The following is a 127,459-nucleotide window of genomic DNA, read 5'->3' as shown; positions in this document are numbered from 1 at the left end:
GTAGACTTGACAAATATTGTCCCCAAAACTGGGCATTTAAAACCATACTGCAGGGGTGAGGTTTGCTCTTCACATCTCGAACCAACATCCGAGTCTGATTTGTAAATCAAGGCTCATTTACTGTATGACTGTGAAATGTGATCTAAAGAGCTAATTCATTCAAAGACTGTAAACCAACGGACAAAAATTACCCTACTGCTGGGATGTCTTTGAAAATATAAACTGTGAATGGAATAAATAAGGCCTTCTTTATAGCTCTGAGTGCTGTATTTGAGGAAAAAAAGTAGCATTTGCAGCCTTAATGAACGGGTGGGGGGGATCATCTGACACCGCATTTTCCCTCAATTTAAACCAAATGTGTTGTCACAGAATTAATAATCCCACAGAAAAGAATAAATTGGGGTTTGATTATAATTGCAAATTAATCTTGATGTAAAAATATTCTTATAAATAGTAGATGTTTTTCTGCAGAAGTTGTTTTTCAGTGATTTAAAATGTTAATTCCGAACATGTCGGCATTCCTCAGAGAAATGTGAACTAGTTGAGTTTGTTGAGATGTGTTGTTTACCATTATCCAGTAAGTGTGCTCTGATAAATACAGAAGAAGACAGAACGTACCAAAACATAGGGTTCATTTGTAATCGGAAAATAGCATGTTTTGTCTTTGTGTCTCTTTCAAAAGTGAAGTAATGTAAAGTTTGGTGAATTAATGTAATCTGTAAGGGAACATAAGGAGATTTTAAATTTGTGATGGATTTGTTAACTATTATAACAATAAGTGTGTACATCAGATGTAAGCCATTTAAAAATGCTTCACTGTAAAGTTTAGCTGCACATTTACATTATACGCATACATGCACACACACACACACACACACACACACACGTGTGTACAGTGGTACAAATGATTTACATGTAGCTGTGAGACAAAGTGCATTCAAATCTCGATGATTTGTAATTTCTTATTATTATTAGAACTATAGAATTTTCTAAATATTTATCTATCGGTTGCTCAAATATTAGTTAACAATCCAGTAGTAAACATCTGACAACTGCGTTTATTTACTATAATAATAGTTGCTAATACCTTCATTATTACGTTGTAAATCTTGTATTTAATGTTTGTAAATTGCTCATAAATGCTTCATAGTGTTCACAATAGAGTTAAACCAGACCCTGTAAAGCAAACCTCAGTATTTCAATAACAATGTAAAAGCTCCATGGCACACGTTCTCCTATCTGGACTCAGGTCAAACAAGTCCTCCAAGTGAGAGCAGCAGGTCAGAGAAGGGTAAGTTATGTATGAGCTGCTAGAAACACACAGAGGGAGCGAGCAGCAGCTGCATGGCACATCTCTCCAGGAAGTAACCTTGATGAAAAATTCAGTTGTTTGCAGCTCCTGGCGTCCCTCAGGCATGAATAAAGTGAGGCCCAGCCAGAGAAAAGACCTGGGCTCAGCTCGAAGCTACTCACCAGCCCACTGCTAAGGAACACGCTGGCTAACATGAGGAGATGGGCAAGAATTAAACTTTAATCACGCCTCAAATAGATTAAGCGACAGGAGCCGAGTCAGCATTTCCGAGCCCTTGCTCTGCTTTACTTGACCATCCTCCTTTGAACTCCTGTTAAATTAAATACCCGCAAGTTTCAGTTTCTTTGCAGTGGTGATTGGCTTTAACGCAAAATGGGACTTGAAATAAATCAGAGGTTAATGGAAAACAAAACCTACACTACAGCCCAGTCTTCAATGAGATATTACACATAAATCATCTCATTAATTGGCTGCATCGTTAATTTAGTAATACATTTTCATAAAGTTGGGGAACCCACAAGAGTTATTTTTTTTAAATAATTGTCAAAATCAGTTCTGCAGATTATACCAGTAAGAAGTAACACCTGTTAAGATTAACTTAAAAAAAAGCTAAAAAACCTACATGAGTACAGTAACAAATTTCAAAACTCAAACAACATATTTATACCAATCCCTGCACCTGGATCAGATATCGGAAAAAACATTTCACATTAGTCAGCATATACAATAATACAGTCCAGAGATGATAGTAGCATATAAAACCACCTTTTTAAAAAAAAAAGCAAAATAAAACAAAACAAAACAAAACAACAGCATTCTGGCTCACCTCAGGATCATCACAGCCCATCACACACACACATTAATGGAGGAAACAGGATGTTTTTCTGTGATAATCTGAATACAGGATTACAAAACTCCCTCCAGAGACACAGAAAACAACGGTTTTCCCAGCCTGAGGAGTATTATTGGTAAATGGATCTTTATGAATAAAATTGGTGTAATGCCCCTTTAATTTAGTCTTGGCAGTAAGCGTAATGACAGTTTTCATACTTAACCACTTGTTTGCAAGCTTCCTTTGTCTGAGGGACTAATTGCTTTATCCTTTCTGCATTTTGTTTAAATAAGATTTCTTTGAGTATAGGTGAGCCGCCGCTGCCCCTATTTTTGTGCCTTTGTTTAAGAAAATATGATGTCAGGGCTCGAGAAAAGGCTGATTTGGATGGAGATTTTATGCAGTGTTACCTTGTTAGTCTGAGTAAACAGAACCTGGCAGGATTGTGCTGTATCTGGTGGGTAATGATCACTTTTAGTGTGTAGGGGCTGGATGGGTCTTTGTGCAGCTGAGGCTAGGTCAGGGTAAAGGATGACTGATATGAAGGGGTTGACCTGTCACATAGCATTTGACTTACTATCCTTGGAACAGGATGAAAGGGGAGCCAAATGTCAAGTGATACAAGTGACACATCCTCACACACACAAATCCACGCAGAGAGGGACGGGGAGATGAATGTTTTATAATAAAACCGCAAACCCAGCAGCAATTCTGTGGATGGCATGTAAAAACAGTAAGCTTATCATTTTCATGAAAATAATAGTGACTGGTGGCACTCACAGAGCGTGTCAACCACAGGATTTCCATGCCCTTTTCCATGAGTGTGTCTGTTCTTGCTGTAGGGCCCCTGTAAGCCCTTGGACCTCTTGGCAAAGCGTGGGATGTGGCTGGTAGGGGGAGATGTGACGGATGCTGGAGCCTCGGAGCCTGCTAGCTGCTCTGTGAATTTTCCCAGACTCATTTGCATTCATAAAGAGCCTACTCCTTGTCACAGAGTGTTTTCTTTTTTAGTCTGCCTCCAAAAATCCCGTGCGACTCCTGGTGGGAGTGCGCCGGGAAAATCCAACTGTCAAAGACGACAAGATGAATGAATCCCTGTGTCAGACGCGTGTGGCTTCAACGATGACAGATGGAGGAGAGCTGTCCCTCTGTCGATCGGCAGGCTTCATTTTGGAATAAATAAATTTGAATTTCATCCCCTCCCATAATTACAAGTGGTGCTTTATTTGACAGCTCTCTGTGTTTGTTGATGGGAATGTGTGCGTTTGGTGGGTGGTGGCACTGACCAGGTGACAGCTTGATTTAATTCGACGTGGGCACGGCTGTATTGTGGTGCAATGGTTTTAAATTCTGACTTTTCATCCCAACTTTCTAATGAAGCACCAATGTCCACCTGGAACAGCAGGTGGGTGTAAACATGCAATTAAACACAATTAATTTCCAAATTCTCCTCCAACATCACACAGCTGCTATGCAGAAGTGTCTTTGAGCAAAACAATGCATCCCTTCAACCATTACGGGGGCTCCTCTGTATGCAGCCCAGCACTCTGCCCTCTTATAAAAGGAGAGCAGGGATGTCAAACAATTTTGGAGCACCTCAAGGAATATTACCCTGCCCCCCAACTTCCTTAATTAATTAAAGTGTAATCTTTGTATATCTCCAGGTGTGATTCCCAGGAGTTATCCGCACCTTACACCTATTAGCAATGGGGTCAAGTTAAGACCAAATTCCTAGGTATGTTTGTATGAGATAAGAATGAGATGATTAGCTTGAGTTAATTCAACACTTTACATCACATTCATACAGCAATTACCTCAGTTCAGTATATCTTCAAGGAAGCACATTAAAATTACATAAAAAAAAGTTTTTTCGGTGGATTTAGTGGCCATCATTTATTTTTTGGCTACAGAAACACAACACTGACACATCATTACATTTTAAGATGATGTTGCAAACCTGCAGCTGCTTATTCCTACGTTATTGTTTATATGGACTCTGGTCCGTCTGACACAATATTTGGCCTTTTAGTTCTGTTTTTGGTTTCTAACACCTCCTCAAGGAAACATCTGGCTGTTCAGCTGTTTCAGCTGGTCCACTATGTTTACCTCAGTCTATGACTAGTGCTGAGGAGGTGGGCACAGAGGGTTTTAACAGCTTGCGCCCTGTTGACCGTGGTCTGCCAAAGACGCCAATACGGCTAAACAAAGGGCCGATAGTCACAATAAAGCTTTGACAAGCAGCCAGTGATGACTCTCTGTCGGTGAGTGACCCCTTTCATACTGTCACTCTGTTCTCACATGAACATTTAATATCAATAAAGTTAAATGCAGATGCCACGTTAGCTACTATTCCTATTGAAACACTGAAGCTGAAGATCCTGTCATTCATATCCCAACCGTGAACAGATCCTCAAAATCACTTAAATCTTGATATACAATTGGAAAAAAACTGGGCCTGTGAATGATTTTAAACCTGAGCATGTTAATGTCACCGTTGTTCCACGCAATGCACCTCTCTCAACCCATCTGCATGCATTGCATGTTGTTTTAATTTGTCATTTGTGTAAATGTATATAAGGTTAAATACGAGAGAAAGGTCCTTTCATTTCATTGTTAAATTAAATATTATTTAATGTTTTGCATGTAAGATATTAGGTTTTTATGTTAATACATTTTATTTTTCCACAATGATAGTATTTAATAAATGGTATAATTGTAATTTGTTTCATTTACCCCATGAAGACTAACCAATTAAACCATAAAAAGTACATGTTACCAGTGCACGCCAGTGACGATGTAAACACATAACACAGAAAAAAATAATGAAAAGAGGAAAAATACTATTGGGACTATATCGTTATTTTAAAAACTAAGAAGACAACAAATTGCTGCTCCTAGAAGAACTGAAACATTCATTTCAGGGGTTTTTTCTATCTGCAAATATGAAAAGAAGAGCTTGTCATTTTCTCACAAAACAGCACAAAACCACGGGCCAAGTTGAATGGGAGCGACACAGATTCCCTAAACCTCAAAGAACACGTTGCAAGTGGAGGATGATAAAAAAGGAGAACATCTGGTGAGCTGAGCTCGGAGCCAGGACAAGACAAAGCCATGTGTCTGGCAAATACATACCTACACACGAACCTAAACACACACAGACACCCAAACATTTATTCATGCATGCACACTCAAACCTGCCTGCCCCCGAACTTGCAAACAAGCAAAAAAAAAAAAAAAAAAAAAACCCCTACACACACACTTACAATCACGCACACGCAAATTACATTCTTTGTGCCCGCACTCAGGCACAGCAGGGTGCAGTTCAAGCGGAAGAAAAAAGAGAAAGCAAAAGTAGGATGTGATTGGAGAGTCCACTGTTCAGACAAGACTAATCTGCATACTCAGAGGCTTAGAAGTGAATATGCATGAGAGAATAAAACGATATGCCTTCAAGCAGACCACCCGCTCTCTTTGGATTACTGTACCCACCTCCGAGCCTTTTATCTTCTCGCTGGCATGCAATCAAGCTGATTTCGTGTTCACTGGTTGATGTTTTCACACAATGAATTGGACTTAAGAGATGTTAACCTGTTGAGAAAAAAAAAAAAAAAAAAAAAGAACACTGTCACAAAAGCAAGAGGAAAATCTGAAAAGGGTGATTTATGTTGAAAATTTCACCAGGATATGTACTCGAATTATCTGAAAAGGTGTTTTCAAGCATAATTTTTTTAAACCTAATTTGGTTTGGTTTGAGTGGATCTAAGCAGCTGTGTATAGAGAAGCAAAACAGAAAAAGAAGGAATATTTGGAGGAACTGTGCTGTATTAGACACAGAGCTCTGATGACCCATCAAATATTGAAGAAATGTCTGCTGGAACCATGAATTCACATTTCAGACAGACTTCTTCTAAGACTGTCCTCGCCAATGAATGAATATTTCATTTCAGAAAATAGAGTGGCCCTGAAAGGCACCATTACCAAACCCTAATGTCACGGGAAAAACATTCTCCACATTTAGTTGAAAGTTAGGGTGGAATGATAAGAGCCGTCCATGCGTAACACAGTCTGATGGGGTAATGCATTGGCACCACATTAGCATGACTGTATTTGAGTGCATGGCAGCACGCATGTGTGCATAAGTTTTCCCAAATGACCAAAATGAGAAAATGGAGAACTCGGAGCACAAAAGGTTTTCAATTTATCATCTTGCTCTTCTGGTGAGAAGAAACAAAATTCACAAATGTTTAAAAACTCAACTCGCATGCAGTCGCTGTTTTGAAATATCAGAGCAGCAAAGAGTATCTCGGTTAACAGTCAGCTTAATGTATGAATACGTGCTTTTTGCATTCAAGTGAGGTTTATCACTGACACTAAATCGGGGGGGGGTGGGGGGGGTGGAGAATATGTTAGGAAGATAAATACATAAACCAGAGGTAACTGAATTGTGTGGTTAGTGTAGCAAACAATAGGTTTTTCTTGCAGCTGCCATCAAAGGTTAACGAATGTGGCCCGAAAAAAAAAACTATTTAAACACACACAGCAAATTTAAAAAAAAAAAAAAAAAGTGAATACATTAAAAAGGCCAGTGAGACAACAGGTTACCCCTTTTTGACTTAACTAGCCATTTAAAAGCTACGCAGGGTGTTTTTCAAAAACATTTTATATCATTTAATGGCAGATGGCCCAGTTACCAGATATGCTTATGTTAGCTAGCTCAGAATGAGCTCATATTACTGTAGGTAGTACCATATTCAAAAAGTCAACAAGCTATAAAAAAAAATAAAATAAAGCAAGACTTTAAACACTAAACTCATTCTCTGTGTACATGGATGCCAATTTGCCATTGAAGGTGCATATTGAGGCCCATCTGTGATCAGGAAGTGTTTTCACACGAATGACAAATTTGTGCTTATGCAGCGAAATCACACGACATAAAAAGAGACAGGAAGAACCAGAAGGAAAGCAACATTACAAAGAGTAAAACACACTCAGGAACATCTGTATAGTCAGAGCTAAATAAATGGGGACCAAAACAAAGGGATGTTAAAGGGGAAAAAATGGTGGAAATAAATTAACAGAAAAATGTAAATGAAAAACAATAATGGCTCCTTGTTTTTGCAACGCATCATTGTGTCTCCATTAACTTTGGTTGGATTTGCACACTAGGTAACTACACAGAACACAAATTGACATTGCAACAGGGATGAGTGACAATGCTCATTTATGTATTTGTCTGCAGTGAGCACACACCACAGCAAACTTTATTCGATTTCCCTTAATCTGTTTTTTTCTGCGCGAGTTCAAACAGTTATTGACTCATGTGTCATACCACATACTGCGAATACCAAGGGGAGCTGGAGAGGTCATCCCTGACCAAAAACACCTGCAGAATCTCTGCTTGCCCTTCGCTCTTGAATTTCCTCTGCACACAAAGAGGGACAAAGATAGCGCGAGGGCCACAGACAGAGATGTCCATGGTGTGGAAATAGTTAAAGCCATAAAGACGTACAGTACTTCAGCCCTGACCTCGTGCCCTCCTAGGTATCCCCCTGCGCAGAATTCTTATTCCCTACCAAACTGACAAAGTGTTTTTAATCTTTTCTTTCCCTCTCTCCTGGAGATTGGGGAAACAAAAATCAATAGCTCCTGGCAGGCGATCTAGCAGGCTGGTGAATTACAGGGTCTGCGCTGCAACCAGAGCGCTGCATCACAGGGGCCTTGGAATGAGAGACCTTGGAAGAGGCATCAGAGACACGGAGGTTGCAGGGTCACTCTGGGTCCGCAGTCTGAGGAGCAGGGTATTTACTGCCTCAGCCAGCTCGCCGCAATGAAAAATAACACAGAGAGAAGGATGGCTTGGGTGAGAAAGATAGTGAGGGGGAAGACAGAAAGGTGAGAGAGTGAGACGGAGAGCTTGGTGGTGTGTATTTGAGCAACTAAAGTCTTGGGAGAGTTTGCTTTGATTTGTGTGTATTCCATGTCATGTGCTGTGTGCAGTGCAGGTATGATTTTGCGTAGAAGACTAATGCTTTTCTCCTTCTCTCTCCCAAATGGGAAATGATTCATTAGCGTTTGGTGATTTAGAACGTGGCAGTGCTGGCCGATCAATATGCATGGGCCCATCTGTCAATATGTGATTTCTGCTGGTAATTAGCTGATGTGGGCCAGTGGTTGTGAATATTGCCTGGCAACTGACAGCCTGGTTGTTTCTGTCATCACTTGGTGGGGGGAGGGGGTGCACAGGTGGTAGTAACTCAATGTTGATCCATAAAATGTTGCGCTTCAAGGCCCAAACCAGGTTCATAAAGACATTTTCCATGATGAAATATGTCAGTAAAGAGTCATTTAAAATTTTTTGCATTTCCATTCGTTTCGATCTGAAGAAGAGTCGAGATTTATGCTCAGAAAATGAAGTCATTCCACGATAAATCATAAATAATAATAATGAAAGTCGTACTTTTACATAAACTTACAAACTAAACATTCATTTCTTCTGCTCCAGAGGTGGAGGCTGCATCTCAGGCACTATTGAGAAAATGTGTCAGATCACTCAATTACAACTCGAGACAGCTGGCAGCGAGACAATTAGGAGTGTGAAAATGATAATGATGATTATGATGAACAAAATTTTTAATTGCTTTGTTTTCAAAGCAAAGATATTTACATGCTTGTGTGTGCAACCTCTAGTCTGTCTCTGGGTAACACCAATTTGAGCATCCACAGATATCCGCTATCTATCATTAACTACAGTCGTTTTAAGAGTGATCAAATCATCAATGAAATGAATCAATGAAAATCACTTCATAATCTGGGGATTTTCAGATAAGATGAAAGACTCTTTGTTCCTTTTTGGGTTGAGAGGATTATACTAATTCTTAAGCAAAACAAAACATGTAAAAATATGAATTGGCTGAAAAATTCAGCACCGACATGAGTGGGCTGACTGGATGCCCCCGGGGTCTGAGAGGTGAGGGCTCCCCTGGGCAAGAGCCACTCTGGAGCAACTGTAAACCAGAAAGATTCAAAATGACTAAAAGAAGGACAAAAGACCAAACGGGAAGACAAAAAGCAAATGAAACAATTGAGGCAAACACATATCTGTAAATATCTTCACCCTGATGGTTTGAAGTTTTCGTGGAATGGCGATAACATGAATTTACTGCCTGTGAGCCAAAGCAAATAAAGGATAATCAAAAAATTCCCACACTATCCTTCTAAAAACCATCATGCTTAAACATACAGGAGGAACATGTTAATCGTTTGCTTCATATCCATTATACTGGCAGCAGAACTGGACAGTTGTTTTTTTTTATACTATGTTGTGTTGACATTACAGGGCCATTCATCAAACTCTAAACATTAAACCTGTTTTCCTTTACTCTCCCTCAATAGACTCTTTTTTGGGGGATTTATTATGATATGAACATGTAGGCATATGTTTATGTATGTATATGTTTATGTATGTATTCTTTTCACTGTCACAGTATGTGTCCAAGTTCATAAGTTCACTGAGAGGGACGCCGTCAAGCAGAGGTTGTGTAAAGCCCTGCAGAAGGATGCCTCTCTCCCCTCATTGGCATTTGCATATTAGAGTGTTTTCTGGGGAAAATGAGCTGTAGAAATTAATTCAGGATTAATTGGTGCCTTTATCTCGTTAGGACAATCTAATTTAGGGGATGATGGAATTGTTTAGACTCCCTTTTGCATAATTGGATTGCAGTGAATGGCTGTCATTACCGTCTTTTTAGCATCGTCTGTGGGCCCCCTCTCTCTCTTGCAGGCCCCAGCCTCATAAAGAGCGATCATGTGTTACGCCAGTGTTTTGCTAACCCCTGGAACACACCAACCGTGCTGCAAGAGGCAAGCATGTGGCTAACCGCGCAGCAGTGATTAACTCTCTTTTCAGGGCCATTAGCATTACGGCAAGCAGCACGCTATTGAGGAGATTTCATATGAACACATAAGCATGTGGCTAACAACACAGTGATCATCGACTGCTAGAGACAGCAATTAGTTTTTAGTCTGTCAGGTGTTCTCTGGTTTGAAGTTCAGACAGCATTATCTGACCCCCCCCAGCCTCCGAGCACGCGCACACACACACACACACACACACACACACCAGAGAAGGACATTACATCTCAAAATCTCTTTTTGAGAGGCTTTTTCTTTCCTTGTCTGGCACATTTCCGGCATATTTTGCCCTTTTTATTACTTCCTCAATATCCAAGACAGTTTGCAGTGTGCTGTGTTTTGGTTGTTGTTTTTTTATGATTATTTTTTAAACATGGGATGAAAATCAATAGGAGAGAAGCAAAGCTCATGCTAAGGATCACTCACTGGAATACCTGATCTTCTCACTTCAACAACATTGATGTAACACTGATGTAACTATGGAAACAAGTTCCCCAGATGAACAGGGATATGCCTATCTCCTAACAAAAGGCTTTTTTATATCTCTCTCAGCCAGTTACCCTATGCCACAACACAGGAGGCGCTTATATCTGCTGCTCCCCCACTATGATACCATCATCATTTTTCTGAAAGCACAAATTGTATAGATATTATTCTGCGGGCCGCTCTCTGGTAAACAAGGCAGAGTGAAATCTAATCTATGGTGCTGATACTCAGGCTGTGCCACGCTAATTGAGTTGATGTAGTCTGTCCCTGGAGGAGCTGGACATACGGTTAAGACACACTCTATCAAGTCATATGGCTCATATACTGTACTTACGAGAAGTGACTTGTTTATAGTGTCACAGTTGTCAACGGCTACCATACACAAGAAAACTACCAGTTTTCCATTAAACTAAAATCTGATTATTTTTCATGTTGTGGGGAATAACCTGCAAAAACGAAACAACGTGCTACTCAAGCTTTCCTTATGTCTGCCGTCATCCTTTAGCCCCCACACTCGTCTTTTGGTGATGCATACTGTGTCATGCCTTTGATGCATTTCAGCCCCCCTTCCTCTTGTCTAGTGCCATTTCCATTCTTTGCATAAATGCAGTCTAACAGTATTAAGTATTCATGCGTGTTGGGGAAGGTGGTGCCTGTCCTTCAGGGTAAGTGTCAGGCCTGCGTGCGGCACAAGAAAAGCCCCGGGGAGAGGAGAACATTAGGATCCATCAGCCTGACAGACAAATCATTCTCTCATGTAAACATAAATATGAGGGTATGTTTCCACAGCCATCCCACTATCTGTTGCTAGGCTACCTTGCATTAAGCAGTGTAGCTGTCCCTGTTCATTTTGCTCCAGGGATTCCAGCAATACCATCATATAACCTGCTGAGTCTTAATGAGAAGGCCTGCTCATATGAGTGGATATGAACATGTTGAGATGTGAAATTTATTCAAAACACAGGAATTCAGCTGTCTGTCAGCTTAGCAACGGCACACAAGTATTTATGAATTTGAAGTGTTTTGGAAAAAGAAGATTTGAGGGAAATCTTTCTCTGTTTGTGCACAAACACACCTGACACAACAAAAGGTCACAATAGATCAACAAACACACACGAGCATGCATGCACTGATGCAATGTACACAGGCTCACACTTGCTTATGCACACACACAATAAACAATACGGGATGCTGAGCTCCATAAAGGTCATTTGTTGTTGAGAAATCACTGATCCCCAAATGCATTAACAAAGTCAATTAACTATTCTCCCACAAAGAAGAAAGGAACCCATCTCCAATAAAAATGGAGCAATGAGCAGCGTCCAAGCACCCCCACAATTACAACAACTGTGCGTCCCCAGATAATTATGTGAGCCATAAATGGAGAAAGAAAGACAGTAGAAGGCAATGGTCACTGAAAAGAAAGAGCGCAGAGATGAGGGAAAGGAGCGCCAACAGCTGGTTTGAATAGATTGTGTGTGGGATGAATTAAAAAGTTGAACCTTTCCTTGGCCGTATTCAGATGTCTGCCTCTGGGTGATTAATCATGGCCGTCAGGACCTGTAATCCTTTTCAATGGGAAACAAATGCAGCCACTGTCCTCTCTTCTCCAAAGCACCCAGGGCCCAGGGCCACCAGCCCGCCTGCCTGGTCACAATACCTGAACCACAGAGAAGGCACCCTCGGGAGCATGGATGTGTGGACACACTGTAATCTGCTCCAAACATGATGGGATGAACAAAAACGCTGGATTTCAGCAAAATTGTATGGCACCTTTTATTGGTTGTGTGCATCCTTTTTGCATCCTTTGAGCAACTGTAGACATACAGACAGACAGACAGACACACACACACACACACACGCACACACACACACCCCTTTTGAGCTGCAGCAGAAAGCATTTAAAGAAGCCTGTGACTGGATTTCAAATGACACGGGTGTTTTATCTCTGATATCAGTCCTTTCTGCTTGTAGCTGCTTTAGTCAGTGAACTTCATGTCACGTTCCTACATGGTGGTAAACAGCTGATCTAGTTTAAAAAAGAGAGTGAGAAAGTCAGGAGCCAGCAACATTGGGAGCCCCAGAGAAGAAAGTGTGTCATCAGCATAAAAATAGAAGCCCACTAACGAATTCCTAATCATATACCCCATATCCTCGAGGGGCTGTGCTAAAGAGGTTAAAACACCAGCCGGTAGATGAGAATACGTGGCGCATTAGCTCTAGAGATTATTTCTTGGCATTCCAAAGGTTTTCAGAGTTATTAATTGATGTCACCGTTACCTCCCATATCTACGACACATGAAGACTGGATCCATGTGTCCTGTACGCAAATGTTAAAAGCGTAATAATGGAGAGTAATTTCTCCTCAATTTCAAACACGAGGGTGTCCAGGCTACAGTGCCACCACTTTATCAATCACAGTGAAAATAATAACGTAAAAGCAAAATACACCACTGTCTTTGGCAGTGGCTTTACACATCAAAGACAGTGGAAATCAATCTTGACTTAAGCTCGACTGAATCAAATAATGCCTGTGTGGCTTTTACAAGTGAATGAATTGAATGCCCTTCAAAAGAGCTCCCCCCATACTGCTTCTAATGGAGTATATGACCTCAGAGTAATCACCTAAAAAAAAGGAAACTCGGAATTTAAAAAATCCTTTGTGTGTAACAAAAGACAAATGTCAGTGTTCCTGCTGAGTGAAAGAGTACTGTTATATGTGTGAAAGGTTGTGAGGATAGTAATTCAGTGAGGCTGCAGAAGGTGGTATATGTTGGCAGCATGGCAGACTGTGGAGAATGGGCCACGGCCAGCCGTTTCCAGAGCCTTTGTGTGTCTCTGTTTGACCAGGCGTCTCCTGGTCCACAGGAGCACAGCTTCAACACATCTAGCAAGGGAACAAAGCAGCCATTATCAGTCCTATCTCTTCCCCACCCTGCCTCGGCTCACTGACACCCTGGGACAAACAGTGGCAGGGCCCAGCCGCTCAGCTTTGCTGGGGGACTCTGAAGCGGACACTGAAGCGGACTGGGAGGTCCATTAAACACATAGGCGACACCTTAGCTGTGGACAAACATCAACACAATAGCATGCAGCACTGGTTACCACGGAGATGGGAGAAAACAGAGTACAGTGCCAGCGGTGACAAAGAAAGGAGAGGTCAGGCATCATGGGCCACTGGCAACTGAAAAGCCTCTGTAAACTGCCCTTAGAAACACAACACCCTTTTAATGTTGTCTCACAAACACTGTATACTCAAAGCATCCATTCAGTGACATGAAGAGAATAATTTTTAACAAGTGTACCGGGTAGAGGGACTTAATGATTCCAGACGTATGTTGTTCAGCTAATAAGAGTAAGAATTATACCATAAAACAGAAAGAGGAAATTTACATTTTGAATTTTGAAGGTTTTACTTTAAAATCATAATCATGAGCAGGTAAAGTAAAACCAAAAGCATCCATCTTGAAGTAACTACTCTCTTATTAAATCTTCCAAATATCTATTTGATAATAAACATTCCTTCAGTGGATTCAAATTTGAGGACAACATGATTGGAAGCTTAAACTCTGGAAGTAAGTGAACTGATCGAGACAATTCTCCTCATCTAATAAACCTAAACAAGCTTAAACAAGGGTGGTCTTTATTACTTCATGAAAAACTGGCACTCAAGAAACATGGCTTTCATAAAGCAGCAACAACAAAAAAAAAAACCTAACAACCAAAGGAAAAAAAAAAAAAAAAAAAAAAACACGAAAAAGTTGTTTAATCAATGTGCCATCAAAATTTGTTTTAGTTTGTTATTGATGGATGTCTTATGTTGCCTACAGCCAATTCAGGAAGTACACAAAGCTCACCTGTTTCTGTCAGGGCCTTTAGTGAGTCTTTATGTGAGTGTTTTAAATGCAGATCACACAATTACAGAGTCTGTCATATCACAGTGTAGCACGCTTGATGCTGAGAAGTTTATGTTTAAATATGCTGAGTGTCTGCAGTGTCAAAATTCATGTACATTAAATTATTATATTCTCCTGCTGGCATACTATGTTTGAGTACTACATGTTAAAATATAGAAATGCCAATCACAACAGCTGTAAATCATAATCCTAAAGCTGTAAATGGAGTTAAAGTTTAGCTATTGGTTTAGGAGCCTAGCAGTAAATCAGAACCTCATATATAGAGCATTTAGAGACAGTGTGATGAAAACTCTCCACAAATTCAGTTTTGATTTAGTCCCACCCCATGTGCTGATTTCTAATATTTTTCTGCATCACAAGTTGTTCCTGTTCAATCAAGTTTTCCATCTCTCTTTCATTCATGACTGGCAAATAAAACCTGTCGATACAATCATCCCCTCTGACCTCTGAATCTGACAGCATGTCTGCTAAATACCTGAAGTGTAACTTTTGAGAGAAAGAAGTGAGCTTTCTTCTCTCTCTCTCCTCCTTTCTGCTGTATTCCTCTTATGCACAGCTCTTCGTTTTCTCCACCTGCCTGAGCTGCTGTGGCCTTGTCTGAATCCTCTGAATTCCCAGTCCACTGCAGTGTATCCGCCTGGAAACACCACAGATGCCAGCAATCGGTAAGCTGTAAAAAAAGAAGAAAAAAAAATAAAAAAATAAATAAAAAGAGGAACAAACAAACAAGCAAAGAGATAGGATGAAGATGTCAGTTATGGCAAATAAAATTCTGTCACACACTTATAACATCTCTGTCACTGATTATTAGACTGCAGAGTCAAATGGGACACACACTCACACACACACACAATGTCGGTGCCATAAACAGAAGCACAAGCTCTAATAATGCTGAAAGCACCAGGCAGCACATATTTGGAAATTAAACAGGCTGCCTTACTCAGGAGATAGGGGCATCTATTTCTTGCATCTTAAACAAAGTTGGGGCCTCTTAGAGCAATTGATTATCTAACATTTATTTCATATTGCAACACCAGTCAGTGTTGCTTTCAGTTTTAACGCTGGGGATTAAAAAAAATAAATGATTTAGCTGTTATGGTGCTTTCAGACTCTCAATGGACAGTTAAAAGGAAAACACAAGATCAATATTGATGCTGCAGAACCAAAAGCGTCATCTTTTTTATTCCACACCCTCCTCTTCCTTGTCAAAGCCTGGGGGTTAAATTATCTTCAGTGCAACTACTAAGAGTTCAGTCGTATTCAGCTGTGTTGTGCTTGTAGCTGCTAATGTAGCCTCAATTGGGTCGTTTGTAGCGGAGATTAGGAGTGTGCCTGGAAAACTCACTTCTCTATAACCCCAAAAATGTTTTTTTCACATTCAATATTATCGTGTTCACAGGAAGATTTGGTGCAGCTCCCTCTGGCTCAATGTAAGGCTTTATTCACATCTTTTCACACATGAAGTAGTACTCCTTAAAATCTGACTTTCTAATTTTATCATCACTTACAAAAGGTTTGCTTTTCCTATGTGTGCCATTACCTCATCAGTCTGGCTTTGCTTTGTGCTATTAATATCTTCATTTAAACACTATCCAACACCTCAAAGTTAGAAACCTGTGTTAAAATGAGTTGGAAAAGAAGCAAGGACCCAGCATTTATTTAAAGTCTAATTCATTTCTGTACAGACGGCAGCCCAAATGAGGGCAGGGTCTTAGACACTTGGGTTATTTTTCTTGGGTCTTGTTGGGTGAGCGAGAAAGATCATGGGGTGAGGAGTCAAGGGGAGGACAAGGTGACTGATTGAGCTGAGGCATTAGGTCAGCATTAGGTAGTTGAATCAAACCGCACCAAGACCCTCCTCACAACTAACTATGATCAAATACATCATCAGGCTCTGTCAGCACATGTGTCCAGCTGGACGCTATATCATTTCCACATGTCCATATGGGCCTGGCTATGCAGCAACACACATTAATGGTCTTATCAGGATATTTCTCACAGAGGAGGCCTGACAAAAGCGGCGTTAAGGCAGAATAATGGATGCATGAAATCAATCTCTGTGCTTCAAAAGGTCATCATGTGCAACGGAAACCATAACATCTCTAAAACGGTCCGCAAAAAGAGATCCAACAACAGCACGTTAATTGAAAACAGGTGAACACGGGGTAAGTTGTTTTAAAATTCAAAACATGTGTGCTTTATACATTAGCCAGATAATTAATGCAGCAATCATCACTAGCCGCCAGTGGGATGAGAATTAATCTACACCAATCGCTCTGTTTCAAAGAAATGTATCTCAAAATACATGATTCTTTTCAGTATTCTTCCAACATTCATTCATGGTATTTTCAATACAGAATTCAATTATGTGGAACACCTGAACAAACAATATCTCTCAGCCAATTATTCAGCACCTTGGAAACCATTGGCAAACAAATTAGCAATGTTAATGTGAGAGTGTCTTGATATTTTTTACTGTGTGCTAAGAAAGACAGCAAAGCCCCCCCCAATTGGATTTCAATTGGATTTGATTTTCAGGAAAAGAAAAACTAAAAAAACTAACAAATAAACAAACAAAAAAGAAAGAAAGAACAATCCCGAAAACTTCAGATGTCAGTCTGCACCCCCGTCCTTAGACTTGAATCACATTCAGACTTCTGATTTCTATGTTCATTTTTGTCAGAAGCTTGCAGGTCAGAAAAAAAATCTGTTTTTGATGACAGACTGCCATATTCAGCCATATTTCAGTCTCCGTTTGAGCTGTGCTATTCTGGTTGACATTTCAACTTCCAGATAGAACAATGAAAAGCTACCATGAGATATCTTGGCAAGGCTACTGCCCTGTGTATTGATTGGGCAAAGGCCCAACATCCCCTCACTAAAAAGAGATTAAAATATCAGACTTGTCTAAGACATTTATGGAGTCTGTGACCTCAGCCAATGCTAAAGTGGAGTACATACATCATAGTCCATCTTTGTGAGCGGCTCTGAGTCTTGAGTAGCACTGACAGAGAGAGGAAAGAGGCTGAACGTTCAACTGCACCGTCATGGGCTGATGCAGTGAGGATTTAGCTACAAGTCTTGGGTGTAAATCAACTTAGTTGCAGTTTCATTAAAAATTCACACCACGTAGTTGCATGTAAATGCTTAACACTGTGAGTGATGTCTGGGATGGTTCTCTTACACCTTCTCTTTTTTTTTGGGGGGGGGGGGGGGGGTTAAAATTGATGAGATAGATTCTGTGGGAAAGGCAGGGAGACAAAAGCGTGAAAGATGTGTGTATCCATTCACAGCTCCAGAGGACCTTCATTACAGAGCGAGCAGGTCCTGTCAACGTCTTTTCATTACATGGTCCCATATATCCACCCCTGGTGTCCAAACGGTCCGCTCTGTCGCCTGTCAAGAAAAGGCACTCTCGGGGAAAGTCCTCCTATCTCCCCGATCCCCCACACCACGCCTGACTCCATACTTCGAAGCGGGAGAGGCCAGGCAGAAAGGGAGGAATCGTGTTTGCCATCAACAGCTCAAGAGAGTAGCATGGCAGCAAGATTGATGACACCCTCCCTGAAAGTAACAAAAGAACTCCTGTGCACGAGGGCCCGCTTATGGGGCTTGATAGAGTTGTCATCTCCTTAATAAACAGCTCTGATATGTCAGTGGCAGTGGCAGCAGGGACTATACACACTCACCCACCAAGACATGGGCAGGACCACCTACTGGCATCACAGCACACACACCCATGGGCAGTCTCTCCATATGGAGGCCCCTGCAGGCATTAGCAGGGCAATTACAAGAGGCGCATAAATAAATGACAAAAACATTCCTGTCTTTTCAGTTCATTGTTGTGCAAAACAGACTGGAGGTAAATTATGCAATAACATTTGTGAAAAATACTTACATTCATCCTGGTTTCGTTGTGGTTGAACTTATCTGTGTAACAGACAGAAGTAGTATTTAGTCATTTTATTCATTCAGAAGAACAGAGAACAAATGACATGGGCAGTCAAGAGGGTTTCACCAAATACAATAAAACCAACAATAACTTTAAGTTTATAGGAAGTACTCTGAGAACAACAAAAGAGAAATTAATCAACATGATGCAAACAACATCCTAATGTCAACTGCAACTGATATGCTAGCAAAAAACAAACAAGGAAACAAGGAAACTTGAGAGTTATTGTTCAAGAAATTTGCATTTCAGGAAATACACTAATTTGCTCTCTCTCTAAGGAATAAATTTCTTTTACAAAAACATGGGGACGGTCCCACATTTCTACACTAACCATGTTTTACATATTAACCCACAATGGCCCATGAAACTTTCATTTAGGGGTTAGCATGTAACAATTAGCTCACTGTTCATAATCCACCTGCTCTTTGTGACTCAGGTGACATTAATACATGTAGTAAAAAAATATTCTGAGCAAATCTACAATAATTCAATACAATAATTTCAAAGACATTTTCTTGGTATTTATACAAAACGCAACCCTGCCTTGAAGCTCATTTCCATTTCCAACAATCCTTAGCTAAAATATTATATGAATGTAATTGTGATGATCAAGGGAAAGATTTTGGAAGACTTTGTTCAAAAATGTATGCTGATGGTTCACTCCATGGTGGACTTGGGAAATAAAGTTCCAAGAAAATAGATTTGAAGAAGCTGTAACTGTATATAAGTTAAGCAATGAGGGTAATTGTAAGCTCTATTGGAACGATAAAGACAATTCTATTAAAAAATAAACAATAAAGGAACTTGAACTCTGTGTTCACTGTTCTATGTTTAGGATTAAGGACTGGATTTAAAATCTGAACAACTAAACAAAGTCAGCAAAATTTTATCAGCTGCAGACATCCCACATGACTGTGAGAGGGTAGAATGACAAACACAAATCCATGCCAGGAAAATGGAACAAAAAATCATTTTATATAGTCTGCCACTTACAATATTCACTTATTTTTCACCAGAAACGTTGTTGTCTCTGTCACAATTCAATCTGCAGCACACTCCCCACACGCTGTATAATACCTAGTTAAAGCCAGCAGGGTGTGAAATGGTATTTGGAAATAAATGAAACTGACTATGAAACAGTGGAGTTGGGAGATATTGCCATGTCAAGATGACAGACAAGTCGTGGAATGGAGCAAAAAAGTTATTATCCCAAGGAAGAGCTAGGCTGGATTAAATATAACCCATGATGCTTCATGCTGCTCTGCCTTTATCCTCACCAATACCAGAGAAAGAACATAGACAAAAATCATACAAAAGCAACAGTTAGTGCTCCCGCTGATTTTCATTTGGACAGTCAATTGTATTTCATGCTGCTGTGCCAATAAGTGTTATTGCAAAGTGTTTGGATATTGATGTTCCATATAGTGTTTTCAAGGAGCTTTAGAGGAACAAAGTCCCTTGAGGCTCCTCCTGGCCTGATTTACAGCTGAACTGATGAGTCACTGAGGACATGCTGGGCATTGAAATAGCGACAAGTATGTTGTCAGCCTTATTAATTTTTAAGGTAGAGTGTTGTTCTGTGGTTTGTAGAGGACATGATGATATATGATATCGGAGGGAACTTAGGGGTTAGGGCCTAATTGTTAAAAGGCTGAATAGGGTGAAGGTGTAAGATGCGTGGGCTGTTGTTCATCAGCTTCAATGCTGAGTGACAAAACTGCAAAACAAGAGGCAAGCTGCAATGTCTGCAGAAAAAGCTTCTGGTCTGCTTCATTCAAATTACCTTCCTGGAAATGTATATCTCTATGACACAGATTTGTATTAAAAGTATCACCAAAATACATTTTGTTGATATCATTGCTAGAATGATCACCATTGCCCTGCCTGTTCCCATTTTTCCACCAAGTTCTCTGGGCATATTTTAACCAATTTACTTTAAGTCATGAAATATCCAACATGTAGTCATTTACATCAAAGTAAATGATGAATATCTAATATAATCACACTGTAAAGATAGTTGTTTTGGGTTTTGTTTTTTTTTTTTGTACTTCTCAGTTCAATGTATGGCCGTCAGAAGAATCTACAGGTTAAGGTTAAACCTTACTTTACTTGATTCAGTGACTGAAAAGAGAAACCTTGGATCCCATTTCTGCAGCATGAAATCCTGTATTGGTATCTGCTGCCCTCTGTTGTAATATCAAGTGACTCTCCAAAATAAAGTGTTTATTTCACTCTGCTCTCGAGCTTTTATCCACACCGTCATTTGGATGTGTGATGATAATTTAAGCTGGCTTAAAGATTTATGAAGCTGTAAGCAACAGTAGGAGGAACCCAAAGAACGAACAACACAGCATCAGAGCTGTTTGCTGAAAGGAATCCCTGCTATTAGTGAATGATATGCAACATTAATGCTGCTACAATAGGCAATTCCCCTCAAACATCAGATTTCCTTGTCTTATATCACACATAGTTCGTTCACTGACACAGCAATGACTGTTAACATCTAAAGAAATAGCCTGTAGAGTGAAGTGTCAACTGTACACAGGTGCACATTTCCATTTTGTGTTACTATTTTTCTTTTGCTTTCAGAGGCATTTCATTGATCACACAGGTACATCGTTCATAAAATTGGTGAAAGACATATGTTGAACACAAATGCTGGGCACTTGTATGCCAACAATCACTTGGAGAAAAAGTCAGAAGCGTCAATAAATGAACGACTACATTAAAAAACTGCTCCTCTGTCGGCAGCAAGTAAATCTCCTGTAGATTACCAAAGTAAATCAAAAAAAAAAAAAGATTAGCACCCCTTTGAAGAAAGAGGTCTTTAAATCTAGCGGCACATGTGCTAAATCCTCAGTAATTTATATTTTTTTTCCTGTTGGGAAAGAAACTCTTTGTACCAACTGGCTGTGAGAGAGCAGTGACCAATGAGGAAACTCCAATTCAGTCACATAAACAACTAACAAGTGCTATCAAGCAGGATGTAATGTAAACAATATGATCAAGACATGAATAAAAACAAACACAAAATAATTTCTCATCAATTAAGACAGACTGAGGATAAATTGGAAATAAATTCATGTATTGGAATTTATTTATTTTTCGATTTTTAGCTTTCTTAATAGTGATTACGTGCTTCTTTGTTACAGATGAAGAAATTATTCGGAAAGTCTAACACAACTAAAGCTAACTTTCTGCTGCCAAAGCAGCAAGGGGAGAAAGAAAAGATATAATTAATTCTGTGTGAATAGTTTCACCAATAAGACATGTTATTCTGAGCTGCAGTGATAAAGAGCAACAGCATCAATACTGTCTAGAATTTGTCAGATTAAAGAATCTTTGTTCAGTTCAAATGAAGCTACAGCACTTATTTAGTATGTCAGAAATCAGAGTGAACACATGGGAAAACCTTTAAAATGTTTTGTTCTCTTTAGTATTTGACACTTCAAAGTATATTCTGTTGTTCATGTTAGTGTCACAGAGGAATTATGACTCTTTTTCTGGTAATCTGAAAAACTAAAACTTTACATGTAAAAACTAAACTGTTTAACCTGCTTGATAACTTCAAATCCTGCCTCATAGCACAGACCTCCGATCTCAACATGAGAGTGAACTCATGTTCTACCATTCAAAAAGAGATGCATCCAATAATTTTATTAATTAGTTTGGTAATTTTTTTCAATTGGCCTTAGACAAAGGAAGCAAAAAGCTGAGTGTGTGAAACCCTACTTGGTGCTTGATGACAACATTACAGCCGGTCCATATTATTTTCACAGCAGGAGATGAAGGGCTCTGCTTAAATGCTCAAACTCATAATTAATTGTTAATATTGACAAATGCAACACTGTAACTCAGCGTTCAGTTTATTTCATAGTAACCATGGATCCTAAAGTATAAGAAGTTAGATTAGCCTGGATCCTGAAGATAGAAAATGGTAGTCTTCCCTACCTGAGGAGCAGCCAGAGAGATCCACATCAAAACAGTCAAATGGGGTTATCATAAAAGTTTTTCAAATTGGGAATATTGTCACGTGAACAACCTTCTCATCAGTTCTGCCATCATGTGTTTTGGCTTTGCTTGTGCCTGCTTGAGTGAGTTTGCTGCCTTCAGATTAGAAGCTTTCACACAGGGTGAGGCTGATTTCCGGGGGAGGAGCAACGAAGACCGCGCACCTGTTGAAGGCTTCTGATTGGACAGCTCAGGCTTCTTCGGTAACCCTTTCATGCCTGAAGCAAGTTTGATTGTTTTTATTTTTCCCAACGCGGTCCGTCTTTGAAATCTTCCACAACTTTCATGAGCTGCAGTTGGCATGAAGGCAACAGAGGCAGCTGCCTTCTAACTACAGTCCAATCAGACGCTCACTTTTAACGTCAGTGTGCCGCATTTTGTGGGAGCTTTGATGGTTGAATTTAAAATTCAGAGTTAGTTTTAGCTCAGTGAACTCAGTGAACTCCTGCGCAGGAGTTACGAAGACCACCAGGTGGCGCTGTACACACACTTAACTGCAAAACAAAAAACAGTTTACACAACATACAAATTCTAAAATGTTACATATTTTCTTCCAGCGGATAAATCTTTTTTTTTTTTTTTTTTTTTTTTTACTAACATTAAGGTTAGACATTTTCTCTCCTTCTCTTTATTATATATGAGCAGAAAGAAGAGCAGGCATGAAACTGTTGAAAGAAAAGCTTGAAGAACACAGTGCTCACCGTGCATGCCAAAGGAAAAACATCTCAACAATATTTAATAAATATAAGAGCCTGTTAATATTAACCCTATATTGTCACTGGGCAAACATCCCACTCAGCAGTTTGAATCCAGAGCATTACATTGCAAGAGGGGCTGCAGGCTGATAAGATGCATGCTTGCATACGTGTTACTTCTTCCTGTAATCACAACACAGAGATACACAGTAGCATTCATGGCAGAAGCTGCTGCAGGGCTTTGATGGACATCCTCTGTCTTTAGAAGTATCAACAAAGATGTGTCCAGCTGCCGCCACAGTCCCAGGTGGTGCAGCACACTGTTTTATTCCCTACAGGCCCTCATTACATCCTTCAGGACCTTAAGTCTAATAACTAACTAACTAATAACTAACAGTAAGAAACAATAGGCAAACATGAAGGACTCTTGATATTTTCTCAAGGCTGGGAGGTAAAAATGAGCAGAAGAGGTGCTGCTCAGTTCTCTTAGATGGCTTTTAGTAACTTGCTGGCATCAAATTTAATCATTTCATGAACTGGTTGTTCTTAATTCTCCACTGTCAGTGTCTTCAGAAAAGATCTTCTTGTGCACTTCATTCTATAACAGATTATGATTTGTCTCCTCGTCTCTGCCCAACAGCAGTCACAAAATTGTTGTACAATTATGCCCACCTGCAGCATTCCCCTTTTTTCAAAGATACCTGAAAGTTCAAGGCAAGTGTTACGTCACCAGAACCTGAGGTCTATGAAGGAGGGAAGCCTGAGGCGACATCCTCATTTTCTACACACACACTGTGTGTATGTATGTATGTTTGCTTGTTATACAACAAGTAATTAGATGTACATTTTCTTTACCTGCAGCAACACAAGCTGAGAAGGCTGAAACCGCTTGGTATTCAGTTTTATTATGTTGTGTGAGAGAACTTGAAGTTAAACCTGGCTGTAACCAAAAGTAACAGTCAATATACTACCAGCAATCCTGTTAAAACCTGGGCTAAGTAATAATTCATTTGTGTTCTACATTTTCATTAATACAGAGTTAAACAGTGAACTTTAGTCCAGGGATTATTGTTGATTGTTGTTGGCTAACAAGGTTTGGAACTAAACCAACTTCTCTCAGCTCCTCATTGCTGCCTCTTGCCAAACAAAACTGGCACATGCACACATAGTGGTGGAAACTACTCATGATATATATTTAGTCAAATACTTTGTTTTAATGGAATATCCAACAACTTGTAATAATAAACAGATTTAACTGGTTATTTTAGCCCCCCCCCCAAATTAAACCTAAATTCAAGTGTAAGAATTTTGTTTTCGTTTGCTTCCTTAAGCTCATGATGGCCCGTGTGACCCCTTTGACCCCCGACCAGAGCCATGATGCTTCATACTTTTATTTGGGTTGCATTTAGATTTTAAAACTTCTACTTACACTTGGAGAGTCATTTTCTTTGTTGACCACTGAACATCATTATATGAAGCAAATAAGCTTTGATTATTATGGACGTATTTGGACTCCATCAATCAAGTGATAAATAAGAAATGACCGTGATTCTAGACAGAGAAGGATACAGAAGTCCCCTGCTGCAGCAGACAGAGGTATTGACGGTTCTAGTGATCATTGTGGGTGTAATAACGGAATCACGTGGACATCCAGTGCAAAAGCAGAATGGGCCGACACCAGAGGATTTCTCTTACATAATCTCTCCCATTAAAACCAGTAAAACACTGGCAGTAACCCATTTCTTGGACCGGGACCAGGATCTGGATCTGGTGGTCTCTTCACTGAGGTCCTTATGTACTTTCACCCCTCCGATCAGTATTTTCGAGTAAAAGTGGAAAGGGGGGGGGGGTAGGATGTGCCCGCCGCTCATACACGTGCACGCGCACGGCGGGGGAGAGGAGGAGGGGGGGGGGAGGGGGGGGTCACGCACGGCGACACGCGGCGGAACTCCTGCCAGAGGGCGTGGCTGGCCGTCCAATGGCCTCCCATCAGCCGCCCCCCCCGACCAATCAAAGACAAGACGTTCCCGCTCGGCTCATATAAATGCGGTCGGCCCCGGAGAATCGGTACCGGAGAATGAGAGAGATACTAGCGACGCAGCACACGACAAGACACTGGACCTGTCAGTCCTTTAGTTTTTATTTCAATTTCCTCGTTTCTCCAGGTAGGACGCTCTCCTCGGTCCTTGCTTCCTTCCCTTAGCTCCCTGTTCCGGTTTGCTGGTACAGCTTGTTCCAGGCTTTATTTTTTTTTTTTTTATTCAGACACACTTCAGACAATGAAGCCTTACCGAACATTTTTCACCAATCTGGCTTCAGCTGCTTCGTCCCGTGGTTCGGTCCGTCTCAGTGTGTGTTTATGTTGAGGTGATGGTTGTTGTTGTTGAAGCCGACGGATTACAGTAAGAAAGCTCATGATGTAATGTAGCTTTCTTCCCGCTTGTAGCCATGACTACAGGAGCATTGTGTTGATGGTGAAAGTATTGATGTTTGCGTCCTTCTTTGGGGGCTGGGATCATTTACTATGTTTTCCTTTGTGAGCGGCCACGTCTCGCTTTTATTTAACCGAAATATATTGTTTTTGGTTTGTTTTTTTGTTTTTTTGCCACTACGGCTGCAAATTTCCAACCCGGCAAGTCTGCATTCATTGTGTTTTTTTTTTTTTTGTTTGTTTTTTTTGCTGATCGATCATTAACCATAGTCATTAGCACTATCTGTGTAATGTTAGCGTCGGGTGGGGGGGCGATATTCACCCTGAGGATGTGGAGAGTGGCCTTTTCTGTTTACGAATTGGAGAATTGGAGAGATATTCCTAGAAGTGTGCCGTCATTAACATCCTCAACGTGTTTTTCACCCTTTCCTGCTCTTTATTAAGAAGACAATGTATTTTAAAAAGGGGAGGGGTTTTTGTCTTTTTTTTTTTTTCTTTACGCCCCCAAACTCGGTTACGCAACACGGCGGCCTCACTCCTGCTCTCCTCTTCTCCTCAGGTGTGTTATAGTAGGAAACAGGATGGCTACCTCAGCCAGCGCCAGCTTGAGTAAAGCTGTCAAGCAGCAGTACATGGAGCTCCCCCAGGGGGATAAAGTCCAAGCCATGTACATTTGGATTGACGGGACCGGAGAGGGACTCCGATGCAAAACCAGGACGCTGGATTTTGAGCCCAAAAGCATTGAAGGTAGGCAGCCTCAGTTTTATTCATGTCATAGGAACTAGTAAAGATGAAGCTCTTATTGCATCGAAAGACTGACTCCACCTTCTTCTTGTAGATCTCCCTGAGTGGAACTTCGATGGCTCCAGCACCTACCAGTCTGAGGGCTCCAACAGCGACATGTATCTGATTCCTTCTGCCATTTTCCGTGATCCGTTCCGTAAAGACCCCAACAAGCTGGTCTTGTGTGAAGTGCTGAAGTACAACCGGAAACCTGCAGGTAATGAAGCCTCCAAGTGTCAAAATTGTAGTGATTTCAGACAGTAATCACCAAACAATCTAATGACTAAAACATAGTAAACATCTGTGGCTGATTTATTTCACCAAATGCAGGACTCTAGAAATGTATCTTAATTAATCTGCAAAGCTTGAAGGGATAGTTTTATATCCCTTTTTTTTATATTTTGGAACTACAAATGCGCCATTCAGATGTCAACGATGGCATGTTTCATTTAATGTACAAATATGGGGCAAGTGTGCGCACAGTTGCATCATCAAATGCATGTGCCCTTATTTACGTTTGCATGCAACCATTTATTGTTGTATGCATTTAGAAGTGGAGGAGGCTTGAACATGTGGAAGTGATAGATGGATCAGTCGCATAATCCTTGGTCCAGTAAAATTACTGCTGCTTTTTGGAAAACAAATTGATGAAAATGAAACTTAGCCTCTAATAGAATAATGACTTGCACAGCACTTGCCACATAATTTGGTGTAGCCAACTGAAAAGTTCAACCGGCCATACCAAATTATGTCAAAAGTATTATGAATTTTTGTGCTGCAGGTTTTGCAAAACTGGCCCTAGTAACAAAACTTGACTACTTGTCTTCTGATCTGAAATATTTATTATTTTGCAGAAACCAACCTTCGAATTACATGCAAGAAGGTGATGGACATGGTGGAGGAACAACATCCTTGGTTTGGCATGGAGCAGGAGTATACCATTCTGGGCACAGATGGGCACCCATTTGGCTGGCCATCTAATGGTTTCCCTGGACCACAAGGTAAGTTGGCAGTTCAACATTTTTGTATGAAAGTGCAACCTAAATGGGATCATGATGCCATGTTCTCACCCTATGTAGGTGGTTAATAATTTTCATATTTGCAGGTCCTTACTACTGCGGTGTGGGAGCTGACAAAGCCTATGGCAGAGATGTTGTGGAGGCCCACTACAGAGCTTGTCTGTATGCTGGAGTCAAGATTTGTGGCACTAATGCAGAAGTGATGCCTGCTCAGGTAATGGCAGTAGGGGTCTAATGTGTCTATGCATTGCACATGATTTTTGTGGTGTTTAGTTGCCATTTTTAAAACGTAGCTTATTTATTTATTTTTGTGTTCAGTGGGAGTTCCAGGTTGGACCTTGTGAAGGGATCAATATGGGTGATCATCTCTGGGTGGCACGTTTCATCCTGCACCGTGTTTGTGAAGATTTTGGTGTTGTTGCCTCATTTGACCCCAAGCCAATCCCTGGCAACTGGAATGGTGCTGGCTGCCATACGAACTTCAGTACAAAGGAGATGAGGGAAGAAGGTGGATTAAAGTAAGTGTTGGAAGCCATGCTGATTGAACAACTTTGTTATTTTGGTGTGTTTCATGAATAAGTTTAATGAGAATCTTTTAATTTCTGCTTTCAGAGCGATTGAGGATTCAATCGAAAAGCTTGCTAAGAAGCACAGCTATCACATTCGTGCCTATGATCCCAAAGGGGGGCTTGACAATGCCCGCCGTCTCACTGGCCACCATGAAACCTCAAACATTGATGAATTCTCCGCCGGAGTGGCCAATCGCGGCGCTAGCATCCGCATTCCTCGTAATGTCGGGCAGGAGAAGAAAGGCTACTTTGAGGACCGCCGCCCTTCAGCCAACTGCGACCCGTATGCTGTGATCGAGGCTCTCATCCGTACCTGTTTGCTGAACGAGGAGGGAGACGTACCTGCGGATTACTAAATATACAACTTGTGGACTCGCCTGACTGCCCTCCTGACTTTATCTTTTCTTTTAAACTAGTACTGTATTTTTTTTTTTTTTTTTTTTTTTTTTTTTTTTATCTTCTCTCCCACTGAGATGATTTTAACTTGCATTTTAATGGCTCAAAGTTGGCTGGTCAACTTAAACATGATGAGGTAATGAGATTCTTGGTAGATATGAGCTGGTAATGGCAGGGTATGTCTTTCCCGTCTGCTTTTGAAGGGATTGGCTTTTGTAACACTGTTTATAGCCCATGTCATCTTTCCCTATTTGTCTGTAACTAAAAGAACTAAAGCACATGAACATTGAAGAGTACAGCTGCTAAGGCTGGACAGCATGGCTAACTTTAGAAATTTGACTAGTTCATGTACTGTTAAGATATGTTGACCTGCCTTTCAACCATCCAGTTGTTGATGTTACTAATTCTTTGATTTCATGAAGTGTCTATTTTTAAATGGCAACATTTGATGTCGTCAGATTTTGACATACTGGGTCAATTTGTATGGTACACTTTGTAGATGTCTATACCCAGATGTAAGTTGTTCAAATGTGGATCTGTCCGTAATGCCATTTGTAGATTTCCTCAAGGAGTTTTATCCTTTTGTTAACTGCGATATTGTAAAGCACCGATTTGGTAAAACATCAAGTTTACTGAACCTGGGTTTTTTTTTTTTTTTTTTTGATACACTTAAAACTTTTATTTTTATCACAACACAGTTATGACTCGTGACTTAAAAAAAGAAGACATTAAAGTAATAGTTCCACATTTCTTGAAATAAGTAGGCTTTACTGTCTTGCCAAGCTTTACCAGCATGCTTGACACAACCCCTGTGCAGACAGAGGGGTGTCAAGCCCGGATCTGTCCAAAGCTCATGAACACGAGGGTCAATGAGTTTCTTATTTTTGACTACAGCCAGGCTACCTATTGTCTTAATGCGATGCTAACTAGCTAGCTGTAGCCTAATTTTAAAATGGCAGATGAGTGACACAGATTGGCTCATCCAACACTCAGGAACCAAATTATCTTATTTCCCAAAATGTCAAACTATTCCTTTATCAAATGCTGTCCCCTTGCTCTTCCACACGCAAAGGGAAACCACATTTGCTGATGTTGTGCGGTGGAGACTGGATGATCCTGAAATCTCATGACTTGAATGATAGTGATAGAGCAGATGTCTCATAAAACTCTGGTGCCTTACTTCACTGCATCAACACTAAACTTCAAAAGACCTCTACATCTACTCAGCTGCAAGATATGTATCTCACATTTTGAGTAGTTTCAGTGACAGGCACCTCGGAAATTTAATTTTGGAGTCATACACAGGACAAGTCAAAGAGTTCTGTGGCTGCTTCTGATGTTTCAGTCCTGCTGATATCTTGGCCAGAGCTCAACAGTAGCCTTTGTTCTAGTTGGTGGTTTTTAGGACCCTGTGGGAAGTAACTGGAAACTGATGTACTCACGAGACAGTTATTAGACTCCCTCACGGCAACAGACAGAGCTCAATATTCCCAGAAATGCTGCGTCATAAACAGCCACTCAGCACCACAAAGTGTTGTGGCTGAGAACTCCACGTACCCTGTTTACTTCTAGAGAAGCCTGTTGACAGAGCTTAGCTACAGCTGTGAGGTCAACCTCTCTCGGCCACGCTTCAAATGCAGACAAAGTATCATTGTGAAAGTTTCCACCGTATGTCATATGGCATGTTTTTGTGACCAGGATTCACCGTGCAGACAACATACCTGCCGAGTCAGCGGTCTTAAATATGACACAACATGAGAACGACTGTGGCCCTTCTTAAAGCAGCATATCCTCATTTTGAAGGGTGTAAACATTTTCGTCTGGCCTGTAGTTTGGGGGAAGGGCCACAATGAAGTTTGCTCAGGGACCTTTCCCCTACATCCATACTGCCTTCACAACAACACTTTAGACAGCTCACTGATTGGCTTGGCTAGGAGCAAGTTAACCAATCATAAAACCGAGGGCGAGTCCAGTCCTGTTTCAGAGGATGTTGCTTGGTCTGAAGCCAACACATGTACTCTAACTTTGTTTTGGAACCCCCCTCACCCCTCCCCTTTCACCAAGTCTGAAACCTCTTCCTCTGTTGTTTTGTGCATACCTTTGCAGGTTTCACAGAGTTCAGAAACTCTGAGACTCAGACTCCAGGAGTCCAAACTGTGGAAACAGAAACAGCTTAAAATGTCTCATGAAGCGAAAATGTATTAATACCTTAAATGGATCATAATGCCAAAATAATTAATAGCTGCAAAGGGGATAATCCAGCACAAAAATATTTTTATTTCTGTCTACGGTAGATTCGTCATATCGCTGCTGTGTAGAAGTGCTGGAAAATAATGGAGGAATTGTAGAGGAATCCCACACACATGCCCACATTTCTGCTATAATGACGCAGGCCTGCAGCATTGCGGCATAGTGGTCAGCGCTGTTGCCCTACAACAAGAAGGTTTGTTTTGGTTTCGACCAAAGACATCATGTTTGGGTCAATTGGTGACTCTAAATTGTCTGTAGGTCTGAGTGTGAGTGTGTGTGGTTGTCTGTCTCTGTGATGGACTGGCAACCTGTCCAGTGTGTACCCCACCATCACCCAATGGGAGCTGGGATTGATAAGTAGTAGTAAATGAATGAATGAATGAATGATACAAGCCTAAACACAAAAAACCCTTTTACTGACCCACACATACAATTAAACTGACCTACTGTACAGACCAAAAGTTTGGACACACTTTCCTATTCATTTTAATGAGAAGGTGTGTCAAACTTTTGGCCTGTACTGTACGTATTGCATTACAGTTCACTATTTCCCAGCTAAACTTTGTGCATTCCCAGGAGCAATCAGGGACACTGTGTTCTTTTCCTCAACACAACAGTGGATGCCACCTGTTCCAGTTTCTTAATGTCCTTAGATCCGTTCAAAACAAGTCAAAAGGCATGTATGACTGAAAACTGGAAGAGGAATAGGTTGACTTCATTGCGACACTGAGCGCCGACTTCCGCTTACCCAATTTGTGATGCTTCTCTGTGGGGAGTTTACGACCTCGCTGCGATGTGTGAAATCCATTTAATGACATTCAGTCTCCACATAAAACCTTTTCCACTTCCTTGCTTAAAAGGCTCAATTGGGGGGCAGGGGCAGTGCTGAGGCTGGGGTGGGGGGGGGGTGGTTCAATTTGTATGCATAATCTCAACCACCTTCTGCCTGGGAAGCTCAGATGATGGGGGAGACACTGGACAAAGGAGGAAGAGGGATGCTGCCCTGTTGCTATGACAACCACCAGAATGTACAGGCTCGGTCATGGTGGTTCTTGTGTGGAGGGAATAAAAAAAAAACACATCCATGTTATGTAAGGACGGATAGAAAAAACCAAACAAACATAAAATGGGGTCTTATAAATGGAGCCGCACAAAAGCCCCACGGTCAAACACAACTTCAAGATGACATCAGTAAGCATGTAGACACATTCATCATGAAGTGCAAACACATGACAACAATTTTTTACATATTTCTATTGAATAAGACTGACAGCTTTAGAATCTAACATTGAACATCAAATCGAGGTGCAATAAATAGCATTTTTATTTGGATTATGGGCTTCCTGTCAGCACATGCACATGATTGTCGTCACTTGTGCTGCATTGTTGTGTAACACATTGTACTAGTTCAAACCAGAACTACCCCTTTTTCTTCTTGCCACAATGGGCAAGAAAAAACAGGGGACTCTGCATTAAAGCTATGACGCAGGAAGGATGACAGAAGGGTGAAATTAGCAAAATGGCTTATTTAAAGAAAGGGCGTTGTTTTGTTGCTCAATCCATGGCAAGAAGCAATATCTAGCTTCTGTCTGTCTTCTGTCTCTCCTTCTCTCTTTCGCTCTCTCTAATAAGAAGCAAAAGAGAGGAACAAGACAAGTTTCATATTATCTGAAGCGGTTTAGGTTGTTCTTTTGCATTTGTTTGTTTGTTTGTTTGTTTTTTTGGAAGGCTGCAGTGACATGTTTATGCCAGTATAATTTCCTCATTAGATCTAGTTCTCCTGGAATCGCTTTCACATTTCTTGTTCCTCCATCTTCCGTAAATGCACACACATGCCTTTGCAGAAATGATCACATGCTCACTCATGCACATGTGTCAGTTCTGTTCTGTCTGCCTCCACAGCACGGTCACACATTCACACACAGCATGGTGTTTTCATAGACAGATGCTCGACTCTGACTAGAAGCTTCCTGACTGGTTGAGGATGTTGGTGTGATTGGTTTGATGCCACAGCCACTCAGGCTTACCTGCTCCCTGATTGGTCACAACATTATATATGACACAGTGACACAGTTTTGCACTGCTGCTGCAGCTCAGTCTGCCACAATTTCTTGCACATAATGACACAGTGTGTGCTGCCTACTTACATTGTCCCTTTTCAAGTAAGAATTGCTGTAGAAGTGGATAAAATACAGGCATCAGTTAACATTCTGTGAACACTATTACTATTCAAAGTATGCACATTTTGCACAAACTGCACATTTAAAGCAGTATGTAATAAAGCTGCCTGGCTATAAAAGGTGGAATTTGCACATTCTTGCAAGGGGCAGATTCTTCAATTTCTTGACCTACTTGGATTACTGGACAAAATCTGCATTTAAATTCTCTGCACTTAAGTAAATAATTAATTTATACATTCACCCATTAATGCTTTACAATGCTGCTTTGTTCCAAACAGTTGCTTAAGGTATCGGTCATCCACTCCGCTGTGCTACTTCTGTGAGAGAAAGCAAGAGGTCACTTTAAAATTAACCAAATGTAGCTCTGCTCCGGTCCAGTGTTCTTGTCTCAAACTGTTATTTTCAACTTCACTGAAGTACAAACAGGCCACACTGCCCCGATTTCAATAGTTGACCAGATGCCAGTACTCTTCAAGTTCCATATTCACAAAAAGCTCACCCCTCCCCTGAAAACCTCCTGCTGACTATCAACAGGGGTTGACTGTTCTTTAAAGTTTGGAACAATGGCTGACCCACACACCCCCACAAGTTCACTTTCTGTATAAGCCAGAGATGCAAAAACACCAATGTTGTAACAGACCTTTCAGAATTGTGACAGAAGGTTTTGTTATTACAGTTTGCTTTTGTGTTATGTATTAATGGATATGGGGACACAACAACAAAAGAAGAAGCAATGTTAAGGAAAAAAAATGATCCAAACAAGATGAAGAATTTAGATTGCACAGATTTAAATTATTGCACAATTGTATATTTTTGTAGATTTGGACTGTTGATATTTGTTTACTGAAACGCTCAGGCTCACAAAACATGAAAATGAAATTAGCATATTAAAAGGACAACTTGACCAAAATCAAGTTGGGCATACACAAAAACAAAAGATGTACATATGTATTGAGCAAATGAAGAAATTGAGTAATTTAAGGTGGACACAACAATAAGTAGTTTAAAGCTCAGCCAAGCTTGTGCTGTGTGATGCGTTTCACATGACAATCATTATTCTGAACCTGTGTATGAACCCACCATTTCCGGTCAGCATCATTAGTGAATGGGTACAAACGTCAAACAGATGCCATGACAATGACAAACAGCACCTTAAGATGATGTGTCACCTGTGCACACACCTACATTAGGTATCGACTCCAGCTCTTTCAGCATCATTCAAAAAATACAAAAGTTGTAATGACGCTAAATAATGAAAAAATTATTTCCTTCTGACATGTAATGGAAAATTAGATTGTTTAAATTAGGGAGTTTGACTTAACTACAAAAGACTTGGACTTAAGTGCACTAATTGAGGAAATGTACTTACCTAATTTCTCGAGCGTCATCAGGGATAACCTGTATGGACGGGGTGAGGCTGTTCTCACTTTGTGCTAATAACAACAGCCATCTCGTCACGTCTAACATACAGAAAAACAGAGTACTTAAAGGCAGTGTGGATCATTTTCAACTGTCAACCATTGTCATTTTGTCAGGAAAAGTCTGTGGCTCAAATCAGTATTGGAGTGGGCTGTTAATAATCTAATCCCAAACCAGATATGGCAATCTGTACCAGAGGTCTGGTTGTGTATGTCACAAATTAATCTGTGACAACTCTTAAACTCTACTTATCATTGTACATCGCTGTTAAATCCAGACAACAGCATGTGATGACTAACATGCTTGCTTGTAGGATTCTGTGTCAAACGTAAATATATTGGATAAAAGCTCAGTACTAAAGTATTATTATCCTCTAGGTCACAGAAGTGATGAGATATTGTTTTTCAAGAACATTTCTTTTGAAAAGCTCCAACTCTTTCCACCAACAGCGCACTACACACATAGTACACAGCACATCCTGAGGACATTAAAGCAGGCCTGAACTCAACGAAAGGCAAACAAACTGGGGAAAGTCCATCGTTGCTTACATGCACCTCGTAAGGTCCAGTGAATGTCAGTGGGACGGAGAGTAAAAACACAGAGCTTTGTCTTTCTTTGTTCATCCATCCATGTGTTTCTAGTTCTGACCAGCTAAGACAGGAGAAGCCTGTCTGTCAGCTACCCTTTTGAACACCTCTCACTATTGTTGACAGGCATAACAACAGGAATGCTTATTCTTCCAGGATGTGCGTTGACCTGTTTTTCAACTCTTCCCTTTAAGCACAGTCACAGTCATAAACATAAGTGAGGTTATGATCCTCACATGGCAGCCCGGTGATTCTGGAGTCGTGTCGCTAAAGCTGCAGGAACACACCCCAAAAAACAGGTTTTTTCCTCTTTAAAAGAAATAACCTTACCCAGTATGTCTGACCTAAGCCTCGATAAAACGCATAGTATTGAGGTGAAAAACAACAGAGATTGGACAATTCTGTTAGTTATAGCATTAAAATGGCGATATGACAAGCTGAGGTGCGTCAGATGATGAAGTGACAGGATGAAGCAGAGAGCGATATGAAAAGGGTTAAATATTCTCCAAAGGAACAAGTCTGAGCTGGTGCAGTCAAGGCTTTTCAAGTCTGTAGATGTACTTGAAGCTTTTAGGAAAAGTCTCTGTGTAGTCTGGTTTTTATTTATTTATTTATTTATTTATTTATTTATATATATATATATACATACTAAATTTTGTTTTTTTTCTAGTAGTTGACGGTTGTAAATAAATTACATCTAGGATGGTGAGAGAATGGGGATGCTTCCATCGTGAGGGTACCAACTTATTGGCAACCCTGGCAGCTAACCCTAACCCTAACCCAGCTGTCAGTACGCTTTTTAAGTTCAGAAATATTAACCTCTAACAGATCATTTAGCAAAAGATCAGGTACAGTCACTGGTATGGTCACTGATACTGAATCAGAAAGCTTGGTTGCTAACTTAGACCAGAACTGTGAGACTGGAAGGGGAATTCCACATCATTTACAAAAAAGTGCCAGAGGCCTTCATATAGAACAGGTTTTTAATTTGGTTTTGTCTTCTCCCTATTTTTCTTCCCTCTGACTTAGCTCAGCAGTGACTGTGCCACGGATTTTTCCATGACGAACAATTCACATGATTAAATTTACATTTTAATGTTAGATAGATAGCCTTCATTTTCCCATGGTGGAAATTTGTTTTCATAGTCTGTCACATTTAGCAGACAGAAACAAAAACAAACAAAAGTGTCACCGAAAACAAAATTTTTATTTGTTTATTTCAATCCAAATTTTTAGTCCTGATAGCCATGAATTTGTTCATGGATGTTCATGGATGAATACTGAAAGACACATGATCTACTGATTTTAGATTGATTGATTGATTGATTGATTGATTTATTTATTTTTGCCTAGTTGGCACTAACAAACCACAAATTTGTCTCCAATGTATTCATGATCTATAATAGGCCTATGCATTTTGTGGTTTAATAAGTAAGAAACCTGAAGAAGAGCAGGTCAAAACTGTAATTATCAAGACACGTATGTACTTGACGTACAAAACAGACACCACCACATTTAGCTCAGACTCCCTCGATAAACGTATTTTTTTTTGTCTGCCGCTATATTATGATACACGCTAATTGTGAAATTGTAGCACGCTGTGGCATGAGTGGGAACAGTAAATATTTCTTAACATCACATTCATGTGTCAGCACGGCATTAGCATTTAACTGTGAAAACTCAGCAGCCCCGTTCTGTATGTGAAAGCTGACAAATAAATATACATTCTATAATGTATATTTCTATTCATTCTATGAATAGAAATATACTTTCTATTTCATTCTATTTCATTCTATAATGTAGTCAAGCAGTGTAAGAAAACTAACACACTTCTTTACAAGTACCTCGAAAGGGCATTCAAATGAATGTATTTGTGTTGAACCATAGAGACACAACTTTATAATTTAGCCTTACTGATGCAACATCCAATATGATGACGTTTGAAGTTTCCCCTTCTTCAAATGATTAACATACTTGAGCTAACATGATGGAAGATGGAATTGGTTCCTCCCCTGTTTGTCAAACAGTCGTTTCAGGAAAGAACAGAAGACCTGACTCATAGGATCCGGTTCAACAAGACTAACACAGGTGATCTGAGGACAAACTAGAATCTGACTCTAACCTCACAGGTGATAACCTTTACTGATTAAAGAAATATGCAGGTATTATGTAATCTCCTGGATGTATGACCTGTGTGTGTGTCGTTTTTACACCTATGATTAGGTATGTAAAACCCACTGACCCTCTATGTGAAGCTGCAGTCTTTTGCCCTGTTATTGATGGTTACATAACATTTAAAAAAAATAAAAAATAAATAAAAAAAAACACCCCTCAACTCTACTGTAAGCAACAAAAGACAAAGTTCACATTATGGTTGTGATTTCATGATAAAATCTTCACATTACAGTGTAGCATCAGCACATTGTTACTTCCTCAATTACTGTGGGTCTGTTCCTATGATCCCTTCCATCTTTCACTAAATGTGTCGTCTACTGGGTCCTGAAGTCATTTGTTGCATGGAGCAATAGTCATCCTCTATGGCCGTTAGGTAGTTTTACTATTTTACATAAATGACATACTTGCTGAGAGAGACAACTGGATTTCAGGCCTGCTACATTTTCTTTTATTTCCTGGCAACTGATCAATAATTTGATTCATAGTCATGTGCAATTTTAATACAATTTTCATCAATCTCAGTTGTTTAATGCTAATTCACAACTCTCAAGATTAAATAGAGTAAATGTATGGAATAAATGAAGCAATTTCTGTCATTGAACTTTAATGTGCCAAAATTGTCTGTACACATCACATACATACACACTTACAGCATTTATGTGCATTTACATAATCTTTTATTGAAAAGGGGGAGTTACATAATTTGTTTCCTACTCATTTACATATTTTTGTCTTGTTCTTTAACTCATTCTTATTCTAACAGTGATTTACTTGGTGTGAAGATCCAGCACAGTCTCTAATCTTTGTACTCATCGAGTGCTGATTCAAATAACAGAAACAGACGGGTTATTGTTGTTGCATAATTGCCAACAGCGTGTTAGCAAGGGATCACAGAAAGACAAAAGCCTGGTACGCGCACACACAGACACAGACACACACAAAGCAATGTGCCATCGCACAAGGAACTACATACTTTCTCAGAGTCTTGTAATCTGCCTGCACTGTATTTGCGTCAGTGTCTGCTTCAAAATGAAAATGTAAAGATGACAACAGCAAATAAATCAGTCACTGAACGGTTTGGGGCCTCTATCTAACCCAGAGATTTAAAAATGATTACACGAGGGCAGCGCCCTTTCCAACCCCAGCTCCCAGTAGGATTAAAGGCTGATCATGTATCTGATGGTGCCACAGCAAGTTTCTAACTGCCATTAGTCTGTTGCAGGACCTAATCCCAGTAAATCCGTTATTTTCCTCAGTACATCCAACACACAGCTGCCAGCCTAAACTGAGCCACAACAACAAGTAGCGTGAGTGAGCAAAGTAGTAGCAAAGAGTAAAGACTGCTGTGCTTTGCTACTCAAAGGATTGTCATCAGTTTGAATCAGTCTCCTTCTAATCTGCAGCCAGTAATCAAAATGAAACTATGCACAGCAGACAGGAATGACGCATATTCCCATAAGGTTGAGTTCCTGGTGTCCGTCTGCAACCTGTTCAGAGTAATAGGATCACTTCGGTGCAGGGCAGAGGTTTTAGGGAGGTCATGAAGCAGTGGGGAGGCAGCGGGCTGCTGAGAGATCACTGATTGGACAGATACATTGTCTGGTCTTCTTTGAAGCCAAAAAACATGTGTCAAAGCATGTGTGTCGCACATATTGTGGAAAAGCGATCGATTCCAACCAGGTGAGTTGCAATAAAGGTGCTTTTTGCAACTATTTTGTACGTCAAAATAGTTATTTACTACATGTAAATATACACAAAGAAATGTGTGCGCATATAAAATAAGATACAAAATGAGCACAGCAAATGACAACAATTTTAATTTACAACATGCCAAATTGATTGTTGATTTAGTCAGATGAACAGTTTTTCATTGCTAAGTTGCACTTTACACCATGCCCATTTTTTCTGACTAAGTCACTTTTCATTATTTCACTGTGTTTCGTTATTTGGATGTTTTCTTTGAGCAGTGCTCATTAAATATGGAATTATTATTATATATTATCTTAGCATGAAGACTGAATACGGAGGTTGTTCCTACAAGTAAAACACTAACCTTGAGGTGCTCCACTGGACATGCTGTACAGACCCAGGGCGAGACTTTACAAAGTAAATAAAGAAAGTAGATATCACGGTGATAGTCAGGCTTGTGAAAAGCCGAGCAGTGCAGCTTTGTAAAACAAACTTCGTCAGCAGCAAGGTGAAGCAGCTGATATTTCAGGGTGGTTAAACCAACCTTAATCTTTCCCACAGACATTTGACTTTTACAAGATGAAACAAAGTACCAAGAACACAAGAACTTAGAACTCTTCCCTTTAGATACAGACATGCACCCAATTTGAGAATACAATTATGAACATGATTTGCAGTTATCAGTTGTTAGGAGAAACATAACGCATCCATAGACAACACTATTCCATTATTAATGTCATGTCAGCAGACCAAAAAGTCTCCTTACTCTGAGACCCCTTTGGAGCTGATAGAAATGAGGAGTTAGGGCTTGTTGAATCTTTGATTTCCAGTTCTGCTTTGAAATTAGGTTTTTGCACCTGCTCTTTTGTTGCTCTCTCACCAGGAGAGAAAATTTCTCTTGAAAATCTTGAAAATTTTCCACAACACTGCCTGGACAGATGCTTGTTATATTAAGAAACAAAGCATTAAGTGCAGCATCAGGGGGTTAAAGAGTTTCCTCAAATATGATTTCAATGTCACAAACTCTGTTCTCCACAACGCTAACATTTACAACCTTTTTAACACCAGCTTTCATTTCTGAATATCTGAGTATCTCTGCTACCTCATGAGGACTGACAAACTAGTCTGAATGCCACAATTCGTCTCAGACTGATGACCTCCACGTGTCCAGAAACGTAGACTTTCTTTGGAGTTAGCTTTCTTTAACATCACACAGACTGGCTAAACAACTATCAAACAATGTGTATCGCAACAGATAAGAATATGTAAATAGTTACTGCCACAATCAAAATTAATATAACAAAGAGTTAGATTCCATTATAGAAATGTAGTCATGGACTTACTGAGTTCTCTCGTTTTACGTTTAAACACACTGTATAAACATTGAACATGCTGTTTTAAAACAAAACTATGAATTATTATATGGTGAGGTAAACATTGTACGTCATTATTAATCTTGGCTGACAGTTTTCTCACTGTCAATTATAACTTCTCCCATGAAGATGAATTTAGCATACCAACAATGTTTTAAGATATGTTTCAAGTCCTTGGGTGTTTTTTTACCTATGTGTAGAGGCGTGTATGGTTTAAAATTGACTAATAGTGTCTTTTAATAAATTGTTGCCTTTTCATTTTGTCTGGCTGCACATTGACAACATAATTAGCCAAATTACTTCCACTTTTTCTCAAGATTCAACCCTTGGGCCAGGCATGTGAAAGGGCATATTGCAGGTTAATTTCTTTATGTATATATAATCTTGTCTAAAAAAATACCCTTTGAAAGACATGAGTGCAAATTTAGCCCAAAAATGACGTAGGCAGAGGGAGCTATGTGCGAGGCTCTGCCATGCCTCGGCCGTGTGCTTTCAGTAGTGTTGTGTTGCATCCGTATATCATTATCATGGTAAATTATTGCATTTGTGGAGGTTGCACAAACTCCATCCTGTCAGGACATCGAGTCCACAGGTTTTCTAACAGGAAAGAAAACAAAACAAAAAACGCCGCTATTTTCCGTGTCTGGGTGCGTTTTGTGCAACTGAAGAGACTTCACGGCTGCATCAGCTACGACTAACTCCATCAATCAAACGATCTGATGGAGTTCAACACGGGGTGCCGAAACAACACCCGGGACTGACACAGCCTCCTCAGGCTCCGGTTGTGCAGTTTTACAAATCTGCTGAACATTCAGCATTATTATGTACTTTATTATCCTTATTCATATATGAAAAATATTGACGGTGCGTAAGTAATTGTAAGTGAATTTCCCTCCGGATAATGGTAAAGAGACCAGACCAGAGCGATGCGGTTCGATACCCAAGTAAATTTACTTCGCTGCTGATTGGTTAGTGATGTTAGTTTGGCTGAGAGGGAAAGCTGTTAGCTCATTCTGTTGATAGGCTAACTCAGCTGACTGCTGGAACCGGACAATATCCTGCTTCAACGGGTTTTTCTTTTTTTTTTTTTTATTTAATGTTGATCCTTTTTTCATCGCAGTCCAACGACACTTGAAGCCCTGTATAACACACGGTGCCTGCTGGCCTGCACTGTACAGCGCTATGCCTCCTACTGTTGACGGATATTACGAGTATGAGACACTTCATCAAGATCATTCATTTTGATCATTTGTAAGTACGAATGCTCCTGCCTGTAATAGATGGCCGTTAATAATTTTGCTATTTCCGGACACATGATGGTAATCTGCCAAATATTGTGACGTGAACACAATATGACATAAGCTAACACCACCCGCCCCGCTCTCCTCTTACCATCTGCTCTCTGTGGCGCATAACAGGCTCGTAGTTGTTGGGCTGCGGTCCGTCATATGTGTAACTGTACACATTTAACGTTTCTTTGTGTGCCAAAACTGAGATTTGGATCCATTGTTCCCTGCTCTCCCTCTGCCTACGTCACTTCCGCTTTAGCTTTTCCGGATTCGGAAGTAACATTTTCTCACACAAACGACTCTAGAAGCCGAATTAACGTATTTACCAATATATTTAGAGCAAAAAGCAGTTCAGTGGTCTTTAACCTACAACATGCCCTTTAATGTGCCTGCTTGAGAGACGAGGAAAAATAGTTTGTTTGTCGTGAGGCAGATTTTCAAATAAACCAAAACATTTTCAACTTCACCGTTGGGTTAGTTGTGTTAGTAGTTAGTTGTTTATTCTTGTCTGAGGTGGACAATCCCAGTGAAACCAGTACGAACACTGAAGCTAGGGATTGCCCTCCAGTGGCCAGAGAAGAGGGGATTAAGAGGGCACAACCTGAAGGCAAATTCTTTTATGGATAATATTTCTATGCCACTGCATAATAGGCCTGATTGTATATCTTCCGAAAAATCAGGAGCTGCGAATCTTAGAAAAGGTTCTTGCAGCCTTAGTCTTTGAATGGATTAGTTTTTAACAGCAGTTTTTTTGTGTGTATGTTTCTCCGTTGTTTTCGTTTTAACCTATTGTGTTTGCTTTATTATATTGTTTTGCTATGGTGCTTGTTAGGAGGTGCTTTTTATTAAACGTTTAACGTGTTTAACATTGTATTTCAAACACTAGATAAGCACTACCTGGTTTAAATTGTAACAAACAGGCAGATAAAGTGTAGTCTTGAGGTCTGCAGTGACTGAAAACAGCTGCAAAAATCATACTTTGCACTTCCTGTAACGTCAATGTGCACCTAATGTTTCATGCAAGCAGGAGTTGATTCAATCAATATTTTTTTTAAACTGGTGATAAACCGAAGTCTTGAATTACCCGCTGTGATGTCATAAGTATCAGATGTTAGTACCACATTTTTCCATGACTTATGGGCTGGGACATTTTGGTCTAAACCATTTACATAGTTCCGTGGCAGTTTCCTGCAGTTGTGACATCAACACAGTGTCACGTTCAATTGAACACATATGCACAGCACAGAATGAGAGGCAAAGAAAGAGAGAGGGAGATAAAGAGAGTAAAATAGAGAATGAAGTGAAGTGAGAGACTGTATGAGTCAGCATGAAAGTTGTTTTAAAATGCAAAGCGCCTGCAATAATATATCTGGAGAATCTCTCTTTCTCCCTCGTCTGGGCCAACTTCAGCATTTTCACATCTTCTTTGTCATTTTGGTTCCCCAAAGTTTTCCCACCAGTGTGCCAAAAGGTACTTTCGCTCCTTATTCATCATCTCTCAGAGGGCTTTTTTTAAAGCCATTATTGTGTGTATTTTCTTTTCCTCTTTCCTGTTTTCTGTGCTTCATTTAATCCATCCCCATGCATGCCAGGCTGCAAATCTGACACTCAGGTAAACACACACTGGTGCTCTCTTACACCACTAACCATTCAATTTGTCCCAGGTTGCCTACCATACCGTGGGAACTGGAGAGCGGTGCATTCTGGCACAGGAACTGTCAAGAGGGGCACAAGATAAAACACGAATTGTCCTTCAGCATGGACCCAATTCATCCCGTTGGCACGCCATGGCCTGTTCGTGTAACATCACCCGACTTGACCCAAACCAAGTCAGGTTACATGCATCTGATTGTTCCTCTCTGGAGTGCGACAGTGAGTACAGACTGAAGGCACCATTATTCAATTTGCCCTGCACATGTACAAAGTGACAGAGACATTTAGCTCAGCCATCTTAATTAAAGTTTAAACACAAAGACAACAAATGACCTCTTCATGTTTCCAAGAAAAGAACAAAACCCTCTTGAGCCTTTAAGATCACGATGACTTCTGAATGAAGAATTCAACAGTTGTTTCCACAAAATAAGGAAGCAAGTCTAGGTTTAATTGTTAATGTTGCCTTGTTTTCCGTTTCCTTTTACTGTCAGATTAGTATTCTCAACACATTGATGATGAATTTATTGGAAAATTACTTGGAACGAACTGTGACTCCAGCGAGTCTGCAACCTCACATTTCACTGATTACACGGTTCGTTCCAACATAGTTCCTTACATGAAGAATGGCATAAGAACACCATAAATCTAAATATTTAATCACACAAAAATGTTTTGAGCATTCTAAATTATATATTACTTCATAGTGATTTGTGAGATTAATAACAATGAAACTGACATTTTTTTAATCTCAAACAATAATTTGATCAATAAAATACCAGAAAACAAAATGCTGTATGTTTATATAAATCATGTTTGTCGATTAATATTTTATTAAACTAATTTATTAAATTTGCCCCACCTGAATTTAAAAAGTAAGTTTTTTAAAACAGTAAAAAGTTAGTTTTTTGTAAAAAGTAAAACGTTACCCTTGTTAATTATGACTTTAGTTTCCTGAGTGCACTCAGGTTCGTGTGTCGTGATTTCAAGGGGAGGTCATGGATCAAATCCCTGACTATTGGCCAAAGTGACACTTGCAGGAAAGCCAGAAATTACCTGCACCCAAAAACAAGGTGAATAATGACCTTGTGGTCGTTGTACTGTACCACAGCATGGGGCGGTATGTCTGTGAGCCCGAAAATCCCCTGAAATTGGAAATACTTTGAAAACAGATCAATTCTAAAAGATTCTAGGTAGCCCCAAAATAACTTTTTAACACTGAACAAATAGCGTATTTTGCTACAGAAAAACTTTCTCTTTGGACAATTAGTGACAACTCTGAGTCTTTCACTGCAGTGCAATACAATCATTAAAAATCAAAGTCCAAACCAACCCCGACACCATGAAATTTTACTTGGAAGCCCATTGTTTGTGGCTGTTTGATAATTAGAGCCAGTCTTGCTAGCTGTTTATGTAAGAGGGGCTTGTTTATTCATAGTTCAGTTTGTGTGAAAGCCCCTCCGGATCTCAATGGCTCCATTATTAGGAGAGCGGTTAAAGCCTCTTTCAAACTTCAAACATAAGAAGCCTCCTCCTACTGGCTTGGTGATCTGCAAAAACTGAAACGCAATCTCTCAGCGCACGAGCAGAGCAGTGAGAGAATTTGAATCTATGAGGCCTTTATTACTTAGAACGTTATGCAAGTCCAGGAAGCACCTGAGGACGCCGTGTCCCTAATGGAGACTGTGCAGTAACATGATTCATCTGTGGCCATAACATCACATCCATGTAAACGGTTGATGACTTCCTGCATTTTCACTGACCTGTAAACAGAGCTTCCCATATGTTCTATGGCACCAGAGAGAAAAGTTCCACATACAGCTGGGTTATTGTTCTTAGCATGGAGTGAGCAAAGCCTCATTAAGAGCAAATGGCTGTAAGCCTCTTTTGGTGCACTCTCTGCACCGGCAGACACTGAACCAGGTAGAGCAGAGTGCAGCAAGCACAGGCTGCACAGTAAAGCCAGAAAATTAAGAGTCCAAATCCTGGTATGAGGAGAAAACAGCTCTGTGCGGGTATGACTAAAATCTGAGGCAGCACCAGATCAATATACAGTCAAAGCTTTATTGTTACACTGTGCATGGAGGTCACCTATCCCTCTGTTTACACTAGTGAAAGCTGACGGAGTATAGCTCTCTTAAGAAATTTGAAAATACTACTGCTCCTCCTCCATCCAACCTCCTTTTCCACACTCCTCAATCTTGTTTCCCTGCGTCCAAGGACACTTGATCCTAGTAGACACAACGAAAAGCCAAAAAAGGACATAATCCTCATCTGCTGAGCTACTCAATTATCCTTCATTTGTAACAGGTTGATTTTCTGAACAACAGGATGAAACTGTAATGCAGTAGAATAGTTGCGAGAGGAGCCACAGAACTGAAGATAACATCACACTGGCCATTCATCGCCTGGCTGAGTGAAAGCAGTCTCTTTCTGGCTTCTCGATTACGCTGATCTCAGTGTCATGCTGGCTGCGTCACATGGTCAACCAGATGCCAACCACCTGGTAAGTGACACTGAAACCGGGCACAGTTATCCCAGTACAGCTCTCTGAGATCAGCTGAGAGCAAGTCCTGGTCCTGAACAACAAACCAACAGTGAATGTGCAGCATTTTATGCAGTTAAATAATATGAATTCATTATACAGCAGATTTTAGATGCAAATTTGAATGATGTCACAAATTGCAAAATTGCATATGGAAAATATTTTAAATTAATCGAAAATAAATTCAACTTGGTCAAGTCTGAAAAGTGTTGGTCTCTTACTTTCTCTCTATTTAAATTTCCTTTTCTGCCTTCTCTCATCCCTTGTGTTTTGGACATCAAAACTATTTAATTTTCAATTGAAATATTTTTGTACAAATTCTAAACACCAGTCCTCTTTGCATGCATTCTTACATTAATGGCATCTCAAAACCTAAGGTTCTTCCCAGTGTCAGACTTCTTAGTAAGCAGAATGTGAGCGTGACACAAGGTAGGTGAGTTTGCTATTCATGAGTCAGCTGTGTTGTTTTGAGTCAGGAAAAGCTGAGGAAACAGCTGCTTCCTTGGACTGCCTGACTTTTTATTTCCACTGTCAACTAATAAATGTCATGCCTTTTTATTGTAACTGTAAAGCTGTGAGCCTATAGATTCTGCTTAGCACGACTTTTCAGGTAGTAATTTACTGAGTAATAACCAGCATCATATGATGAGCTATTTAGAAACAGCCACGTCTCCAGAGAGTTTAGTTTGACCTCTGAAAGACTAGTTCTTATGACAATAGACTCTTCAGGTTGTCCGTCTGGATTGGGCCTGTTTTGTTCCGCCATCTCAGTTACACACACTAATCTCTGGTTTTCAGTTTCACGCAATTCTTTTTTTCCTTCTTTCTTTCGGTTTCTTCTGTGTACAGACACCAGCAGGTGAATACATGTAATCAGATCAGGAAGAGAGGAGGAGTTGCTGAGTCTCAGGTGAGTACTGCTCACTGTACACACCCATTCAGCTTGAAGTTTGAACTTGACTACAATAATTGCTCAGGGAATTGATTTCCCAGCTCGCTATTCAAAGATCAACTCTGAAGTTCAGGTATAATGTCCACCATTCAAGTTAAGAAATCAGCATGTACTAACAAGCAGCAAACACAGAACCACATCTGAGGCTGATGGGAATGTTTCAGTTTAGGTTTTTGAAAGTATTAAGTCAAGAATTGTGTTCACAGCCACAAAACAGATATTTTTCTGCTTAAGTGTAGATATATATTCATTCATCTTCAACTGTTTATCTGTTTCCAGGTTGCGGGGGTTGCTGGAGCCAATCACAGCTCACGTTGGGTGACGGCCAGGTCCATCCTGGACAGGTCACTAGTCCATCACAGGTTCAACACACACAGACAGACAGAGACCAGCAACCACTCACACTCACACTCAGACCTGCAGACAATTTAGAGTCACCAGTTAACCCAAACATGATGTCTTTGTGCAGTGGGAGGAAACCCACACAGACACAGGGAGAAGATAAAAACCCCACACAGAAAGGCCCCAGGCCAGAAACCGAACCCATGGCCTTCTTGTCGTGGGGCAACAGCGCTAACCGCTATGCTGCTGTGCTGCCTATAGATACATATCACTGGTATAGGCTCCAGCAACCCCCGCAAACCAGAAACAGATAAGCGGTTGAAGATGAATGAATGAGTGAATCACTTTCACTTATTTGTTTGCTCTGATTATTAATCGTCAGAAAAAAAAAAAAAAAAAACTAGCCAGATATTCACTAATGTACATAAATGGAGTTAATTACCATTTCATTGAACTACCATCAGTTTGTATTCATACCAAAGAAGAAGGTTCTTTGCAGTGATTACACAGCTGTGACCATTCCCAGCATGCAATTGGCAGATAAGGACAGGGTACGGGTCTATTACAGGTTGGTAGGTCACAGTTTTAAAACTTAGTTGCTGTAGACATAAGGTGGCACTGTGTATGTAGATTTCAGTATTTGATGCAATACTGATTATCATGTTTCACTATTGTTTCACAGAAAGGCAGCACAGACACACACACACACACGCACACACACACAACAGGCTCAGTGAGGATTTACAGTTACAGCTGGGATAATGTTTTATTACATATGCCATCGCTCGCTGTAATCAGTTTTAACAGCGCCTGTCTGCTGACATATCTCTGATAGGACACAGAGGGAACAGGTCACACTCATAAAAATTTGCATACTTAACCAGTGAAGCCTCGAGCACATCAGCTACGATGATACTGGTGAATTAACATTCATGTGGATTTATAAACTGAAAGCCAGTCTAAGTCTCCCTGACCATAACATCGTAATAAACAAAATCTGTAGCTTTGCAGAATGAAAATCCAAAAACTGGTGAGTCAATGAATTACCAAAGAATTATGGATATATTTCTTGGTCTTGTTAACCAAGTTTTAATCATTTAGAGGAAATTCGTAAAATATTGATGAAGATAATGGATGCACACAGCATGGTAATCTTTTTTCATTTCAGATTAAAGTTGGGAAAAGAAATAAACAATACCCAGTACACTATACATCATAGATCTTAGTATTTCTATAACTGACTTTGAAATCAACGTTTGTCTTGTAGCGCTGACGTGAAGCATATATTAAGTTTGAAGCAGCAGTAGACTGCTGTGCAAAGGGTTTTCTGGAAGGGGACATTGGCCATGTGATCACTGTAAGCCACTTGAATCCCAACTCTGAACATTTACTTTCATAAACCTGCCAACAGAAGATGTAAACAAGAGAAGGTACTTGGAAAAAGATTGTTGATAAACTGTATGTGAGAGAAAACGTTGCCTCATCTGTTTGTTTTAAACTGGATGCCGACTAGCTGGTGGTCCAGAGTCTTTCGGGGAGAGTAGATGCACAAACCCTAATTTGGGCTGTGGGGATGTCTCAGCGTGACCATGCGTTGGATCCAGAGGAACAATCAAACCAGGATATGGGTGGGTGGGGGGGGTGGGGGGGGACAATACTGAGGCTGTCCGCTGTAGGCCCCATGCCACATAAAGACCTGATTATTCCCATGTTGGCTGGCCTTGCAGAGTGGACAGACTGTGGACTCAGTATTTTCCTTCCTCTGTTTAGCGGTGGGGACTCTCCTCCAGTGTCTGCCCGGGCAAAGCAATTTAAGGGGAACTGTTGTTTTGGAGAGCCACTGTGGGAAAGTCATTAAAGTGTATAGCATCTCTCTTGTATTTCTTTCTAAAGGACTCCTGGAAGAGATACCCACCGAGGCAGTGGATGGTAATGAGTGCTGACACAGAGCAGCGCCCCTCAGTGCCATGCACAGGTATCCGCTGCCATGGAAAACTGGTTGTCTGCTAAAAAAAACAAACAAACAAACAAACAAAAAAAACAGCTTGTTGGACATACTGAGAGAGGAGTTTCCTCTCTTCCACATGGGCTGGTGTCTACTAAATCAGGTCTTTTCCTCCTGAGAAAAAAGGGCTTCCGCTGGTGCTGTTTTCTGTGCGGTGGGTATTTGGTCATGTGCTCCGAAAAATGGACCTGTCATTATTTATTCAATGGAGACTTAGAGAATACGTGATACACAACACAAGGCTCTTATTGATGCTGAGATAAGGCCTTCAATTTGAGCAAGGTCATTTGTCAGACGTCTCATCTTACTGATTATATGATTATCATTTCATGCAATATATATTTAAGTGGTGAACTGTGCAGTGCACACCTGAGTGCGAAACTACCTATCATGTCCTCTGCACTGACATGACCCACTTGGCAGACTATCATCACGGTATTACAAAACCACACAAGCAGACGTAAAGGCAATAGAGACAAAGGTACAATAAGTAGCAATTAGCCTTTTCTGCAAAAACATATTATGTGAGTTCCATTGATGCAAGTTTAATTGCTGCATATAAAACAGACAGAGGTCATTCACTCAGCAAATTCATACGATGATCACGTAGACCACTGTGGTGCAGTGAGATAACAGCAAACCCAGAAACAGCTGGCATCAATGTCAAGTTGGATTTGAGAATGACAGCCATAAATGTGGAGCACAGAAACCAGTTTGAAGCAGTCTGCTATGGGAAAGGTTTTTTTATTGTCCCTGTGCTTCTTCGAAAAAGGGGGGCCTCTGCTGGAGTCCAAGGGTAGCACATGTTGTTTATCAAGCCTCTTGCCCCCTATGACATCAAGATACAGTATTCATTTGGTTCATTTTTGTTCTGTAACCATAGCACACAGCTGTCTCTCCAAACCTAATCCATACAAATACTTACTGAACCCACCATCCTAATGTGAAACCAGGGATCTCATGTCCAGTGCTCCAGAAAATCACTTGTTGAATCACCGGTCCTAAGTGTTTACAACACAACCCGCTCACTACAAAATGTTGTTTGGGCCTGCAGAACCCATGAGTTAAGTGTTTGTTTTGTAGTCATCCTTAAATATTAGCACACCACTGTTCTATTTCCAGTCTGTCTATTGATTAGCTTGGATAAACAGCGGGTCTCGTGTAAAAGGATAGCATGCAAAGAGCAGGTCAAAGACTCCCAGGAGAGAAGCAAGCGAAACTGTCCACACTTTGTGCATTGTAGCATGACTGAAAATCTGCATTGACTCGGTTAATGGCTGGATGTGGGAGAGAGTGATTGATTTGACTGCCTCTGCTGGAATACAGCTCATACTAAGCTGGGTGCTGGTGGTCACAGTGTTATTTTCACTGTTTTCTTGTGCGTTTATACCCTGCCGGAACTGCACTGGGATGCTGTCTCTGTTCACCAGTGTATATTTTTCCTTCTCCGAGGGCCCACATATAGACTCGTGAAAAGCAAGGTTATGCAACAGGCTGGCCACTTGAATAAATTGCCATTTACTGGGAGTGAATGGAGGAGTAAAGAATGGTGAGGGAACCATTGTCACTCGTCATTGGTATGCAGAGCACTGCAGCAATACAATTGGGACCCTCGTTGGTTTTAATCAAAATCCACTGTATCTGCAGTCTTGATCTGCGAGGAGCTTTTGTACTCCATGTCACCCTCAGGCTGGCCCTGTCGCAGACAGTAACAGGAACACAGCAGTGGTGAGGTCCACTCATGCACAGCACACGGGGAGCTAAAACACCCCTACTGACACTCAGCATGAAGCCAACTTCGCCTGATACGTTTTCAGTCGAGTTATGTGTTCAGTGCTGCTCTGAGCCCAACGTTGAGTCAAACTCTTCATGGTGTGATGCTGCTGCATGTACAATGAAGCAATAACCACAAGTGGACAGTGACAACCGAAGAGATGCATTTTCTTCTGAAATGAATGACAAAGCAGTGAGTAACCTCCTTGTTGACCGGGAGAAACTGTGCTTAAATAAGAATTTGACACCTATTGTCATCGCATGCAGATAACTAATGGCCTGGTTCATTTCAGTCTGAACACAAGAATTCACCCCAGTTCACTGAAGCCTCCTTCCCCTCCCTCACAGTGTGCCTTTGGAAGTGGAGTGAACTAGGTTAGGGTTATATAACCAGTGTCTGCTTTCATAGATTCTCTCTCAGCGGCTCGTCTTCCCCTAATCTTTTCAGCTTGATTGCACCCTCCATCCCCCTCCTCTGCCGACTCATTCAACTGAGAGTGTTCTCACACACACACAAGCACATTTACACTGGATCATCAGAGAGCATCGGGATCCGCCAAGCACCGGTTCAAAGCGGATAAGATGCTTATGATTGCAGGTGTGAGCGTGGGTCCTTGTGTGTCTGCGTGTGCTGCTGTAGCAGAGTTTTGTTGATGTGCAATATCTCATCATGACAAACAAAACACAGCCACTGACTGCATCCGAGGTTAGCTGTGGATGCTTGCAGAGACGTTTTCTAACCTCTCTCTTTATCTGCACCATGTGGGAGCATCAAACAAGCAACAGTCTCAGTCATTGTTGTGGCTTGACATACATATGTGTGTGAACAAGAGCAACGTTACAATCTGCTTGAAGTTGTCAAAAAATAGAAACTGTACTCTGATAATAATTGATATATCAACTGCCTTGTCAGTGGGTTTGTAACATTTTGGTAGTGAAAGGAGGCTGCTGATAGTCAAGGCACTGTAGCAGTTCATACCCTACAAATAAGGTGTCATGAAACGGTCAGCATTGTTTACAGCATGTCCATGACCCTTTAAATGTTTTTCTCTTTGCCATCCTTTTTAGACAGTCAAATGCATCGGTCTGTTCTCATTGTTTGCTGAACAAAAGCCAACATTTTGGAGTAAGAGCGTTCACCTGATTGCTGCTCTGATTTAAAAAAAAAAAAAAAAAAAAAAAGACAGAGCCAGGTCAAAAGATTGGAGAGTCAGCTCTCATTTGTCTGCAGCACTTATCATTACTCATCATTTGGAGCAAGACTGTCACACCAAACTGCACCTAGATTTTTATGAATTAGGTCTGTGTGCTCATACTGTGAAAGTCTAAAACAACCTTTGGAAGATTGTTTAAAAGGAAAGGTGTCTTATGTCCATTATAAAAAGCCTATAAAATAGATTTTAAAAGCACACTGAGGACACAGGCAGAGATTGACGTTCAGAGGGCAAAGGTCGATTTCCATTTTGACCTTTTGCTTTTTGTGGCAAGTAGGCCAAACAGCAGCAGTGAACACTGACCCCTCTCCCTGACCTCTGCTCACTAAGAGCATAAACGTGTAAATATTCACCTCAGTCTGCAGCTCACCTGCAAACCTGTTCAACTCCAAAAGGCAGTAAATCCTCAAGTCTCCAGATGGCTGAACATTCAATAAGTTTTATGAGCCTGTTCAGTCAAGGCCAATCAGCAAAAGCAGGAAGTGGGTATGCTTTACCACTGCCTCATAGGAAATGGTTCAGCTTAAACTGGAAGGAGTCAGTTTAGGAGGAATTTGGGACTGAGTGAAATAGAGGTTCTTTAGTTTTCAGGTTTTCCAAAAAGATTAAGTATTCTTACGCAGTTTAATCAGAAATCAGAAAATCCCATTAAATGCTGCCGATATATGAGACTCAGTGTCTTGGCTGGATTCCCTGCCTGGCTCATCCTGTAACAGTAACAAGTCCAAATCCACCATCTGCTGTTTCAAACTCTCACTAACAGCTTTTTAAATGTTACCTATACATTTATTTTGACGTCCGAAGCAGACAATTTTGCCAATTTTGTATCACACAAAACACCACATTCCTCATTATATTTCTTTTTTTGACCTGTCGCACAAGGCTGAGTGGATAAAAGTTATATTGCAGCTCCAATTTTTTTAAGCTTTTAACAAAAGATTCAATAGTGAAGCTGGACATCTCTGGTTTTTGGACCCCCTCTAGAAATAGGACCTCGGTTCATTTTGTCATCTGTGAGCTGCCACAGAAAGTAGGTCACAAGATCTGTGCGCTCATCATTTCATGAGTACAAAGGAGCATTATCAGCACAGTAGATATTGAAAATGACTTGCTCATCTGAGACTGCGAAATACAATCAAGTGTCATTTCATCAGTCAGTGATAAGAAATCTTCTGCAAGCAAGACAAAGAAGATTAACACTTTTATTTTGCACACTTTGAAAACCAATGCTTTATTACTTTCTTAAAACTCCACTTTCTATTTACAAAAATAATCTATGTGCATCATGCATTGACACCAGAATAATTTTATAATCTACACCATTTGTTCTCTGGCAGACCAAACAATAGCCAGCAGAAATCTGTTAAGATCTACCGACATCTATTGGTTTGATGTAAAACTGCATGTTATATAATCTTTTTTTTTATGTCCTAAGTATGGCTCTCGCGCCCTCCAGTGGCAACAACGTGAAATTCACACAAATACCTTCAGAGGAGCCTGATGAAGCTCATATTGGGGTCTTTTACCTCAAGGCCAAGAGATCTGATTACAGCTTCCATGTTTACGCCAGCATTTAAACCACTCCATATCACGCTTGAACAGAAAATCTTGGGTTCTTAAAGACTGTGATGGGCATTTTGGCTATTTTGCTATATCTGATATATCTGATATTTATTCAACCAAACACCCAATCAGGATTATAATCAGTAGATTAAGCAATAAGGATATTCACGTGCCTGTTTGGTTCCAGTCTTCCCGCAGGTGAATGGGAAAATGTTATGGCATGGAAAGATATTCTCAAGTTTAAAGGCACCAACTGTTTTTTCCTCATCTCTGAGAACTGGCATCTGGGAAATTACATGGGCATTTACATTTTATGTCTCGTTTTCCTACAAACTGCTCTGATATAATCTTTATAGACTCTTGCTTGGAGTTAATGGGTGCAGAGATCCTCATATGCGAAGATATTACTGTCACCCTTTCACATCACACTTTTAATCTCTGTTTATAACAAATCCAGTTTGATATTTTTATTCACTTCACTTGATAACGACACAAAAACATAATGTAGCAAATACATGGTGTCTTTCCAAACATACATAATGAGAAACCCCATGTTCTACTGAAAGATACTTTATTTTTTTAGGAATTTTTTAGGAATTTTCATTTTATCTGATACCTTTGAAATAAAAAAAAAATCATCACAAAAATATTCTTTCTTTTACATTTTCCATATTGTTGTATACGTGTTACATAAACTAAAAGACACACATAACACCAATAGTTCACAACAGGGTGTCTGCATTCCCATAGTTCAGTTCTATGAACATGCAGAATTCGCCTCAGCAGTCTAATTCGGCTTGAGAAACAGATTTGACAAAGAAACTGCTCCTTTTCAGAAGCTGTGCCACAAATAATAAATGGCCTGTGGCTGTAAGTCTATAGCAGGCGTTTACTCTCCTGACACTTCACACAACTTTCTGAAATAGAATACATCGAAACCACATGCATGCATTAGTAATATGCACAAAATCAGAAACCTTTTGAGGCTTTCCCAACAACAAAGAATAGAAATCCAGAGCCAAACAAAGGCATTCTGAAGAAAACTGCTATTGTGCACGTTTATATAGCCCTCATTAGTTTGGTCCTGATATCACAGTCTAAGGCAACTTTCCTTTCAAAGGAAATCAGGGTTTGAATGTCTTTATGTAACCAGTCATGTATATAACTGACAAGAAGACATCACAGTGATGGGGAGTATATTTTTTATGCTATCTGAAAACCTAAGCTTTGTCTTGGCTTTCCTAAACTGTGTATATGCAGTTCATTGGAGATTAATTTCTTCTGAATATCAAGTTAAAGTTTGCACATAAAAACACAAAAGGATTTCAAAGTGAATTCATTTTCTTGATGAAAAGTCACCACGATGTCACCTGCATTGCACTGTACAGGAACTGATGAGAAATGACAATGAACGTGATGCTCCGACTTCAGTTGCAGATACGTTCAATACGAATGCACATGTGAAATCAAAACAATCAAGAATATGTAATATCTATGTGATAAAATTTGTCAAATGACAAGAAAAATGATTTCATTAGTCAAAGTTGTACACAGTTACATGGAAATATATTGTAACACACTTCTTCATATGCACAATTGTTACAAATTTATTGGTTGAGGTGTATACTCATTTACTTGTGAAATCAACAGTAAATGCCAGGAATCTAATCTCAGATTTTCTCAGTATTGCTTTGGGATCCCCTGTGACCTATAATATGTCCCCCAAAACAGGTTCACCTCTGAAAATGGCAAATATGAAATGCCAAATGTCACTGAACACATACCTGTACAGTTCAACTCTGGTTTTCACTACTGATCTTTCACATTTAAGCTTTGTTTCAGAATAACTCAACAATCACATTTATTAGGAGCGCACCCACAGACCGGTGCTGAGAGATGAGAAACCAGAGAAACAGCGAAAGGTAAAATGTTTACGGTTTCACATACTCTACACATAAACTGTGCATAATGCCCCACGTTAAGAACAACGACCTGGAAGAAAATGGCACAAAAGAGGTAGGAAATTGAATTCCAGAACCTACAATCAACAAATACTTTGACGTTTCATAAATTTTGCATGCTAATTAGCAGAATGCTGCACGGCAAGAGAAATCAAAAGCATACTGTTGACAACTTGTCACACCCAGAAATATGGCACTATGTAAACTGGAGGACACAATCACAGTCAGCCCTCAACCCAGAACAATATTTACACTCCGGGCACTCTGGCTTCAGAGGAGTTTCTGCTCTGCTAGGTGACCACATCCTCACGTGGCAAGTTGAGCCTCACCTCCCCTCCTGCTGACGTCGAGGCTGAGTAGACTGCGGTGGCAGAAACAGAAGAAGGGCCATTGGTCTCCATGGTGAAAAGCTTGCAGGAACCTGGTAGGGATGCATCAGGAGCTTCCTTTTCTGGGCTGGATGCTCGGGATGATCCAGGGGAGGATGTGGGGCTTAGCTGCACGGCTGTAGTATCCTGCAGTGTGTGCTCGCTGGTCTCAATTTCAAATGCTGCCCCACCAGTTAGCCCACCATGTCCCATCAACCCCATCCCCCTGCCACCCACCTTAGACCTCCGTGAGCTGTGGGGTGGGGGCAGGCGGCTGCAAATGCAACAGGCCCCAAAAAATGTAAAGGCCACCAGCAGAAGGATAGGTCCGATGATGATTGGCGGGTTGGCAGAAGGCACCAGTGTGCTGAAGGCGAACGCTCCCACGAGAGTGATGTTGAGTCCAGCCAGCATGATGCATAGGCCACACGCACAGCAGAGTGCCGGAGAGGGAAGGCCATGAGGGCGAGACTTCCTCCTCTTCTTCTTCTGGGTCTCCTTTTTAGGTAGAGGGGTGCCTGTGTTTCTATCAGTGATGACCATGTCTTCGTCTCCAGGTTTTCGTGCCTTCTGTCTTTTTCAGCGTTGTTGTTGATCTCCCTGTGATTCAGTCTGAACTCTTCCCCATTTCAATGTTTACATAAAAAGTGTCCAGCTCGCAGAATGGAAACGTCTTTGTCTGTAAATACAACACATGACATTTTCTTTAGCCGTTTATATTAAAAGGGAAAAGCGCATCTTGAATAATAAAATAATCTTAATATGCACACAACCATAGCTGGACAGCTACATAATGACTGTTTTGGATACAGTGAAGTGTCGTCGCCGGGAGAATCTGTCTAATCCATCACCAAGCTCTGAATTAACTTGGTCCTCCTTGGAATTACAGATATCTGGAGAGGCTTGAGTCTCACATTTTGTAAGAAACAGCCGATGAATTGGAGGTAGGTTTAACTAAATCAATAAGTGCACATACCACGGTACAGTGTGCTCAGTAACTATGGTAGACAAGAAGCAGAAAATATGAAGAATGTAAAGAATCAACAGAAGCACAGCAGGTCACAACAGAGTCCCCGATGGGAGCATTAACAGTGAATTGCACTGTTTACACTCTGGAACAGTAAAGCAAAATGACATAATAACTAAGCTTCATATCCTGTGACTCTTGCATATTAACTTAAAGCCTTGTTAAAATGTGTGCAGTGTCATCGCTGCTCCTTCAATCTTGCCAGCTGGGCTACATGGAGATGTCCCTTAATTATTTCCCATTAATATTCATATTATTTTCAATTAAATCATCCATTTCAGTGCAGGATGCACAAATTCCCTGTCTTGCAGTGTAAATGGAAAGAGATTATGTGAAGAAATCCCTTTTTTTAAATGAATGTTTATGATTATACTATAATCTGACGGAATTACAATCACTGGGTTTGGGTATGATATTCAAACGCACGCTTATTACACTGATTGTGCGGCGTTCCTGTCACATCAAACCGTAAAAGCATCTTACCCTTTGTGTCGATGCGATGAAGGTCTTTCCATGGTGAGCTCGGTGGATTTTCTTGGAGATATTCAGCCTAATTACTGTGATTACCTGCAGAAAGGACGCGCAGACGCCAGAGGAGGGATTTTCGTCCTGCTGTGGCGGATTCACGGTCCTGGGGGCACAAAGTCATCAGAGGACGGGCATAGACGTCTGAATCCGGGAGGAGAGAGAGGAGATCACTTTGGCCAGACGGCATTTGCTCCGAGGTGACGCGCGGAAAGCGACACCGCGCGCCGCGCCTGGTGCGGATGGAGACGCACGCGGCACCTTGCGGGTCATCCCGCAGCGGAAAGCCAGCCAGGACGCTGCCGGGGTGTGCGGGGCATCTGGGGCCGCTGCGAGCTCGTCGTGTTTCATCGTTTTCATTTTTTAGCCCCTCCTCCCTCCTGTGGACTCCTCACCGCTGGATGCGACTTTCCTGCCACCTCCCCCACCTCCCATCTTCTACCTGTGTGTTTGTGTGCGTGCGTGCGTGTGGGCGGTTGTGTGCGTGTGTACGTGTGATTCAGGGGTATAAGGTGCGGGCTGCAGCTTTGATTTTGCTCGCTGCTTATGTGCCAAGATCGGTATATTAAATTGAAATGATTTAATATTTCTCCTCAAGTATCTGATTTGCAATCAAACAAATTTTAGAGTTTGATAAGAGGCGAAGATCATTTGGGTGAACTGACCCTTTGAATGTTCTCAGTTCTGGCTTCAATACATGTTTCCAGAGCGTTAGATAATATGATAATATAGATTATCATATATATAGCTGAACAAAAAAAATAAAAAATTGCGCATTGTGTGCTCAAACTGTGTGTTCAAATTGTCAACCTCTCACATCCTATCTGGGTGATGTTCAATTAAATATTATGTGTCCCTCTAGAGTTTAACTTCATGCAGGCAGACTGATTAGAGTGAGGCATTGTGATTTGAGGCCTGACAATAAAACTGCTGGTTATCATCAAGGCAGCGCAGAATCCTCAGGTTCCTGTTGCTGAGACCCATCAACACAGCCTGGCATTATTCAACCTCACAGCATGTCACACTTTTTGTCAGAGCGCTGCATTCTCCCCCATACCTCTTCCCATGCAGCAGCCATTCTGCCAGAGTTGCCCTGAAAATCAATGTATTATGTGCATTATGTGCACTTCACAGCTTGCACGGAACAAACCTGGTTCAGTGCGCGTGTGTCTTTGCTCAAGACAAATACAAACCAGGGAATATGAGCTTGATTGTGTATGAGCCTCATCATCACATAACGGGCATAATAATTTTTTAATTGGTGAATGGGAACTTTGTGTGATGATGAAATGAGCTGCAAGCAAGTGAGACTCCTGTGCTTCATTTGTTTCACAGAGCGGCAGAAAGTATGAAAATCCCTCACAGATAATTACAATCTTCAAACATCATGAGTTGGCTTCATTAAACTAGACTGATACAACAGAGAGACAAAAGAAATGCATAAACAAAAAACAGTAAGTCCGAAAGATTCGAATCCAACGCTTTAGTCTCACATTTGGTCAAAACGTAACGAAGATCATTTGTGTGGATGCTGGGTAATATGAGTCAGTCAGACATCATGACATCAGGGCAGGTCTTGATCAGAGGGTGACTGCTTTAGTTTCCGTCTAGATAAGATGTCTGGCATGTCTGAAGATGTCCTGCAACACATGAACATAACTTACTTCATTCCTCCCCAAGTAATCCATACTTTGTGCCAAAGTAGCCTATATTTCACTAATTTGAGGTACAAAATGATTGAACTATCATAAACAGTACATCAATGCATTGCTATGCTTGCATGGATCATCTAAAACCTAAAAAAATGGACTGGCTATCTACAAGTAGAGTATAATATATTCAGGCTGAGGTGTTGTTTTATTCAAAAGCTAGGAATCAGTAGGTGAGACCATGTAGAATATTTTACATGTTGCACAAATTCAGTGTACTGGCTTATGATAAAAAACTATCCAAAATGTGCTTTTAAAAGATTAATCATAAAAAATACATTTATTAGGGATGCACTGATGCCGATACTGGTATTTGATGCTGACACACATGTCAGCAGTGTGGAAGCTGGTGAATGAGAGTGACAAAAACAAAGCAGAATATGTACGTGTCTATGTGTGGCAGTGCCATGTTAAAAGCACTTTTGTTAAATGTCAGTATTCAGTATGTGACGAAGTTTCACCGAAGTCTAACGGTATGTGTGGCCGTGTCATGTTTACAAAAGCACTAATGTTGAATTTGTTACAATTTTGTGTTTGTCACAAGTTTCACTGTAGTACAGTCACCTACGTACGAGAAAATCATACTGAGGGATGTTGAATTCACAGACGATATCTGTGGGAAAAAAAAATTCAAAGTAACTTTATGTGTAATGGCGTAGGTACTCGGTATAGATATTGGTGAGTATTCAAATTCAAGTACTCGTACACTACTCGTTTTGGAAAAAAAGTGGTATTGGTGCATCCCTAAAATTTATTTTAGCAAATACCACTAAAGGGTTTATGTAAATTCTTAGTTTTGAAGTGCAGTGTATAAGTGTATGTTTGCTGTCACGCTAATTAACCACTCCACACAGAAAGGCCCCAGGCCTGGCAACCGAACCCATGAACTTCTTGTTTTCGGGCAAAAGCGCAACATTATGATGCTTACTAGTGATTTGCTTTGCTGGATGTTTTGAAGACATATAGGAATCAAGAAATCTGAGAAAATGAGTCCTCCGAATCAACATTTATTAGCTGTCTGTCAGTAACTCATAATCTGGTTTTCTGCCCAAGTTTTTTTTTTATGTCACTGTGATGATTTCAACGTTTACTTATTATATTTTTTCTAATTTGAATAATGTTCAAATACAAATAACCCTTGGGCAGTCATAGCACGTTGAGAATTGGAAAACGTGATCTCTGAGTTTAGGAAACAACAATGGCTGTGACTTCAGTAGAATGCAAAGACGACCCTCTGGTGTTGAAGTAGCAGTGTTGCACCAACAACAACCTCCCTATCCTGTTCACTTTTCTGTACTAAATTATTTTCTCATCACTTCTTGGTTTTGCGTCTACCTCACTAACGCACAACTAAATATGAACATGGCAGACAGTTAGTGATTGTTTCCATCTAATACCCCTCATCTGGGTTGGCCTCAGGCATCGTTGCACCCTCCAGAAAGGTTCCCATCCGACTCTTGGAGCGTTCCAGATTTAGCTGACTCTGAGTCCCTGCAAGACCCCAAGAGAACACAAAACACAAAACACAACCTTATAAAAGAATCTTTCATCTAGTGATGGGAAGTTCAAGTCTTTTTGCTGACTCAGGACTTCAGTAAAATGAACAAATCTTTTTTCAAGTCAGTCATTCATTTCCTTCACTGGATCCAGTGTGGCGTTGTAGCTGTCATTTGAGTAATGACTGAAAAAGCACGGCTTTCAAACACTGAAGAGCAACATGGGTTGCTTCACTTGGCATATAATACACAAGTTGAGTGCTCCGGATGTCATTAAAAAATTCTCATTCTGTGATGGCTGTTCACTTCAGCCTACCTGCTCACTGAAGACCCGTAGTGTATGAATTCGTTCCAACGGAAAGGCAAATTAAACATCCATCAGACAGCTGCATTTCGTGCTGACATCAGTTAGCGCTCCAGTAATAACAGTATTGGCCATGTTACTGCTGTAACCATGTGAATAATGAACAAAAGACCCTAAGAGGCAGTTTTTATACACAGAGAATACGCGGCAGAAAGACCCGTTCATGAACGAATCTGAGCCTGTGGACCAGGGAAAAAAGAACTGAGATGACTTGTCACTCCCGAGTCATACAAAAGATTAGTTCAAAATGAACGAATGGTTCACGAACGACACATCCCTAGTTTCATCAGTCTGCAGTAGCCTGCGAGATGTATCACACCATGACAGCTGGCAGTGTCAAATCTCAAGAAAGGTCTGAACTCAGCAACAAACTGACAGCATAGAAGAGGAAGCTAAACATATATGGAATAAATGTAAGAGTATGACTAGGATTTTCTTTCTAATAATATGATACTGACTTTCTGAAAATTCATACTTCATGTAGATGGATGAGCACTATAACTTTGTTGTATGATTTTTAAGTGTAGTGTTTTGTTGAGTGATGCTTATTTAGCTTCAGAATGGTTGTCCATGAATTTTTAATACATATTCTTGCAAAATGCTTCCGCAGTGCCACTTTTGTCAGATTCTCTCAGCATGGAAGCTCTTTTTTAACTATCTTGGTCAAGAAAAGTTGATTATTTGTTGTTCTATTCAGCTGCATATTATGAATGTGGCGTGTCATATTTATTATTAGCAAATAATGGCTCCGTGTCACGTACCTGAGGACTATCCCTTCAAATGCCATGTGATAGCGGTATTGATTAGTGGCTTTTCAGTTCAGGGAAATTCTGGCTTAGACGCTCACACCCACCTTCTCTTCTTATGATTTCTATCGGTTGTTCAGGAGCAGGATTAGCAGTTGCGGGGTGGACTCTGAAGTTTCCTGAGAATTAAAAAAAATATTCTGAGCTGCATTCTCTAATGATTGTAGTATGAAGGGCAGGCTGTCATATTCGGTGTGGCTAACATGAATGAACATCAAGATGTTGAAGTATTTCAAATCCTTTAAATTAACTTTATCTGACTTCTTACCAAAGGATGGAAGAACATGGTTGATGTTCAGCCAGGCTTTTATGAAAGGGTAGATTGATATGAGCAAACCTGTAAAACAAAATCCATACAATAAAAACGATAAAGAGTAAAGCAATATTGCTTTCAAAATAGTGATCTCACCTTTACGCTGTTGACTGCACACTTTAAAAAAAAATGTAACAGTTGGATATTAAAAAACATTTTGATTTAAAAGCATAACAGTAGAACCTGCAAATAATGATTTCATCATAATTTCAAATGGTTGAAATTATATGCCCGAGCTACACCAGGGGATTAAAATAAATTTTTCATGGATTTCATTACTTGTAATGAAGACTGCATGTGTCTGTAAGAGCAAAGCCTTTACAATAGTTTTAGAGAACTGCTTCTAAGTGGGATTCTGCTCCAATTCAACACTGTTATTGATTTGCCTCATAAGCCAGAAAAACTGGCATTAAACCTTGGCAGGGCCTGAAGATGGTGGTGGTGGTGATGCATGTGCGTGCCTAAAATGTCATGAAACTACAGAAGGAGCGAATAGAATCTGTCGAGAACACTTTGTTCATACTCATTAGTCAGTCTATGTGTTGGAGGAGGCATCATGGCATGTAAGCCCCAAAACATATTATTCAATGGTACTTAGCTGCTGCACAAAAGCTGCAACAGTACATAGTTTTGATTTTCCAGAGACTTGCTCATACTAGAAAGGTAAATTAATTATTGAACACTGACCAAATCATCAGTGAGAATACGTCACATTAACTATTCATGTTGATGTTGTCTTCCTTAGATCAAAAGCCCTATCCTTTGGTCTTTCTCTCCTTCCAGGAAAGCAGCTAACACACTCCTTTATCTCGGCAGTGCAAGTCCTCCGGCTATCAGCTGGTTACAATTACACAGTTGTATCAGATGATGGCATGGTGTGTTTTTCAAGAACAGTGGATGGAAAATGTCACAGCTGCAGATCTTTGATGCTAACCTTTCTTTTTTTTATGATTATTCAGGTTTTCATGTGTATACAGATGAAAAAAAAACTAAAAAAAAATTTCAGCCTCTGCATTATTTACACAACTTTAATTTCCTCATTTTATGGGGCAATATATGTATCTATAACAAAGTAAAAAAGTATAGCCAACAAGAATCAGGGGGATTATGTGTGTGAAAAAGCATTTCTGTAGCACCTGTTGAAACAAATAAATAAAAATTCTGCTTATGAAGTTAGGGTCTCCAAACTTTGGTAAAGGCAAAATATTGCACATAGTGTCTCTTTAAAGGGACATAGGGTTTCCAAGAACCCAGACTGAATCTGATAGTAAATCCATTAACACACAGTCAAGTATTCCATAAACGCTCACAGAGAAAAAAACAACGAAAACAAAAATTTTTGTTAGCTTCCTTCCAACTAAGAAATTCACACACATCCACTCACCGAGGCCCCCTGCTCCCAGGAAGATACCTCCCACGGCATCAGCATCGCACTCCCTGGACACCCCGATGATGATGCAGCCTGCCACGATGCTGAGCAGGGCCGAGCCCACTCGTAGCCCATGGTACTCCCCAACACTGATGGGGTTCATTCAGCAGGTGGAGATGCCTACCTTCCCCCCACACACACAGACACACACACACAGTGCCTAGTCCTGCCACTATATTCCCCTTCCCATGTTTCAGTGTGTCTGACACAGAAACACTTTCTCTGACCGAGCCTCCATCACTATACTCTTCTCAAGATGTCTCATGCATCTTTAAAGATGGCGCTCTGGTTTCCATTGCCGCTGACAATTAGAAAGCTGCCTCTTATGACAGTGATACACGTGCTGCAAATCTGATCATAGCCCTTTTCCTACCAGCAGTGTTAGTCATTACCGGTGAGTAACTTAAGTGCAGAAACAACTACAAGGGCAGAGCTGCAGAGAAACAAAGGAGAAAGGGACTCGAGTGCAACAGTTATAGGGGCAGAGTTAGAGTACGCGCTACTTGTGTGATTTGTCTGCAAGTTTGAAGGGAATATATGATGAAAGGTTCAGAGAGTCTCTATGGTCGGGGCCCGAGGCCATCCACAAAGGCCTGCAGTTGCCATAGGAATAGCATATCCATGGCAACAGAGGGAAAAAGAGGCTAAGCAAGATTAGCACCGGTGCATAGGATAACAAATGAAGTAACTGGGTGAGGAGGAACAGTGGCATATTTCCTGACGTAAACTCCTTCCACCTCTCTAAAGCCACTGTTATGAATGATAGCAGGTACCATTTGTGTTTTATAACCCAGGAGTGGGATATTGACAAAAATTATCTGACTAACTATTATTTTTTTATTTTTATCCTTCCTGAACTCTTTCCTGAACTCTCTTGAAAGTAAGATGAAATGACAAAAAATATTCTTCACTCAAAAATCATCTGAACAGACATAGACATGTTGCACCTGAATAAAATGTGTCAGATCTCTTAAAATAAAATGACAAAGCAACTAAAAAGAAGCCTGTGGCCTTATACTTTATAACAATATAACATGTGCCATTAATTATTAGTCTTTCAGTCGTTGCTGTCATGCGCAGAAGAGACATAATAATTGAATGGCTCGAAGATGACAACGATTAAAAGACACTGAAAGGTGGTGGACTAACCCAAACCCTGGTTGACGCTGTCAAGCAATAGTCTCATAACATTTAGAAAAAAGAAAAAAAAAAAAAAAAAAAAAAAGGAAGTCTGCGTTGGCCGGGAATCGAACCCGGGTCAACTGCTTGGAAGGCAGCTATGCTCACCACTATACCACCAACGCCTTGGTTTCTCGTCATACCCAGGCAGATTTAAAGAGGAAAGATTAACCAACAGTTGAGGCGGAAGGAAAAGATGTGGCCCGTACGGGGATCGAACCCGCGACCTTGGCGTTATTAGCACCACGCTCTAACCAACTGAGCTAACCGGCCAACGATGAAGACAGGGACGGTAAATTTTAATATAATGGTCTCCTAATTGGATACTGGATATTGTATTTTTTTCGTTTCTACCAGTAACCCTGGACAGGCCTGACGTACGGAGACAGACCAACAGCCAGAACCAGCAGGACAGGAGGGACCGAAGACACTAAGACTATGTTTTTATTTATTCTGGACACTTCGTCTGTCCACAGTAGACCTCGTGGCGCAACGGTAGCGCGTCTGACTCCAGATCAGAAGGTTGCGTGTTCAAATCACGTCGGGGTCAATTCTTTTCCCAATCCAAAGAATCACCACATTATTTACTCTTTAACAGAAGTGAATGTTGTTTTTTTTTTTTTTTTAAACAGGATTTCACGAGGATTAAAAAATAAGATGAAATAATTAAATTAGCGCGGTTCCTCTTTGAAAAGAGTCCATGTAATCCATTTTCTTATTTTTTTTCTCTTCAGATTCCGAACAAAAACGAGTTTTCACAAGCACAACTGAGCTACAATCATCCAACCATCGTCAGGACACAGATTAAAACGAAGGGCTCGTCCGGGATTTGAACCCGGGACCTCTCGCACCCTAAGCGAGAATCATACCCCTAGACCAACGAGCCAGATGACGTGTACCTTTTCTGTGAGGCCTCAGGACATCATCCAATACCACCAACTCATGTTTGGCTGACTAATGTCCACAAAGCAAAAGAGTAAATGCAACAGAACAACCACAAGAAAACCTGTTAATGGTTATTTCTTCGGCTAGAATTAACAGCCGCAACATTAAAAAGTTCTTCTCTTACAATGTCCATGACTGGAGAACAAAGAGGTGTTTTAAAAGCGTGTTTAGATTCAACCAAACTCTGTCAATGAGCATTCTGCTTTGACAACATTACAGCTAAGGATTGTAAAATAATAAAAAAAAAAAGACAGTCAAGACAGCTGGTTCATTTGTTCACTCCTACCGAAGCTGCTGGACACTTACAATACATGATGGAAGAGAAAAGCATAAAACATCATGAAGGACTCCCATCACTTACCTCCCCTCCATAAAACACTACAAGGCACCGGGGCCTAGCTCAGCTGCCTCACAGACCGTTTTTACTTAAATGCTCAGACCTTTGAATGCTGATACTGGATACAATACTGGTTTGGTATTTCCTTATTATTATTGTATTTAGTCAGTTACTTAGCATTTTTACTTTTTTTTAAGGGGAGCAGTGAGGTTGCATTTCATTGCATCGCATCCCACCATCGCAACGTGTTGATTTTTTTATGGCTGTGTGTAACAGTTAATTACTCTGTAACACATGATGCATGAGTATGAAAAGCTTGCAGTACATTACAGTGTTACAGTGCTGTAAAGGGATAGCCCATATAGCGGCTCCTCCTCAACACTTTGGACGTGTAAACGATGTAATATATATTTAATTTAGCAATATTTTTTAAATGACTGGGTGCAGATATGTCACGATAAGCATCAGTGGCCGGGCATTCCTCTCGTTGTCTGTAAATACGTACCAGTCAGCAAATCTTACCACGGCATATGGGGTTTATCTGCTGTCATGTGACCAGAACTCAGCCATCTTGTGGAAAACGGAGAGAGAGAGAAAGAAAGAGAGAGAGAGAGAGAGAGAGCGAGAGAGAGCGAGAGAGAGAGAGCGAGCGAGAGAGAGAGAGAGAGAGAGAGAGCGCGAGCGAGCGAGCGAGCGAGAGAGAGAGAGAGAGAGAGTGTGGGTGAGTGAGTGAGTGAGTGAGTGAGTGAGTGAGAGAGAGAGAGAGAGAGAGCCCAGAGGGAGCCACACAACTCGCATACAAACCCTGTGCTGTCAGAACAAGCAGAGGTAAGACAGCCAAAGTTTAATACACTACCGAAGGAAAAACGCTCATTTCAGTAAAGCGCCATGTCAGAGAGCCATGTTCTGACGAGCTGGGGGGGGGGGGTGTTGTGAAAAAACAATGTTCATTTGGCCTCGCAGCACCGGGCCCCAGTGTCTGTGTGTGCGTGTCCGTGCCGTGTGAGGTGCGGGACGGCCTGACGAGGAAATGTTGTTGTGGATCCGGGCTGCACTGAAGGCCGCGTGTTGCTAGGTAGCTAACCAGCTAGCCTGCTAGCTGCTAGTGTGGAGGACAGGGATTAACTTGTGCTACGTTTTTTGATAACAATATATGACAGTGTTACTCCTCCTATGTGTGACTAAATCGGCGTCAACACACGTTTATGTAAATATTATAGTCTGATGTATGATAGAAATACACGAGCAACGGTGGGGGAAAACGCAGCTAGCTAGCTAGCTAGCTGGCTGGCTGGCTCGGGCGCTGGCAGAACCACCGGAGGTTGCCGTATTGGTGAAAATACTCTGCTGTGGTATCAGCATGTTGCAGGAAGACCTTCAACATCTCAGTGTACTCCATGGGGTTATAACAATAGCACAAATGCCGTTTTTTGGTCGCAATATGATTCGCTAGCTAGTGTCAGAGACTAATATCTTGAGAAATATTCATGGTATATAGTTGTTTCACTGGTTAGCTTGCCGTGGTAGCTAACGTTAAGTTGATAACCGACTCTACCAAGTGGCAAGCCAACTTATCGGTTAGGTAATGAACATTGTCAGCCAGCTTATAGCATGATTCAGTAATGTAAGTAAGGCTAGCTTCAGGATGGGCCGGCCCGTCCACCCTTTTAGCTGTAGGGCTCCCACTTTGCTTTTATTGGCGATAACACTACAGAGTGCACGTTTTATTTAAGCTAATAATAAAGACAGCTCTAATAGACTTAGGAAGTCAGTAATTTGCCACCGATTTTTATCTGCCAGCACTCTTATCACGGGCACAAGGCTGAAACCAAACTGATAAAAATGTTTTGTTGTGTGGAACAGATTGGTCATTTGACGCGTTTTGGCTTCTTCTTATTGCAGATAGCTGATGACATACACGAAACGCTTCCGTGTGTTTGGGTTTCACTTTGTTTTTTACATGAGTAAACACGCGAAGAGCCGCTGATCGTTGTCAGAAATCTCGCTTCCTTCATCTCTGTTTGCTTTAACTACCAACTTACACGTGGCTCACCCTGACTTTCATGTGGTCAGCGGGTTTGTGAGTCTACTGTCGCCTTTTTGTGCCCCATATCAAACAGTCTCATTACATAACGAGTCCTCACTTTCTAGTGTCAGGTGAAGTCTTGTTTCCTGTGAACGGGATACTGGTCTTGTTGACCTCACACAATTATTTCTGACCATTTTATTTGTCATGGTGAAGATCCATCTCGGTTGTCAATTACAGGTGTTTGACTTGCCCTCCGGCAGGCAGGGGGACCTCCTAAAATAGCTCCAGCAGATTGAAATTGTACACTGGCTGTGTGTGGTAGTGGGATGGGCTACATATCCTGAGGCGTTATAGCCAGTTAAAAAAAAAAAAAAGTGTATGCATTTTTCCAAAATTGTGTCCCATCAAACTGAGACAATAGATGAAGTGTTTCAGTTAAGTTTAGTTAACAATATCTGTGCTGATCTAAGTTGATTGCGAATGTATTTGAAAGTTTTGTTACCCTGATCTAATAGTTGTTTGTATTTTAGTTAACATAAAATGTATTGAAGTATACGTGAATACATATACTACTGACATATTGGGAGGGGACATATTTTGAACAGTCACTTTTAGAGGACTGAAAAAAGTATTGTTAGATACATGATAATTGTATTAGATGTACCAAATAGGCATAAAAGTAAGTCTCACTTTTATTTCTGTGAGGGGAAAAATGCAGTATGGCAATGTTTTATTGATGTCTTCAGCATATCTACTGATTCTAATTTCAACTCTGCTTTTTTCATATTTGTAGAACTTCAAGGAAAAATGGCTGAAACCCAGACACTTAACTTTGGACCAGAATGGTAATTGATATGGAATGATTTCATGATTAGTTTGAGGGATTTGGTTTATAGGTTGTTTAACTGGTTTTCTTTTGGGGCCAGTGCAGCCTCATCATACGTGTTCAGACACGTCAGTTGCTACCTCAGATCTAATATTGTCTCTCCTTGCTCTGTCCCCTCCTCTTTTGCTATCATTTCTCTTTACAGGCTCCGTGCCCTGTCTGGAGGTGGTGGCAGTGGTGGTGGGGGAAGCAGCAGCATTGTTGCTTCTCCACCCCTCTCACCTGCGTTGCCAAAGTATAAACTTGCAGACTATCGCTACGGGAGAGAAGAAATGCTAGCACTTTATGTAAAGGATAACAAGGTACGTTTTACATCTATAGCTTAATTGTATATCAAGGATTGCAGTCATCATGACTTGCATTAAAATGACAGTACTGCTGAACCTAGAGTTGCATCTTCCTTGCATGCTTTAATTAAATTTTTAATTCTCTTAATGACTCATTCTCATTCTCATCATGACTCCTGGTGATTCTTTCTGTTTCTCCTTCAGATCCCTATAGACCTACATGATAAGGAGTTCCTGCCCATATTGCAAGAGGAGCCCCTACCACCTCTGGCACTTGTGTCTTTTACAGAGGAGGAACAGGTAGGAAAATCTGTCTTATTATCAGGTCACTACATCTGTTTCTAATGTGTCTGACCAGTTGGCTTTCTGCTGCCATTTCTTGAAATGCACGTTACTTGTGGTATTTAGACTATGAAATAGAACAGGTGCTGAGTGCTGACTGTTCATCCCCCGTTCCCTTCCACCCCTCTCTCTGTATTTGCAGAGAAATTTTTCCATGTCTGTAAACAGTGCAGCAGTACTTCGTCTGACAGGTCGAGGAGGTGGTCCAATTGCAGGGGCACCCAGAGGCCGAAGTACCTCAAGGGGTAGAGGTAAAACTTTTAACCAACATCTTTGATGAATGTGTCTTGTCTATTTATTTATTTATGTATTTTTTTTGTTTTTGTTTTTCTTTTTTTTCCCTAAGCATAAATAGCTGCAGGGAGGATTTCACAATTGGAAAATAATATGCCGGGTGTTATTTCTCAAATAAGCTAGATATAATTTTATTTTATTTTATTTATTTTATTTTATTTTTATTTTTTTCTTTACGCTGTTTCAGAGTCACAGCAGCTGCAGATACTTAGGATGCCTTTGAAGAATCCTACCAATTTGGCCACAGCTTGAGACAAGGGATATAATATTAGCACTCTGTAAGTGTGGTGCTTGCTCACCATACTTTGATCCCAGTTGCTTTAACTCATAATTGATCTGTTTGAAATCAGAATACTATTAACCTGAACACACTGAAACACATCCTCCACTCAGTTAAAGCAGTCTACATCTTGTGTTACGACTGCAGAGTCCCCTCAAACTTTTTATGCATGTTAGCAGCTTCTAGTTTGGCAGTTCTAGTAAGGTAATAGCACAAAACCAACAACATTTAAAATTTGTTTATAAAAGGAACAAAGCAAATAGAGTAAAACCAAAGACTATAATAGAATAAACTATACTATGGATAGTCTATACTATCATAGACAAGCTCGATCATGGCCTGTGTCTTCATTAGTAATAAAGGTATTAAAGTTAGTGACTTTATGACAGTTTTTCAATTTCTGTTGAATTCTTTCTGCTGTAAGAAGTATACATCTTAAAATATGATAAATATGATTTTTAATTGTAATATCAAGCATACGCATAGAAAAAACATGCAACTTAACATATATTCTCTATATTAAGTTAGTAACTAATTCTTTTCTGATCAAATGTTAGGGAAAATATAATTATTTTGTGATAGACCCCTTCAAGCTATGATCTCTTTCAGGTCGGGGAAGAGGAGATGGAGGGTTTTACCAAAGAAGTTTTGATGATGTGGAAGGTTTTGGCCGTGGAGGAAGGGAGATGCATCGCTCCCAGAGCTGGGAAGAAAGGTACTAAAACCTAATTTGTTATTTGGCATAAAAACATAACATTATTTTGATCATTTGCAGATATTCATTTGAGTTTTTGCTACAGTAGCAAACATATTTTCAGAACCAGTTACCCAACGGTGGTTTTTCTTTTGCTTTTATCATTAGGGGAGATAGGAGGTTTGAAAAGCCAGGTCGAAAAGACCCAGGTTGGTGTTAAATTTTCACAAAAATGTATTCAGATCCAATTATCAATTTGTGATATACTCACTGGCTGAAAGGTGAGAGGGGTGGCTGACATCTGTTATTTGTTTAATTATGTAAACCCAACAGATGCTGCCCCAGGACATTTTCAGATGAATCACAGTAAGTTTTCTCCATTTTTGACCAAAAGGAAATTCTGATTGTTAGTGGAAATGAATCTTAGTCTATAATTGATTGTCAGCATTAAGTTTGACTGTATGTCTGTATTTCCAGTCAGAGGAAACTATGAGGATGGTGGGACAGGTCTCCAGAGGAAGCACGACTTCACACGTTCCGAGAGTGAGAACTGGCGTACTTCTCGTGATGATCAGAATGGTGAGGATGATGAGGGGGGCTGGCGACTGGCAGGTTCTCGACGGGACAGTGACCGGTGGTGCCCCCCCAGCCCAGGTGGGCACAGAACTGACCACATCACCAATACATTTACTAAAGATAAATGTATTTGTGGTGTACCACCATGTTTGTTTTGTGGCCACAAATACATTTACTAAAGATAAATGAATTTGTGGTGTACCACCATGTTTGTTTTGTGGCCCATTTCAAAAAAGGTTAATTTTTGTGTCACAGCCTGTAAACATTGAAAGGGTTTCTGTTCATTGTGCACAAATTCATATAAAGGTACAACCAATTTGAATTAAGAGGGTTTTTATATATATATATATATATATATATATTTTTTTTTTTTTTTTTTTTTTTTTTTTTTTTTTCTGGTTTGTGGTTATCAAAAGTGCCTATTAAATATATATTTTTTAATTTTAGAGGGGCAAAAAGTGCTGCCCTTGTGTGCACTACACTTATCTCTGTATCTTATTTGAAGATGCTTCAACGTCTTGCTTCTATCACGTGTCTATGTATAAAAACTTTGTTCAGTTGTGTTACTTGTGGCCAAAAATATGGCTGCCTATCTTAATAAGCCTCATTTCATGAGATAAAGATTTGTTATACAATCATCTTTTCCTATTTTGTTTTATTTTTATTTTTTGTTGTTGTTGTTGTTGTTGTCTCCCCAGATGGGCCTCGGTCAGCAGGGTGGCGGGAACACCCAGACCAGCGTCGACGTTTCCCATTTGATGCAAGGGAAGACGAGCGTGGATACAGGAGGCCGCGCTCAGGCAGTGGCAGCTTGGAGGATGAGAGGGACAGCTTGCCAGAGTGGTGTCTGGAGGATGCAGATGAAGAGGCGGGTACCTTTGACTCGTCAGGGGCCTTTTTATCTCTCAAAGTAAGTGGAGACCTGAGGGGAGTGCCAATATAAAATGTTGCTGTGCCATAAATTTTTAAGCATGGCTTGTTTTCACAAGATATTATGAAGCAGTTAATCACCCTGCCTTTAAAAATTGAAAGCATAAGGGGATGATCCCATTGTCAAACTGCTGCATTGGTTTTTTTTTTTTTTTCTCTTTATGTCTGTTGTCAGAAGGCCTCTAAGGAGCCAATCCTGGAAGAGGCAGAACTTGATTTCAAACCCCTGGAAGAGTGTGAAGAAGGCCTGGAGGAGGAGGACAGTCCCAAGGAGACCAAAGAAACAGAAATGGAGACCAAGAGAGAAATTGACCGGAAAGGTCAGTTGCTTCAAGAGGATTTTTTTAAGTGAAGCGGCATTGCTCAACATTAGAATTTGAAGTTCAGCTACTGAAAAGCAGCACTAAGAAAAGACCACCTGAGCACCCAGCCGTTTAGCTGAATGGTGTATTTACTGTCATCTACACTATTCCGCTGCTGTAATGACCGTGTAGAGCATGAAATGGGATTTAAAAAGGAGAGAAAAATCTTTAGGAGAAAACTCTTGAAACTGGTTATGGTCCCATCTCATCTTTTTGACATTGTGTTCTTATGCCCCTGCATCTGCAATACCCAGTGCGACAGGCACTGTGTTATGAGGTTGTCCATCAAAATACATGTCTTATTTGTGACTGTGATACTTGAGCAACACCTTGAGGGAATTAGTTTTAACTGGGCATAAATATTTGCTTGAATTGAACAATGAACTTACTTGATTTGTGATGATCAACATGAAATTGACCTCAAAACAGAGTTTTGCCTTTTGAACACAAAAACTTAGAGAAACCTGAAAAATTGAAACCTGGCATTGTTCTTCACTTATGCTCAGGAATGGACTGTCTAGATATTGTTGGATAAAGAGGTCAAGGTCACAGTGCCTCCTGCATAATTTTTTATGCTAATTATTAGACAGTTTTACACAAGATTATATGTTTTATATCCATATGGTTGAAGTCAACTTCACTTTAACAACATGATGTTTTGCTAAAACACATCATGCTGTTTTTCCATGCTGTAAGTTAGGAAGGAGTGATTATGATCACACTAAAAGCGACTTTGTTATTTGATGGAGACATGCAGCTGCAAGGCATTTATTTATTTATTTATTTATTCATTCATTCATTCATTCAAAAGAATTGGCCAGAGTGTCTGAGGAGGCTCCACCTGTTGCTCCCCCAGTTCCAGAGTCTCAGGCCTCAGCCCAGTCCCATTCCCCCAACCAGCCCAGCAGAACAGAAGAAAATGAGAGGCCAGCTGAGCGGCAGCAACCCCATGAACACCCGCCCGAGCCCTGCAAAGTACCCCTGCACGTTCCCATGTCTAACAGCATGCTGGAATCACTACCCATGACCCACATTTCTGCCACGCTTCCAGGTGGGATTTATTTCTTCAAATCACAGTAAATAGAAAGACTCAACTAGCATTAACGCTTTACATAGAATGAAACCTCACTAATCTGCCTACTGTGTGCAGAAGTACCTGCTCCATCACCCAGCATTCAGCTACCCCAGCAAAAGCCCATGGAAGTTCCTGTTGTGATGAACAATCCTTTGCCTTTCCCTTCAAGTATGTTGGCACCTATTAGCAGGCCCACCACTGTTCCACATGATACAGACGAGGACGAGGGCCTGAAACACTTTGAACAGGTAAGTCTTTGAACATCACTTTTCTTTCTTTAAGACTTATTCAACATACTTATAAGGAACTTATACAATCTTTTGTTTATTGTAGAGGACATCATATCGTGAATATAGTGACACCAAAGAAACGACCATCCTTGGCGCCAAGATTAGCAAACAGTCAAAAAAAAGTCAACACCAATTATTAGTTGGTCATTAATCTCTGTTATGTTCGGTACTCTTGATTTTTAAAAGGGTAAATAATGTATAAGTTTAAAAATGTCCTTTTTAGGAGGCAGAAAAGATGGTAGCATACCTACAGGACGGTGTAGTGGATGATGACAGACTTGCAGCAAAGACTTCAGAGAAGCCCAAGCCTGCAGGGCTGCCGCTTACCCACGAAGCTGCTCTTAAATGGTTCTACAAAGACCCCCAGGGGGAGATACAGGGTGAGACTGGAAAAGATCTTATGTGATCAAAATGTGGTTTTATAGATACATTTTTTTTAAACTTCCTTTTTTTTTTTTTTTTTAAACTTAGGTCCATTCAGTAACCAGGAGATGACTGAGTGGTTTCAAGCCGGTTACTTCACAGTGTCTCTACTAGTTAAAAGAGGATGTGATGAAGTCTTTCAACCACTTGGAGAAATCATGAAGATATGGGGGCGAGTACCTTTCACCCCAGGCCCTGCACCTCCTCCTCTACAGGTATGTATTCACAGGAAGTGGCCTCTTAGACACAAGTGGATTTCTTGAACACAAAGGCTTGCTTTTGGAATCAACAATAGTTGTCACTACTAGCAATGACCTGTAGGTGGTGTCAAATTCCACTCATAGGAATTTTTCAAGACCAAACATTTGAAGTCTTCTATCCTGGTATGAAATAATATGAAAACAGAAGCATCTGAATCAATTATATTAGCAGTTTAATCAAGTGAATGTGATTGTGTATGTTATGGAAGAGGTTGTTAATTCTCAGTGACGATGAAAAAAATTTATGTTCTATATTAAATTAGTAAAGATACAGCTTCAGTAGTATCAATGTTCAGACTTAAAGTTTTTTTTTTGTTTGTTTTTTGTTTTTTTTGGGTGGTTGTTTTTTGTTTTTTTGTCTATCAAATATGTTGCTATCTTGTGCTTTCATTGTATTCATTGCTGTATCACTTGATCTGATGCAGGGTGATGGTGATCAAGAGAGGTTAAAGAGGCAGCAGGAGCTCACTGCTCTCAACCTCTACCAGTTACAGCAGCTCCAGTATCAATACCTCCTCAGGTACAGAACTCCCCAGTCTGATGACACTCACATGACTGACTTTCCCAAAGCCCTCTCTGGAGTGACATTTTTTTTTTAATATATATATATCCTAGTTTATGTAAGGTGGAGTTGATATTTGACCTCAAAATCAAAATGATTGCTCCCCTCCTCTGCTTATATACATTTTTACCAAAACTGCCCACTATATGCATGTTTTCTAAATGTAGATGAACACGCTAAGAAAAGCTGATTTACCCCTTTACGAATACTGTCAAGCTTGCATTTTTGTTTGGAGAGAGGACACATAGCTGTGAAAAGCAGTGTCATCACATTCATCAACAGAGAACAAAAAGAGAAAAGTCCGTTATGTGTATGTGTTTTGATTTATTTAATCTATTTGGCAATTTTGTCTTATCTTCATATTTTTCAGGCAGCAGTATGCTCAGGCCCTTGCCCAGCAGAAAGCTGCAGCTCTTAGCTCAGCTCCTCTTCAACAACAACAGCAACACCAACAGCAGATCAACCTGCTACTACAGCAATACCAGGCACTCAAAATAAGGTTAACACTTATTCTACAAACCCATCAGCCCTATCTGTGAATCTTTGTCTCCCTGTGATGACTTAGGTGTTTAAAGTTGAAAGTTAAGCTTTCCCCGTATTTGCATGAAAGGAGTATTATATTTATTGTTTATGTGTTCGTCTTATTGTAGAGCGTCTGAGAGCCTCCTACCTCCTGTTACCCGGTCCCTGTCAGTACCAGACTCTGGTTCTGTATGGGAAATGCAGAACCCATCCTCTCAGGCTTCCTGCACACCAAACCTCCAACAAGCTGCTCAGAGCAGTGAGTTTCAGCCTTCTTGCAAGACTGATTTGCTTTTGTGTTGCATATGAAAACAAAACCAGAAAAGAAACATGCTGCAGTAGATGTAATGCATCATATTCTGTCACCCAACAGCATGGGATGGCAGTAGCGTGTGGGACTTACCGATAGACTCCATGGCACAGGCTCCAACCATCGAGCAGATGCAACAGTTAGAAAAGTCAAAAGCTGCAAAGGTAAACAATGTTTCTGCTTAATTTAAAAATTTCTCTTGTCTTAGTGGAATTAAATCCATGTTATTATATTTGAGTTACTATAACAAATATAGGTTTCTGTAAATTGGTTTAATGAATGTCTCTTAAAAGAGTAAAATGGAATTAGTATTTCATCTTTTTAGGAGGCTAACAGGTACCAAGCAGGGTAGATGAGGTTGAACAGAACAACTTCAGGGATTTTCCACCTATAAAGATTAAAAAAACAACATAATGTGAATGCATTTTTATTCTTATCCTACAACAGTTGGAGTTGGAGAGGCGTGAGGCAGAAATTAGAGCCAAAAGAGAGGAGGAAGAAAGGAAACGGTTGGAGGAGGCCTTAAGGGCTCGACAAGAGGAGGAACGCAAACGCTTGGAAGAAGAAGAGCTGGCACGGCAAAAGGTCAAACGCTTTGAACATCAATCTGAAGCATACTGAATTGTTTCACATCAATGCTGACCAAGTGTTGTAAATCTGTAGGAGGAAGCTTTGAGGCGGCAGCGAGAGCAAGAAGAGGCACAGCGCAGAAAAAAAGAGGAGGAGGAGAGGCAGGCACAAGAGGAAGCTCTGCGAAGACTAGAGGAGAGGCGGAGGGAAGAGGAGGAGAGAAAGAAACGAGAAGAGTTCCTTCGCAAACAGGTAAGCTAAAGAAAACGTCTAAAATGTAACATCCTTTCTGGACCTGTGAAATGTCAACTTAACATCCAACGTTGTCTACCTCACCAGGAAGAGGAGCGTCGAAAGCAGGAGGAACTTGAAGCATTGAGGAGACGTGAGGAGGAGAAGCGAGCAGAGGAGGAGGCAGCAGCTGCTGCAGCAGCAGCTGTTGTTGCCCAACAGCAACAGGAGGAGCAGAAACGGAGAGAACAAGAAGCCCAGAGACAGCAGGAGCTACAAAGACAGAGACAGCAGCAACAAGAGGCCCTCAGGAGACTTCAACAGCAGCAGCAACAGCAGCAGCAACTTGCACAAATGAAAGTAAGGTCAATGGGTTCATCAGCAAAAGTTCACTATAAGTTAAAAAATGACAACAAAAAACTTTTCCCCCTCTTTTGTAGCTTCCATCCTCCTCAAAGTGGGGCCAACAGGCAGCCAGTGCCATAAACCAAACTCAGAATGCCCTGTCACTGGCCGAAATCCAGAAACTGGAAGAGGAGAGAGAACGACAGGCACGGGAAGAGGTAAGGACAGCAAACAGTAGTTAGTTATGCTAAGCGATTCTATCACCAGCAGTGTATTAGTACATCTGTTTGTGAGCAGTGCTGTTTGAATTGAGCATTTTTTCTGGGAGGGGTTGCATCAAATGTTTTATTTATACAACAACACAACTGGCTCTACACTACACTACAACTAATTCCCATCATGACTGTTGGTTCTTCCACAACCCATAGCAGCGCCGTCAGCAACAAGAGCTCCTGAAGCTACAGCAGCAGCAGGCTCTGCAGCAGGCTCAGCAGCCTCAAGCTAAACTGTCTGGTTGGGGCAATGTGGCCAAACAGCCAGTTGTTACCAAGTCCTTGCTGGAGATTCAGAGGGAGGAAGCTCAGCAAATGAAACAACGGAAGGAGCAACAACAACAGCAGCAGCAGCAGCAACAGCAGCAGCAACAGCAGCAGCAGCAGCAGCAGCAGCACCACCACCCCCCCATAGTCGCCCAACAGACCCGCCCTCAAAACAGAACTGTACGTGACATGTATGATGCCAAGTTTCTGATTGGCTTAAATCGGCTAATTGGCTAATTCTGCAGAATTAGAACATGTTCACATTGGAATGTACTCCATTAAGGAAGATATAAGTGTTGCGGTTGGTGCTCAAAAAATGTTGGTGGGCCTCTGACACCACTGCCTGATATATAGCACAAACAACCTACTAGTAATCAAATTTATATTATTTGGTGCTGTCAATAACTTTATCCTGAAGGACTACAATCATGTGTTGACAATAGTATTGCATTGCTCCCTTTAGACATCTCTGAGTAACTCGGTGTGGGGTTCTGTCAACACTGGCACCTGCACTAACTGGGGTTCGGACTCCAGCAGTATCTGGGGTGACACCCACAATTCAAACATGGGCTTCTGGGATGAGGCTGTGAAAGAGGCTGTTCAGCAACCTCCTCAAACCAGGAAAGGCAGCACACAGAAGAACAACAAAGGCAATGCCAACCTCAGGTACTTTTTAAGAATGTCTTAGTAACAACCTGTGATGAAAAGCATGACTTGCCATTTGAACGATATGAGTAATTCACAGTGCTTTAATTACTTCCATTTGTTGTCTTCATTTTTTTTTTTCACTTGAAGTAACTCTTTGAGTGGGCGAGCCAACAAGAAGGTAGAAGAGGAGGAGAAACTGCTAAAGTTGTTCCAGGGGGTCAATAAGAGCCAGCATGACACGTTCATGCAATGGTGTGAGCAAACCCTGCACACCCTCAACACAGCCAACAATCTGGATGGTGCGTCTTTAAAAATATGTTTTGCAAAGTCCCTCCAACCACAACTATTGATGGTCCATTTTTCCAAGCCGAACTCATGAAATATTTTCCCAACTGTTTCCCTGCCAGTTCCTACGTTTGCTTCCTTCCTGAAAGAAGTGGACTCTCCATATGAGGTGCATGACTACATCAGGGCCTACCTGGGGGACACTCCTGAGGCCAAAGACTTTGCCAAGCAGTTTCTGGAACGTCGTGCCAAACAGAACACTAACCAACAGAAACAGGCACCACAAATCCAACAACAAGTCCTTAAACAGCAGCAGGTGAGCGAGTCTGAAGTGGTACCAGTAGTTTCAAAGCTCTGCATATGGAGACCAAATGCTTTGGTCCCATTTTGCCTCACGTGTGTGACGCCATTTGGACTTTGTAATGTGATCACAAAGGCAAACATTTTTCAGTGCGTTTTCGCTCCTGGGTGTATGTACCTGGCAGAGACAAATACGTTGGAGCAAGTCATCTGACTTAGCCAATGCCATCATCTTCCATGACAGCGAATGTTTGCATTGTTGCTGTAAATCTAGTGTGCGTCATTTCTTTGGGTCACTCTCAAAAGAAGTGATTACACTGCTTGTTCCCAATTTCTTCAATGAGGATGAAGAACAAATGTCTCCATATAATCCTCATATTTCACATATCTCATTTTTAAAGCACTAAAGAGAATTTCTAAAATTCAAGTGAGTCATGCTAAGGATTGTATTTCCTGCACTCTTTTTAATCACAATCAGAATTAACATCATTCTTGGTTGGAGCTTCTTGGCCTTTACGGTACTTGTTAAATATGAACAGGTTAGGTTTGGGACTTGGGGACAAGTAGCTAGAAGATGTCCCCTTGTGATATCAGTCACAAGGGTCATGTGATATTGTGTCTTGGTGAGATGATATATATTGAAAAAAATGATAAATATAAGAAAAACTTTCACATTGCCTAGGATTCTGTATGGGGTGGAACAGGATCTTCATCACTCTACCAGTCCAACCATACGAGTGGCCAACAGCAGCGCTTCGAGACTGTCACCTCAGGGAAGAAGAAAAAGAAGCAGAAGATGGTTCGGGCAGACCCCAGCCTTCTAGGTCACACCAAACACCCCTCTGCTGCCTCTGGTGACATTTTGATGCTTTTCATATTTACTGACTGTATTTTTTTGTTTGTTTGTTTCAATTTTCAGGTTTTTCTGTGAATGCTTCATCCGAGAGATTGAATATGGGCGAGATTGAGACTTTGGAGGACTTTTAAGGGTCTGCAGCAAAGCAAATCCCATTGACTCTATCCAGTTTGAACAGCAGCTCTTTTACCCTAATGCCTGTCCCAAGCCCCCTACTACTTCCATGACTTTCACCATTTATTTTCAGTTTCCCATTTATCAGACATGTTCTGGTATTATCGTATAAATTGTGAACAATTGGGGACCTTCGAGCCAGGGTAATTTTCCTGTTGTTTGACAGACATGTAATCTGACAAAAACCCCTTGAGAGATTGACTGGAGCTAACTGGCCATGGGGACATCAACAAACCAGGAGTTTAATCACCAAACCAATTCACATTTCTGGAGAGTCAGCAGAGACATTGATACCTGTTTGGCATCAGTTGCTTGGCCTCAAAAATTAACAGTGTCAGTGATTTTTCAAATTTGGCCTCCATTATATATGATTTTTTTTTTTCTTCTTCTTCTTCTTCTTCTTCCAGTGTGGGTATATGGTTGGGGGGGGGGGGCATGAGAAAGGTAAGAGAGATAATATCCATTGTTTTTGTTTTATTTATTGAAAGTTTTCCCCTTACACTTTAAATTTCCCCCTTCTTTTTCCCGTCCCTGTTTTCTGCTGGGTGTTCATGGATAATGATGGCAAAGTAGAGCCCAAGGATTCGTGCCCACTTATGTCCTGTTTTAAGGACATGTTCAAAAGTTCCAAGTAGTTATCTATTTCTGTAAAATACTAGGCTGTTTAAAGAATAAACTTTCAACTCTGCATCTGTATTATAATATATGAAAATGATCTGCTGGAGTCATACTTTTTTATTGCAGTCTGAAATAATAAAACAGTCTGTTGTGTGGGCTGTTAACACTTTTGTCTGAGCCATTCAAGAAAAATACCCAGTCATTGGATCTACGTGCATTCAAATACTCAATAAATTCCATTTTACAGGGATCTTATCGAGAGCTGAAAATGCATTAACCAAAATGAGTTGTTACCAGTTTAAAGGGAACATAAGAGTGAAGCTGTATATCAGAATATATGGTAATAAACCTGAGTATCATTTTTAAAGGCCTCTCATCATGACACTCTAGTTTCAAAATAAAAAATGCTGCTTGAAGTTTTCCAGATAAAGTCAGTTTTTGTAGTTTGCAGACAAAACACATTTTTGGATTCCTGTTTTAAACTTAGCACTTAAATCATCTCTGAACAAACTGACCGGTGGATTTTCAGGAACTAATACCTAAACCTTTTGACCAATATCTGCCATTGTGCATTAGTCATGGCATGAAAATCATCAAAGAGGAATTGAAATCCACTTATTCCCTGTCATGTAAAGCAGCTTCATATTTCTAAGCACGCACACTGACCATAAAGTCAGCATATGTTTAAAGAAATAACTTTAAAATGGAGAATTTACTGCTGAAAACTCTACTTTGCCAAAGCAGAAAGAAAAACAACCCTCACAATGAGAAGGCTGCGATCAGCACAATCTGAACACTGGATGAATGAAGGAAATCCTGGCAGTTCAGTGTCTGTCAGGCTCGTTGCATTAGTGGAAACCTGCCCTCTGCTGGAGACCAAAGTCTTCTAGCTCAGCTTGTACTGCTTTGATTTCTACCATGTTTTTTTTTTTCTCCCCCCTCTTCAATCTATCGCTGCTGTTTTCTGATGCAAATATTTGCAAAAAATTATTCTTAATTCTTCCACCAAGGATTGCTGTCAGATATTCCCTCCACGAATAAAGGCGCCAAATATCCAGCTGAGGACTTCATGATGCAACTTGGCCAAGGTCAGCAGCCTCTGAATGTTCACCCCTCTCACCCACCTATGTGGCCGAGAGGGTTTGGAGTGGGTGGGCCCTGCCATGATGTCCTCACAAAGTCCACACTGTCCCAGCGAGCCTGTGCACACCTAGTCCCACCCCTCCCCTCAGCTGCCTACCTTTCCCCCCATCCTGCTCTCCCCTGTACTTGTCTCGCGCTACTCGCTTGAAGACACCTCACTCTCGACGGACAGTCATCCCCAGCAGCCACCATGATTCACATCTGCCGAGCGTTCCCGCTGGTGCTCTTCGGCCTCTTGGTGGGCTTTGTGCACACAGGTAAACTCTCTACACTGACATTTATTCGTTTGTGCAGATGCGCAACCTTGCCTGTCTGTAGAATTGTAGGACAGTATAAAGACCACAGTGAATTATACTAAAGATCTGGGGGTCACATCTTAAACTAGCTTTAACTGTAACTGAAAAAATCCTTTTTGCCAGACAAGAGACAGCAGATTGTAGATTGCATCTTCTTGTGGGGGAAAAAAAAAATATTGAAATGATTCCTGATTTCTGCACCCTTAAATCTAAGGAGCATTTCAGAAGGTGGCCCTTTAACATTTTCTATTCTAAATGTCTCTTAAGTTTTTATTTCCTATTTGCTTGAAGGTGCTGATAATCAGGCTAATGCTGTTTATCTGTGTGGGCATCCAATGAAAGTGTGGGTGTCTCTGTGTGTGTATGAATCATTTTCTCTCCCCGACACAGACAGACACACACACATTCCCAGGCTTGAGTGTGTAAGTCTGCAGCCTGATGTAAATGATGCAGTTGTTGAAGCTGTGAAAGCTGCTCTTTGACAAACAGGATGACTCACTTACTTTCATGATGTCTGATGTTTGCGTGAAACTGAAAACCAGCTGCCGTCAGACGCGAGCCAAGCTAAAGTGAGTGTGTAGTATTGGTTTGGGTTCTGGGCTGGGAAACACCCACAGGTGCTGCTTTTATTTTAACATGTGACTAGTTTTTGGAGGTAACCTGAACAAGCGCACACAGATGAAGTGCTTTTTTTTTTTTTTTTTTTTTTTTTTTAAATAATGTTGAAACTTTCCCTCAAGAATGACTGCTTCTCTAGATCTGTGTGATTATCTCACACGCAAATCTCTTTTAAAATTACTTTTTACTTTCACTTACTGTCTGTGTTTCATTCTTCCTCATTTTCTCACACACGTAACAACAATGTAGAAAAATGCCTCTGGTCTCAGCAGAGCAGCTCTCAGGCCCAGAGGTCAGAGCAGAGGACGAGATGGTAAATGGCAACAATCCGATCCTGTGAAACCCACAAAAAAACAACTTGACACACAAAACATCTACTGTTGGAGGGAAAAAGTGTTTCCAACGCTTTCTGAAAGCATTTTTGCTGTACAACCTTATGGTGGAAACATTTTTATTGCCTCACAACATGTTGAACTACTTGGATGCAGTTTTAACATATAAGAAACATAAATCTGGAAAAGCTTCCATACTGTTCTCGTTCAACAAACACAAAGAATAATGTTGGTCTGGATGAATATGCTCCTCCTCCTTTTCTGCTGTTGCTCCCCCTATCACATGCATTTGACGTCTCCACAGCGGTCAGAGAGTGTCATCAACTTTTACCACAAAACCAACCCATGTGACATGTAGCCCTATTGGTAGACTCACCATGGGAACATAAGAACAATATGCTAAATAAAAGAATGATAGTTACTCAGACTCTTTAAACTTCCAGATTATGAATGTGTGAACCAACAGTGTCAGCTTTGTAAAGCCTTCAGACCAATTCTAGTATCTTAAACTCTGATCCTACTCTCTCTTTTTTTGTGGCGGATGGGTCCAAAAATCATTGGTCATTTGTCATCCCCTATCTGTGGAGGTTACAGAGGGTTAGGCAAGGACACACAACACCACCAGTGTCATGCATGGGCTGCATCATTCGCAGTTTCTAGGCCTGGCCCGGTTGTTTTCACACACGCCCGTCTGCATTCTGGGTCATCTCTCCAGCTGGTGTGAAATCCTGACCTCCTCGGGCAAGAGCGCACAAATAAATGGCCTCTTTTGTTTTGTTCCTGCCATCTTTTAATGAGCCTTTACCTTGATTAGATTCTTGACGCTTGCGTTTGTCTGTTTGTTTCAGGAAAGAAAGCAAAAAGAGCAGTTATCACAAAGATGATCAATGAGTTGTACCCATGCTGCGGTACATACAAATAAATTAGAAGTTTTCAGCTTATTGATGGAAAAGTAGTTGGCAATTGTATTTTAAAATGTAGATAATTAGCTGAAATGTTTGGCTAAACATTCTGGGTAAAACTGGTGAATGAACAGTTGAGATTAAAGTACATTAAAGAGCAGTTTAAAGTTAGACTGTCCTGATTTAAATTGTGTTAGAAATGACTGTAACAATAAATACCTTTTATAAGAACGAATGCTGGGGAATGGAACTTGGGTTAGATCCGTTCATAAGGCCACGTTGGGTACCTGACGGGTGGTGCTGGTGGAGGAGGGGACTTGAACCCATCTGACAGGGGCATCATTTGAAAGGAGGATTGGAAACACTGACACACTGGATAAGAATAATGTTTCGTCTAGGGGCTTCAGTCATATTAAAAATATTTAACTGAAATTACAAGCCAACGGAAAACATGGTGTTTTTATTTTTTGTCGTCTTATTAAATCAAACCGTCCTGAAGGCACGGCCTTTTACACACAGGGACTGTTTAATAAACAAGTTTGTTTGACATGCAGGGCCCAGTCAGCGCCTGGTTTGGGCCTGGCTGGTTGTTTTCTGGTTGCAGCCCGCTGCCCCGAGTGACCGCACAGGCTGCCTTTTGTGCCCTCGGCTGAACGACTCATTGATGGTTGAGCTGGCTGGAGGCCCGGGCCTCCGAACCTTCAGCAAGCCGCAGGAAGCTGCGCAAGGCTGAACAGTCAACATAGCAGTGATCAAAATATTGAGATTAAAGATTTGAGATTAAATAGACTGAGTCAATAGTAATCTTGTCATGTTTTTTTTTCCCTTTGTCATTTACAAGAAGTAAAGTTAAGATTCTTCGCTAATGGCAGATAAAATTAAATAAAATGAGCGTGAACCTGTTTGGATTAGGGTTTTGTTGGTATGCACACAGGTGAGGATCGGATTGGTGAATCAGTGTGTGAATGGCCTGGCTTTGAGTGGAGAGATTTTCTCCTCTTCGTCTCTATTTCAAATGAAAAGCCGTGCAGCAGAGAAACGTCGCCAACCACCAATGCAAAAGCATTTCATTTGAACACTAGCAGAGGTTAAAGACGACAGAATCTGGGCTCTGAGAGAGAGAGAGACTGTTTCTTTGGCTGCTGGAGACGTGTGAAAAGTCTCAGGGTGGATGGGAAGAATGTCAGAGGACAATTTGGGAAGAAGACAGAACAGACGATTGATTGGCTGGAGACAAGGGAGCAGAGAGCTGCGCCCAAAGAGTCAGGACTAAAGCCGAATATATCTCCCACTGCATCCAAATACTCAAACAGAGCTTGGCTGCAGGAGGGGTTTTTTTTTGTTTTTTTTTTGTAGTAGAGTTTGGCTGAGACCTTGTGAAAAAGAGAAACACGCTGAGTAGCTGCTCATAGCTCAAACTGACAAAACGTTCATCCGTTACAAAGAGATCCTTATACTCCGGTCGGAGCCGTTAACAGTGAGACAGAGAGAGGCTGTTGGAGCCACTACAGACGGAGCCATGTAGGCAGCTATGGCCAAGACCTCAGTGTCCACACAGTTTAAACAGAGTCATTAGCAAGGTTGTGTGCCTTGTCAGTGAAAGTGCTGCCTAAAGGAAACACTAGTCAACAAACATGAAGCGATTTTTGTGTTGAACTGAAGCACAAGTTGTTGTTGTTGGGTTTTTTTTTTTTTTTTTGCTCTGTAGAGACAGTTGCAGACCCGACAACCAGGGACAACCAGGACACCATGTCTGGGGAACCACCCAGTGATGTCACCACCAAAGACCCTTTCCAGGACATGACAGAGCAGTCCTTCACCAGCGACTACGAAGACACCACACACTCTCTGGCCATGGATGAGGAGGAAGGTAAGTTTGACTCAATACAAGCATATAGTGTTCATATATATGTTCAAACTATTTAAGTGTGCGTGTGTGTGTGTGTGTGTGTGTGTGTGTGTGTGTGTGTGTGCAGGGGTGCTGGGGCCCGGGGCCATCACAGCCATCGTTATAGCAGTCTTCCTGGGCGCGTCTGTCCTCCTCGCCCTCATCGTCATCACACTCAGAAAGTTCACCGCATCCTAGAGTGAATGCATTTCACCTTGTGTTTGTGTGTATGCGTTTGTGTGGCACGAGTGTTTGCATTTGTCCTTCCTGTTCATTTTTAACTCCTAACTCTCTCCACATCTTTCTTTCGACATCGAGTTTTGTCTTTCGCTTCGCTGTAGATGCTGAAAACTGTGGCAGGTCCCTCGACTGACGACTCTGATTTATTCATGTAGACAAACTCTAACTGTCTGTTGACATGTCCGCTCATTCTTGAAGGCGTAATGTTAGAAACTGGCTGGCTCTTCCAGTGGAAATCATAGTCAACATAATTTTTTTTTTTTTTTGTTCAGCTTTTTCATTTCTTTCTTGTTGTTTTTTGCCTCCATGATCTTGCATGCATGTTCTAAAGGTTTTTTTTTTATGTTTGTGGGCTGTTTGTGTTCTTGTCTTGAATGGGTGAGGTGAAACATCCTGCGTGTCTGTGTGTGCTTCTGCATGTCTGTTTTATTAGTCTTTCACAATGATCAGACCTCACACCAAAATAATTTTTAAAATATCCCCTTATGTCACTGGTATAAAAGTTTGTACTGCACCATTTCCAAACATTTGTAGAGTCAAAATAAGAAAAATAACATTTTTAAAAGACTCCTTCATGGATGTAAACAGGGTACTTGGGTTGTTTGTTCTACCTGCAGAGCAAATATGAAGTTAGAGCGCGGAAGAATGTGTGTTGTGCACTCCAGTTTGTTTTATTTGGAGGGTGAAATTAATTTTAGTAAAATGATTTGGTCTTTTTCCTATTTTAGTTCCACAGCCATATTGCTGAATGTTGCATTGATAAACATCACTGCCCAATGTTTTTTCATTTGTTTTTTTAGATTTGAATTGAATAAATAAATCCAACAAATCACGTGCCATATGTCTGTGACTGCTGTGCATTTTTAACAAAGGAGCTCTGATTCAAAAGAGACAAAATAATACATACCTGCATATTACATATGCTGTTTTAACTAATAATGTCAGTCCCAATAAAAATGAAATGGCTATAAATTAATCAAGACATGATTTCATAATACATACAAACAGTTTAAACATTCCCCCAGTTTGTCTTTTGAAGGAAAATATCATTTTAATGAGAAGAGATTTGAGCTTCTCCATTAACAACACCACATTCACATTCACAACAGTAGGTGGCAGTTGCAATAGTCTTTGTGGAAATGAAAGTAAAGTCTGACTATTGTACAATAATCTTCGACCCTTTTCGAGTTTAATGACGGATGCCGGAAAATTCAAAAGGCTCTCCTCAAACATATTTATGAGCAGGTGTTTTCAGATAAGCAGTCACTATCTTCTCACGGTGCATTACCCAGGAAGCCCTCAAACATATTGCTGCCTCACAGATATCACCAGATTAGAAGCAGGAATCACACTGGTTTGGTTTTCACAGTGTTTGAGATGAACACTTCAGTTCATGAGGTGCAATTAGTCACTTTTTGTTCCAATCAGAAGAAACAGAATCTTAGTTTTGCAGAAATACTGCTGATCATTGAGCTGTGGTTTTGGATATTATTGCTTGTGTCTTTGTAGTCTGTCAGCAAAGTTTTACTGTGTTAGCACTATGTTAGTAACTTGGCCAGCTGGCCAGTTTACCAGCTTGGTCGGCCACGAGATGATGGTTGACTGTGGTTTTAGAAAAAACTGCATTTATGTCACAGAACAAAGGGTTAGGGCTATCATAGTTTGGCTTGTGACAAAATACATGCAAAGCATTCAAATCAGCGTCTTAGTTTCTAGAAGACTAAGTTAAGATGATCCGCATGCTGAACATTGGGCCTGCTAAACTTCCACTGTTTGCAGTGGCGGTTAGGGTTAGGGTTAGGGTTAGGGTGATGACATCACTTTGACCCGCAAATCCTTAGCAATTTTTTCCAATGTTTAAAAATACCAGGAAAAGTTACCCGTGTGAATATCTTTACATGCACGGAGGAGTTAAAAGCATGTCTGGATGAGTTGCTTTTAATGATTTGTAATGCACATGTATATGTGCATGATGGGTGGCATTACTCAGGAAGTGGTGATGAAACACCAAAGGTAGAGAAAGCAGAAGTGCGTCTGGCACTGACAGTGTCACAGACTAACGCTCAGAGGAGAGACTGAATCCTGGAGGTAAAGACACAATATTTCACATTCTGTGCTGTACAAGATGTCTAACATCGAATACTTTTGCAGTATTGTGTTTAAATGTTAATTAGGAAAGTAAATGTGAATGTAGCTATTTCATGAGCACACTTAAATTCCAATTACCTATTGATGCAATTTATCTCTGTATTCAACAGCATAATGTAAAAATTGTATGTATCCTAATTAATTAGGTAAGATAGATGACAGTTATTACAATTAAATTGAATTAGTCCTGTCAAATTCAATTAGCCCCAAATGTCCAAACTGTTTACCAATTTACTTTTGCCTATGCACGGTTTACAGTATCAATGCATAAAGAGCGTGTGATTTGCATGATATAACTCATTTATGTTAGGTTGTTGTTGTATCTTTGGCCAGTGCATCAAACGCAGAAAACAAAGCTGAAAGTGCTTGTGCCCACACAACTGAAAAGGTTTCAGGAGGCTTGGCACGCAGACACGTTCATTCCTGTGTGAGAACAAAGTATGGCGAAAGGAAATCAAGCTTCATCTCTCAGGTAGCTTTTGTATTTAAATGCGGCTGTGAAATCCCGTTCAAATCAAATCAAACCTTTTTTTTTCTTTCTTTTTTTTCTTGCAGTGCCAACATGACAGACAACTGTTCATTCGAAGAGGTGGATGACTTGATGGTGAATTTGCAGTTGTACATCTATGTGCCGATATTTGTGATTGGTCTGGTCCTGAATGTTGCAGCGCTCTTTGTGTTCTGCGTCTTGCTGCGAAAATGGACCGAGTCAACTATCTACATGACCAGCTTGACTCTAATGGATCTGCTGCTCCTCATCCCTCTTCCTTTCAAAATGCATGCAACTAAACACAAGTGGATCATTGCCCTTCAGTCTCTGTGCTCTGCCTTGGAAAATTTCTATTTTGTTGGCATATACGGCAGCATCTATACCATCATGTGCATAGCTGTGGACCGATGGGTGGCGATCTGTTTTCCGTTCAGAGCCAAGCAGCTGCGTTCACCCAAAGCCGCTCTGGTGATCTGCGTTTTGGTGTGGCTGCTGGTGCTGGCAGTAATCTCTCCGACCATCCACCGTGTCAGGGACACCGGTGGGAAAGGTGACTTCCGCTGTTTCCACAAGTTTTCAGACAATGGCTGGAGCCCTCCGCTCATCATCTGCCTGCAGCTGTTTGGGTTTCTGTTGCCTGCCCTGGTGGTGATCTACTGTTCGGTCCAGACCATCTTGGCCCTTCAGCAGTCTGGCCAGCATAGCCCCAAGAGCCGAGCATGTGTGAAGATCATCTACAGCTGTTTGAGTGCCTTCCTGGTGCCTTTCACTCTGAGTCATCTTGGTATCTTCTTGCAGTTCCTGGTAAGGAAACTGGAAGCTTCAAGTCAATTTATTTCGAAAGTGAGAATGAAGAATCAGAGTAGGCCACTAAAATAAATAAAGTAGCAAAATAATCTCACACAAAGGTCCATGTAGTAATTGTTCTGGACTGATCATAAATGATGGAATTTCCTCCAACTTTGTTTTCTATACTGAATCAAACACGCATCTCAACTTTTACAGCAACAGATATATGTGATGGGACAGTAAGCGCTTGGTAAGATCTCTCAGGATATGAAGCATTTTGGTTTGTTAGGGAAATGCCAAAGCACCTACAAATTAGTCTTTTATCTTTGCAGACCCATTGGTCAAATGACTCATGTTCTTATTTTTTATTTTTTTAGTTTTTCATCGCGCTGTGTCACCTCTGGCCTTATTGTCAAACATATCCTGATAATATTTTGCATAATTCCAGGTGCACCAAAATGTGATTAAGGAGTGCGCCAGTAAAACCAGCGTCAGCCTGTTCATACAGATAGCCATGTGTCTGTCCAACATCACCTGCTGTCTGGACGCTGCATGCTACTACTTCATTGCTAAAGAAGTGAGGAACCCCAAAGACAACATCAGGCTAACGGTGAGCCAAAGAAGAAACACTTTCAGCACATCCGAGGTCTGACCATGACATAAAGACAATTTCAAACTGAAATATAGCGTGTTCTCCTAAAAGTGCTGGTAACAAATACAAGATTTGGCTTTTTTAATTTTACACCTGCAAGGCTATTTAAGAAGAGCCATTATTGCTTCCAGAAGCTAGTGTGGCACACACTAAGGGAGATGAGTGGCAAGAAAGCTGGTCAGAGCACCTTTGGGCTTTAAACGGAAATGCTGCACAGGAAAAAAGCAGACAGTCTGATATATGCTTTGGTTTGGAACAGGAAGCCAGTCGGCCCCATGTGGGCCTGAAACCCACAGTATGGCAACAAAAGGAGAATTCACCAACCACCTGCCACACGGTACACTTCTACAATGGGCAATCACTGTCGGTCAATCAGTCATGAGGCTGTTATGAAGCATTGGTGTAAATTTTTTGAGACACGGGAATATCAGCCATTTAAGATCAGGACTGATATATTTTTAGTATGAATTTGGGTTGATGGATTACATTAGAAAAGTATGACAATGTCTCATGAGGCACATGATATGACAACAATCATGGGCTGTATTTATAGTTTTAGCATCTCTTATATAAATTGAAGATATGTGTTAAAAGCTGACTTGAAATATTATGGACTTTCAACTAAAGCAACATATTCAATTTCATTTGCTTATATAGTCATTCAAAAATGAATTGTATAGTTAATTTATAAATATTGATCTCTGAATGGCACTGACATGAGAACCTTTTAGTTGTGCTGAAACACATTAATTTAATTCATTACTATTACTTGCTAATAATTTATGATTGCTATCCTAATGACAAGTATATTGTTTTAGAATTTAATGTGGCGAGTAATAATATCTATGAATCCATCATGTAAATCAACACATAGAAATTAGTACTACAAGATAGTAAAGTACAATTACTATTCGTCTAGATTTTGTATCCCTAAATTTACTAATGCAAACAGTAAGAAATAATAAACAATCCTCACATGAACGATGAACCTAGTGGATGGAGAGAAAATCACCAGTTTTATGTATTGAAACTGAAAGACTGTTTTGTTGCTAAAAAATGTCGTCCTGTTGTTTAGCTACCGTGTGAGGCATCACAGTGTAGTAAAGAAAGTTATTTCATCATTCATTCATTTCAAATCATTAAATATATTAAGATCATTTTCATACATGCTATTGGAATAATAATATTAATGGCAATGCAGCTTCATAGATGTGCAATAGTGTCACGAATTTCTAAGTTTACACACACTTTTGTTTCAGAAATCACATTAAGTAAAGAAACTACACTTACACAGTGATTTAATGTTTCACACGGAAAGCAAAAGGGAAAAAAATATTCTGTCAATAAAAATTAATTTAAAAAAAGGTTCACTGTTAGTTACAAAATTATGGATCAGACAATATTGATGATAGAATGTTTACAGGGGGCTGTAATTGTGAATAACATGACAGCAGACAGAGCTAAACCACAATTGGATAGTTGACGTGAACTAAGCAGACCTTATTTAGTAACTTTGTGGTAATATTAAAATGGTATACGGTCAGTTTGGAGCTATAGTGTATATTAATGGCGTTAATAATCTGTGTAAAGCTAAAAACAGAATATATTGTGTTGAGTTATTATTTGTTGAAATGCTTTAATATTTTGCAAAAGCCATATTTTGAGTGTCTTTGGTATTTATCTAGCTCCATCGTGTTGTCTGTCTTGTTCTGTAGATAAATTCAGTATTTGTCAGAACAAATCCCATGACAGAAATGTAGCAGTGTAATTTATATTTTGTTTGCATTTTCATGCAATAACCTTTGATTTTATATCTATAAAATTCCTCTTCTGAAAATATATGCTCATATTTATTTTCTGCCATCGCTCTTTTCAGTGCAACCTACAGGCATAACACATTAACTCAGATTAATGTGGAAAAATATCACACAAATAATGGTTTCCACGCTCTGCTTTTATTTTTGGATGGCATTAGCTTTGAAACCATGTCTGCCATTTAGAGACGAAACATAGCTAACCACAAGATTTATCTGCTGTTACTGTGACTGATGAAGCAACATGAAAACGTATGTAGTACACTTTTGAAACAGAACTAATTAGAACTTTGTGTTCCACTTAGATTGTGTCTATACATGCTGTGAGGAAGTTCACAAAGGAAAAATGAACTCTTTGTTTCTCTTTCTCACAATGTGCTCCCTTATTGCAGTGTTTATGTTGGAGTATTGTTGGCACAGCCTCTGGTTATTAAAACCCGTCATTTGTCAATTTACAATGTGTATGTTGTGCTGAGTCCGTTACCATTTAACAACCAAAAGACCAAAATAAAGTTGGATCATTTATTTTTAAAGCAGCAGGATATTGCAAGAAAATTTGACTGTACAGCAAAATCAGGTGTCTACAACAATGAAATATGAGCATGTGTCACAGGTCTCTCTCAACAGAGACTGATTGCTCCAGGATGCACATTAGAAAGACACCCCAAAACTGGGACAAATCAACATTATAGAGATAATAATGGCAACAGAAGAGGAAGAATTGGGAACTGGCAAGAGCTGAAGACAAGAGGCAAATCCAAGTGAAAAGGAGGAAGAGAGTTTTAGCCTTTGCTATTATCTACAGTATGTGATCTAAACTATAAAGCATTCTTTCTAAATCTTCCATATATCCTTAACATTAAGCATAGCATCGCTTACTGTAGACTTTGGTTCCTTTTTTCCCTCTAAAGCACTGCTACTAATTACAGTCTAAAGCCATTTATATCCAAGGAGTAGGAAACTATGAAATATAGAGACAAACAATAATGAAACAAACATTCAAACAGAGTTAATCGATTTGTGATAAAAATCTATGACTGTAACAATATGAAATCCAAAAGAAAATCAATGTACAGTAAATATTGCTTCGGAACAATCAGTTATATACACCATTCATTAATGATAAAAAGAAAATAAATGTCTAAACTACATGAGGTATGTTTTGCCATTTCCTGGCATTCAAAGGAAAAATAAAATCATAAAATCAAGGAACAAACATTCACATGAGTGCACAGCAAGCAATTTCCAAGTTGCCATCACCTACAGTGCACTGGGTTACTAAATAACAATAAGGACAAGTCAAAGTAAAAATAATCAAGTCCTCTGATGAAAATGACAAACCGACACACATTAACTTATTTTGCACAACATGACAAGCTACAGATATATCCAAACACATTTATAACATCTTCCAAATATAAAGACTGAATAAAAAACATATCAACATTGTACAATAAGAGTATTCCAACTTCAGACAAAATAACAACATTGAAATTGAAACTTAAACTGTTGCTCTTAAAGTGCAGTTAAAAGCCTAAATAATTCAAGAGGTATGGTTTGAGATTGGCTTAAGTGTTGGATGGCTGAGATTTCCGCCTCAGATTTAGACTCTATCACAGATGACAGTCTCGACCACAAATGTGTTCTCAAAATGACGAATGCTGTGACATTTCTTTATCTCACGCCTTTGAATACCTGAAAGAGATGAGACAGTTTAGTCATCTGTTCAATACTCAAAAGTCAGCGTCTGCAGTTACTGTGTTTCCTCTACAGCTACTGCTGTGCCAACATTTTCATTTTTAAAATCAGCACAAGCGGTTTCCTCAAATCACGTCCATATATGTACCCAGGGGAAGTTTGTCACATTGTTTCTGATGCTCTTGTGCCAATCAAAGGCAGCAACGAAAGAGATATCACTCATGTGCATCACTCCCACCTCCACAATGTGTGGATGTGTCCACTGCACCACAAGTGACTCACACAGCAGGAAGTTCCCTAGCTGTGCCCACACATGCGCGTGCATGCAAACACACACTGTGTGTGCTGACATGATAATCAAGCTGCCAGTCTGTTGCAGGAGGATTTTACACTGCAGAGACAATGTCTGATAAATTCAGTAGGAAGGCCCTACTTGGTTCTGGGATTTGTTCTCTGCATGTACATTCAGTCTCACTCACTGAAACAGCTGAGAGTGTGATTTCCCGTCATCTATTGAAGGAACACTGACACAGAGATTGACCCGGCACATCACATGACTCAACGTCTCACAAGGGTTGGTGTGACAACAGGTAATAAATTAGCAGAAGTTACCCAGCAGTCGTCACTCATTATTCATCATGTGGTATTGCCTTAGTAGATTAGACAAGGAAATGAATGTGTGGACTTACGTCGGCGCTGGTTACGGCGTCTGAGGCGATAGGTTTCTTTGCCAAAGCAGAGCCTGTGGATAAAGGGGCCCAGCTGCCTCATGTTCCTAACCCTTCCTGTCACCACCATTTCTTCCTGGATGATGTAAGTCTGAGGAAGGTACGTCCCTCTCTGTGGCAAAGAGACACATGAATCACTCACTGCAGGCAGGAGGATGGGAACCCACCGTCCTTCGCTCCTAAACAGCCATCTATATCCAACAATGATTTTCAACAGTGGCATTAACAGTGGGTGGATTGAGGGCCTCACCTTGACATTGACCAGCAGCTCCCACAGATTACGTGGAGGCATCACCAGGGTTGTGTTCAGCTCAGTGATGTAGCATTTGTCCAAAGCAATGTCGTGATAAGCTGTAAGGCCCTAGAACATATTAAAAAAAAAAAAAAAAAAAGGTTAAAGCCACTTTAACAAGAAAAATGTTGAATAGTAACGAGAAGGGACCAAACATATCGGTTAACTTACTCTCTGAAAGTCATGGATGATATCAGCAGGGTCGCTGCCGCCAAAGTGTGGCACAGGCACGCTGATCTGCTCGTAGTTGTCCTCAAGGTAGATGCCAACATTTTCCTCAAGTTCTTGCCGGCCCCTCAGAGGGGCATAGACAGAGTCCTCGTAGACAACCCGGCAGTGGAACAAACTGTCTTCTGGGACCTGCTAATATGGGGCAATAGAAGAGAGTTAGTATGCGCAAAGAGCTTTTCATATCTGTACTGTAGGTAAAGTAAGAAGAGCCAGGCAGAGTGAACTGACCTGAGGTATAAAGTAGTACCGATAGATGTAAACAGAGGCCAGCACTAGTCCTGACATGAAAATCACCAGGCCGAAGGTGAGACAGCACAGGCCAGTTGGAAAAGGCTTCTTGGCCCTGACAGGAAGAACTGGGTGTCCCTGTAAAAAAAGAAAACTGTTTCATGAGAAGACAGATTGGGGGAAACAAGGAAAACTAAGATTTCTGGGAGCCTGTGATGCAAACATTTTTTTTTTGTTGCCAATGTATTAGATTGTATCTTGTTAAATGTACAATTTTATTTTCAGTATTTTCCCAAGTCCAAACAATTTTAAATAAACCAAAGGATAGTTCTATGATGGAGTATCAGTCAACGTAATGATCTCTCACAATGCCGTTAGTCCTGTATAAAGTCCAAATCTTAGCTGAGTTAATTCTGGCTAAAGAAGGCAGTTGCCTAGTTATTAGTCAAGTGAGGAGATCTGGTAGACGTAGGATGGTCTGGAATGAGACGTGCCAGATGCCCACCCACAGTCTCTCAGTCAATCTGCTGCCTCTCCCTACTACTGTTGCTATGGAGAGTGGAAGCAGGGAGAGCAGATTGTGCCTGGCTCTGACGAGGATGCTGGCACGTGGCTGTCTGGGTCTATTCTTGGAGGCCTATTTCCACACTCCATATTTGCTGTTAGTTCTCTGGCTCCCTAAGTGGGAGTCAAAATGAGAACAACTACGTGGAGCAGGACTCCCTCAGCTGAGGCGGGCATATTAATAGATCTACACACATTGTCTCTTACGCCTAGCTTTGTGTTGCAGCCAATCATCAGCAGCCGATTACCAGTTTTCACACAGCCTTTGACATCATGTCTTATACTTGTGTTGACGTAACAAGCACATGAAAAAAAAATGTTGAGGATTCGTCACTACCTGGCATTCACAGTTAACAAATGTGTGGGGGAAAATGGATGAGGCTTTCATCATACATCCATTATGTACCAGAGCTCCAATTATTCCTCTAATAACCCAAGGGAGGTACTCCAGAAAAGAGGCCAAGAAAAGACTTCACTGGCCTCACTAATACAAACCAAATCAAATCAATAAATTCAGTGCTTCCATTCTACAAATTTGAAAGCCTCATTCTGTTATTGGGCCCCATGTTTAAAAGTTGAAGGCTGAAAGTGAGGACCAGGAATTGCTCTTTTTCGGGATTGAGCTCAAAACATCAGTAATGAATATTACACATTATTATATATTATATACACACAGTATTAAAAACGTATCTCTAGTTTTTCCCATCGTGATCTCTGACTTTTCATAAATACCAGTTTGGAGGAAGAATAAAAAAGAAAAGACGTCTTAGCTAAAAAAAAAAAAAAAAAAAAAAAAAAACCTCACTTGTTGATACACGACACAATAATCCTGGATCACCACTCACTCTCACAGGCACAAGCTGCAGGAATCACGTGACATAACACCTCATGACGTCACAGACTGCCGCAGTAACCGTATCTGACAAGTGCCGTTTTCTCTTTTTTGGCAAACAACGCGGATTAGGGGCCAGGGCATGCCCACACGTGTCGCTTCTTTAGAGAGAGTACGAGTGTTTTTCTTTTCATTGTGAATACTTTATGGATCATCCGGAGGGACATTCTGCTGAGGACACACTCCGTGCAGCCATTTGCAGTGTGTCCTCCCGGTGGCCAAACAAGGTGACGTAATGTCAACATCAGGCTAATCCAGGGTGGTCTGTTCCCCGGATATTACAATTTAACTGCACAATCTGATTTTTTTTAATTCTTTTACAAATATTGTCGCAGCCCAGCAGACAGAAACTAGCACAATAAACTGCAGTGAGTGGCGCGGTGTCATTTATTCCGTTTATTGGATAAAGATCACAGCTTTGGTTCATAAAACAAGGTTTTACCAAAGTTAAAGGCCAAATGTTTCCAGTTATAATAAGTGATAATAAACACTTTATTGCCTGTGCAAAAGGACTTCTACGCTGTTTAAGACACAAGACAAACGCCACACCAAATAAAGGAAGACAAAACGCAAACTCACGTGAGCCTGGGGTACAATGATCTTGTCTCCATCGCTCTCTTTTTCTGGCTTCTGCACCGAAACTGGCTGGAAAGTGATCTTCACCATGGCTGATAGTGAAGTGTATATTTGCTTTGTCTCGTTTAGGATTCAGTGAGCTGATTTCTTCCACTGAGCCGGCGAGATTATATAGCGAAGGAGCAGCGTCGCCCCCGAAACTCAGTGACCTCAGAGGAGCGTCTTCTCTGACGAACAAGCACTGTGTGGGTCTCAAGGAAAAGCCGCCTCGCCGCTGTCAAAATAAGTTTCCGTCCGGCTAAAAAAGCGTAACACTAACACAGCACACACGGTTCGTGGGTTCACCAACACACGGGTGAAGATGAAAACAATTATAAACCTATCCAGCGCATGAAATTTCAAATTTTTGTCCCGTTTGGCTGAGATTAGAATTTCCTATGCTCTTATTGTGAAGGCTAGTGCCAGATATGGTAGTGCTTTCCGTATTTTATTTAAAGCCGCATCCCTTTTCTCAACACTATCATCCGGAAATGCAGGGATGTTTCAAACTCTCAGTTTGTTAGTAGATCGCAAAAAAAAAAAAAAAAAACAACTTAATACTAGGTCACTCTTTATGAGATCATTAAGCCGTGTAATGCATACACTTTGTACAGCACCGTAAACTGCGTGCGCCTTCATTTGAAGGCTACATGTAAAGTATAGTTTAATGCAATGAAAGATGACTATCTTGTGTAAAATAAGCCTGTAATTTGACGTAAAATAGTCTTAACGTTTCACATAGCTATGGCTATACAAAGCTGTCTTAGGGTATAAATAATTTACACAATAGATTTCATTTTTATAAATTGTGTCATGATAAAATGACTATACATAATTATCATTTCTTTCTGTAACTAAACCGGCCAAAATCTTACAGGCACCTTCAACCCCTAACACCAATCAGCAGTGTAATGAAACAGTAAATGCGACAGTGCAAAGCAGAGTACATGTACCAGTCCCATTCCCCATACAAATTCAAATTACTTAACGTATGCAAATTTACACAGACATACACACAACCCTTGTCAGCATATGCGAGCAGTCATGAGTGTTTTCCAAATGACTAATGCCAGACACAAGTCATAAAATATGTTCAAAATGTAACTATAACGATCTAAAATGTACTAAAGTAGGCCGTGGAGATCCCCAAACGGAGCCATCCAAAGACTGGGATGATGCCACTACACAGCGTCAGGCTGCTTGTTCAACTCCATGAGCTTTGGGCTTTTACGCTCTTCACAGGTGCCTCATGTGCTCCTTTTTTTATTTACATAATAAGACCACTCTCCTAGACCTGACAGATAGACTAGTGGATATCAATCAGGCATGAAATTGGCCTCTCTGACGATGATGCAACGTGAGAGCCGGCAGACACACGGTCCGTAGAGGTGAGTGCTCTTTAAAAGGCAGTGCTTAAGGATGTGGACACTGAAGGGCAGTTACTAATACACTGGGTTGTTGTTTTTGTTTGTTTGTTTGTTTTTGCCGCTTTGGTTCTCCTCCTCTGGATGTTTAGCTGCTTCAGCCCATCAGGATCGCTGCTGGTCGGTGGGTGTGTGACACCGATGTGTCCTGATCTTGAAGCTGGTTCCCCCCTTCATATGTAAATGAACCGTCATATGTACGAAGCACTTGCCTCCTCTCTGCACTACCAACGATCACAGTCTCTGTCCGGCTTTGTTGGCCGCCGGACTCCCTCGGCCATCTGCCCCCCCCCCCGCTTCCTCCTCTCCCCGACCCCCCACATGGACGAGCTGTAACGGCTCTGAGGATCACAACGGACCGACCTCCAGTCCGGTTGGTTACACTTCAACAACATGGCCCCCATCCGTAACGACACAAAGGGAATGGACAGAGGTGATAACTACAGTGAGGTCAAGTCTGACAGAAAGGTAAGGACCTCTGCGATCGGCCGACAGGTTTCTGTCCAGGCTTCTGTGTTAGCAGCAGACTGAGTCCTCTCTGTTTTGGTAGATGAGGAAACCTCTGGTCGAGAAGAAGAGGAGAGCTCGCATCAATGAAAGTTTACAAGAACTCAGGGTCCTCATCGCAGACACAGACGTAAGACAACGTGGATTCATTTTTTTAGGCTGTTTGATGTTTTATCCCTAAATAGTGATCCAGACTAGGGTGTGCTAGTTTAGCATTATTTTTTTCTCGTTTGTTGCTTACTCTGTCTGTCTCCCGGTGCAGTTACAATCAAAGATGGAGAACGCCGAGGTTTTGGAGATGACAGTGAGACGAGTGGAGAGCATCCTGAAAAACCGGGCTCAAGGTAAACACCATGCTAGCTTTTGTTTGGGAGTTCGACACTGAGCTGAGGTTCAAGAGAAGTTGAACTCTTCACCACATGTTCCAACCCGTACCTTCAGAAAGTGACTTGTTTCTTACGCCGGGTAAAATAGTTCCTGAACCGAACAACACAGTTTAGAATTGTTTGTATTTTTGATGAGCCAATCAGCTGCGCTGGGCCACAGGTGCGCGTGTGCAGCTTCGAACGCGGCTCAGCCAATCAGAGCGCAGAACCGGCCGTCGGTTCCGGGCCGGCAGTGAACCGGAGCTAACGGTGTGTCCGCTGTGTGTGTCCGCAGAGGTGGACGCCGTCCACCGGGAGGCCTGCGAGCGGTTCGCCGCGGGCTACATCCAGTGTATGCACGACGTGCACACCTTTGTGTCCAGCTGCCCGGGAATCGACCCCACAGAGGCCGCGGAGCTGCTGAACCACCTCCTGGAGAGCATGCCCTTATACGACAGGGACAGCACCGGCACATGGCCGCTGTCCCCGGCCCTGGTGTCCCCGGCCCCCTCCTGCAGCTCCACCGATGACCTCTGCTCCGACCTGGATGAGACGGACTCGGACCAAAGCCAGGTCTCCTCCTCAGAGGAGGCTGAGGGCCAGGAGGAGCCGAGCCCGGCCCCCCTCAGCCAGTCCAAGTCGGTGTGGAGGCCTTGGTAGTCGGTGTCAGCATGGAGGGGACTGAATGCTTTGTGATAGGACGCAGTGTGGGACAGGCCTCGGTTTGTGACAAAGACACTGCTGAGATGACAACTTAAAAAAAAAACTTCTTGAAAGGCATCTGAGAAGCTCTTTGGAAAAATAAGTAAATCCTAGAACTACAGTTATACTAAAATGTATTTAATAAATATAGTATGTAATTAAATCTGTCTTGCAGAGGTCCGTGACCTTTAGGGTCTTCATCTGGAAGTGTTTTGGCCTTGTTATGAGCCTGCCTTCAGTGAAGGGAGTAAATGGATGTATATATTTACTTGTTGGATTCAAGAAGCTGTGTAGAAGGTAGATGTCCCACCACAAATGCATTGTTAGCTGTGTGTAAGTTATTTGTTTAGGTTGTCTTTAACTTTTGTATTTATACATGCCGAATGGCTGTTGGTAGTCTACCTCATCTTGATTTCTAAATTTCTTTTAAATAAATATTCTTTGGGCAAATGACTCTTTAAAAATGAAATTTTCTTCTTGCAGCTTACACACACAAATACACACTGGGTTCCCAGTAACCACCCACCCGCAGCTGTTTTCAGCATGTTAGCTATTACTCTGCAATTGTGGGCCATTTGTGTGCTCATTCTCCAAGATCTCTCAGCACATCGTAGAGATTTGTGAGGTGTGAAATGAGTAATCCACTCACTCCTTATCCTTATATAGGCCTATCTGAGGATTTGACAAACTGGTTTTATAACTTCAGTTTTTTTTTAATCTTAGTTTTAAAAATAACATGGGCACAAATAACTTGCATAGCCATTAATCTGGGCTCTGAAATAACAAAGCCACCACTCAGTTTTACTTTATATTTTACCTTACTATAAATGGGATTTTCTACAGTGGAAATGACTAATAAACTAATTTAATAATCTACACAGCTCTGTTCATGCCACCTTCACTAGTAGGAGAATGCAGACAAAAGATTCATGCTAATTCACAGAGACACTTTGAAAGCTTGTGTCTGCATGCTCAGACATGACCTGTGTGGTCCTGGTGAGAACCACAGACACTGCTCTGCCTCTGCACCATCACCTCCAGCAGCTCCAAATGAATAAGAAAGGACACTAATCCCGAGCAAGCCATCTATAGTCAGATGTCTTGGCTGGTGTTCCTGTGATATTCACTCAAAGTGTCATTTCTCTGACTTGAAACGCCTCCAATGAGAGGGATCTGTGGTGAAAAGAATTAATACAATGAGCATGTGGCTGTTCCAGGAGTGTTTCACCTGACTGATGTGGCAGTTTTTCAGTAACAAAGTGCAATTGAAAACTATTCTGAAGGAGTTTTAGTAAATACTTTTTATATCTACACTGCACTGTATTAGACAGGTATATATATACTGAAATTCCTTCATCTATTGCATTTATCAGACAGCTACAGTTACCAGTTACTTTGTAGATTAGGACAGTGCAATCCAAAATGCTATAGTGATTGATTCATAAAGAATGATCCATTACATTATTGAACATTAGATTGTAAATTAGTTGATAATTAGCTCTGCCTTGAACAGACACAGCCTTTTAATACTGCTGAATATTTTCATTTTATACTTCTACTTTGGTTGATTTCAGAGGAACTATTAGACCTTTTTTTTGGCTCCATTACATTTATATGACACATATACCGCAATGCATCAACAATATTAATCCAATAATATAAAATATGACCATGAAGCTCTCAGTTGCCTTCTCCATCCATCACCTGCAGGTTTGACCCCATCCGACCGATGAGAGCTGTTAAATCCTGACTGGCTGTTTGGAAAGCACCACAGAAACATGTTAATCCAGAATGATGAACTTGATTCAGATGTGTGTCTGTGAGGTGACTGGACCGGATTTGCGGCCTCGTTGAGGTGTAAATGGCCGCTGCAGGAGGGCAAAACGCCCGATTTCACACCTCGGACTCAATTTAGCAGAAGTCTGGAGGTGTGAGCAGCAGGAGGGGAGGGGGGCGCTTTGAACCGTGGAAATGACCGTCTGTCTGCAAACATGCCAGCTATTGCTGCAGTCGCCGGACGGACAGACATTCGCATCGGGAAGGTGAATGTCAAGATTTATGTTGAAGATATCACGACACACCAATCTGTTCACCGCAGTGCACGTTTTATGTTTTGTGACTCACCCAAGGAGTTTTATTTTAGACCAAAGCAAAAATAATGCACTCTTCCTTTTTGAGAAGTCATCACCGACTGGCTCCTTGTGGATCCAGTTCGTGCCGCAAGCATCGATCAATAGTTTATTAAGTGGTTTACACTCATTAACAGCTCGTTGGGTTTAAACAGCCGCAATCTGAAATCACTATTTTCACTAATATCTGTTCACTTTGACCTGTCGCTGTTCCAACAGGTGGGACCTGTCAAATGTCAGTGTGAGACAGAGAGGGAACTTCAGTCCGAGCGGAAGAAAACGCTGCGATCTTCGCTGTAAGTTAGGCAATATCTTTATTTCCAGAAAGTTCAACAAACAGAAAGATTAAAAAATAAAATAAAATAAGGGGCTGTGAAGACATATTTCTTTTAAAAAAGAGGTGCATTGTTGCCGGTGCCTGTTTAAATAACTGAAATACAAGAGACAAAAATAGGTAAATGTTCAAGTGAGTCATTCAAGAGTAGTGTTTCCCTTGAAATGCCAGAATAAGCTTCAAAGTGACATCTGTGTGAGCTGTTTATACCCGTACAATAACCCTAAAGTCAGACTTCTGAAGCCAACACGTCTGCTCTGAACGGTAATGAGCTCCAGTCGCTTCCACAGGATGCTCCTCTGCAGATTTACGAGAGCCATCAGACCAGCTCAAGTGTCATGTAGCACACTTTCAAAATGTGTGGACAACATCCACATTTTTGTCTTCCCCATTCTATATTCAGCACCCACCACACACAAGCATGTAAAGCCTGGTGCATGGCAGGGATTGTCCTAATGTTGACAAACCTCACATTTAGTGATTGTACTTTAAATATAAATAAACTTGGTCCTATTCGCCTTTTTAAGATGGATTTTACATCATTTCAAACAAATTAAAAATAATAACTGTGTGTAAAAATACATATGCTCAGAGTCTACTGTTAAGAAACGCGTGTGTCTTTAGAGGAGGCATCTGCTAAACAAGTTAATGAAAGTTTCACAGCTGGTATTGAAACTGATGTAACACTAAGTCAGAAACTAATCATTACAATTATGGACACTCAGCGGAAACTTACAGTTGCATTACTTGCTGCTTTCAAATGCCAGAGAAGAGAAATCCAACTATTAAATGTAACATGATGCTGTGTGAGTCTATTTCTGAATTTTCACCAGTCTCATATGTTTTCACCACCTTCATCCTGACTGCAGATCAATATCCCTATATATATATATATATATAAAAGTTTTACTTGTACCTCAAGTATATGTTGATAACTCCTTTACCAATATAAATATAGAATACAATGTGAGGATGTTTTGTGCACCTGGTGAGAATCGAGGGGGTGAAAACTTTCGAACACTGGCATTGGCTTTGTAGCAACTCACTGTCAACATTGTTTACTTTTTCAGTGCAGGCCACAAAGTGCACTTATGTATTATGTAATTTGGTATTTGATGGGTAAATATTATCAGAGGTAATGAAACTTAGCTTTCTTCCCTCTCATGCCACAAGCTGACGCTGTAAAGTATTGTTGAAACTGAGGAAATGATGCCACAAAATGAAATCTGAGCTAAGCTCTATCACAAACTGTGCGAATTGTACACCACTGAACCACATCCTGGTGTGTGACTAGAACAGCCTTTAGCTGGATGTTTTTTTGTCTGCATGTCCTAATCAGTGCATGAGACTCTTTGCTTAAGTGCTGCATATTACTAAATGCTACACAGAAAAAAAAAAATAAAAGAACATTCCCAGGCATTGAGTGCAACAAGGACCAAAAATCCTACCTGGTGCACCATATACGTATAATAAAATAAAATGAAATTTTATGTACACAACATATATTTACATTTTACAAAGGTCTTGGCTGTTGCCTGTCACATTCACAGGTACAACTCACAAAACAGCAACGGAAACAGAAAAAATGAAGAATCTTGTGGTGCTTCTTGACCCGCTACAAGAAGCTGCTCTTCACAGTCATGCAGAGCATGATGCTGATGAGTAGTATATGCTGCTCTATCTAGAGCAGTTTATTGTCTGGCTGGTTGTGTTTGAGAACTGGAGCCACCAGAGGGGCAGTGAGAGGAAATAACGACAGTGTCCAAGTTCTTTTCTGTGGGCCGGCGCCGGCAGCTGACCCCTCTCGTCTCTGTAACATTAATGTCCAGGTCTCGCTGATCCTCAGCAGTTGCTGCTGCTGCTCTTGCGTCTACAGCTTCTGAGGCACTGTCACACCAGAGGCACACCTTAAAGAACCCACAGTTTAAATTAGGCATTCAGGTGAAAGGTGAGTGTAGCAGCAGAGAGAAGAAAAAGAAAAGAAAAGCAGTCTTGGGTGTTAATTTTAGCCTGATGCTCTTTTAGGTAATAACTCGAGACCAAGACAAACAACCAGGCACAGTAAATCAAGTTAGATTATACATGCAATTGGTGAAACTTTGAATAAACCTTTTTGCGCAACAGATCCCTAATTGTTGCAAGCATTCTTTCTAAAATACCAACTGAGCCCATAAAATAATCTTTGCTGAAATTCACTTCGAATAAAAACAGGTGTTGCCATTCTCCTGCTGCTTTAATATGACTTCAAACCTGCCTCTGGACACTGATTATACTATATTATCTTAAAAATTCAACCCATATGTGAACTCTAATTTAAAAAAATGCTTTCAAACACACTTAAACTGAACTGAATCTAATACTCTTATTCTACCTTGATATCCATGGCCTTGGGTAGGCATCCCTTCTTGATCCAGGGGTGGACCTCGGCTAGCTCCTTCGTCTGCTCCTCTGAAAAGCGGGGTTGGCCCTTCTGCAGCAGCCTCAGCTTCTCTCTGTCCTCTCTGAGCACTCTCTGGAAGTCACTGCAGGAACAAGTAAACACACAGACAGCCACATTCAACACGACACCCATCAATCATACATGGCAAATTATTTTAAGAGTTGGGTTGTCTTTAATCTACTGACTCCAGGTTTAAATAAAGGTGGCATCTAGTGGTCAAAAACTGCCACTGATGCCACAGCATTGTCATGCAAGTGATGCACACTGATTCTGATTCTTGGATTTAAAGAAGTTGGCCACAACAGAAAATCCTGAGTGCTGTTTTTAATGCACAGATGAGATGACTGTCAGATAATGTCCAAAAGTTAGGAATCAACTACCTTTGGCACCTTTGGCACCTGATGGCACTTAACAGTAGTTAAGTGCCATCAGAGGCAACTTGGGGTTATAAAACCTTCCCAAGGACACTTCAACATGCAGACCAGATGAGCCAGGGTTCAAACCACTAACCGTCTGCTTATTGGATGATCTGCTCTACCTCTTGAGCCACAGCTGCCCAGATACCAAGTCTTACCTGACCAAGGATTTGAGCTCAGACTGTAATCTGGGCCCTTTGTCAAGCTCAGTTATCAGGGCTGTGTTGTGCGCAGTGTCTAGAAAGTACTATTTAGTGACATTTAGTGACTTTTTGGTTTACGAACGCTTCTCACTTCATATATAAACAATCCTCTCTTCCATGTGCCCGGAGTTGTCAGCTGTCAGATAACAAGGTGCTGACTATGTATGTGTGATTGCAGCGAAATCAAGGATTAACATCCAGGACAATTTTAAGTCTAAAACACATTTTCATTCTTCTCTAACATGGCAAGATGCTTTCACTTCTCCTTCACTAAGAACCAAAAGCTTGAAAAACTATCAGAAAGCGCAACTATCCTACTCCTCCTCGGCCAACCCCTGTCCTACTCACCGTGAGGGCAGCTGATAGGTCATCATGACTTTGTCATCTGTGTTGGCCGTGAGCAGCCACAGCGGGTCCTGCTGTACATACTTGATGAAGTGGTCATTCTGATCCATCTCCATCAGCCTTCCCTCACTGCTCCTCAGGTGATCCTCGACCTTTTGGCTGTTCTGAGATGAGTCTATGCTGCCAAAGTATTTACTGCTGTTGTTGCTTCCTGAAAACATCAAAATATAGTATCCCAAGTTTGACACAAAACGTTTCTTTGGTACAAAAACAGAGCATATTTGACCAATGGCACATTATTTTGCTTTTGCTTGACATTTTCATAACTCGGTAAATATATCATCAATGGATTTTAAATAATTTGACAACACATTAAACATGTTAATGTTTAATCTGGGGACTAGAAACATGTTATGCTGTTAAAGCCGACAGAAAAACAACACAAAACTAGGAATTAGGCAATAAAATAACAAAGGTGATTCAACTTGGTGTTAGTTTGACCTCCTTATTTTCCCCTGAGGATGTGATAAGTTGACCTGATCTCATGCTATTCAGATGATACTGATAGTTCAGTTCAGACCTGTTCCACTGCCAGAGGTCCCACTAGCTGACGTCCTGCTCTTAGATGTCCCGCTGTTGGAGGTCCCACTGGCTGAGGTTCCACAGCCATTGGACCCTGACCCCATGGACTCCGAGGTGGCCGAGCCCGTGCCTGAACAGGAGTCCTCGTGAAGTATAATGTCAAACAAGTCGCTGGATGAGGAATTGGCGTCACTGTTGTTTCCGTCACCGCGCGAGCTTGTCTGCAAAAACAAAGACAATAGTGTGGTACCATGAAAGATGTGCTTCATTTCATAGCTCTGGCCAACAGACTGCAGCACTCGTACTTCATTGGGTGCATCTTTGTAATACAGACAGGTGCTGCATTTTAAGACTTTCCTTGGAGAATCTTTAGCATGGAAACTTATCCATTTCACCAGCCACTTAGTCAACAATAGCATACTCTTAAGGTTGTTCAGCTAGAAAATGAGAACAATCTGGGTCTCCAGATGATTTAATGGAGTGTAAATGTTTTATTTCATCTACAAGTAGAAGCATTTGCATTATATGTATGAGTTTGGAAAAAGATTATTTGTATTAATGTGGAGGCACCAGCGGTAAAGAACTTGCTTTAAGCGTTTATCGTCGTCATTTCAGTGGAATACAGAGAAAACTTGTACTTGCTGGTTTCCACGGCTGATATCCTGCATGCAAGCATAAAGTCATACATACAGTACAGCATCACTGTGTACTGTAATATGGATTTGGTTTAACTGAGTAGACATTTTCCAGCAGTAAATTTTGTGATACGTCTCTTGCCTTCTAGGTTTTGTTAAGTCTTTTTAAAGATTCTCAGTCTCATGTTTTGGAAACAGTGCCACCTGGTGTAACATGCTTCACTCGATTGAACAGTGCAGAGACTATAACTGAAAAAGTCACGATCGAAAAAAAAAAAAAGATAAATTGTTACAGATACAACTGACATATGGAATCGAGGGAATGGGATTGGAGAAATGTGGAGGTTTTCTGATGAGTTGCCTACCTCTTTGCTGTAAGCCCTCTGCCTAGAGCACACTTTATCCCAAGACAAACGCTCACAGGCACAGGTCGTACCCTCACAATACAACGGTCCAGGTGGACCAAGGAGACTGAGAGATAGCTAAAGGGTGTAAGGGATAATAACATCATGTGTTAACACCCTGGGCCACATTTCATCTGAGGAGTCTAAATGGACTTGACTTTACACATAGCATAGAAATACAAGCAAAAAGCTGCAATTTAATACTGTGAATTATTCGGAGGAATCACTGTGACAATGGCATCAAATCCCAAAAGGCTTGGAGACATGTAGTGGGTGTCTCAGGGGCCTCACTAAGGGGACCTGAATAAGCCCCAGTGATTAAATTCAGCTAGGCAATGACATTTCATCCTGACATTTATAGAAGGTAAATAGGTGAGGAATATTAGACTTGGGGAGGAAAGGGAAACAGAAGACAGCAAACTGAAGACATTCTTTCCCTTGTTTACCTGCTTCAGTTCCCTCTCCTTGGTCTGGTTGCCACAAGCAGCTTTCTCCCTTTCTGAGACATTTGTCCCTTGTCCTGCAGAGACCAACACGGTGTTGTCCTGCTTGTCCACAGACAGCTCCAGCTCCAGCAGGTTGAGGGGTGAGCTGCAGCGAGAATGGAACAAAGGTGGGGATGTCTGGCCTCCTCCTGCTCCAGACTGTGGGGTTGAGGCCCGAGATTGGCCCTCTGCCGGGGCCTTTGGGGTTTCCATGGGTGGGGATGTGTAGCCTGCTTGATGAGCAAAGTGGTTCTGGGAGTTGAACTGACTCTGAACACCAAAGGCAGGCTGAACTGCAAAGGTAGCATGTCCTGGAAAGGCAGCCTGACCAAAAGGCTGTAACTGGGTGGGAACTGCCCCGGCCTCTTGATGGTACACTGGCTGTGGTGGTGGTGGCCCAGGGGCCATCGGAGAGTACATGTAGTTGGGCAGCACTAGAGCCACAACAGGGGTTACAATGGGGGCAGTGTATTGAGCAGGATGCATGGCTGGTGGGCAAGAAGGCGCCTGGGCACCCTGGTTGTCCCCGAAGCCTGCTAGAGTGGTGTCTCTGCGGGTAGTTACTGAGCTGGCTCCGGGGTAAACCTGAAGTGGGTAGCCTGGCATCACAGTGGGATAGGCCATTGGGAAGGTGGACTGTGAGGTGTCAGAGAAAGACCAAGAGGTTGGGTTAAGGCCGTGGTTTAGAAGAGGAGGCCGCAGCTGTTGCTGTCTGTGCTGAGACACCGTGCTGTCCGAGGACTCGGTTTGCTTTGCTCGCTTCGTCTTGGTCTTTTTGATCCGTGTGCTTCGCCGTGTGTTGTGCTCTGCGCCTGGTCCACCCTGCTTGGCTCGAGCAATGGGTGCAGCTAAAGGGACAATAAGAACAAAATTTGTTAAGCGATTTGTTAACCTGACATTTGTCAGTAAGATGCAAAAATAAAAAGGTCAATTAGAGAGAGAGAAAAAATTCCAATTTATCAAAACTGAGACCAAGTTGCTGACCAAGACTGAGTGCTGTAAATCATTTCAAAAACCTTTTGTAAAAAGTGTAGTCATAAAAGTGAAAATTTAACACCGCAGCAACATTGTTACAGAGTCTGATGGGACAAGAAACACAATAACCCAACAGTTGCCAAGATATCTAAAATGATGGCATCTGAGCCATCCATTGTTCTGTTACACCACATGCTAAGAATGCTGGACAACAACGTAATAGTCCTTTGTCTTACAGGAAAAGAGTTACCATAATTAGAGGTAATCATTTAACTCATTTAAATCATTTAACATTTCCTCCTCCAGATGAAATACATGGGGTCCCATTAAAAACTGAACTGTCTGTCTGGCCTGTCAATTCTCTTAGTTCTCACAAAATAACTTTCTGAGCAAAAAGTTAGTAATGTAGAGAGAAGCTGTTCCCGTACATCGTAATAAATTGGAATTCTGCCTCTCATAGTATTTGTTGGTGTGGTGTTTAGAGGCACCATAGCTGGCGATCTGGTCTTTCTGGCGCTCCAGGTACTGAGAGCAGTTTGCTTTGAGTGTTGACACACCACGAAGCTCTCTGAAGCGGTACAGGAAGGCCTGCTCCTCCTTCTGCGTATGAGCTGCCAAAACCTGCTTGGTCAGCCCCAGCTTCTTGTAGGATTCCCTCTCCTCGTGACTGGGAGGTGACACAGCACAGGGAGGGACCCCCGGGTTCTGGCTGGATTCTACCGTCTCTCCTGTTCCTTGTACATCCTCTATGATCTCTGCTTGGATGACAGCCGGGAAACAACTTTAACATACATATAAGTTATAGAAGTGAAAGTTTTATCCAATGCAACATTTGTGGAGAGAACGACAAAAGAACAATTTGGTCCACCATTGTGGGATATTGGAAAGGACAGAACTGAACACCAGAACTGGCACCTACTTCCCAAACTCTCAGAGGGTGCTGGTCAAATTACACAATTGTACAGTCATTAACAATAACATTATTTACTCGCATACACTTTGGCCCAAACTCTGACCTACTGAATAGGTCTTACTTGAACTTGTACTACATTGTCGGTCTTGACATTTCTGTCTAACTACATCACTAGTGTTCATGATCTGTACATGATCAGATGATAAAACCTTCATTAGATAGTAGCACTATATTACCATCAGCAGCTTTAGTTTCTATTATGGACTACAACAACAGATTTTTCCAGGCAAAAATTGCTGCATAAAACAGCACCACTGATGTGTTTTTACATCAGGCTGAAAATGCAACAGTTGAAGTTATTTCATTAATGGGGCGTAACATTTGCATCATCTAATCAGATCTAAGAATTTTACATAGTGGAAAGAGTTGCCTTTTCTGTGTTTTGGGAAATAGAGTGCCATGCCATTCATCCCCTGATAAAGTGGACACACACTCACTCACTCACACACATTTATATATACACGCAAAGACAAAGAAATCATGTACACATAAGCTACATGCGTAAAGTTGCATTTACAGTGCTGTGAAAAACCATTTGGCTCTTCCCCAATTTCTTCTTTGATAGAATATTTGTCAAACCGAACAGACCATCCAAATCTAATATTTTATGAAAAGAATGAAATAATACTAAATCAGGAAACAGATTTTTGAATATGACGTTTATATTTATATTAATACGGATATTTTGTTGATAAGTTTGTAGAGTGTTTCTAGTGCCTTTTATAATTTGTGAGATAGTCTTTGCTCAGTGAGCAAATTATACAATAAGCCAAACTGTGTGTTAACTTGGGTTCCTTTTATCTTACATTAGTACATTTTGTCTTGACAATAAAACCTCAGTGAAACAAATATGCCATAATAGATGACATCAGGTTGGAGGTAAATACTTTTTCATGGCACTGTACCTGACTCTGGTTGAGGTTTCTTGTCCCCAACATGCACTATGGTACTACTGTAGCTACACTGGCTGGTTATGGAGACCACGCTTTCTGGTTTGTTAGGCACAGGTAGGGGCAGCGAAGTGCCCACTACCGCTGTGGCTGCGTCACTGGACTTTTTATGTTGATCATCCAAAGCGGAAAAACCAGACTGATCCTTCAACAAGGTTGGTTCTGCCAAAGAGAACAGAGAACAAGATATTCTGACAAGGTTCTGGCATTGTTGAGTCTTAGAGAGACTTATCAAGGGCGTTTAAAGAGTGTGGCCTTAGAAGGCTTTAACTTTGAATGATGATTTGACACTAAGTGTCCCTTCAAGCTATGAACTGCAGCAGACCCACCTTCAGACACCTGCATGTCGTTGGAGCCTTTCTGTTTATCCTCATCTGAGTTAGATGAGGTTGTGTTGGAGGAAGAATGACACTTCCTCTTCATGGTGATGGGAATATTATAGCTCTCCAAATACCTACAGAAAACATAATAACAGGAGTTTCCATATTTATTCCATGCATTCTTATCAGTGAGCTACATGCAGAAGTAAAACAACACTTTTTTGATGTCTCCATGAGCTGTGAATTTGACCATTCAATCCTAATCAATCGAAAATCAACGTTTGTATAAATTATGAAGAAATTCACATTTGAAGAAGGATCGACTCAAAACACAACTCAGACTCTGGGGTGAAGTTATTGTTCAGATGAAAATCAAAAACATTTGGGTTCCTTAGTTCAGCTTGCTGAACAAAAAGTTCTACATGTCACACCAGAGAGCAAATTAAGTTTGACAAGAAATTTGTTGATGAAAGCTGGCTACAGTGGGCTACCACAGATAAAAATGATGTCAGCTTTGTACCTGATTACACTGTCCAAACAGCTCATCTGTTGGTAGGAGTAGACAGTCTGATCATTGAAGGCCATCTCCTCCTGAAACGATGCTCGGCTTTCATCCAAAGTCGCCACAGCCTCCTTCCAATTGAAAGAGGCAGCTGAGTCTTTGGGCCGCACCACAGCTGGACTCCTCATTACAGGCTCTTCTGGAGAGAGGCCAGGAATTGGGGGATGAGTCCAGGATGGGAATATTTGTACAACAAATATTACATTTTCCAAACAATTGAGTTGCAAAAGGACCCATCTGCTTTCTAATTCTCTGTCTGGGTTTGATACACTTTCCCAACTATCGACGCACAAATAAGCAGTTAATCATCAGCTGGACTTACTGCCATTGCTTTTCTTGTTATCTGCTTTGATTGTCTGCTGTTCCTGGCTCTTCTGGAGGTGAACACCCTTGCAGATTTCCTGGAATGTTCTCTGTAAAGTGGAATAGAGAACAGTCTAAGTAGAAACAGCAGATATATATCAGAATGAAGATATGATGCAATAGAACAAGAAATGTATACATCCAGCTGGACGTTGAAGATCAGTGTGTTAAGTTATTGCGAAAAGTCAGACAGCCCATTCATATTGTCACATTTTCCTGTCCCTGTATGACCTGGGCGGTATTTGGTGTTACTTACAGGTCTAACTTTGCTGCTCACATCTTCCTCTTGCTCTTCGTATTGAAACTTGGTCTTGTTCAGGCTCTCACTGGAGGAGGACATGCCCAGAAGGTGATCGTTGCTACTCAAACTACCATAGCCATTGCAGCCACTGTTATGAACTGGCTGTTGGCAGATAAAGAGAGAGAATACAAAGATTAAAATGGGGGTGTGTTACTCTACATTTTGGTTTGTTCTTTAGTTACTTTTATGGCTAAAGGTGTTAAAGTTGCTCTTGCACATCTAAAATCTCTTTCATTTTTTATGCCCTCTCACCTGTAATAGGAGGCGGTGAATCTGTTCAGTAATCTCCTGAATGTCAGAATCCATGGTCTTTAGCTTCCCGCCAGAAGAGGCTGGGGCTGAAAAAACGTCTTCATTCACTGGGCCCCTGTAAAAACGAATTGGTTAGAGTTATGTCTGACATCTTCAATGACTTTTCTCTATCAGTCCACTTAGAAATTACAAGTCTAATACTTACATTCGGACTTTGTGCCTTCCAATGACAAATGATACTTTGCGGCTCCAGGGGTTGACAAAACTGGACCAGCTGGTGTCGAGGATGATATATTCTCCATTTCGTGCACAGAATCGGATGGATGAGTGGTCAAATGGCTGCCCTGCAAACTGAAGGACTGTAGACAAAGTCCCCCAAAAAAAACAACCCAACACAATTTGACCATTGTGGGGACAGATTTTCTCTGTAGACAGAGACAATTCTTAAGCTAATTGATTCTGTAGACTCACTCTTTTTGTGAATGGCTAGCATGATCGGTCGGTCATTTGGATGCAAATGAAGGAGGACGGGTGTGCCAATCAGGTCCTGGGGGAGATACCCAAGCAGAGGAACTGCCCTGAAACAAACAAAACACAGAGAATCTCAGTTAGTTAACTAGCAGTAATTCAAATCATACAAACTGCACAGCGCACATTTCTGAGCAAGTATTCAAGATTTTCTGTTCTGCAGTAGAAACTTTCTTGCAATCGCTTACCGCTCATCCACATCCTGGAACACGCAGTTTGGAGTGTGTGTGGTGGTGAAGACGCGCTTGTCTGTGGGAATTCTGGGAGCTTGAAGGAAGATAAGATTAAAGAGAAGAGAGATTAAATAATATTAAAATTTCCCAAAGAGAAGTGGTATTTAACTTTTATCAAAGATATGAGCCTTTCACAGGAGTAAAAACTGAGGAGCAGGTTCAAGTGCTTATTTAACACATTTCTTTTACTTTAAATTATATGTTTGAATGTTTTCCTTACATCCTAACTTTCAGAAAGACTACTTATATTTTCTGAGATTATTGATTTTTGACAAATTGATAGTAGTAACTAAATAACTTTTTCAGAGTTTTGTCTGATTCATGATTTATCTTTCCAAACCAGCAGCCAGGATCTTACCATCATAACCAGAGTGAACCCGCTCTGCCAGCAGGAGGCAGCAGAACTGATCCTCAGCATGCTCTGTGTCTTGAACCTTCATTAGGTAGGGTGTCATGCGAAATGGATAGTACTCCAGATTGCCTTCACGCTCTTTCCCACCGCTGCAAATATAAGAAGACATCAAGTCTTTACAAATACTCTCTGTCCAGGTTTATGGATTTTGGAATTCAAGACTCTGAACACATGGGGGAACCATGTACTTATTTTTCCATCTGAATCTGTCTAAATGTTGACGAATACGTTCTAAAATCTCTTGTGGGGTTGAGGCCTGTGATGATGTGTTGATGTTTCTGCAAACACCATCAACAGCACTTTACATTATGTGATAGAAAGATCAGATTTGAGGTGAGCAATTAAAAAAAACAAAAAGGAGGCTTGCCAATGGAAGTTCTTACAAATACAATAAAGTGGCGTGTGTGTGTGTGTGTGTGTGTGTGTGTGCGTGTGCGTGCGTGCGTGTTTTTCATGTGTATGCCTCTCAATATGTATAACACTGACCTGGAAAAAAGCATCCTATTACAGCTAACTCGCTTATGATGTCACAAACTAATTGACAAGCATTCAGAGTGGAATAAAAGCATGAATATAAAACACAAACAGGTTGGAGAAACAGATGGCCTGACACTGTTTGAACCAACATCCACTCACCTGATACGGCAGAAAAAGGATTTCTCCTGCATGCAGTCAGACGGGGATGACTCTGAAAAGGGGAAATAAATATGTAAATTCAAAAGCAACACCGAATGCTATTAGGAGTCCCAGCTCCCGTAGGCAATTGAGGTTTGATGGGCTCAATCAAAAACCATTAACATTTAGTTATGCATTTCAGTGAGTTGAGTCCCTTTTATTCCATTTTCATTTTTTCGGACATATGAGAAAGAAATCCTACCAGAAAGGTTCAGAGCAAATCAGAGTATATTTGTGCATTCAGACTGAGATAGCTCAGTCCATTCATTGGACAGGACAACAGGATTGGCCTTATGAATGTTATGTTCAAGACAGCCAGAACTTATTGGTAGCAGGCTGTGTTTCCATTAGCACTCATTCTATCTTCCTCAGGTTTTCCCTTCTATTCCTCATCTGAAATGTGAGAATTCCGGATAGAGTTATGTCCTCTGTGGGGACTAATTTCATATTGCCATGCCATATAAGAAAATAAAGTTGTCTTGCTATTGTTATTAGTGAAGTAATCATCAAAGATGCCCCTGATGTGACAGTTGATATTGTGCCTACTGGGACCTGTGGTGTTTTCCTACCTGCTCCAGTGCACATACTCCAGGAGGGCAGGCGGTAAGGCGTTGTGAAGCTGTAGAACACGCTAACATCCTGTGGTGTCAGGAACTCCACGAACTTGGTGTTCTTGAAAACCTCTCTTTTGCAGTTTAGGATGGAGGCAGCCTGATCAGAAATGTAAACGATCCGCCCCGTGATGAGAGACACTGCTACTGCAAAAATGTCCTGCAGAAGACACAAGAAGGATTCAGATGGATAAATGCAAAAAAATTGAACAAACAATCTGACAACATATCACTTAAATGTTTGAAAGCCGAAGTGCATAACTGTGAATCGTTGAATCGTCAATATGTTTGACTATAAAGCTGCTGGAATAATATTGAGAAGAATTTAAATACTTACATTGTTTTTAAGGGTGTATTCAGAAGTGATACTGTCTATTTCCTCTATTGTGTAAGAAGATACATCCAGGCCTGAGGGTTGACTGTCATTGATCATCAGAAGCTGGTAATATTCCTCATTGGCTGCAAAAACAGATCTAATGTTTTGCCACAGTCTGATCAAACCATACAGAAAATACAGAATATATGGTGCTTGAATACTGTTATTTCTTTGTGAAAAGAACAATGGAGCCAGCAAAAGTAGTGAAATAAAACATTTAATGTGCATAATTTGGCATCATGCACGTTTTTGAATGATAGAAAAATGTCTGAGTGGGACAGTAAAATGCTCCATAGGTTTTAACAGCCAGGCTTATGACTGTATTTTTGAAGTGTTATCTGCCAACTCTCAGCTATGAACATTTAGACAGGGTGGAAATAGGCATTTACAGATCATTACTCTGCCTATAGATGTATTCTCTAAAGCTCAGATAATGTGTTTTCTTTTTTGGCTTCGTCATCAGCCAAGAACAAATAGCTACATCTATGAAAAACTATAAATTCGTGTGCTATTGTAGTGAAGAACAAAAGAGTGACGCTCAAGCCACTTTACCTTCCACCTGTTTGACACAGCGCAGCGCGTACTTGAGGGTGTTCAAGGTGGAGGACTTGTTATTGTGTCTCTTCTCAGGAGGCAGGTGAAGCTTCAGTTCTTTCAGGGTTTTAATCACCTCCTTCTGTGTCTTGGCTTTGGCAGACTCCTGACTACTGTAAGACGCACGATGACACACATGCACAGCAGCATGTCAGCCATAAAGTAAGGAAAAAGTTCTTTTGCACAACTAAAATTACAAACATGTTATGTTGGAAGCACTGACACTGATGGCAGAATACAGATTCCCCCGTATGGTGACAAGTAGTGATTTCAGTCGCACAGAAGCAGCCATGGCTCTTACCTACAGCCGCTGGTTGAGGGGTTGTCATGCTCAGAGCTCAGCAGACTGAAGGCGTTTGAGCTGCTCGGAGGAGATGGGCTGTGAGAGTTTGAGCTGCAAAGGAGAAAAGGACAAATGAACATCTGGCAGCAAAAACACGTGGAAAAGACGTACTGAAATGGTCAGACATTATCACATACAGGGAAAGACCGACACACCTAGTTAATAGTAAGTCAGCATATCCAGTGGTGCACCAGGGTACAAAAGGTTGGCATCCTTTTCTGATACTTTCAAAGTCCAAAATTCACCCAATTCATACTTCAACTCCCTTTTCACTGTTGCTCAAATTACCTCATAAAAAAGGGTATACTCAGTTCACAATATGGGATGTTGTTAAGGTGAGACCAAAAAAGACCAATTGATTTTTGCCTTTGTGGAAGTGAATGGGGAACAGTGTGTGCATGCAGCTTTACCTCCCATTTAGGAGGCAAGAAATGAAAGAAACTGCACTCCAAATCTGAGGTCAATCTCACCTCCCTGAGGTACTTGTGTCTGTCTGTAACTCAAAGGAAGCATGGCAGGAAAGCATTATGAGAGTAAGAACTTTGCGCCAAAATACAACTGTGAAAGGGGATGCTGCTGAAAGTCTGAGAACAGGAAAATATCTTTCTTGGAAACTGTCAATATCTATAATCAATATTTGTTCCATCTGTGTGAGTCCCCCACTCTTCAGTTCACCAGACTCAGAGTCTTTACGCTACAAAAATATATGAACTGGATATAAACATGAAAAATTCTGTCACAATTCTGAAATAAAAGAATCTTTATCATATGTGTTGAATTTATCTGGAAGGTCTGCAAGCAGGGCAATAAAGGTGTGTGTGTGTTTGTATGTATGTGGATGCCACGACATTAACCTACAAGCTTAACACTGCACTAATCACACTAAATCGAGAGCTCTCAGAGACAATGACTAACCTGAGCTACAATACAGGTTACTATTAATAACCTGCTTACCTGACTAACAATAGACAACATCTTTACAAATAACCTTTCCAAGCTATATATACACACACACACACACACACACACACACACACACACATCTATATATATATATATATAAAAACCTTCAACCACACACACACACACACACACACACACATCTATATATATATATATAAAAACCTTCAACCACACACACACACAGCTCAACAACTGATGTTGTTTTCAACATCAGTTCTTTTCCTGCTGTGACTAGTCAAAGTGTTTGTCATGAGAAAGATATATTTTTATGAATATTATAATGTGAACAATTACTACAGTGACAAAATTTGAGAAGACATTTGAGTTTCAATTCAAACCAAAATCCAATATTAATGTGACCTGACAAGCTGTTGACAAGAAGGAGAGGAGAAACAAGAAAAAAGGTTGAGATATATAATTTATTTGTCTGTTTTTTTTTCTTCATCATTATTATCATTTCATTGTGATTATGGTCACACCAGCTGTTTTGCTTGTGCTTTTCTTCCAGGTTCCCATGAAAAAGCACTCCAAAGCTGTAAGGAAATCAATAAACTGCAGGGATAACACATTACATGGCTCCTGCAGTTTCAGCCCATTTTCTACAAGTCTAAGAACACGTATCCCAATAAAAGGCAGGCAGTCCGCTGAACGGTATTTGTGGTCCAATGTATTAGCCAACAAGCTTAACTAAAGAATGTCAACAGCTGTCTGAGACACTGATTCAGCTGAGTAACAACACAGATTACTATCAAGAACCTGCTTACCCGGATAAGAATAGACAGCCCCTTTCCAAATAGCCTTTCCAAGCCAAAGTAGGTATCTAAATCTACCAAATATAGCATTTATCACTCAAGACTGCCACAGCTGGTTTTAGACCAGGATGATCATTAGTGTTCACGGGGCTTATTTGCAGCTTTGGAGTAAGTCTGTCATCTTCTCAAGAGAAGGAGCTCAAAGGGCCAGAGGAGTTTCTGTCCGTTCTGTGCAACATGTGTCTCATGGTCAAGGTGAAGATCGGGGCAAAGTGACCTTGTTTGATTAGAAAACTTCAACTGATGGCTAGTATGAACATCTGACCTCTTACCGTACCAGGTGTATGTCAGGACATCGTATTTCACAGAGGATACATGAATAACACAATGAATCTGTTGCATCTGAATAAGGCAAAGAGGTGCTGCAGTGGGCTGAAAGTCTGCTGTGTTTTTCCATTCTTTATTATAACTCTAAACAGGCTCTATGCCTATAAATGAAAAATTTTATTAAAACAGAGCAAATCCATTAAAATAATGCAGGCAAACTTAATAAGTTTTTTTTTATAGCTTTTGACTTTTGACAGAAAAACTCTAGGCTTAACATGCAGGCCTCTTGGAGAGAAATCTACTGAGTTTGGACAGCAGCCTCTTTAACTGAAACATTATACTACACATTTAGCTTGCTTAGCATTGCTTAGCAATGGTTGCTTTGCCTGCAAACATCAAATGATCCATCCACAAAAGCCTGCGGTTAGTGTGTATGTGTCCCACTGCATTAGCCTACAAGCTTAACAGTCCACTAATACATGAAAATCAGCAGCTCCCAGGACACACTAACTCACCTTTCAGATTTGTGTGTCTATAAATAACAGGATTAACTGACTTTATATAGTCACAACATTTACAAATAGCCTCTCCGAGCATAAGATGGCCCCTCATTTGGAGGTATCAGTTTATAAGATACACCTATACAGTGTGATGGGCAGTTCCGGGTGACACTTTGCCTGCCAGTATTTATTATTACCTTCAACACTCTTTGGGTTGAATGTTTTACTAGAAAATGACCAATATGAGAAGTGACACTTCTCTCACGGACTACAGCAATTTCACTACACACTTTTATGAATTTTCATATGTAGAAATGATGTTGGTATTTTTACCAAATAAAGTAAATGTTTTTCTCTTAGAAGGACAGGGCCTGTATTGTTGTGAGCATAGGCTGTATATAAAACTGGACATAGGTTCCAGGGTTACAATACATCAAAACACAATGATATTCATTTCTTAAATTACGGTTAGGAAAAAAGACCGTAATGCGTGGAGTTGTGGGTGCCCTGTGATTCACAACCACACGGATAAACAGAAAGGAGCACAGAGCAGGTCAGATCCACCTCTCACCCTTCTTTAATTCCACCTCATTCAAAAATAATATTTCCCTGACTTCATAAACTCAGGTTAGCGCTGATGACCAAATTACAAACTCAAGGCTTCAAAACAGCATTTCACGAACCATTAGGATCATTATCCAGGTACATGTTGTGTCTTGTGTCTGTCATTGTGGAATTTTTTCCCCCTCATTGATGTTTTTTCTGTTCACTCATCCAACCGTTTTTTGTTATATCCAATATACGCTTTTTTGGGAAAACATTTTGCCATTGGGGGCGTGGTTTACAAAAAAAGGACACAAAAGGCTAGAAGTTTGATTAAAGAGGGATGGGTGAGAGAATAATAGGGAAAAGATTAACCCATTCCATGAGCAGATGAGGACGTGACCTGGAGTGCACAAAATCTGTAACAGGAAGAGGGAGGGTTTTAAAAAAATCTGAATGAGGTAAGAGAGAGAGGGCAGGGTTAGAAGAAAAGACCGTCAAAGCACAGCACTCCACCTACTCAGCCCAGTGATAAACAGACAAACACAGCGTTGCTGTGGCAATAAGAAGGCGTTGGAGAGCTTGGCACACCCCATCGGGCATTAAGAGAACGCCAGCCCCCTGATGACATCAATGCAGTTGTTCTACTAGGAACAAAAGTCCCTTCAATTTTTCCACTCTTCAAGACACACTCAGACATCTCCTGGGCAGACTTCCGACGTTACAACAAAATCTATTTTTGGTCCCACTGTAGTCACGCTCATTCAACTTTTGGGATTTTTATTTACATATCTTGCCCTTTAATTTGATCTGAATTCCAGCTTCTGTCTTCTAGTTGTGGGCTTTACAACTACAGACAGAGAGTCTGAAAAAAAGTCCTTATCATGTCAGCTGTAAAGGCACATTGAGATTGAGTTAAGACTGACATTTGTCGACGTTAACCTGAGTAATAGACCTATGATAATGACCTACGAGCTGGTTTTCCAGTTCAGTATTTATTGTAATTGTTTTTGTATGCTTCAGAATAGTTATGTTATAGACTCACTTTCTCTTTCTGTCTATACTTACACTTAATTGTGCTCATTTTCAGACTATCAGAGGAATGCACTGATAGTGTTGATGTAGTTTTTTCCACATTTTCTTTTGATAATAATGTTTGATCATACCAAACTCTCATTGAGTGCACTGAGGTGGGAAGCAGCCTTGAACTGTTTTGCTCTTCACATCAAACACTACTCAGTGTCTTTGAGCAAGTGAATATCAGGTTTATAGTTTGTGTTACTTCTCAAATGCACACATCCAAAAAACTAATATACCAGACAAGCCAATGTTTTCTGTCCTACATAAAATTGAGACAGTTGCATAAAAAAACTACCACTGTAAAAATGTGAGTGACTTGAATGTAACATGAGCTAGCTACAGATGTGGTTCATGAAAAATGATTATGGTTCAATAAAATGGCATTCAATTCATCCATATTCAACATGACTCCTAAAATAAAATGTTCTGACGAGCAAAATCCCTAATGGGCAGATTTACTGTAATGTCACTTGCAGAGAGTGCTCAGCTGGCAGGAAGAGTGCCATTGAAAGTAACATAATTTAAAACCAATCTTCACTCATTCGCTCCAAACATTGAATCAACACCGGTAAAAACATCTGGTGCTTAGTGCTGAATTCATTATGATAATGTTAAGTTGGTTGAAGGCAAAACGGACATGATTTTTCATCTTTTAAAGCACGTTTAGATTGATTATAGGGGCAAAGAAAAGAGAAACCAACTTCAGCATCATTGTACTCAGTATCAACGCTGGTACTTCATTGTTTTTAGAGTTTAAATCAAGGACATCATCAGTTGGCCAAAATAATTATTTGGTCAACTAATGATGTCAGTGTTCACACAAACACTGACCTTTTGTTGCTTCCAGATGATTCCAGCAGTGCAGAGTCTTTGCTGTTGCCATTGGAGCTGCCCATTGACTCATGGCTGTTGCTTTCATTACCATGACTTTCATTGCCGTGGCTTTCATTGCCGTGTGACTCAGTCCCACTCCCACTGGACCCGCTGCTCTTAATCTCCACATCTTCCTCAGGAGGCGACCGGCAGCGGGTGTTCTTACGAAGATTGTGCGGTGATCCAGATGGGTCCTGTCCACTGCTGTCGCTGCCCCCTGAGGAAAGGCCTAGGCCAGGCCTTCCTTGGGTATAGCCTCCTCTCCGGTGCAGCTGTGCCATGGAGCTGCATCCAGAAGCTCCCCTTGGTATGGAGCTGCATGAGGCAGCCACTCTACACACCGAGGCTCCATCCGGGTCCACTAGAACTGGGAAGTTATAGGTCTTGGGGTCTGAATCTCCTGACATCAGGAGATCTGCTGCCTTGGGCTTGAGCTAGGTTAGTTAACTGGATGATGAAGTGACACAATCACCCCATTTTCAAAAGGCTGTTGCGACAGGGAATCATGAAGGGACCAAATTAATCTGTTGAGAGAGGTAGGTTGTATAGGTTAGTAATGACACAGCCATTGTACCCTTCCAGTTATACAAACTAATGATTGATAATATATATGAATCATGTGACGACAACAAATAATTATCCTATTTAATTTGTTTAGTTTTCAAGTGGAAATAAAGTTTCAGAAAAAGCATTTAAATGTCATGCTAACATCAACTGGATTCACTGAATGATATTCACTTTCGTCAGAAATGAAAGTCTAGACATACAAGTAGTAAAAAATGCTTTAGAGAGGCAAAATACTGTTTCGCCCTATCTCCGTCAAGTGGTTTTCTGCCCTTTGCCAGGTATGATATCAAAGCACACAGCCCAGTTTAACCCCTGACCTCTGAAAAGTCATACAGGTGCTTCTCTGTTGTACAGTGGCTCACTGATACAGACAATGTGGCCTTTAAGAAAAGTCTTTAAGAAAAAATCAGAGGTCTACTATCCTGCAAAGCTTCATCTACTGTGGAACAAAATAAAACACTTGACATCATTTATCTGAATGCCCCAAAAGGTTGTCAGCCAGCAGCTGGCCCAGTTTTTCAGTGGCCTCAAGGGATCAAATGACGCAGTAATCAAGATTATACGAATACCAGATTTGAACACAATACGAAAAAAACATTCTTAATTATCTGTTCAAAAAAAAAAACCCCACAAAACTTTCCAAGTAAATATCACGTGATTTTGGGAGCATCAACAACGTTTGGGTTTGGAATAAACACAAGGAGATGTGGATTAAACTTTCATCATTTACAGAAGGAGACATTACATCAGAATCAAAACCATGAAAGAATTGCAATTCAGAAATACCCCAATGGCTCTGAGTTCATATTTTTAGTTTCTGACAACCCTGAAAAGCGCATAAGGCAGTGAAAGATTTTGTAAGAGAGTTTAAATTGAAATAAATCTTGAACCATATTGTAAGTTACAGCAACTAAAAAGAAATTTAAAAAAGTAGCATGTGTGCTGCTTTAACCTTTAACTGCTGCTTTAACTTTAACCCGTTAATCTAACCTGTTAACTGTGAATAATAATAACTCGACTAGGTGCTGGCATATACAAATATCTATATTACACTCTGGAGACACATAAAAAAAAATAAACCTAAGTCAAAATTAGCCATTAGCCAATCAATGCTAGTTAAGGTGCAGACGAGTTTCTCCACCTGATATTGCTACATTCGTCAGTATGTCCCCAGCTCACTTAAATCAAACTTTCACTGCAGTTTCATCTGAAACTCTGAGTTATACCTTACTCGCACAACGTGAAACAAAGTCACAATTCTTACATAAGATTATAATTTATATAGTGATTATAATATAGCATAATATAATGTATCTGGTAATTGTGTGCCAAGTGGGGCAGAGCAGAGAGCACATAACGCTCATGTGTGCTAATCATTGAGCCACTGCCAAAAGGGTTTTTCATGCCTGCAGCTACATGAATTGAATCTATAGTGACGTTACCGAGTTTGGAAATGACTTATGTTCTGTATGGTGTAGCCCTTAAAGTCAGATTCAAGGTTGTAGCATTTTCTGCAGAGTAAGATATAAATCTTGTTCACTGAATACCAACTATTACAAATAACGAGCTGCCACTTACTCAGTCAATATAGAGTACATACCAAACATTTATCACAAATCTGCTAACCAGGGCTTACATTGCAAAGAGAAGTTTTTAACAGGCGCTGCTGCAGAGGAAGAAACTACTCCTCAAAGTCTGGTTGAAAGATTACAAGTTCACTGACAATTTGTCCAACATCCACAGAGTCCAAGAGTTCACCGCTAACAGTCACTGGCAGATATTCAGTTGTCAGCTTGACACCATGCCAAATCTGTTGGCTTAATACCAGGACAGCATGAGAGAGAGAGAGGACCTGAGAGTTAAGTGGAGAATAAAGAGAAGGACTATCTAAACACATATCCTATAAAGATCCATGTTTGTCAAATGCTGCTTTGTTCCGGTGAAACACCAAGACACAGAGATACAGGTTGAAGCAGTGATAGCTATGATAGCAAGAGATACAAATCTTCCTCAACTGAGAATTATTTGAGGATTATTCATCAATGAAATGGTGAGAAAAAACTGGTAACTGAATAGTTCAACCTACAATTCAAGCTTATCAATGTGAAAGTTCTTGCATCTAGACACATTGAAATAGATATCTAGAAGCTCCAAACCAACAGCTACAGCTTGTTTGACCAACCATGGTCAAACGTGATATTCCAGCAATAGAAATGGACAGTCAAATATTGACTCTAGCTACAGTGAAAAATGAATGACTCCGAATTACAGATTGGAGGTAGTACCCTCAATCAAACCTTCACTTGCTTTAACGATAACCAGTAAGGAATCATCAGTTTTAACACTATATTCACTATTACTGATTAGAATCTATGTGTCCAATCTATCTCTCCAGTGGAGGTTATCTGAGGCTAATTCAACAACTTTTACCCTGTTGAGATGCTGCACAAGAAGAAGCACGGGAAAAGCACACAGTGGCAGTAGCAGTTAAACCAAAGTGAGGTAGGAACGTGGAGGAACAGGTGGTTAACATGGCAAGATAAGAGACATAAAACAATTACAGGTTAAATATGACTCTGCTCTGGTCCTTTCAGTCATTTTAATACAATCAAAAGACCATTCTGGATGAATGGGAACATGCTGCACACTTGGCCTTTACAACAGTTTGGATACTTTGAAAGGGGCAATTTTAAAGAAATCACTTTTTTTGTAAGGAAAATAAAAATAAAACTGGACGATAGTAACTCTCCATGATCACAGAGATCCACAACATGGAAGCAATACCGGCCCCATCGCCATGCCTGGTGACTTTGCACATAACAGTGCTTTGGTCATATTATCTAATCTGCCATCTCAAACCATGCAGCAGAAGCTGTAGTCTCACAGCTGTTTATCGTGTTAGAGTCATTAATTTGATGGTCTTGATTATTTGCTAATTTCTCTGTAATACATTTTTTTACTTAACCTGATCTAAAGGTTTTTATTTAAGCTGTCTCTGCGGGAACATGTATTCATGCCACCAAAGTAAGTAATCAGAAAGCTCTGCCTCATTCTTGATACAAATCTTGCATTTATCTCATCAGCATAAATTTAAAAAATGTTCAGCTGACAACACACATGACTTTGTATAAAAGTTGGTTACTTGGCACTAATGATTGTTTAACTCTTTTCTGAAAGTATGCGACATGTGTGTATTTGCAAATTTCCTGCTTATGTTGCTGCTACTTGTTACTGTCTAAACTATTTACTGTGATTTCTTGCTGTAATTTGGAGTCTTATCTGTACTTGTTGATATCCAATACTGAGGGCAACAAGTCAACTTTCATGTAAGGACATGACTGAGGTTCCTCTGTTGCTTGTTTCTTCTTTTGTTGACCTACATTTATTCCTTACCGCACCTTCCAAACCAACTAAGGCTTTATCTTTTCCATTTTCCTCCTCAGTTCCACTAGTTCAGCTACAGACCTCCATGTAAAACTACATAGTTTACACAGCATACTTCATATAAACAGACCAGGGACTATAACTTTAAGAACTTCTCCTCAGTCTTTGAATAAAGTTGCCCTGTAAGGAAAGGAATCATTTGCTTGATCTTCCTTTTGTTCTGCTTTTGTGGGTGGAGAAATTTGTGCCTGGTGAGAAGCCAAACTATTGGGTCACTGAATCAGCAAGATCAACAAGCCTGAAATTACTTCTCCCTTGCCAGCTTTACACACGTCAGTCATTTTCTCTTTTTTCCCCAGTCACAAAGCGACACTGACTGAGACCCTGCATTGCACATGACTACTCATCTTTCTTTATCTCAGAGCTACTGAACCGTTCACCTGAGTATATGCGCCAATGGCACAGTGAAGATATCATTCATTTCAAATTCCTTTAACGTAAAATGAAAAGTGAAATGGAAACCTTTTTCAGAGGTAAAAGCTCCCGTGAGAGAGAATTAAATTATCTAAACACTGACAAGTTAACAGCATCTCAGTGATGCTGGACATTAACTCCAACCTTATCATCTCTAAGAGGTTGAAGCCACAGCTGAAAAGAAAATGTTTACTTCAACTATACACAGCCAACAAGACATTTCAAAGCACAGGAGAGTGAGCGAATGTTTCCACAGATGGTTTGTTCTTTATATAAATATTTCTCCTGGTCTCTTGTTGGGGGGGGGGGGCTCTCATAGAAATTGCTCTAATTGGTGCAGCATGTGAACTTGCGCCTTGTGCTGCTGCAGTAGACTTTACATAAGGCGTTATGCCGGCAGATTTCATGTGACAGTGACACCAGAGAGCCCGTCCACCATGACGACGTGGGACTCCTCTGCAGCACCGTCAGGTCAGGTTGTCGCTGTAGTCCACTGACCGGGATTGACCCGCACACTGACACAGTTACGCAACTTTCAGGTTCACGCTGCTGCGCCGTTCTGAACTTGGACGCCAAAGCTATTATCGTTGTCTCTTCTTCTTTTGTTTCTCCTTTTAAAAACACACAACATGCAGTATTGACTACTACTGTAACTCCACCAACCTGACGGACGGCAGCAGCTCGTTTTCGGGTCTTTCGTCTTTCGTCGGAGCCTTGTACAGGAGGTGCTGTCTGAATCCGGACTCGGTCCCACCGGCTGCCGGTGCTCCGGTTCTCTCACTCTCCGGTACTCTGCACTCACTCCCAGTCTAACGTGGTGACCTCAATCGGAGCGCCCCGCCCCCTAAGCCCCGCCCCTCTCCACTCCACCGCTATTAGCATAAAGAGCTGCCCGTCTCCGTGTCACAGCGCCGAGCCAATCGGCGCTCTCCGCCTCCTCGGGGGCGGGGCGAAGGGCAGCCGGCTCGCGTCGCCATTGGCCTCCGGCGCCGTCAATCGCTTTACATAAGGGTGTCACCGGCTTCACGTGGAAACCCACGGCTTCCGCCTCCGAGAGAGAAGCCAGAGCAAATCGGTAGGACGCAGCTGCCGGTGAATGAAGCTATGCCGACGGCTGGCTGAACTGTTATCTAAATGGTTATACAAGGGAGAGAGCGTGTGTGTGATCAGGGAGAGTAAACTCATTGGTGCGCATTCACATAAGCGTCAAAGTTTCCTCCATACCCTTCTAGAAAATATGATATAACACAAGGACGCTTCTGTTTTGTTTTTTTTTTTACTATTATTTATAGTCAATACATAAAAGTCGGTCCAGCGGTGCAGGCACTTTTATTCATTTATTTACTTTGTTTTCATTCCGTTTCCGTTGTGATGCTTAACATTAGAGGAAAAAACTAGTTTTAGGGTTGTGTTGCATTATTCGATTTCACATGCATGTCAATAGATTTTGACAGAAAAATAAAATGCTTCAAATATGCAGTTGAAGATGGTGTTAGATTTTAAGGTGAGACTGCACGCAATTGAAATGAC

The 127,459-nt window shown here is 40.8% G+C and overlaps 9 protein-coding genes and 4 non-coding genes across 25 annotated transcripts; 6 read left to right on the top strand and 7 right to left on the bottom strand.

Annotated features, from left to right (window-relative positions):
• The first annotated feature begins 25,135 nt into the window (after positions 1 to 25,135).
• On the top strand, positions 25,136 to 28,951 carry glula (glutamate-ammonia ligase (glutamine synthase) a). The gene is made up of 7 exons (XM_029525626.1): positions 25,136 to 25,281; positions 26,107 to 26,294; positions 26,386 to 26,547; positions 27,185 to 27,331; positions 27,436 to 27,563; positions 27,668 to 27,867; positions 27,962 to 28,951. Exons 2-7 carry the CDS (start codon positions 26,129 to 26,131, stop codon positions 28,272 to 28,274), a joined length of 1,116 nt encoding a protein of 371 aa, XP_029381486.1. The 5' UTR covers positions 25,136 to 25,281; positions 26,107 to 26,128; the 3' UTR covers positions 28,275 to 28,951.
• Positions 28,952 to 55,571: 26,620 nt separating this feature from the next.
• On the bottom strand, positions 55,572 to 56,192 carry tmem275a (transmembrane protein 275a). The gene has a single exon (XM_029524790.1). The coding sequence runs from the start codon at positions 56,190 to 56,192 to the stop codon at positions 55,572 to 55,574; it is 621 nt and encodes a 206-aa protein (XP_029380650.1).
• A 2,475-nt stretch (positions 56,193 to 58,667) lies between these two features.
• Positions 58,668 to 63,421, bottom strand: kncn (kinocilin). The gene is made up of 5 exons (XM_029525637.1): positions 63,274 to 63,421; positions 61,845 to 61,913; positions 61,624 to 61,695; positions 60,308 to 60,401; positions 58,668 to 58,841 (listed from the first exon to the last, which is right to left on the bottom strand). Exons 1-5 carry the CDS (start codon positions 63,419 to 63,421, stop codon positions 58,766 to 58,768), a joined length of 459 nt encoding a protein of 152 aa, XP_029381497.1. The 3' UTR covers positions 58,668 to 58,765.
• Positions 63,422 to 64,550: 1,129 nt separating this feature from the next.
• On the bottom strand, positions 64,551 to 64,622 carry trnag-ucc (transfer RNA glycine (anticodon UCC)). The gene has a single exon. It is a non-coding gene; the product is annotated as a tRNA-Gly (tRNA).
• Positions 64,623 to 64,696: 74 nt separating this feature from the next.
• On the bottom strand, positions 64,697 to 64,770 carry trnai-aau (transfer RNA isoleucine (anticodon AAU)). The gene has a single exon. It is a non-coding gene; the product is annotated as a tRNA-Ile (tRNA).
• Positions 64,771 to 64,975: 205 nt separating this feature from the next.
• Positions 64,976 to 65,047, top strand: trnaw-cca (transfer RNA tryptophan (anticodon CCA)). Its single transcript has one exon. It is a non-coding gene; the product is annotated as a tRNA-Trp (tRNA).
• A 264-nt stretch (positions 65,048 to 65,311) lies between these two features.
• trnap-agg (transfer RNA proline (anticodon AGG)) lies at positions 65,312 to 65,383 on the bottom strand. The gene has a single exon. It is a non-coding gene; the product is annotated as a tRNA-Pro (tRNA).
• A 1,122-nt stretch (positions 65,384 to 66,505) lies between these two features.
• On the top strand, positions 66,506 to 80,833 carry gigyf2 (GRB10 interacting GYF protein 2). Of its 6 annotated transcripts, none has more exons than XM_029525618.1 (29): positions 66,506 to 66,607; positions 68,602 to 68,653; positions 68,840 to 68,996; positions 69,186 to 69,281; positions 69,466 to 69,574; positions 70,507 to 70,612; positions 70,760 to 70,800; positions 70,925 to 70,957; positions 71,069 to 71,170; positions 71,866 to 72,077; positions 72,273 to 72,417; positions 73,271 to 73,510; positions 73,610 to 73,782; positions 74,048 to 74,204; positions 74,296 to 74,462; positions 74,933 to 75,027; positions 75,440 to 75,568; positions 75,720 to 75,850; positions 75,965 to 76,065; positions 76,349 to 76,486; positions 76,565 to 76,723; positions 76,811 to 77,062; positions 77,143 to 77,265; positions 77,476 to 77,766; positions 78,050 to 78,252; positions 78,382 to 78,533; positions 78,642 to 78,835; positions 79,502 to 79,643; positions 79,739 to 80,833. In XM_029525618.1, the coding sequence occupies exons 2-29, from the start codon at positions 68,616 to 68,618 to the stop codon at positions 79,804 to 79,806; spliced, it is 3,954 nt and encodes a 1,317-aa protein (XP_029381478.1). In that variant the 5' UTR covers positions 66,506 to 66,607; positions 68,602 to 68,615; the 3' UTR covers positions 79,807 to 80,833. The 6 variants fall into 6 exon arrangements, with proteins under 6 accessions (XP_029381478.1, XP_029381475.1, XP_029381477.1 ...); XM_029525615.1 differs by having other exon boundaries at positions 71,069 to 71,245; positions 72,276 to 72,417; XM_029525617.1 differs by having other exon boundaries at positions 71,069 to 71,245; positions 73,316 to 73,510.
• Positions 80,834 to 81,540: 707 nt separating this feature from the next.
• snorc (secondary ossification center associated regulator of chondrocyte maturation) lies at positions 81,541 to 86,715 on the top strand. The gene is made up of 3 exons (XM_029525638.1): positions 81,541 to 81,867; positions 85,467 to 85,628; positions 85,735 to 86,715. The coding sequence occupies exons 1-3, from the start codon at positions 81,801 to 81,803 to the stop codon at positions 85,842 to 85,844; spliced, it is 339 nt and encodes a 112-aa protein (XP_029381498.1). The 5' UTR covers positions 81,541 to 81,800; the 3' UTR covers positions 85,845 to 86,715.
• Positions 86,716 to 87,886: 1,171 nt separating this feature from the next.
• On the top strand, positions 87,887 to 92,290 carry LOC115058299 (G-protein coupled receptor 55). 2 transcript variants are annotated; one of them, XM_029525627.1, is made up of 5 exons: positions 87,887 to 87,974; positions 88,368 to 88,506; positions 88,590 to 89,328; positions 89,762 to 89,923; positions 90,225 to 92,290. In XM_029525627.1, exons 2-5 carry the CDS (start codon positions 88,475 to 88,477, stop codon positions 90,345 to 90,347), a joined length of 1,056 nt encoding a protein of 351 aa, XP_029381487.1. In that variant the 5' UTR covers positions 87,887 to 87,974; positions 88,368 to 88,474; the 3' UTR covers positions 90,348 to 92,290. The 2 variants fall into 2 exon arrangements, with proteins under 2 accessions (XP_029381487.1, XP_029381488.1); XM_029525628.1 differs by having other exon boundaries at positions 89,762 to 92,290.
• On the bottom strand, positions 92,270 to 97,203 carry itm2cb (integral membrane protein 2Cb). Of its 4 annotated transcripts, none has more exons than XM_029525631.1 (6): positions 96,982 to 97,203; positions 94,957 to 95,084; positions 94,669 to 94,857; positions 94,456 to 94,566; positions 94,167 to 94,317; positions 92,270 to 93,474 (listed from the first exon to the last, which is right to left on the bottom strand). In XM_029525631.1, exons 1-6 carry the CDS (start codon positions 97,076 to 97,078, stop codon positions 93,383 to 93,385), a joined length of 768 nt encoding a protein of 255 aa, XP_029381491.1. In that variant the 5' UTR covers positions 97,079 to 97,203; the 3' UTR covers positions 92,270 to 93,382. The 4 variants fall into 4 exon arrangements, with proteins under 4 accessions (XP_029381491.1, XP_029381492.1, XP_029381490.1 ...); XM_029525632.1 differs by having other exon boundaries at positions 94,957 to 95,094; positions 97,007 to 97,203; XM_029525630.1 differs by having other exon boundaries at positions 92,271 to 93,474; positions 94,957 to 95,094; positions 96,992 to 97,203.
• A 1,570-nt stretch (positions 97,204 to 98,773) lies between these two features.
• On the top strand, positions 98,774 to 100,089 carry hes6 (hes family bHLH transcription factor 6). Its single transcript, XM_029525633.1, has 4 exons — positions 98,774 to 98,919; positions 99,002 to 99,088; positions 99,221 to 99,302; positions 99,619 to 100,089. Exons 1-4 carry the CDS (start codon positions 98,845 to 98,847, stop codon positions 99,981 to 99,983), a joined length of 609 nt encoding a protein of 202 aa, XP_029381493.1. The 5' UTR covers positions 98,774 to 98,844; the 3' UTR covers positions 99,984 to 100,089.
• A 2,368-nt stretch (positions 100,090 to 102,457) lies between these two features.
• per2 (period circadian clock 2) lies at positions 102,458 to 126,716 on the bottom strand. 4 transcript variants are annotated; one of them, XM_029525610.1, is made up of 24 exons: positions 126,593 to 126,716; positions 121,463 to 122,028; positions 116,425 to 116,517; positions 116,082 to 116,236; positions 115,491 to 115,612; positions 115,112 to 115,313; positions 114,504 to 114,555; positions 113,814 to 113,956; positions 113,411 to 113,489; positions 113,166 to 113,272; positions 112,900 to 113,053; positions 112,695 to 112,809; positions 112,398 to 112,544; positions 112,101 to 112,191; positions 111,737 to 111,917; positions 111,226 to 111,350; positions 110,852 to 111,058; positions 109,402 to 109,728; positions 107,960 to 108,846; positions 107,475 to 107,591; positions 106,473 to 106,695; positions 105,896 to 106,103; positions 104,860 to 105,010; positions 102,458 to 104,395 (listed from the first exon to the last, which is right to left on the bottom strand). In XM_029525610.1, exons 2-24 carry the CDS (start codon positions 121,909 to 121,911, stop codon positions 104,180 to 104,182), a joined length of 4,551 nt encoding a protein of 1,516 aa, XP_029381470.1. In that variant the 5' UTR covers positions 121,912 to 122,028; positions 126,593 to 126,716; the 3' UTR covers positions 102,458 to 104,179. The 4 variants fall into 4 exon arrangements, with proteins under 4 accessions (XP_029381470.1, XP_029381471.1, XP_029381472.1 ...); XM_029525611.1 differs by having other exon boundaries at positions 109,462 to 109,728; XM_029525612.1 differs by lacking the exon at positions 107,475 to 107,591.
• Positions 126,717 to 127,459: the final 743 nt, after the last annotated feature.

The sequence above is a fragment of the Echeneis naucrates genome, chromosome 17, assembly GCF_900963305.1.
Source record: "Echeneis naucrates chromosome 17, fEcheNa1.1, whole genome shotgun sequence".
Lineage (NCBI taxonomy): Eukaryota > Metazoa > Chordata > Actinopteri > Carangiformes > Echeneidae > Echeneis > Echeneis naucrates.
This window is presented reverse-complemented; position numbering and strand designations above follow the sequence as displayed.

Coding starts and splice junctions, on each gene's coding strand:
- glula (XM_029525626.1), top strand. CDS start 26,129: ATGGCTACCTCAGCCAGCGCCAGCTTGAGTAAAGCTGTCAAGCAGCAG. Junction 26,548..27,184: donor GTACAACCGGAAACCTGCAG/GTAATGAAGCCT, acceptor ATTATTTTGCAG/AAACCAACCTTCGAATTACA. Junction 27,564..27,667: donor CAGAAGTGATGCCTGCTCAG/GTAATGGCAGTA, acceptor TTTTGTGTTCAG/TGGGAGTTCCAGGTTGGACC.
- tmem275a (XM_029524790.1), bottom strand. CDS start 56,192: ATGGTCATCACTGATAGAAACACAGGCACCCCTCTACCTAAAAAGGAG.
- kncn (XM_029525637.1), bottom strand. CDS start 63,421: ATGAACCCCATCAGTGTTGGGGAGTACCATGGGCTACGAGTGGGCTCG. Junction 61,914..63,273: donor CCTGGGAGCAGGGGGCCTCG/GTGAGTGGATGT, acceptor TTTGTTTTACAG/GTTTGCTCATATCAATCTAC. Junction 61,696..61,844: donor CCATGTTCTTCCATCCTTTG/GTAAGAAGTCAG, acceptor TTTAATTCTCAG/GAAACTTCAGAGTCCACCCC.
- gigyf2 (XM_029525614.1), top strand. CDS start 68,616: ATGGCTGAAACCCAGACACTTAACTTTGGACCAGAATG. Junction 72,418..73,270: donor GAGAGAAATTGACCGGAAAG/GTCAGTTGCTTC, acceptor TTCATTCAAAAG/AATTGGCCAGAGTGTCTGAG. Junction 75,851..75,964: donor CCAACAAGCTGCTCAGAGCA/GTGAGTTTCAGC, acceptor GTCACCCAACAG/CATGGGATGGCAGTAGCGTG.
- snorc (XM_029525638.1), top strand. CDS start 81,801: ATGATTCACATCTGCCGAGCGTTCCCGCTGGTGCTCTTCGGCCTCTTG. Junction 81,868..85,466: donor GGTGGGCTTTGTGCACACAG/GTAAACTCTCTA, acceptor TTTGCTCTGTAG/AGACAGTTGCAGACCCGACA. Junction 85,629..85,734: donor GGCCATGGATGAGGAGGAAG/GTAAGTTTGACT, acceptor GTGTGTGTGCAG/GGGTGCTGGGGCCCGGGGCC.
- LOC115058299 (XM_029525627.1), top strand. CDS start 88,475: ATGGCGAAAGGAAATCAAGCTTCATCTCTCAG. Junction 88,507..88,589: donor AATCAAGCTTCATCTCTCAG/GTAGCTTTTGTA, acceptor TTTTTCTTGCAG/TGCCAACATGACAGACAACT. Junction 89,924..90,224: donor AAGACAACATCAGGCTAACG/GTGAGCCAAAGA, acceptor GGTTTGGAACAG/GAAGCCAGTCGGCCCCATGT.
- itm2cb (XM_029525629.1), bottom strand. CDS start 97,078: ATGGTGAAGATCACTTTCCAGCCAGTTTCGGTGCAGAAGCCAGAAAAA. Junction 95,095..96,991: donor TCATTGTACCCCAGGCTCAC/GTGAGTTTGCGT, acceptor CTTTTTTTACAG/GGACACCCAGTTCTTCCTGT. Junction 94,318..94,455: donor AGCTGCTGGTCAATGTCAAG/GTGAGGCCCTCA, acceptor TCTTTGCCACAG/AGAGGGACGTACCTTCCTCA.
- hes6 (XM_029525633.1), top strand. CDS start 98,845: ATGGCCCCCATCCGTAACGACACAAAGGGAATGGACAGAGGTGATAAC. Junction 98,920..99,001: donor AGGTCAAGTCTGACAGAAAG/GTAAGGACCTCT, acceptor CTGTTTTGGTAG/ATGAGGAAACCTCTGGTCGA. Junction 99,303..99,618: donor CCTGAAAAACCGGGCTCAAG/GTAAACACCATG, acceptor GTGTGTCCGCAG/AGGTGGACGCCGTCCACCGG.
- per2 (XM_029525610.1), bottom strand. CDS start 121,911: ATGTCAGGAGATTCAGACCCCAAGACCTATAACTTCCCAGTTCTAGTG. Junction 113,054..113,165: donor GCTAGCCATTCACAAAAAGA/GTGAGTCTACAG, acceptor CTTTGTCTACAG/TCCTTCAGTTTGCAGGGCAG. Junction 111,351..111,736: donor TGTTTGGACAGTGTAATCAG/GTACAAAGCTGA, acceptor TGTTTTCTGTAG/GTATTTGGAGAGCTATAATA.